This window comes from Neophocaena asiaeorientalis, unplaced genomic scaffold (assembly GCF_003031525.2).
Source record: "Neophocaena asiaeorientalis asiaeorientalis breed wild unplaced genomic scaffold, Neophocaena_asiaeorientalis_V1.1 scaffold106, whole genome shotgun sequence".
In the NCBI taxonomy this organism is placed as follows: Eukaryota; Metazoa; Chordata; class Mammalia; order Artiodactyla; family Phocoenidae; genus Neophocaena; species Neophocaena asiaeorientalis.
The window spans coordinates 4,374,845-4,514,139 of NW_020172597.1; the positions used below are offsets into that span (position 1 = coordinate 4,374,845).

Below are 139,295 nucleotides of genomic sequence, written 5' to 3' on the forward strand. Positions count from 1 at the left end.
CATTGAGGTAGTGATTGAAATGTTCTAGCTCTCTTATAAGATCTGGGTTTTATCCTTATGCTTTTGCTACAAAATGTTGGTTTTATTTTATTTAAAAAAATTTTTAACCATTTTTTTGAAGTATAGTTAGTTTACAACATTGTGTTAGTTTCAGGTGTACAGCAAACTGATTCAGTTATATATATATATATATATATATTCTTTTTCAGATTCTTTTCCATTATAGGTTATTAAAAGATATTGAATATAGTTCCCTGTGCTATACAGTAGGTCCTTGTTGTTTATCTATCTTATATATAGTAGTGTGTATATGTTGATCCCAGAGTCCTAATTTATCTCTCCCCCACCCCCAAAATGTTCTTTTTAGGTTGAATTACTTTACATTGTCCCCAGTGTCATCTTTTTCTTTTTTTTTTTTTTTGTCATCTTTTTCTCATCTCTTTTCAATCCACATTCTGGACTGGGTTGGGTGCAGAATGATGCTCTTTGCTGATTGGGGTAGAGTGTGTTCTATGAGCATCCTTGCTGGGATGCTCTGGGATCCCAGAGCCATGACTGAGACACTTGAGCCTGTGTCAGTCTCTATCCCTCAGTCCTGGCAGGCTCCGTGTTCTATTCCAGCTGAGCCTTTGCCGGAGTAATTGGCCACATGGAGCCTTCAAGCCAAACAATTGTTTGTACTGAGATAGTCTCACTGTTTGGCTCCTAATGAAATAATCTCCTTCCTGCCCCCAGTGAAAGCAGCTATTTTTTATTTCCTCCCTCCCCTTTTCAGAGAAGCCATGCCTCAGCTACCACTCTTCTCGCTTATTCATGAATGCTTTAAGCAGGGTCTTTGTGCAGAGGAAATTAGCTAGAGCCAAAATATCCGAGCTAACCAGGATACAAGGAACATTAAGGACACCCTTCCTCCTAATTTTCTATGTAGGACATTTAAATCACCTTTGTGTGGTTTTCTGAGTAATAAGGGATTCAAACCTCAAGTCCACATAAGAAAAATACTCATTCTAGGTTTTTAAAAAGTATGCTGACTTAGGCAGTTGTTACCTAAAGGAGCTCACAAAATAAAAACAAATATAAAACCCAGCGACAGAACAAGCATAGCTGAGTGCCACTGGAGAATGACACAGTGCTGTGAGAGTCAGAAGAGGAAGGAAAAAAGGCTTGATGGAGACAGCAAGATTTTCACAAAATGAGGTTTTGCAAATGGAAGTAATAGCCCACGTAGAGCTATTTGTGAGCAATATTAAGTTGATCCAGAAAGTATAAGTAGTCCAGTTTTCCTTATTTGTCAAACCTGTGAACCTCCAAAACATGAATTCAGGAAAGAGAATCCACAGGTAGAGACAGAAAGTGTCCTGCTTCTCTTTCCCTCTTTGGGTGCTTCTTCTGGATTATCGATTGCTTTCATTATATTGCTGCCTCTGCTCTAAAGCTCTGGCTCGTATATAGACACAGATCACTTCCTTTGATTCTTTTCCCTTAGCCCTGTTAACACCATTCAGAACTTTGAGTACAAAGAGGGAACAAAAAAGGGAACTTATCACAAAATATATGAAACTAAAAAACAGCCACCCTTTTCTTTGAAGGTTTAACTTCTGATCCTACCTCGCTTGGCTTGTTCCCAGTCCCTGTTCTGTTTCAGAATCCTGAGGTCACGTGCCTTAGCTTCACAGGACCAGTGTAGATTCTTATTTACCTTGCTTGATTTTTTTTTTTTTTTTTTTCAGCACCAGGTCCTCCTCCATGTGAAAGGTACTGTCTAAGGACCCACCACCAGCAATTTTCTCTCTAGAGAACTTGACCCAGAGGATAAAGCCAAACTAGCCTTCTTGTGCTGCTGCACACTTAGGGCTCTTTTACTCATTTCTCAGTGGATAGGCATCCAGGCCTCTTCCTAAGGTTACTGGCATAATCAGAGACCTCATCCTCCAGGCTGAACTCAACATTCTCCAGAAAGAGAGGGGCTTCCCACTTGGAGGCCCAGCACTGTGTACCGCAACTTTCATACTGGTCTCTCATGGGAGCATTTATTTGACAAGAGCTATGAACATACTGGTTTTTTTTAGAAGGGATAACTTTTATTTTGACTTCATAAAAATTTAAAACATTTAAACAGCAAAGCATTTGCTAAACAAAATAACAGAGGTTAAAGAGAAATTTAAAAACAAGAAACAAAAAATTGCAAAATGTCAATTCCCCTAATCTATGCATTTAGGACTAAACCAATAAGAATAGTACTGAGATTAGCTGGGGATGTTGTTATTTAGTTTTTGTTTATTTTTACATTGTTTTAAAAACCAATCAAAATTTGTAGGGATAAATATTGTTACATTTATAGATTTTTAATAACAGCTTGTTGCATTTCCTGTATTGTTTCAAATGCCTCCACCTGGTCACATCAAACCTCAGTTGATGCTTTAAGTAATAGAGGATCTTTTATTGCAGCCAAAGTATAGCAGGTATGCTGTCTAATTCTAGAGAGTCCAATGAAGTGGAAATAATATATTCTTAAGCATTATATTAAACCCTATCTTAGGAGTTATAGTAAAAGCAAATGTAGCATCAATTGAATAACAGCCATTAACCAAAGAGAGAAATCAAGAGGACGTTTAAAGACAGAAAACATTAGGCAGATGTCCTGCTATGCTTGTGGATATTTAGGAGGTGGCTGCTCTGGAATTAAACCTGGACATGACCCTGGGTCCCTCAGCCCTCATGGTTTGACCTCCTCCTTCCCTGGGAACTTGATGAAGGAGAGGGATTCCCTGACCCTCTCGGGCCTCTGCTTGCTGAATAGCAGGGCAGAGGAGCCCCTGGGGGAAAGCTGGAATTTAAACCCTGCTTTGGCCAATTTTGTCTCCTGTGACCATTTCTTTTCTTAGCTTGTTGAGCTTTCTCTCAGTCAACAGAGATGCCAGCCAACTTTGTTGAGGGTTTTTTCTCATGGGACATGATCCGTCTTTGATAGAAGGAAATGTTTCTTTCCAATTCTCTCTCTAGGTCTTTGGCCAGCTTTCTGTAGGAGTTGCACTTGGGGAGTACACTGCTGATATTTTCTTACACTTTGGGAAGTTTCTTCTTTACTTCTAAGCAGTAAATTCCCTCCTTGATTAACTTTGTGCGAAGTTTCATTATATGTTCTTGATGTAGTTCAGTCACTATTTGAAGTTTCAGCTGAAGCTTTTGAATTTCACTTTCAAGCTGTGAATATTCAAATTGCAAAGAGGGTTGCTCAGTTTGGAAATTTCTCATTTGACTTGTAAGCTCCTTTTCATTTGATTGTCTTCAATAATTTTTTAAAATTAATTTATTTTTGGCTGCATTGGGTCTTCATTGCTGCGCCTGGGCTTTCTCTAGTTGCAGTGAGCGGGGGCTGCTCTTCGTTGTGGCGTGCGGGCTTCTCATTGCGGTGGCTTCTCTTGTTGTGGAGCACGGGCTCTAGGTGCTCGGCTGCAGTAGTTGTGGCATGCGGGCTTCAGTAGTTGTGGCTCACGGGCTCTAGAGTGCAGGCTCAGTAGTTGTGGCACACGGGCTTAGTTGCTCCGCGGCACGTGGGATCTTCCTGGACCAGGGTGCGAACCCGTGTTCCCTGCGTTGGCAGGCGGATTTTTAACCACTGTGCCACCAGGGAAGCCCATCTTCACATAATTTTTAAAATGTTCCTTGTTTTTCTCCTTCGAGCCTTCTTAAGGAAACATTTAAGTAACAGCATGGATGAGTTTCTTTGAATCTACTTCTGACTCATAGTCTAGGTGGTCTCCATTTTCTGATCCATTCTTTTTGTCTAATCCCAAATTGCCATGATCCACATAATCTCTAAAGAGAGCAGGTAAATTTGTCCTCTCCAGCACAGTTTTTGTCATAGATCTTTTTAGCTGGCTCTTTTTATGATTTACAACCTATTTCACCCGTGTAGTTGAGTTTTCAAGCTTTTTTTTCTTCACTTCCCACACTCTTTGCCCCCATCCTGCAGCTTCTCGGGAAAGGAATCCTAGGCTTTCCTGAAAATGAGTGTTTTCAACCATACCATCCATTTTTTCCCTCTGAAGTTGTTCTGCATTCTTCTGAGGCGCTTTTAGGGTGTTTTGGCACCAGTCACTAAGGGTTGGAGAGAGTTTGACATATCTTTGAGTAACCATGTATGTCCTTGAAGGCAAGCCACCATCCCTCCATGAAATGAAAGTTTAGGGGCTCACTTCTAGTTATTTTTCAAGAAAATCTACTGTGTTCTCAAGTAAAGAGGTGGACATGTTTAGATTATTACGTTTTGCCATACTCAAGGTTTGTAACGTCAGAGGACTGGCCTCTGCTGCAGGCATCAGCTTGTGTAATCAGTCTAACCTTCTCACTGACTTTATGAGATTCTTCAACCCGGGCAGAAGATGTTTTGGCTAGCTCTTTCCCCCTCTTTAAAATATATCAGCTCTCTACTATGAAAACAATCATAGCATCACATACCAGAACCTCCCAGGGAAACCCCAAGAGACTTGGGCCTCAGGCTTTTAGAGAGCACCGCCAGCAGTACTGCACAGCTGCTGCTCCAGGACTGGCTGGAAAGACACCTCTGTGGCAGTCGGAGGCCCTCTGTGTAGAATCAGGGACTCACCTTGTCCGGGAGCCCCTCAGTCTGCCTCTTGTCCCCAAATCAGAGAAAGGCCTCTGGGTGTCTGTGGGTGAGAGTCACCCTCTCAGATTTCTCTGTGTGGCTGGAACCTAGCAGCTGGCAACTACACACATCGTTTTAGAGGAAGTGATGTCTTTGTTGGTATATAGAAGTAAGAAGAGGAATAACAAGAATTGATTCTAGAAAGGCCCAGATCATGGAAGAATTTAAGCCACACTTAGTTTGGAGTTCAGTTGACAGTGGGGGTCTAAATTACACGTCTTCGAATGGGGCAGTGACATCATCAGCACATACCTTGGCAGAATGTCCTTTTCAGAGGCAAAAAAAAAGTTCAAACTAGGACCTGGTCCTTTCCCTTCTGAAGTATTCTGGGAAATAGAGTTGAGTAATAAAGATACAGGTTGTTTGATTTGGTAGTCTTTATTACCAGAAACATCACCTAAGTATACATTAGTTACCGTCCACTGCTGGGATAGCCAGAAAGGAAGAGATAGAGCCTAACCTGCAATAAACCTTTACCTTCCAATAATAAATAAGGCAAATAAGATTGATGTGGAGCTAAATTTACTAAAAGTTAATTGCCCTTCCTTCAGTCTTTTCAGAGTAGTTAATTAATTTTAGAGATACAGTTATTATCTTTTAGCCCATAGCTTTGTGGCTAGCAGGGGTCAGGTAAATACCATGAGATATGTACAAGCATGTTACTGGACTAATTCAGAGCAAGTACCGGTTTTCCTAGGATTTAAAGGAAATCAATAGCCAGTGTATAGAGAAGCTAAGAAAGCTGCTGCACCCAGCAGTAGACATGTGCCTTGTTCTAGCGCTGGCCCTTTGGCTGTTTTATTGTTTTAGTTTTATTACTTTGTGTAGGCTTTTTAAAAATTGTATTTAATTTTCTCCACCACCACCCCCGCTCCAGAGCAGAGCAAGGTCAAGGCCAATCCACTGTCTGTAAGCACTGCTAACGGCAAGAGAAAGATTAACAATGTCTCCTCCTTTTTTCCCACTAGCCCCCATTCCACTTCCCTGTTGATTTCCTAGTGTTAAAGCTTTAATGTCTTTAGAGAAAGACCATTTTATTTTATTTTAAAAAGAATTTATTTATTTATTGGCTGAGTTGGGTCTTCGTTGCTGCGCGCGGGCTTTCTCTAGTTGCGGCGAGCGGGGGCTACTCTTCATTGCGGTGCGGGGGCTTCTCCTTGCAGTGGCTTCTGTTGTTGCGGAGCACACGCTCTAGGTGCACAGGCTTCAGTAGCTGTGGCACTGGGGCTCAGCAGTTGTGGCACGTGGACTCTAGAGCGCAGGCTCAGTAGTTGTGGTGCACAGGCTTAGTTGCTCCATGGCATGTGGGATCTTCCCAGACCAGAGCTCGAACCCCTGTCCCCTGCACTGGCAGGCAGATTCTTAACCACTGCGCCACCAGGGAAGCCCCAAAGACCATTTTAAGTTATCTGCTGAAATGGGTTTAGATGTAGACTAACTAATTATTTCATCAGTGAGTGCTCAGCAGTGTTCTACTTCACTAACCACCTTTTTCTGGTTACCTGGTAGGAGGATAATGTTGCTTTGCTTTGTCTCCATGGATATCATAGCAGTTTGTTTGCTACATCTGTTCTGTCATTGACCTCCTGGATTAAGTTGGCTCAACTGGCTTGTATTTTAGTTGAGTGTAGAATAGCTGCTCTCTTCTTCTAGAATCTCCAAACCTCTATCTGTATCTTGCATTTTTTGTTATTTTATATAAATATGGGAGTAGTATAGAAGTAGCACCAGGAGGTAAAAATGGTAAGAAGGCAGATTAATGGGACTCAGTGTAAAGAAGGCATCTCTAGTATTCAATGCCATCCAACAGTAGAATGGCCTTCCTTTTGAAATGGTACATAACTGACTTAGTACCAGAGCTGTTTAGGGAGGAACCAGATAAAAGGATCTCAATGACTAATGAGAAGGTTAGACTCACCGACTTCTAATGTTCTTTCCACCTCTGATCTTCCAATTTTAAATTCCTTGGTGTAGTATTTACCTTTATTCTCTAATCAATCTCAGAAATCTTTCAATTTGTTTTGTCTCAAACATTTAAGAAGATAACTTTTAGGGCTTCCCTGGTGGCGCAGTGATTGAGAGTCCACCTGCCAATGCAGGGGACACGGGTTCGTGCCCCGGTCCGGGAGGATCCCACATGCCGCGGAGCAGCTGGGCCCGTGAGCCATGGCCGCTGAGCCTCCGCGTCCAGAGCCTCTGCTCCGCAATGGGAGAGGCCACAGCAGTGAGAGGCCCACGTACCGCAAAAAAAAAAAACAAAAAAAGATTAACTTCTGCTTTTTCAAATATATGAACGTGGACAGTGTCTCTTTTTGACAAAAGGAAACAACATTCTTACAAGATGTACCGGATGGAGAGGGACTTACTTCTTCTCTTGCAGAGCGTACTCAGAGCAGAGGTTGATTGAGTAAGCTTTTATTTTGGCCTCATGGTTCCTTAAAATGTTTGTACTTGCAGAGGTTCAAAGTTACTGTTTATTGTTATTTTGGAATAGGGAACTAGGTGAATTCTCTTTTGTGTAGATGGAAATAGGCTGATAAACATACCTCTTAGTAGCCCTACTTAATTTCTCCAAGATGCCACTGGTGTTTATGTGTATTCTTCTTTGTAGTGAATCAAGGTTTGAAGGGATATAATGAGTGGAACTGAGGTACCTAGCGTTAGAATTGTTCTTAAAACAAATACTGCTGCTTCTTTGCTTTGATTCTCGAATTTCATGCTGGAGTTAATGACAGGCCAAGTTCAGGAGAAATTTGCTTCTATTTTCAAATCAGAATGTGTTGATGGAGGTTCTTCCTTACGTGTCTGTCACATTTAAACCAGCTTTCAGTGCCAATCATAGGCTCCATGAACTGAATTTGATTTCATATTTTTAGACTCATCAAGATCTAACATCTTCAGGGAATTCCCTGGAGGTCCAATGGTTAGGGCTCCGAGCTTCCCCTGCAGGGGGCACAGGTTTGATCCCTGGTCAGGGAACTAAGGTCCTTTATGCCTCATGATGCGGCCAAAAAAAAGACCTAACATCTTCATAGATTATTTCACGTTGTACCTTCAGAACCACTGAATTTCAAGCAGGAAGGGACATGAAAATTTCCTACAAATCAGCCAGTAGAACAATGGTACTAGAAGGGACTTTACAGCTCATGGTTTACCCCACCCACTGTGCAGGGATCATTTCTCCACCATCCCTGAGAATTGATCATCCGGCCTCTTCTTGAACACTTGCACTTACTGGGATTCCACTGTTTCTGGATATGCTGCATTTGTTTTCACGGAACCTTAATTACGAGTTAGGAAATTCTTCCCCAGAGTGTGCCCAAATCAACTTCTACTCACTGGTGCTAGTTATGCCTTTGGAGCCTCACCAAAGTAACCTAATCCCTTTTCTGGGTAATATCTTTGCCTTGAAAGTGTTTGAAAAGTTCTTCTCCCTTCATTTTGCAAAACAGAAAAAAAATTGTATGCTTTTTATCTTGTTAATTGATGACTTCCTTTAACAAATACTTATTTTGTATGTACTACTTGCAAGTATGGTGGTAAATGTTTGGGATAAATGATGAAGGGACAAGGTCCTTGCCTTCCAGAGCTGATTGTCTATTTAGGGCAAGAAAGTTTCGTAAGCAACTAATTGTAATAAGATGTTAAGTATTGGAAGAGCAAAGCATGCAATGGACTCTTAGCCATAGCAAAGGTCAAGATTTATTCCCTTGATGGCCTCACAGAAAGAGGTGACATTGGACTAGATTTTGACGTTTTTGAGCAGGGAATGGAGGAGAAAGCCATTTCAGGTAGGAAGAAGGTGTAGGCAAAGAGGCGTGAGTCATGACATTTTTCAGAATGATGACTTGCTCGTCCTGTGTAAAGCACGGGCTCTTAAAGGGCTTTATTATCATGCTAAGGAGTTTCAACTTATCTTTCAGCCAGTAAGGAGCCATGGATGGCTCTGTTGTTTTGTTTTTAAAATACCTGTACTGTTTTTTCTCATTACAGAAGTAATGCAAGTTCATTGCAAACAATTCAGAGAGTATGTTAAAAAATAGGAAAATAAATATTTCACAATCCCACTACCCAGAAATAATAGCTTTTAATATTTTACATATATTCTTCTAGACATTTTTTCTGTGCATACATTTATTCACATTCTTAAACAAAAATGGTTTGATTTGTTCTGTTTATACTGTTTAAAATTGTATTTTATAATTAATATAACGTGGACGTGTTTCTATATTAAATAAAGAGCTACAATTTTCTTTTCCCTGAGTAGTGATATCATAGTTCTTTTATGGAATCTGTTGATGTTTTTTGTTGGAACATTAATATATTACTGAACATTCTTAATATATTTCTTTGTGTACTTGACCTGTTGTTTCCCTGATGAATTCTTACAGCAGGGGTGGGTGGTGTTCAAAGGATTTAGTTACTTTCAATTATTATTATTATTATTTTTTTTTTTTTGCGGTACGCGGGCCTCTCACTGTTGTGGCCTCTCGCGCTGCGGAGCACAGTCTCCGGACGCACAGGCTTAGCGGCCATGGCTCACGGGCCCAGCCGCTCCGCGGCATGTGGGATCTTCCCAGACCGGGGCACGAACCCGTGTCCCCTGCATCGGCAGGCGGACTCTCAACCACTGCGCCACCAGGGAAGCCCTCAATTAATTTTTAAACAAATTTTGCCTCCCTGCTGTGTGCGAGGAATTGTGCTGTGTCCTGGGAATGTAACAGTGAACATCACAGATCTGCCTGCTCTTGTGGCACTTATAGTTTAGTGGAAAAGACATGTTCAGCAATCACACAAATAAATATATGATAAAATATGGTACAACTTAGAAAAAGTAAAGGGTAAAATAAGTGAAAGTCTATAACCTTTGAAAAGTCCTTATTTTTAGAGGTATATACCAAAGTATATACAGATTGCATGGTATGATATTTGGGATTTGCTTCAAAATATTCCAAGGTTGGGAGTTGAGTGTGTGGGAGTATAGCTGAAGTAAGATTGGCCAGAGGTTGATAATTGCTGAAGCTGCTGGTTAATTATGCTCGGCTTTTGTGTGTTTGAAATTTTCCATAACGAAATGTAAAAACCAGAAGAAAAGATGGAAGAGAGAATATAATCTGGTTTAGATTGGGGGACCAAGGAAAGGCTCCTTTGAGGAAGAAGCTTTTCAGCTGAGACCTTCATGATATATAGGAGTTGACCAGGCTACAAGGGGTGGATAGTGGTTGGGGAAGGAGCTCTTTAGGCAGTGAGAGCTGCGTGTACAAAGGCCAGAAGCCCTAAGTAAAGAACATGTTGGTGTTTTGAGGAAATGAAAGAAGGCTGGCATGATTGGAGTTGAGAAGATGGGGAAGTAGCCATGGGCCAGATCATATAAGACCTTGGAGACCACGTTAAGGATTTTGTTCTTTAATCCAACAGTGACAGAAGGCAGGCTTCCCTAGAAAGGTTTTAAGCAGCTGAGTGACAAGGTCACTTTTGCTTCTTTAAGAGCTCAAGCTGACTGTTTTGCAGAGAATGGTTTTGCTTTGGTGTTGGAGGAGAAGGGAATGTAAAAGCGGTGAGAGACATTAATTAGGAGGTTATCGCACTAGTCCAAGAGATCTGGCGCGTTTGGATTAGAGAAATAGTGTTGCAGATGGAGAGAGGAGATACTGATTTGAGAGGTATTTGGTCTTGGTGATGGTGTAGATATGGCGACTGAAGAAGAGAGGTATAAAAAATGATGTATAGGGCTTCCCTGGTGGCGCAGTGATTGAGAGTCCACCTGCCGATGCAGGGGACACAGGTTCGTGCCCCAGTCCGGGAAGATCCCACATGCCGCGGAGCGGCTGGGCCCGTGAGCCATGGCCGCTGAGCCTGCGCGTCCGGAGCCTGTGCTCCGCAACGGGAGAGGCCGCAACAGTGAGAGGCCCGCGTACGGCAGAAAAAAAAAAAAGGAAGAAAATGATGTATAAATTTCTGACTGCTGCGTTTGAACGGATGGAGGTGTAATTGATTAAGATGGAGGAGAATGGAGGAAGAACAGGTTTTGTGACAAGAGATTGAGAGTTAAGTTTGGAATATGCCATTCAGAAAATTAGCACCAATTTACATTTACACCTCTATATTTGAGACTACATGAAAAGTTTAAATTTGGGGGCCTGATCTGTACAGATTTGTGTTTTGGAGAGATTATTCTGGTGGGAGTCTGTTTAGTTGTTACTCTGTGAGCTCTTTGAAATAGGGAATCTCATCTTTATTGTCTCTGCCTTTGTATTCCTGGTACCTAGCAGGCAGAGTGCTTGGCACATAGTAGGTACTCAATAAATAATATTAAAAGAATGAATGCTTAATATAACATTGTAAATTAACTATATTTCAATAAAATTTTTAAAGAAGAGCTAACAAAAAAATCTTATGCCCGTTTTAAAAAAATGAATGCTTATAGGTGAGATATGAGAAGGTCTAGGTAGAAATGGATAGATTCTGGGAAAGTTTCCAAGGTAGATTCAACAGGGCTTGGATGGAAGATGGAAGAGAATTTCTCTCCCTTCCTTCACCCTTCCTGCTGAAGAGCTTTTCAACAGCTCCAAGATGCTGGCAGGTCTAACTTATGGGTATCCATTGATTTAGCAATGTTTTCTTTTTCCCCCTTAACATTTATTTTTTGGAACTCCATGGGTTAGAGATCAACAAGTTGTAATTAGTATAATAGTAGCTTCAAGCTATCTGTAACTCTAGTTCTCTTCTCTCTGCTGATTTCTCAAGCCCAGAACCCTCCTAGGCCTAGTAGCTCTGGTGATGGGGGAAGTTTCAGCAGCAAGAAAAATTTGCAGCTGGGCATCAGTAGTTAACTCGGTTATGTAGAAGCCATCCAGTAGTTGAATGTAAATTGGATTTATTTATATGCTTTCCATTTTACAAATGGAGAAATAAGCCCTGGAGAATCTTGTCGAAAGGCGTGTAACTAGTCAGTGTAAGCCCAGATTTCCCTGATACTGGGCTGGTGCTTACTAGAGCTGATTTCTTGACAGATTAGCCAAATCCATATACGTTCTTCATTTTTACTGATCCCTCATTGCAGAGTGATTATTTATTAATTTTAATATTGCTTAATGCTTCCTGAGCCTGCTTGTCGGCCCCTGATGAATATGTTCACTTAGCCGTGACCTTGCTCTTATGTTGTGCTAATCACTACCAGTTTATATCACTGTCTATCATCCTCTTTGCTTTCAGAATGGTTTGAAATATTGCCTCTCAGAGTCTCTTTCCATTTTCAACTTCAGAATGGTATCTTTTACATTTTCTCCCTGGTTGCCATGGCCAATGTGTATGGAACAATTGGATTATCTTTGCATGTATCCCATATTTAAGTAGGCTGGCCTTGTAGCAACAGTACCAGGTGCTGTGGAATCCAGGCACATCAGATGGCTGTCAGCTTCCCACCTTCCTCTGTGTGTGCAGTGGAGGCGTGTATGGACACCAGGGCAGGGCGGGGGCGTATAACAGAAAAGGGGAACAGCTGGGGGTTTAAGTAGTATATTCTCAAGGAATATATTGAGGGAGATAAAAGAAGCTGCTTAAAATTTCATGTTTTCTGAAGACTTTGAAATTGTATCGAGGGTAAGTTTCTTTCTGCTCTTCAGTCCGTTGATTTTGATTCTGACGTTTTAGGACTAGAACTCACATTCCTAACAAGCAGCATTCTGTGGTGTTGCATAGTGTTGGCTTATACGTATGAATTCGTTAACATGCCCTTGTCGGACTTCCCTGGTGGCGCAGTGGTTAAGAATCCACCTGCCAATGCAGGGGACACGGGTTCGAGACCTGGTCGGGGAAGATCCCACATGCCACGGAGCAACTAATCCCGTGCACCACACCTACTGAGCCTGCGCTCCAGAGCCCGCGAGCCACAACTACTGAGCCCACGTGCCACAACTACTGAAGCCCGCATGCCTAGAGCCTGTGCTCTGCAACAAAGAGAAGCCACCGCAATGAGAAGCCCGTGCACCGCAACGAAAAGTAGCCCCCACTCGCCGCAACTAGAGAAAGCCCAGGCGCAGCAACGAAGACCCAACACAGCCAAAAATAAATAAATTAATCAAAAAACAAAACAAAACATGCTCTTATCATGAAGGAGATGAATGGGAAATGGGTTCCAGTAATCTCATTCTATGCCATGTTCTTATATGTAGCTCTCTTTTATCGTTACCCCTCTATATTCTCAGCACTGTGAGGTGAATATTATTGTACATATTTTGTAGATGAGGAAACTGGGGTTTAGGAAGCTTAAGTATCTCTCTGAAGGTCACACAGCTAATCATTGATGAAGCTGACCTTCGAAATGTAAGTTTTTTTTCTGGCTGCAAAGATTATGCTTTTAATAACAACACCATTTTCCCATATTTTCAGCCATATAAGTATCTCTCCTGTGTTTTCCTTTTCTCCAATTTCAGAATCCTTTATGGAGCATGCAGTTATTGATTAATAAATCTAGTGGCTTAAAACTAAAGGAGGCTGAGTGTCTGAGATAGAACTGTCCGTATTTCACTGGGAAAAGGTTGTAGGAGGGATATGGGAGGGGGAGCAGAGAAGGCTTCCTCTGACCTTTCATGAAAATTTTATTGCCTGTGTTTCTATACTGAGGCCTTGTTAGTGGCTCCAGAATATCAGGATTTAGTCTTGTATTCCTCCAAGACAAAGAGACGTTAAATACTCTGGAACGGGATCTGGAGAAATTCCACAGTTGTGACAGTAGCTTAGATGTTTGGGAATCACCTTCTCCAGACTTAGGGTCAGGAAGCAAATAGCATAACATTCCACAGGTAACTTTTTACTTTTTTAATTTTTAATTTTATTTTTGGCTGCATTGAGTCTTTCTTGCTGAGCACGGGCTTTCTGTAGTTGCAGTGAACAGGGGCTACTCTTCATTGCGGTGCGCGGGCTTCTCACTGCAGTGGCTTCTCTTGTTGTGGAGCATGGGCTCTAGGCGTGTGGCCTTCAGTAGTTGTGGCTCGCGGGCTCTAGAGCGCAGGCTCAGTAGTTGTGGCGCACAGGCTTAGTTGCGTCCCGGACCAGGGATCAAACCCATGTCACCTGCATTGGCAGGCAGATTCTTAACCACTGCACCACCAGGGAAGTCCCACAGCTACCTTTTAATTAGTGTTTTTGGCTTCTGATTTTGTTAGCAAACAAATATAATGTAACTATCTTATGAGTTCTAGAATCTCGAGCAAAGGGAAAATGGTAAAGAAACATGAAATATTAACTTTTAGTCCCATTTTAAATCCTGTATAATTTAGATTTTACCTGAGTTCCTTTATGAAAACTGTAACCCAAAATAGACATACAGCACGCTAAGGAACCTCATTCACATCTATTTAGGTTTTCTGTTTTGTGTTTATGTTAACTCCCACTGAAAGAAGTGTGTGGATCATTTGTGTGTTTATTGGCTACATAGCAGATCTACTGTGCAAATCTGGGGATTTGAAGGGACTGAAGGTCTTTTTAGAAGATAAATCTGAGCCTAGCAAGATTAGAGCAGTAAGAGGGTATTGGGATAAAATTTGAGGCAGAGAACACCACCTGGTGGTTATAAAGAGGATCTGAGCCTTCTGTATTTGTAGTTTTTGCCATAGTATCAGTAATATCTTTGTCCAAAAATTACATTCTTACTTATAATAATTGCAGATTCAAATTTCTAAGAATAATTTTCTGCCATATGATTTTAGCATTCCCTTATTAAAACTGCTGCCAAAACCCTTAGACCAACCAAACTATTATCTGTGTCCAGCAGAAGTGAAACCTCATGTCCTTTGTTGCTCCAAATGCAGGTCCTCTTTATCTCTGTAGAAAATCAATTAGTGTCTTTTCACCTCTTTATCAAAACCTCTAACTCTGACATCATGCTTCTTTTATGTGGTAAATTTCTGCTTAGTGGAATGATGGCAGAGGAGATATTAGTGATTTTTCAGCAGGTGTTTGGCAGGTGTCATATAAAAGTAAGTCAGTTTTATCCTGTATAAAAGTTATGAAGAAGAGATTGAAAATTTCCCAGAGTGATTATTAGGGTGAGCAAAGTTGGCAGGGGATGGGAGATTGTGTAACAGAATTTTACTGAAATACGTATCTGAGATTTCTTTTTTATTGCTATAAGTATCTGTATTATTTGACAATCGTGAATCTAAATAATTCTGTAGTTGGGTAAAGTAGGGACATCAGCCCGAGGGGAGAGGATCCTATTAAGTGAATCTGGATGCATATTTTATAGGCCTGGTTGGGAGGGGAAGATAAACAAAGTTTTAAATTTCAGGCTGAGCCTTGAGCTGGCATGGCATGTCTGTATCTTTTTTCCTGGTAGGAAAACTGAATCCAGGTCTCACTACCATTGAAATGTTTCTTGAGGGAGGGCTGTTCGTGTAAGATACTAAATAGAATGTGACATGACTTCCCATTGTTCTCCTGGGATTTTTAAAAACCATGAGTAACCGTATTATAATATTTGCATTTCAACACTCATCAGATACTGTAAAAAGCTGCTCCATATTCAAATGCCCACACATTATATAATCCCATTTATATAAAATGTCCAGAATTGGCAAATCTACAGAGACAGAAAGTAGATTTGTGGTTGCCTGGGGCTGGGGTGGGGGGAAGTTGGGAGGAAATGGAGACTGCTTGCTAATGGGGTTGAGATTTCTTTTTGGGGTGTACACCATCACCAGAATTAGATAGTGGTGATGGTGTACAACTGTCTGAGAATACTAAAAACCACTGTGTTGTACACTTAAAAAAAACTTAAACTTAAAGAAAGCTGATTCTTGGAGGAATGAACAAAACCAATTTTTTAAAGAAAGGTGATTATGGGAATTCCCTGGCAGTCCAGTGGTTAGGACTCAGCACTTTCACTGCCAGGGCCTAGGTTCAATCCCTGGTTGGGGAACTAAGATCCTGCAAGCTGCACAGCACAGCCAAAAAAATAAAAATAAAATCTAAAAAAAAGTTCTTTAAAGATGATTGTGGTAACAGTTCTCTCACTTACGTTCTAGCAGAAATGTTGTCTGATAACCTAAATATTCCACTTTGGGTCTTGAATGTTGTTCTAATTGGTACTTTATTGCCCCGTGCCTGACCTTCACAGGACCACGATGGGCCTCCTGGAACATTGGTGTGTTCATCTGCATTCGATGTGCTGGGATCCACAGGAATCTCGGGGTGCACATATCCAGGGTAAAATCCGTTAACCTCGACCAGTGGACTCAGGAACAGATCCAGGTATTCACACAGCCCAAGAGTGAGTCAACTGCTCCCATATTTCCATGTAAAAGTAGTTCCGGATGAATTTCAGTCAAACTGGGCATAAAGGTGAAGGTAAAGGAAAGTTTAGTTGTTAAACACTTACGTCACATTTAACATTTTTAATCTTTGTATTTAAGACACAAGTTATTCTACTTATATTTTGCTTCCTTCAAAGCACTAATAGTCTATGGACTAGGACCCCATGGATCCGTGAAGGTATAAAGGGGGATCTTTGGATTATTTTCTAAGGGCCTTGGCATTTGCAGATCTAACATTTATAGTTTTAGATACTCACTTAAAAGAAGAAAACCCTCCAACACATAGACTTATAATAGTGTTTTATTGCAGAAATGCATATATGAATCTTGCTTGCTGTCAGGTTGGTGGGCTGGGCATGAGATACTTAAGTTAGTGAGTCCAGCCTGGCCCAAGAGCTGCACCTCGATGTGGCTTCATTGTTCTATATTCTCTTCCTGCATTGAAACTTGTTAAAGTAATTTTTAAAAAAAATTTTTTTTCCTTTGTTTGGGGGGAAAGAAGCTCCAAACAAAACGAGTTGCTAAAGTTGGTGTTAGAAATAAGAGGTTATTCCTAACAGAAAATGGCTTTAGAAGTTACTTTAGATTATTTTTATGGATTCACTAAAGGACTAAAAGGTTAGTTATATTTTCCAGTTACACTTTACTGTATCTTATGAAGGAAATTACATGCCATGGAGGTATTTGGGAATTTGAAGATTTTTTAAAATCTTGGAATTTCTCTCTCACAAGTGTTAAGGAGTCTTTCAAAAGCCTAATGAGAAGCACATTTATTGGTACTACAACGGAATAGGTTAATTACTGCTATAAACTCAGAATTGTAGTTGTTCCTGATTATTGCCTGCCTGATTAGGCACTGATTATTGCCTGCCAAGTAGACATTTTGATTGGCAGCTATGTCTTGGACTTTCAAATGGGATCTTGAATTATTATTGAATTAAATGTATCCTGTCAGACAAATCTTTCAATAAAAGGAGGAGGGGTGGCAGGAAAGACAGCTGTGAAAGTAAATGGTTGGGAGTAGAGCAGAGAGAATCATGGATTGGAAACCAGAAGACAGGTTTAAATCTCGGTTCTCCCACTCCCTAGGTTGGTTCTTCAATTGTAAAATGGTACAATTGGGTGAGAAGTTTTTCAGTTCTTTCCTGATGTGACATTCCTTGTTTCCACATCTTTTTTATTGCAGTGCATGCAAGAGATGGGGAATGGAAAGGCAAACCGACTTTATGAAGCCTACCTGCCTGAGACCTTTCGGCGACCTCAAATAGACCCGTATCTTTTCTGGAGCAACTCAGAAGGCTGAGTGGTTTTTTTGGTGTTTTGGGAGAGTCACACAAGACTCAGAACCCATGATCTGACTGGGCCATATTTATATGTGGATTAGTCGAAGTCTGGCTTTTCCTCTCTCCAGCAACCAAGACACACAGGAAGTCCACATATACTTTCTAATGTCAGAATGGTGGTGTCACATGGGGAAGACTTGTTCAGGAATTAAGACTGCAGTGGTTCACTGTGAATTCTTCCATAAAGTGACATCTCCAATAATTTTTGGATCTCTGAAACCATTGTTTGATAAAAAGAATATTTATTGTGCTATGTTGAGTTAGCAAAACTACCATTCATTTTTAACACCTTTTTATGTCCTAGCTCAAAGAATTAACTGTTGTTGACCAGTTAATCCATGACTTTCTTCCCCCATCCCCTCAAAAGGAGATAGCACCCAGCTCACAAAACCAAACCCCCTGAACGCAGTGCTTCTCAAAATGTGGTTTGTAGACCATCTTGTTAGAGTTTGCTTTTGGTGGGTGCAGGTGGAACCTGTTAAATGCAGATTTGGGGCCCTGCAGAGGATCCACTGATCAGAATCTGGCAGTGGGGCACAAGAGGTTATAAGGGGCACTCGGGTGCCTTTGTTTAAGACTTGTTGACTTAAGGGCTTTAAAATAGATAAATGACTGCTTTACCTGTATTCTAGAACAGCCACAGGCTCCACTGATGTCAAAATGAGGATTGATCCCATTTTCTGCTATCATTACTCTGAAGGAAAATCCTAGGAAATGGTGATTCCCTGCAGTAACCACAAAGGAGGCATTTAAAGGTTTTGGTCAGGGAAACCCCACGTGAAGAGACGGGAGCCATATGGGGAAACCAGGCAGGAGGGAGAGAGGAGAACAATGTTCCATGAGATACAAATTGACCTTTTATAGTCATTCCATGAGAAAGATTTGTTTGATTTATCCTTAATAAGCTTTTTGCAGAGCTGTCGAGGGATTTATTCGAGATAAATATGAGAAGAAGAAGTACATGGACCGAAGTCTGGACATCAATGCCTTTAGGGTTGGTTGTAAATCTTTCAAGTTTTGTTCATAATAAGTAATTTGCTTATTAATCAGCCCAGGTGGGAATTTGAAGAACAGCTACCAAAATACTCTAAGTCCATGAAGGAAAAAAAAAAGCCAGCTATAGAATCAAGACCATGAAGTATCATGGAGCAAACTTTTGCTGCAGGGATGGACCAACCATCAGTGAATTCTTTACCGTGATTTGGATTTAGGTGTTAGTGATTCCCAGTTCCAAATTCTTCAAATGGACATGTTGGGCATGCTAGATCAAACAGAATAATATGTGTGCGTATGTGTATACACGTGTGTGTGTGTGTGTGTGTGTGTGTGTGTGTGCGTGCATTTTTTTGCTGTAAATGCAGTCAACAAAATTAGGTGTAATTAAAGCACCAGAGTTTCCTTCAGTTTGACCAGCATATTATTTCCAGTGTGTCGACAGACTGCCAATGGGACCCTTGTTCTTGAGAGGGGGTTTTAGGAGACTCCCAGTCGCCAAGTACACTTTTCATCCTAGGCGTGTAGTTAGAGTCTGAAATACAGTGTATGATAACTGGACAAGTATAACATACGGGAGGAAGTACAACACGGTTTCTGGAAGAAGAAAATATGCCTGACTAATGACAACTAGAGTGGAACCAATCAGTATGACTATTTAGACCTTCAAAAAGCCTTTGACAAGACTCTATAGTAAATTTGCCTTGGAATAATTAACTGTTTCTCTACCCAAGGAAGTATGGAGAATATGGGATTCTCCAGTTCTAGCCAAGGACCTATCTAGCTATCCTCTATCTTCTATCTGTTATTTATTTTAATGGAAGATGTACTAGCCAGTGAAATCATTAAGTTTACACAGGGCTGTAAGCCCTTCCAGGCAATTTAAAGTCAAGCTAATTGGAATCAGCTCCAGACTGATCTTTTGAGCTTGTGTGAAAAGGGACACTAACTGGGAGGTGAATTTCAGTGTAGGCAAGTGCAGGGTAATACGTGTAGTTAGGTAAAGATAATTCCTTCTCAACTTAGTATGAAGGACTCTTACCTCACAGTCATCCAGAAAAGGGACCTGGAAGTTATTGTAACTGTCCCAAGAAAGAATTAACCCAGTGCACAGCTACGGCTTGGATGGCATCATCAAAAAGGGTTTGAAACCAAAGCACAAACGTTTCCTTTCACTTGTAGAAAACTGTGGTCTCTTTCCTTAGCTCTATTCATTGTACCAGACCATATGAAATCAGACAAGGTCAGAAAAAGGTATCTGAGGTAATTCAGAAGGTGGGAGAAGAGGAAAGAGAAGCTATATGGAGATAGATAGTGTTCATTCGTAATTACAACACATGTGCCGTACCCATGAAAGCAGCCCGTTTTACTCACTGACTGTTTCCATTTAGGAAGGAAATATTTCCTATGTGCCAAAGAGCTATTTCAAACTTTTTTATTTGATGTACTTAGATTTTTAAAAAATACTCTTGCAAAGATTTATATGCCAAGAATTAATATTTGCTAAGTGAAGGCATTTATTATCAAATCTAAAAGAAACTGGCTTTGTTAATTAAAGAGTATTCTTTTTAAATGGACAGATAGGACATTTTTAACTTCAAGAAATAAAGTGTTCTGTATTAAAGCATTACACTATGCATGAAACAGACATAGCTGCATGTGTTCTTCATGATTATAATACCACTTTATAGATAACATGAAAGTTAAAGTGGAAAATCCATGCCTACTCTTATCTTTACTGATGATTATCATTTTGGTGTGTTCCCCCATTTTCTCCTACTTTTTGGAGGCGTAATTATAGTACAGTTACATAGAATGTCTCCTGCTTTCACTCGACTTAACAGATCTTTTTTTTGTAACGTTACTTGTTAGTTTTCACAACTTGTAATTGTTGAATCTTATTCAGTGAGTAACTAGATCACAGTTTATTTTACTATTCTCCCCTGTGGCATAAAGGTTAAGTTTTTCTTCAGCATATAAAATTCTGGGATGAAGTTCTTGGTGTATATAACCTTGTCCATGTTTTGGATTATTTTCTTAAGATACATTACAAAATATCGTATTATCTAGGGTAAAGGGTTTCAGCATTTGTCTCTTTGTACTTTTGCCAATATACTTTCTAGAAGTTGTGCTATTTTATACTGTCTTCTCAGCATTGGGTAAGAGTGGTAGTTTTACTCAATCCCTACCAATATTAGATATTATTATTAAGATTTTTCTCCCTCAAAAAGTGCTTTTTTTTTTTTTTTTTTGGCTATGCCTTGCAGCTTGAGGGATCTTAGCTCCCCAACCAGGGATTGAACATGGGCCCTCAGCAATGTAAGCGCAGAGTTCTCACCACTGGACCTCCAGGGAATTCCCCCCAAAATGAATTTTAAATTTCACTTTCGATCATTAGCAGGGCTGACCATTTTTCATGTGTATGCTATACTTCCTCTTGTTTTTAGTCAAATTTTATTTTTTAAAAAAGCAGCAGATCAACATTACAATTCAAGAACCTAATGTAAATATGCACTTGACAATGAAGCACATCTGAGTATGGAGTGAAAAAAGTTTTCCAAAAAACCATCAAATGTATCATCTCCAAATACCCAAATAATAAGTCACTTCTACAGGCCTTTTGTTGAGTGGAATCGTAAACAAAGAACAGAAGATTTATTGCTGCGAAAACAAATCTGTAGTACAGTAGTATGAATCTTGGGTATTAAACATAATCAGTTGAATCAAGTTAGGAAGTTGAAAATCTAATAAGAAATTGGTGTGTATGAGAGAAAGTCTATAAGCCAGCTGACCCAAGAGCAACTGAGATATCAAACTTGTTCAGTGAAACCAGACATTATTTTAAATCTCCATTTTTTGAAGGCAATTAAAAATTACAATTCCAACAGCCCACAAACTAAATTTAAAAAGCTGTAGAAAGCATTAAAACCATGTTCAAAGAGCCACTTTTTCAGCTCAATTTCAGCACCCCAAGGGAAAAGAAAAGCATCCATGACTATCACAGATGAAAACAGAATGAATGTCATCAGAATCAGTTATTTTTCCCCACTGAGGTATAAAATCTATATAGAAATTTGATACTATACTGTAACAACTTGTACTTCTCATAGTTCTATTTTAATGTCCTTTAGACCCTGTTTAATATAGTTTTCTTAATTGTTATAAAAATGTTTTCATGATTCTGAGTCTGGTTCCAGTTCTTTTTCATTTTTTTATATCAATATTTAATAACACTGGCTACCAGTTCTAATCAGAAAAAAAATCTTGGACGTCTCTTCATTATAACAGCATATTCAGCAGAAATTACTGATGTGCAAGCAAACCATGAAAGGTACAGCTCTCTGGAAATCACATTTCGTAGATTGCTTCAGTCTGAATATGCTTTACAATGATTCTTGATGGAAGACTCTTCCGATCTTGTAAACATCAGTGTGCACAGTCTCGCTACTGCGTAGTTTCCTGTCCTTGGACAGGACGGCCGGTTCACAGCTAGTGAAAGCGAGAACAGTCTAAGTTTTAACGGCTGATAAACCCTACATCCTACAGGAGGAAAGCACTTTTCCTTTTTTGCTACTTAAGAATGTGGCAGAAATGGATGCTGAGGTAGCCCCGTCAATCCTTATTTTCTTCTTTCTTTGTAAATTTGGTCTCAAAATTCTGGAAGGGAGACATTTCGAAGAAGCCACTGCTAGGACTGGCTTCCATTGCAGTCTCTAATGCAGGGCACCTGGCTATCCTCTTCTGTGGCTTTCTCTAGGCACTGATTACTGTCCACAGGCTGCAGGGTTAATTTCGCCGGATCATACTCCCAAAGTTGGTTGCCTTTTAGGTGGTAGCATTTGAGCATTGTGACTGGGCCAGTAAGTTTGCAGACAAAGGTCATCGGTTCTAATTTCTTTGTTGGCAGTGTAAGAGAAAACCGGATTACCTCCCATACCATGACAGTTAAAAATTCCAACTTTTTCATTCTCTTTTCTAGCCATGTTATACAGACACTGATTTGTTCCCACATTTCGTATCTCTCCCAAAGAGAAATAGTGATGTGGAATCTGAGAATCTGCATAAATATTCTCTAGGTACCAAAAGAAAGGTCTGCATTGGAGTTTGCGTCTTAGACCAAGTCTTGGTGATATATCTCCATAATCTACCTTTGTAACACCTGGATAAATTATACAGAAGAAATGCTTGAATTCATCCATACACACTTCTGCAAGTCATCTGTTATTTTTATTGATAATCTGCCCTGTGCCTCCTGGAAACGTGTAGGGTGTAGCTTTCTGAAACACATGTCCAACATGTGAGCAAGTAACAATCTCCAAAGTTCCTCCACACTGCCAAATCCTAAAGGAAATTTCTAGGTTTTCTCCTCCCCAAATATCCATTCCAGCATCATATGTTCCAATTTCCTGAAAGTAATCTCTATTGAAAAAAGGCCTCCTGCCATTGTAGGTGTTCTCACGGGAAGAATTCCATCCCCTTTCCTTCTGTCCATTTCTCTTTGGGGAACAGGATACCAGCGAAAATTAAGCTTCCAGTTGAATCCACCATAGGTCATGTCAGAACCTGCCTTGTATTCAAAATTATCATCACTGATCACATCAATGATAGGATAGTCCACTGTCTTCCTGTCATGTTTGATCCTGGCTAAGAGAGGCTCCAGCCATCCCACTGTACACTCACAGTGAGCATCTTAAAAGGTGATCACTTGGCCTTTAGACACTTGGCCTTTAGACACTGCAGCTCCTTTTAACCTAGCTCTGATCAATCCAGAGCATTGCTTCATTCGAATGACATGAACTGGTAATTTAATTTTTTCACCTCTCTAGAGGTCTTTTCAAAAAGTCTCTTTCACTGGCCTCATCTACTAGAACAATTTCTTCTCGCATGTGTCTTGGTGAGCGATTAATGACACTATGCACAGTTCGCAGAAGTGTGCTCCAAGCCTCATCGTGGGAAACAATCACCACACTTGTGATAATATTCCTTGTGTCCAGGAATATTATCTGGATACACCTTTGTTTTACACCCTTCTAACCTAACATCTGGTAAAGATCTGTTGAGTGCAGTCATCTCACTTGCCGTTAAATTGAACTGATTGATTTTAAACATGTCTTTCATCTTTTCTTGATCCTCTTTAGTAGGAATGACGACTGGTTTCCCCATTTCTCCAGGACTTTCATGAGGCTTTTGTACTGGCTCTAGAACATCCCCAGCAGCAAGTCCTCTCTTTATTTTTTCATCACAGTTGTTGCATTCACTGAAGTGAAACAGCAGGAACATATCCAAGAGTACCCAAATCAAGGAGGTGGCTAGGACCACCTTGCAATACGCAGATTTTCTCACGGCACTTTAAGTCAAACGCAAAATTTTAAAATATATATAAATATACAAAGGTCATGAAAATTATTCCAATCCAGTTTCATCAGCAGTCACGCTCATAACCTTGGTCCGCGCGCGGCGGCGGCGGCGGCGGCGGCGGCGGGCGCTCCTCGGGGCCGGCTCGGGAGGTCGCGGCGCGGGCGCTATTTGTCGGGCTACCGTCTGCCGCTTCGCCTCCTCGACCACTGCCTGCGGCTCGCCCGACGCGAGCCCCGCCTCCGCCGCCTCTACTTCCTTTTATATGCCTGTGTTCTTGTTTACTTTGTGGCTCTGTTATGCCTTGAGATTTGATGATAAAAATGTGACCAGTAACGGTATAATCTGTGAAAGTATTATGAAACTGCCTCTGAAAGTAACAAAAACTGAGAAAGGCTTTCTAATATTCTGGTTTTGATGTGCTTTTTGGTTTTATACAGATGATGCATTCAGGACACCCTGAAAGGGATACTTGAATCCTTTTACTCATTTTTGCCTTATTTTCTTGGTTTTTGTTTTTCTAATCTTTAAGCTTGGTTTATTTTCTTATTTTTAAAAAAGGAGATGAAGAGGGAGAGAACTTTTGATGGAAGTTAGAAAATCACAAAGGCTGTATGCCGAGTAAGATGAACAGTTTTCACCCCTGTGCCAAGTTGAGCAAGTTAAACTAGGGTCAAAAAGGGGCAGCAAAACCGGTGAAATGGTTTAACCCCTGTAGATAACCCCATCTGCACACTAGCGGTCATAAGTGTGTTAGACAGAACAAGGAGGGAGGTGCTTAAGAAATTTGAAAGATGCCTCTTGCAGTCTTGAGGCCAGGGTGGAAGAGGCCAACGCTCATGCCTCACACCAAGAAACCCCGAGTTTGTCAGACTCCTACATCGGATTCAGTAGGGATATTTGTGTCCTTTTGGGCCATTTGAGGTTATAATTTGTTGAACTGTTAGTCACCATGGGGCCTGTTCTTTGTCTTGTTTTGTTAAATCATCCTAGAAAGAAAAAGATGACAAGTGGAAAAGAGGGAGCGAACCAGCTCCGGAGAAAAAAATGGAACCTGTTGTTTTTGAGAAAGTTAAAATGGTAAGTGGGGAAGTATGTGCACTGTGTGGACGGCCTTGTTCACATGGCGTGTTCACATGTGGAGGGGACAGGTGGGGTGGTGTTGATAGCATATCGCACCGTTGCACCTGGGGCTAAAGGGGGGCCACGTTTGGGTTAGATCACCCGCTGACACTTCTGCTGCTTTCTCATTGCCTTGTTGCTGCCTGATCTGCTCTGTAACACTTCTTTTGGGGTCCAGATGGGAGCTTAGGAAATGCATCTGTCCCATCTGAGCAAGAGGCACGTTTCATGGCAGAATGCCAAGGCTCTGTGACACCTTCTGAGCAGAGGCTACATTAGTCCTTCTCTCCTTAGACCTTTACCTCGTTTTCCTGTTGTGGTTAAGGACAGTCCAGAAGCCAGGCTATCCTCATCCATTTTAAACCATCCCTTCTTGTATTCTTTCTCTGTCATATGGAAGTAGACACCTTTCTTTTCCCACAGGACATATTGTGGCAGTGGTAGTAGATGCTCCACTATAGGAGTTTAGATTCTTGGGAAAGAGGACTTTTTCCTGTTTGCTTAAGGAGGAGTCTTTTATCGTCATTCTGAGTTGCGCTGTCTGTAGAACGCATTCCTTAGTGATACTGGCAGAGTGAATTAGGTAACCTTTAACTGAGCTCCTTTTCAGTATTAAAGGTTTTCTAATCACTGGGAGATGTGCTGGCTCTTGTACCATCGGACACCTGCCTTTATTCTTGGCTTTTCCTGGGACCAGAAACTGCTGCTCCTGTTGGATACCCTGATCTGTGGTTGTCTTGGTTTCAGAAAGATCTGTCTCTTCAGAAAGCCAAATAAGCACAGATGACAGCTTTGTTTTTCACTTTAGCTTTGATTTCTGCACTGTGCCTCCTGACTTGATTTTTTCACACGATACTTCCTGAGTTGTGTTTCTTTGGTAACTCTCTTTGAATAACAGCAGCCATGCCACAAGAATCCCTGTGGCTTTACAGTAGAGAGGAGAATAGAAGGTTCAAAAACACCTGCTTATTTTTTTCTGTAACGTATTTTCACCTTAGCCACAGAAAAAAGAAGATCTACAGCTACCTCGGAAATGTTCCCCGAAATCCACAGCACCTGTCATGGATTTGTTGGGCCTTGGTAAGAGTTAGACTTTTCCACTCCCGTAATCATACAAATTTTGATGAATTCTCTGTGATCCTGGGGAGATAGGTAGAGATGGGACTCTTCGGTTGGTGGCTTCATCACTAAGATTGTTCCCTCGTGTTCTTCCTGTTGTTTTACATCTGAGCAGTTGTTCTAAGAGGTGTTTCATTTTTCACTGTACTGTGAAAAATGTACAGTGATAGAGTAGTGCTTAAGTACAGTAGTGTTGGAGCATGGCCTTTGAAGCCAAAGTCCCAACTCTGCCACTTACTATCTATGTGACCTTGGGTAGCTTACTCAGCCTCTAAACATTACTTTCCTAACCTATGTAGTGAGGATGATATGAGTCTACTTCAAAGACGATGTTGGAAGGGTTAAATGAGATAATGCCTCTAAAACTCTTAGATCCTTGCCCAGCACAAACTAAGCATTCATTAAATGTTAGCAAGTTTCACTAAACCAGCACCTGTGAGCCCTGCCCCCATCCCTCTCATTTTCCAGGTGCATCCTGTTTCTGAGATGGCCCATTACCTTGTGATCATGATTTTCCTCCAAACTTTTGAAACCCTGAGCTAGTGGTTCTACCCCCTTCAGAAATAAGAGCCTATTCTTACCTTTCACAGTACTGATGGCTATACTTTGTTTCAGTCCATTCCTGCTTATTTAGGTTATTGGCTACTTCGGCTTCTAATGTCTGTACTTTTCATTTCTCTCTGAAAATGAGTCCTACACAGCTTTGCTCCTCAAATAGCCCGAAAGGAGCCAGCCAGCCCCCTTGTGGTGGTGCTAACGTAGCCTTCAAGCCTGGGTTTCTGCTGTCCTTTGCCTGAAAGCTGGGCTACAGGCTTCTCCAGACTGTTCTGGGGAATGTGGGGTGAGGCCTCTTGTGAGATGCCCCATCCAAGCTGGGTGGTTCCAGAGCATAGATTTCTGGGTCCATGATGGAGCATGTGGGCCTTCGCTGCTTTGTGTCTAGAATAGAAGGAAGGAATGGGCTTAATGAGCAGTGCTACGTTTTAACTTTGATCTGTCTTTCCAGATGCTCCTGTGTCCTGCACCATTGCAAATAGTAAGACCAGTAATACCCTAGAGAAGGATTTAGATCTTTTGGCCTCTGTTCCATCTCCCTCTTCTTCAGTTTCCAGAAAGGTGAGTCTTGTGGGTGCCTCAGGATTAAAGAGCATTCTGGAAAGGGTGATTCTGATAACTTAATCATGGAACCAAGTCATGCTTCCTTGGTGGAATTGGACTTTGGTTTTCTTGATTCTTCCCTTAACGCTATCATCTCTGGTACAGCCTAAGGTTACTATTCATTCCATGTTGTCTCCTGCCCAAAAAGAGTGGGCCCTTTGAGTGGACTTCTGTTGAAGGTGTGTCAGATTGTAAAGGCTGATCCTGTAGGTCAGCTCCTCAGCCTGAGTTATTGCCAGAGAGTTTGTAAGTAGGAAAGACTTGAAACCTTTAATGGCTACCGTTTGTGGAATACCTGCTGTGTACAACAGGCACAGTGCTAGGTGATTTTGTATCTCATTTTGTATATTTCATTTATGATTTAAGATACTCACCACAGGGCTTCCCTGGTGGCGCAGTGGTTGAGAGTCCGCCTGCCGATGCAGGGGACACGGGTTCGTGACCGGGTCCGGGAAGATCCCACATGCCGCGGAGTGGCTGGGCCCGTGAGCCATGGCCGCTGAGCCTGCGTGTCCGCAGCCTGTGCTCCGCAACGGGAGAGGACACAGCAGTGAGGGGCCTGCATACCGCAAAAAAAAAAGACTAAAATACTCACCACAACCCTGCAAAATGGATCTTTTATAGATGAGGAAATGTTAGTTCAGAAAAGTTAATGTGACTAGCTTCTCGTTGCACAACTAGTAAGTGGTGGCACTGGGATCTTAATTCAGTTCTCTCTGGATGCATCGGTTGTAGGTCATTTTTGTTTGTTTATGTGTTAGTTTTCCACCAAATCACATTGTTTTGCTAAAGAACAAAGAATTATACCGGAGCTTAACTATCAGGTGTTTCCAGATATTTGTATGGTAAAAGTGTCAGGAAGCTATTAACTCGAGCCACGAATTCTTTTGCAAATGTTAGAAGCGGCAGAGAGATGAGGGAGGTCCTTACAGAGGCCCCCCATGAGGACCATTCCAATCCCCACCCCCCTCCCTCTTTGCCCTAAGGTTGTAGGTTCCATGCCAACCGCGGGGAGTGCCGGCTCTGTTCCCGAAAACCTAAACCTGTTTCCAGAGCCAGGGAGCAAATCAGAAGAAACAGGCAAGAAGCAGCTCTCTAAAGACTCCATCCTTTCACTGTATGGATCCCAGACGCCTCAGATGCCTGCCCAAGGTAGAGTTCATGGGGGTCATGGCAATGTGCCGGACAGAGACGTGAGGCCTTACATGCAGGAATCATTTGTTGTGACAGGGGCAGTTGCTCTGGGGGCCAGGACATCACACTCCAAACAAACCTGAACATGACATTCCTTGTGAAGCTACCAAGTATCAGGAGATAGAGATTAACGTAACTCAGAGCCATACTTCTGTGGTGTCTGGCATCACAGCTCTGTGAAGTCTGACTCAGGGTCCGGATCTGGACCCTAAAGGGGAAGTGGCTGGGTCAGCAGCCCGCTGGAAGCCATAGCAAGTCTTGTAGGGGCTCTGTCTAACCGTTTTGCTGTGTAAAAGAGCATTCTGAGTTGAGGAATTCTAGCTGGAAAGGAGCAGCCAGTGAGAGTTTGGACTCACCTTGTACGCATTCCTCTTTAACAGATCTGTATGTATGTTTTCTTGGCAGCAATGTTCATGGCTCCTGCTCAGATGGCATATCCCACAGCCTACCCCAGCTTCCCTGGGGTCACACCTCCTAACAGCCTAATGGGGAGCATGATGCCCCCACCAGTAGGCATGGTAGCTCAGCCAGGAGCTTCTGGTATGGTTGCCCCCATGGCCATGCCTGCAGGCTATATGGGTGGCATGCAGGCATCCATGATGGGTGTGCCAAACGGAATGATGACCACCCAGCAGGCCGGCTACATGGCAGGCATGGCAGCTGTGCCCCAGACTATGTATGGGGTTCAGCCAGCTCAGCAGCTGCAGTGGAACCTTACTCAGGTAAGCTGCTCCATTTCACTCAGGACAAGAGTTCTGAGCCTCCCTCAAGCCTGTCTCACTTAGTGTCTCTCCCTTACCCTTTGAATCCTTACAGTGTAAATGAGATATTGCCAGAGACATTCTCGGGTTTGCTTCATTTATTTATTTTTTTAACAGAAAATCTGTCTAACCTCAGACTTTCTAAGGCATTTTGGGTTCCTGTAGAATAAGGGTAACTGCCTAATTCTAAAACTCTCCACACATTCATCAAAACAGCCTATACAGAGAAACAATGAGTGCAGATAAAAGCACCCATAACTCACGACTACCGCATCTAATAGAATACTACAAACCTCAAATTACATGACAGTAGGCACATAAACACCGAAATCCAGCGGAGCCAGCATCACAGAGAGACCATGTGAAAAGAGGAGAGGGAGCAGGGGGCTAGAGGTGACAGAGCATAGATAAAATCACCCCCTAGAAAGAGAAGGCCCTGTCGTGATTAGAGACATGCTGAGAAGAGGTCTGAGACGTGGTGGAGTAGAACTCTGGTTACTTGGAGAATCAAAAACAAGGGACTTGAAATATATAGGTTTATGGGTGGTAGCTTTGGAAAAGCATTGTGTCTAGGAGAGGTGGGGATGACCTAGAAGGAGGGGGTGCTCTTTGGAGACCTGGTGGCGAAGGGGAAGTAAGAAATGAGAAGTGGAAAAGAGAATCACAAAATCAGAAGGTCCACCATTCTCCTTCCCATCAAATAATCATTTCACTATACTAACAGAAGAGGGCGCTCTTGTACTAACAAATCTAGTAGTCTCCCCAGACCCTCTCACCTGTCTGTATTATTGCTGATTCGAAAAAATAGAGCACTACAAACTAAACAGAAAGTGGCAGATGACATTCGTACAAAACTACTATGAGAAGAAAATAGAAAATGAAAAATCAAAACATTTCAGGAAGTGGAAATTCTTCCCCAAAAGCAGTCACGAAGTAGAAGAAAACTGTTACACAATCCACCAATCTGAATTAAATGTCCTATAACAAACACTTGCAGATAAGACAAAGCAGCCTGAATCAGAAATTTAAAAACTTACAAGCAAAATGGACAAAAAACTGGAAGTTGTGAAGTGAAAGTTTACTGAACACAGGAAACAAATTGAAAAATGACACAATTATCTTAGAAATAGACTGAATTACAAGTTAGTCAAAGGAGAAAAGATTCAACTGAAAATATATTTGGCATTGAGGAAAGGCATGAAACAGCTCAGAGAAGAGAACTAAATATAGAGAGCTGTAATAAGAATCAGAGAGAAAGTAATGCAGAAGTTAGGCAAAGAAGACCTAACATAAATATATTTGGAGACTCCCAAAGAAAAAGACAAAATAGTGGAACAGAATTAATATATTTAAAACTATAACACAAAACCATCTCTTAGAAATAAAAGACTTGAATATAATATTGAAAGAACCCACTGTGTATCTGGAAAAATTGACTCAGAATGGTCAACTCTAACATATCCCAGTAAACTTTTAGACTCTGTAGACAAGAAAAAAAATCCATGAGTCCATAGTGATATTTTTTAAAAGTGGGTGTGGGATAGAAGGAGGGAAAGCCTTCTTTGCTGAAGAATGACAACTAATAATTGTAGAAAGAACAGGGTATTCACACATTCTCAAAGAAATACCCTTCAGATTACTTATTAAGTACAGTGAAAGAACATATGATGGATACAACCTTAGATAAGTGATCAAACATAGAATTATCAACAGTGGGGCACATTAATTTCATGTGCTTCCTGGTATCTTATACTAAGAAGGACACATTATCACTTACATAGAAGTTTTGCCCAAAATATTTAACTTGGATCCAATCATAAGAAAACATGAGATAAATCTAAATTGAAGTATTTTCTGTAAAATAACCAACCTGGACTCTTAAAACAGTGTCGGGGGAAAATGGCGGGGGAACTCTTCTAGATTAAAGGAGACTAAAGAGATGTAAAATTGAAACGTAATGTATATTAGAATATAGTGTTAATATTAAACATCTTGGACATATTAGTTGTAATGTGGTTCTAGGAAAGTCTTCTTTCTTATGAGATGACTCCTGACTTATTAAGGGGTGAAATGTCACGATATGTGCAATTTTCAGTGCCCATCAAAAATTTTAAAAAGCTGACACATATGTATATATCAGAGAATAAGGCAAAAATGTTAACAATTGGTGAATTTAAGGAGCGATATATGGGTTTCATTGTACTATTCTTTCAGCCTTTCTGTAAATTTGAAATTTTCTTTAAAAGCTGGCGGAAGAAAAATAGTTATACCTTCTCCTAAAGGAAAAGAACTTAAACAGAAAATGGACCAGGCTTGGGAAATTTAAGGCATTTTTCTTTGAGAAATAGCTGCTTCTGTTCACTGCCAGAGCCCAGGCTTTCAATTGAATTCATAAAGAGGCCCCAACCCCACCCAGGCCTGATGCCACTGACTCTTTTCTCCCAGCAGTTTCCCTTCTCATACACTGAAGTCCTGAAGACATGTTGGTCTTTTTTTTTTTTTTTTTTTTTTTTTTTTTTTTTTTTTTTTTTTTTTTTTTTTTTTTTTTTTTTTTTTTTTTTTTTTTGCCTTCCTTTGTTCATTCTGAATCGTCCAGTTTCCTTTTCTTCTTCTTCTTCTCTCTGCTGGAGCTCTTTCCCTGACACTGTCAGTAATGACTCTGCTGGAGATAAGACAGGAGCACCAGCGTGGAGGCTTCTCTTTATACTCTCAGGGTTGGCCACAGCCAGTTCACAACAGGCCCCTTCTTTTCAGGATGAGAGATTGGAAAAGAAACAGAGACTAACCTCCCATGCCGCTTTTATGTTGACTCGCTCCAGGATTCCCCCTTCCCCTTACTGAGCACTAGTCTCAGACAACATCTCCCTTCTGGAAAGTCCTTCATCTTCGTGGTCTGGTATCCTCGGAATGATCCGAGAGGGTTCAGGGCAGTTATGTACCACAACAGAGCTCCCCTTTGTCTCACTCTCCCCTCCCCGCAGGCAGAAGGACTCCTTCCCTGCCTGTTGCTCTAATTGGCCACAGGCCCACAGCCTGGTCTGAGACTCTCCTCTCTCCCTTTCAGATGACCCAGCAGATGGCTGGGATGAACTTCTGTGGCGCCAATGGCATGCTGAGCTATGGACAGTCCATGAACGGTGGGAACGGACAGGCAGCAAATCAGACTCTCAGCCCTCAGATGTGGAAATAAACACAACGCACCTGGATGACTACCACTCTCCTCAGCCGCCTCTCTCCCGTGTTTCCTCTTTCCCCAGCTGCTCCCCCACCCCCATCCCCTTTCCTACCTCTCTCTGTTTGGTTTAGAAACTGCTCAATCCATCACTTGGGACTTGGCATTCTGCCCAGCCCAGCCACGTCCCAAACACGCGGACCTCTCTGTTGTTTTCTGTCGTGCCTGTCCCCTAGCTCTCCTGACTCCCTCCCCAGCCTCAGCCCTGGTCCTCTCCTGGCACCAGCACCTTAGCAACTGTTGGCAGAAGGCACTTAGACTGCAGGATCAATGTGCACACCTTTGAGCACCTTTCCCACCAGGTGAAACCTCCTATCAGACTCAGAAATGTCTGATAAGCTATTTCCATATGTTTAAATTTGGGGTGAAAACAGAGGCATGCTCCCCTGACTTATGGGAATGAAGAAAGTAATGAAATCAAATTAAATATTCCTTGGGTCTTAGAGCAGGTTGGCCCTAGCCCTGGCATGAGGCAAACGCCCTCCTACAAGGACAAGTGAAAATATGACTCTGCCTTGCCCTGAATTGCTTTCTGGATCTGAGGCTTCAGGACTTGCTGCTTCGGCCAGCCTTTATTAACACCAAAGACTCTACGAAGGTTCCCCACAAAAACACACACCCATTTCCCTGCCTCCATACTGCCTTCAGTAGGATCTGACTTTGTGGCTGGAGGACCAACCCCTCCCGTGGGAATGCAGAGCTTAACATGTGTACTGCTTGTGTGTGTGTGTGTGTGTGTGTGTGTGTGTGTGTGTGTGTGTGTGTGTGTGTGTGTGTGTGTGTATTCCACCTCCCACTCCCTCCCCATCTGCTCTGGGTATTTTTGGTTTTGTTTTTTTAGTTTTAGGTTTGCAACAGAGAGGAGTTAATTTATCAACAGCCTAAAACTGTTGCCAGTTTTTCTTTAGTTAAAAAAAGGTACAATCTAATTGGTAGCTCCTGTCCTCCTTTCCCCTCTCCGCCCTGCCAGTCGCTCTCTCCTGCCGGTGTGTCCAGGCTGCTCTGTGTCCCCACCTGTCCAGGTGTATGAGGCAGAGTGCCTGGACAGCTTTCCTCTTAGTCATCATTCACCCCACTTGAAAATTAAAACAAGAAAACTTTGCTTAAAAGATTTCGTCTTTGGGAACCACAACTCCTGGTTGCCTTTCTCCTGTGTATGTGTAAATTCCTTAATAAATATTGCAGGGAAGGACCGCTCGCTTGCTCTCACTGTGTCCCTCTTGGAGGAGGGTGAGTTCCACGCAGGTTTTCTGCTTTCCAGGGGCAGTTCCCTCACTTTCCTTATATTTAAAAACTATTACATTTAGGATGGATAAGCAACAAGGTCCTACTGCACAGGGAACTATATCCAATCTCCTGGGATAAACCATAATGGAAAAGAATATAAAAAAAGAATGTTATATGTATATAACTGAGTCACTTTGCCATACAGCAGAGATTAGCACAACATTGTGAGTCAACTGTGTTTCCATTAAAAAACAAAAAACTTTGGACGGAACATACCCAGGGGCCAGGCCCAGGCCCAGGCCCAGGCAGTCAGAAAGGGGGCCTTTCTCCAGGGGTGTCTAGAGTTGTGAGGGAGGGAACTCTGGATTTCTGTACCTACTGGAGTCCCAGAACATCAGAACTAGAAGCACTCCCCCCCAACCCCCCAGCCAATAAAAAGCTCAGCCCACACCCACCCTTCCTTGGAGCACACCTTTTGAATACTTCCAAGTGTAAGTGAGAGGATAGCACAGTGGCTAAGAAAGTCAGCTCTGGATCAGACTGCCATTGTTCATATCCCTTCTTACTCTGTGACCTGGGCAAGCTACTCAGCCCCTGGGTCTCAGTGTAAAATGGGACTCATGGTAATACTTAAAGTAAAATGAAGCAATTCCTGTGGTGCATTTAGCACACAGGGCACTTTGCACTCAAATGTTAGCAAATATTATGTACCATTATGTGTTAGGTATTATTTCATTCAACAGATATTTAACAAGTGCTTACAATGTGCCAAGTACTGTCTTAGGCTCTGGAATGAAGCACTGAATCAAAACCCCTTGATCTCGTGGGGTAGAGTGGTAGGAGAGATGGACAACAAACAAGTAAATAAATTATTTAATTTCAGGTAGTAATAATACAAGGTAAGACAAGTTTAGATGGTGGGTATGGGACCGTTTGGATGGAACAGTCAGAAGGAGGTTACATTGGAACTGAGACCTGAATAAGGAGCCAGTCGTGTGGAGATCTGGAAAAAAATGAGAGCAAAGGTAGGCGTCTGCGTTGGAAATCGTTTGGTGGAAGTATTGGTTTGGGAGTCATCAGGGTGTGGATGGTATGTAAAGCCATGAGACCAGTTGAAATCGCCTAAGGAGAGAGCATAAAGAGAAGAGGACTGAGCCTTGGGGGCCATCAGCTTTTAGAATTTGGGAAGAAGAGATAAGAAGAAAATGAATCTGACGTAGTCCCTGCTCTCAAGAAGCTTACAGAATCATGGGGCAACAGACTTAGAATCTCTTTTACATGTTTTATGGGAGCTAGGAAGGTCAGGGAAGCCTTCCTAAGGTCAGAGGCATTTGAGCTGAGTCCTGGGGGCCAGGGAGGAGTTAACCAGTGGGTGAGGTGGGGGTGAGGAGAAGAGTCGTCCAGACAGTACCATGTGAAGGAAGAGACAGAAACCTGCAAGAGCACAGAACATTCCAGGAAGCACAAGCAGTTCTGTTTCTAAGATCTGATGTGAGTCAAGGTGTGGTGAGAGGTGAGACTCAAGTGGGTTTGGGCCAGATCACGGGGGGCTTCCTTCACCCTAGGAAGGAGTTTAGCCTAAAGCATTGTAAACAGTGGAGTGACATGGTCAGATCTGAGTATCAGGCGGCTCGCTCTTGGATTGCTGACAACAGTGTGTTTGAGAGAACAAGACCAGGTCTAGGGAACCAGAGCAGGGCAAGAGCTGAATGAGAGCCTTGGCAGTGGAGATGGGGAGACTGGAGCTGCTTGGAGGAGCATTTCATGAACAGCTTATGAGGCACATGGAGTGCTAAAATGTGTAACACAAAAATGCTAAAATAAGTTTGGAAAAGACTGCGTGTTGTATCACTTCTTGTACTGACAGATCTAGAATATAATATCCAAAAAAAAAAAAAAGGAATTCTCTGGCAGCCCAATGGTTAGGACTTGGTGCTTTCACTGCACCTGGTTGTCTTGGGTCTACCGTGGTCGGGGAACTGAGATCCTGCAAGCTGTGCAGCGCGCACCAAACCAAACCAAAACAAAAACAAATAGTAATGGCTCCAAAAAGTCCTGTGGTAAAACTATTTAAAACAATTAATAGACTATATTTTTTAGAGTGGTTTTAGGTTCACAACGAAACTGAGCAGAAAGTACAGAGAGTTCCCATATACCCCTGTCCCCCACCTAGCCTCCTCCGCTTTTGACATCCTGCACCAGAGCTGTACATTTATTACAAACAATGAACCTACACCAACAGATCATTATCATAATTTACATTATGGTTCATTTTGGTGTTGTATATTCTATGGGTTTTGACAAAAGTACAATGACATGTATTCACCATTATAGTATAATACAGAATAGTTTCACTGTCTTGAAAACCCTCTGTGCTCTGCATATCCATCCCTTGCTCTCACATAACTCCTGGAAACTAATGATTTTTTTTTTTTTACTGTCTCCATAGTTTTGCCTTTTCCAGAATGTCATAGAGCTGGAATCATACAGTTTGTAACCTTTTCAGATTGACTTCTTTTACTTAGTAATATGCATTTTTGTCTTTTCATGGCTTGTTAGCTCATTTCTTTTTAGTGCTGAATAGTATTTCAGAGCCTGAATGTGCCACAGTTTATTTTATCTATTCACTTACTGAAGGACATCTTGGTTGCTTCCAAGTTTTGGCAATTATAAATAAAGTTGCTATAAATATCTGTGTGCAGGTTTTTGTGTAAACATAAATTTCCAATCCATTTGAGTTATTACCAAGGAGCATGATCATATGATAAGAGTATATTTAGTTTTGTAAGAAATTGCCAAGTGTCTTCCAAAGTGGCTGAACCATTTTGCATTCCTACCAGTGATGAATGAGAGTTCCTATTGCTCCACATCCTTGCTAGCATTTGGTGTTGTCAGTGTTTTTGGATTTAGGCCATTCTAATAGGTGTGTAGTAGTACCTCACTGCTGTTTTAATTTGCAGTCACCTAATATGTAGTGTTGAATATCTTTTCAAATGTTTGTTTGCCATCTGTATACTTTGATTAGATTAAATTTAAGAACTGTTTATCAAAAGGTTCCATTAACAGAGTAGAAAGGCTTACCATAGAGTAAGGGAAAATATTTGAAACACATGATAAAGGGCTTGTATTCAGAATATATGAAGAACTGCAAAACGAGAAAAAGACAGGCAAGCTAATGGAAAAACACAATGTGGACCTGGCTAGGCACTTCAAGAGGCTACCCACATGACTACCAAACATATGAAGAGATGCCCAATCTCATTAGTAATTGGGGAAATACAAATAAAAACCACAATGAGACATCACTAAACACCTACCAGAATGGCTAAAATGAAAAAAGATCATCCAAGTGTTGGCAAATATGTGGAGCAATGGGAACACACAACTGGTAGGAGCATAAATTGATACAACTACTTTGGAAAATGGTTTAGTATTATCTACTAATGTTGCTACATAGATATACCTATAATTCAGTAATTCTGCTCCTAGGTATACACCAAATAGAAATGCATGTACATGAGCATAAGAGTGTTCATCATTATTCATGATATCGCCAAACCAGAGACAATCCAGATGTCCATCAGCAGAAAAATGGGTAAAGAAATTGTAGTATATTTATGTAATAGAATACTAAACAGCAATGGAAATTGCCAAACCAGAGTTATATAAAACCACATAGAGAAATCTCACAAACTTAATGTTGAAAACATTTTTCACTGTGTCATTTGAAAGTATGTTGCAGACATAGTGATACTTCACCATTAAATATTTGAGCATGCACCTTCTAAGAGTGATATATTCTTCTATATAACCACCATACCATTTTCATACCAATGAAGATTAACAATAATACCACCTAAAATTCTGTCCATTTTTAATTTTTGCCAGTTATCCCAAGAATGTCTTCTGTTCCTTTTTTTTAAAACCCAGATCCAATTTAGGTTTATGCATTGCATTTGGTTATTATGTCTATTCAATTTCTTTTCATTTGGAACAATGTCTCTACCTTTTTTCCCCATGACATTGACTTTTTTTTTTTTTTTGCGGTATGCGGGCCTCTCACTGTTGTGGCCTCTCCCGTTGCGGAGCACAGGCTCCGGACGTGCAGGCTCAGCGGCCATGGCTCACGGGCCCAGCGCTCCACGGCATGTGGGATCCTCCCGGACCGGGGCACGAACCCGTGTCCCCTGCGTCAGCAGGCGGACTCTCAACCACCACGCTACCAGGGAAGCCCGACATTGACTTTTTGAAGCCAATTCGTAGAAAGTTCTACAATTTTCATCTACCTGGAAACTAGAAAGTAGGTCTAGATTCACATGAAATATTTTGACAAGAATATCTCATAGTTTATCTGGAGTACATCATATCACATCAGGGAGCAAATAATACCTGGAAGAAGGGACTTACACAGTCATTGGCAAAAATATGAGGAATCCATATGAAAATATTGAGTGTTCGATCAAGAAGACCAAGATGTAATTTAGGGTCAGGTGGTATGTATTGGCATGCATGCACGTACCACAGATCTTAGATTTAATGTCCTGGATGCAGCATCTGGGCATATTTAAAATAGATAAACATTATATTGGCCAATCCTAAAAGCTGGGAAGACAGAAATTCCTTTGTATAATGTAGAGAAAAGATTCCAAAACTCAAGGAATTCTGGAATGAATTACCAGATATGTCATCCCTTTTCCCAACCTGTCCCTGGCAGAACCCTGAAGGCATTCCCTTTACCCAATGGCTTGAGACATACTTTCTTATAGAAGTTCTAGAATCCTTAAAACATGACTTAGCAGGTGTTCTCTAGAGGCCAAGAATGCTAAAGTGTACTCCCTATCTTCAGTGGAGTTGGGATGTTTCCAATAGTAGCCTTTAATAGTGGCCCACCTGCAATTTATGGTAATCAGAATGGATACCAAGATCTTTGGAGGTGATTAATTGAGGATAGGAACCCAGATAAGTAGCAGCTCACTAAAGCCCTGCTTGATCTGCGTAGCCAAAATTTCTCCAGGTTTGGAGACAGATGTCATCAAGATAAAAATGTAGCCCTGTATTCTATTGCTAGACCTGAGCTAGTTCAAAGACCTAGAGCCTATGGAAAAATGGAGAGGCCAGGTGTCCTTGAGGAGGGGCTTATAAAAGCCCCATAAGTGTACAATGTGTATCTTACTTCTGGCTTTCCCCAAAGGGACCCATTACCATTTTACCTGGGTCAATACACTAGGGAAACTACACAAACACTTTGGCAACAGTTGGACACTAACTGTTAGCTATCACTATGTCCTGAGTACCCATAATGTTGGCCACTTGTCAGAGTGGAAGCATATAGAGATCAGGTAATGATGGAGTTTTGAACTAATTCAGTCTCACCATAGGCCCGATGGAACCTTAAACCCCTCCTGTAGTAGTTTCCCCATTTCTGAGTGTCTAGTTGGAAAAGATGCCCTTAGCAACTGAAAGAATTCCCACACTGGCTTGCTGACCAGTGAAGTAAGGACTGTTGAGAGAAGAGTGGAGAAGAGGAAGCTCCTGGAGCTCTTCCCTATCAAAATAATAAATCAGTAGCAGTATTATATCTCTGGAAGAATTTAAGAACCACATGTCCATTTAACTTCAGTCTAGCTGGTGCAAAAGATGGATGGGTTTGGGAGAAAGACAGTAAATTACCATTAACTTCTTCAGGTTAATACCTCCAAACTGGGTGATACTCATTACAGGTGCTTTTCCAGAAGTTATTTCCTTATTGAATCTAATCAGGATAGTGTTTGACACATGATATATGTCTATTAACATTATAATTTTGGAGAGGGATTTTATCCTGATAAACAAAAATATCAGAAGGAATTTGCTTTCCCTTGGTAGAACAGCAGTGTGAGTTTACCACCCCACCTGAGGAATATGACACCTCTTAGATCTATGCAATAGTTCAATCTGTAGAGGCTTTGGCTCTCTCACCACAGTAGATGGTATTTTCCAAGATGGCTCCCACCAACATATACCCCATCCCACACTGGCATTCTTCCATTGAAAGGTAGGATCTATTTTCTCTCCCTTTGAACATGAGTAGTCCTTGATAACTGCCTCAACCAATAGAATGCAGCAGATATGACACTGTGTGACTTCTCAGGCTAGGTTATAAAAGGGCAATACATATGGCTTCTTCCTGGCTCTCTCTCTCTGTCTTGGGACTCTTGCCCTTCATACAAAGGCAACAGATTTTGAGAAAGCCCAGGCCACATAGAGAAGTCATATGTGGGTTTCTGGCCAACAGCCCTGGCCAGGCCTACGTGGCAGTAAATAACCTTCAGATGATTCCAGCTCTTTGCCTTTTTTTTTTTTTTTTAACATCTTTATTGGAGTATAATTGCTTTACAATGGTGTGTTAGTTTCTGCTTTATAACAAAGTGCATCAGTTATACATATGTTCCCATATCTCTTCCCTCTTGAGTCTCCCTCCCTCCCACCCTCCCTATCCCACCCCTCTAGGTGGTCACAAAGCACCGACCAGCTCTTTGCCTTTGAGTCTTTCAGTTAGGCTCCCAACATAACGGCACAAAGACAAGCTGTCTGCACTGTGCCCTGACTGTATTTCTGACTTATGGAAACTGTGAGAGATAATAAATGATTATTATTGTTTTAAGCAGGAAGTAATAGGCAATCTATCATATAATCTAATCTACAAGGAGTCCTGCCACATCAATGAATTATTTGAGGCATGTTGGGCTGATTCTTTTTTTATTTTTTGGCCACACCGTGACCAGTGATCAAACTCGTGGCCCCTGCATTGGGAGCGTGGAGTCTTAACCACTGGACCACCAGGGAAGTCCCCGGGCTGACCCTTTTAAAGGCAAGAACACGATGCTGAAATTGCTACCCTCTGTATTAAAAAAGAAGTACTGCACTTGGTGAGTCCCTTTGGATTTGTAAAGCAAATATACCATAGTTGGGTGTGTTGACACAACGGATTTTGGAGGTGACCTGAAAAACTGCCTACTTCAAGTGGAGTCCAGAGTGACAAATGTTCCTCTTGTTCAGGCTACAGGTACTTCTTCCCTCAGTCCGCATGATTCAGTAGATCAGTAGCAGATCAGGATACTGTTTGGACACTCTTATAAGCCCCAATTAAAGAATCACCAAGAAGGCAATTAGGGTTTTCAAAGCTATGCCCTCTTTGGCAAGTAACTATTTCCCCACCTGGCCTTGGTGGGGATTGAATCCCAGATCGTGAGACCCTACGTGCCATGGGACCAGAGCTGCCCATGATGAACTGGGTAGTGGTCTGCCTGGGCCATATCTTTGGAGAACCTTCCATGTCAGTATCTTTAGATCTTTTTCTCTTAGGCCGATTGGAGTCACTGGAGAAGTGTTTTCAAATTTGCTACCCAGGGAGTATAGACCTGTGTGGAAGCATTCTGGGAAGAAGATTGGGAGTCTCAAGTTCAGTGTGCAAATTTTCATGTATCCTTGCCCCATTCCCTCCTCCATTTCCAGCATAGTACCCTGTTCTCAACTGTGCCTGGTGTTCTTCAGTTCAGAGACCCCTCTGTTTTATCTTCTCCTTAAACTACTCCTCCAGTCTCCCACAGAGAGATAAAGGACAGTCACCTGACTGTGGAGTACTGTAGAGATGCTGGAAATCTAACTGCTTCTAACAGATTTGCAACCAATATTCTATGTTTAACATTGCTTTCACTCCCCATTTCCAGAAGTACCCCAGGCAACCAGTTTGTTTGCTTTTGGGGATTCTGTAATGTAAATCAGGTGGCTTCTTGGCTTTCCCCACTGCTCACTTAGGATTCAGCCTTGTAAGAACTCATAAAGCTATCATCATTCATCCATTTCTTGTCTTCTGGATTTATGCTTTTGGTTTTAAATCCCTTTTTTCTGCAGTTATGATGGGATTTTGTGAGGGAGTGGAGCTAAATACATGTGTTCCATCTGCTCCCTTTAACTAGAACTTAAGACCACAAAACAAGGGCTAAGAAGGCGGAAAGGCCAGAGGATGGGACCCTTCTTTTGGAAAGGGTTACAGTTTTCCCTGGGAAGAGAGATATGGACTGAGAGCCTCAAGGAAAACAGCACCTGTGGGATGAGGGTTGTGACTACAGTCCTTGTGAAGTCCAAAGTGTCAAGTACTTTCTTTCTAAGAGAGTTCAAGTTCATTATGATTGTAATTCTGAACTTCCCTGACTCTCGCATAAAAGTTTTCATAAGACTGTTCAGTCTGGTTTATCAATATTGTGGGAGTTTAAGGAAAGCAAGAAGAAGGTGGCTTTAATCTCTCCCATTGTCTCCCAGGATGGAGAAGGGGCATTAGCTTTGAGTGCCCACCCCCTAGTGAAACCAATGGACCCCGGAGGATTGTTCCAGAGAGGACAAGAGAAGAAAGAGTAGCCATCTGTTAATTCTCATGTGTTAGTGAAGGTTGTTCCTTTGAGGAGAAACGACTCCAGCAAAATTCTGGATTTTTTAAGTGGAGTGGCAAGATGATTTATAAACTGAATGAATTCACTGGAAGCAGAAGCTCAGAACCAGGGGTGACTTTCAGACAATTTTATTTTTTATTTTTATTTTTAATTGAAGTATAGTTGATTTAAACTGCTGTGTTCATTTTTGCTGCACAGAGAAGTGACCCAGTTATACAAATATATACATTCCTTTTTATATTCTTTTCCATTATGGTTTATCTCAGGACATTGAATATAGTTCCCTGTGCTATACAGTAAGACCTTGTTGTTCCTCAATTCTATATGTTATAGTTTGCATCTACTAATCCCAAACTCCCAGTCCATCCCTCCCCCACCGCCCTCCCCCTTGGCAACCACAAGTCTGTTCTCTATGTGAAAGACAATTTTAATTGCTACATATTTATCTTTTTAACTGTTTAATTGAAGTATATCTTACATATAGGAAAGTATACAAACTATACATGTATAGCTTGATGAATTTTCTATGTATTTATTTTTAATGTGTATTAGAAGAAATATAATTGGTACATTAAACATGGAATTTCAAGGATATTATTGCTTGGGATTAGGGTAGTGTAGGCTGGTAAGGCGCTCACCTTACAAGGACTGCATGACTTGCTGGATCATTGTTCACACATTCAGTGACTGATTTGGGTTCTCTCGGAAACACATCCTGACAAAGGGTTGGGCACAAGTAGTTTATTTGGGAAATACCAATAGGGGGTGGGGGAAATGAGACAGGGAAAAGAAGATAGCCAGTAAAGGATACACTATTAAGCTAGTTATCTCTGTAGGAGGCTGGAGCTTAATCACACTGAAACTCTGGGAAACTGAGTTACAAATCTCAGAATCATTCCACCTAGTGGTGAGCAGACTGGGTATTGTCAAACCAACCGGCAAGAGTCATCGGTTGAGCCCCGGTGGTGGGTGTAGTGGGAGGGTTGTCAGTGTTAATTCCTTGCCCAGCCGCAGAGATGCAGATACTGGCAGCTGGCATCGCTGAAGCACACTGGGAAGTCTGAAGGGTATGCACAGGACACAAACAGCGTCGGCTACTATAACTAAACTTACCATCATAAGCACGGATAGCATAGATAGTATAGTATAGATGATTCTGAGTGCTAGCACAGTTCCTTCTGCTGGAAGTTGACAATCATTTGTGAAGGAAAATATGTAGAAGTTTATATAATTGTAAATTGAATTGGGCCTCACTCTGTCACTAATCATAATGTTAATTTCCCTTTGACACTATCATGAATCAGTGGTGAAAATGGTATTTCTAAAGGATAAGGCTGAAAATTGTAATAGAAATGTGAACAGTAGTGGTGATTTGAAAATTTACCAATTAATTATGCACAGGAAGAACCTGGGCGTGAAGGTTTAAGATAAATACCTAATGCCTAACAAAGTTCAGATTATCAGTCCTATAAGAGAGGGTCACTGAATTCTCCCATTTTCTCAGATCCATGAAGAGATGGGCAATGATTTCAAACACGTTCTGTTTCATTCAGAAGCTCATTGGTTCTGAATGAAACCACCGAAGAGCAGCATCTCTTCAAGATGCTAAAATGACTTCATCTTTCTGGATCACATTTGTAAGAGCATGTTCCTAACTGGCACTGGCTCCAGATAGATTTATCCTTTGAACAATCTAAATGCAGTCCTGCAAGGCAAGGTTTAAACCAGTTTTCCACTTGAAAGATCAAAATCATTGAATAGCAATGTTGTGTAACTGGAGCCGTGGGGTGGACCTCTTTAAAATGGTGAGTTGGGGGATTTCCCTGGTGGTCCAGTGGTTGGGACTCAGCACTTTCACTGCCATGGACCTGGGCTCAATCCCTGGTGGGGGAATTAAGATCCCACAAGCCGTGCAGCGTGGCCAAAAATAAATAAATAATTTTTTAAATTAAAAAAAAAGTTCTTTTATCTATAAAAATAAAATAAAATGGTGAGTTGGGTTCCTTTTGTTTGGATGATATGCTGATTAACTCATCTGAACTACTCTCTCGTACTATATTTTGAAGATTATGAAGAGACATTTGAAAGACTTGCTAAAATGTCTTCGTAGGGATTTTCTGAATCTGGTGGCAGAGATGAATAGATAAGGAGCCCTCTCTTCAGTATCTCCGATCTTTAATCAAACAACTTGACACATTTTGAAGATCAAATTCTAGGTATTGTATTAGATGTCCTATTGAAATAATTATTAAACAAAAATTTCTCATAATTTTGGTTAGTTTCTAACTCCATCAGAAATGCAGTTATCTTGTACTTATATACCATGCATGCAAGTGAATTAGGATTTCCAGTGCTGGCTCATATCAAATCTGAAAAATGGAAACATTAATGTAGCAGCCCATCTTTTTTTTTTTTTTTGGTAAGTGACATCAATCCAAATATCTCTCCCTACTTTTAAATTGATAAACAATTCCATTCTTTGCATCGAGAAACTTATTTTCAGATATGTACTTTTGTAAATTGACTGTTATTATTTCTTCTTTTCATTGTTTTATTTAAATTTTTAATTTCTTGGATTCAGTATTTTTATTTATTTTGTGGCATGTAATGCTTTCCTATTTACAGTAGAAAAATTTGTTCTCTTTTTCAACACATTTATTGAAATAAAGGGAGTTGAGAGCTTCAATATAATGCAGCCAGCATCATTTGGCATAAATCCCCAGTTCAAGCACGGAGTTACAATGATCTGCTTTAGGATCATGTTATGTTCCTTTTGTTTAATTTGTGTATGTTAACAGTGTAGCATGTATTTTTCTCTACATTCAGATACTCTGCACCAATGTAAGTATGCATATAATAAGTAGTATATTTACATACACACATATACCTGTATATATACACACAAATATACATATTTGGGGGATAATTATTAGTCTGAATCATATATTGCCTTTTTGTATGTCAAAACTGATCAAATATTAAGAAATTCACATGATTTAATTTAATACTTTCTCACTTAAAAATATCTCATGGAAATCCCACCAAGTGATGGTATAGCTCCAATTGATTCGTTTATAAGGCCTTTTTAAAGTTCTTGGTGTGGGCCAATCATTTATTCAGCAGTTTCCATACTGGTGGGCATTTACTTTCCTATTTTCTGCCAGTAAAACCAGTTCTGCAATAACCATTCTTATACAGCTGTCCTTTGTAACAACGCTATTTTTTCCAAGGGATAGATTCTCAAAGTAGGAATGATTTGTAAACAGAGTATGTATTTTGTATTTTAAGAGATGTTTCCAGATTACTTTCCAGAAAGACAGGTGTCCACTTCTATAATCAACATATGGGAGTAATCTCTCCCTGCATTCCCACTTGCAATAGCTGTTATAGTTCTTATTTTTGCCCAGTTTGGGTGTAAAGTGATGTCTCATTATTACTTTTAATTTGCATGTTTGGCTATCTTTTCATATGCTTGTTGACTATTTGGATTTCTCTTCTGTGAATTGTCTAATCATCATGTTCTTTGCCCATTTTCTCACTGGATTATTTTTTTCTCCCCCCCCACCTCCACTTTTTTTACAGGGATGAAGTTGACTTGAAATCAGTAGTTGAGGTATTGTTGTTATTGACTGTCAGTGCCCAAGCATTGGTTAAGTTATGTGCATTGTTGGTACTGGAACTGTTGAGTTTAATTACTATGCTAAATGTCGTAAAAGTTACAGAGTGGTTTGGCATTACAATGAAAAAAATTATGATGTACATAAAAAGGCACAGAAACAGAGTAGCATTATGTGTAACAAAAATCCATGCCTAGAAATAGTCTGGCTGAAAGAGCTCCTTCATTAAGTATAAAATAAAATTCTACACTGTAAAAAACTGTGTATTAATTTAATTGCAACATTTTTCTTTATTAGTAGTACATAAATAATGGTGTATTTAAAATAAATGATATTTTAGAGTCAAATACATATTTTTGTCTATCTGCATTGCAAATATTTTTTTCAGATGTCATCTGTATATTGACTTTGTTTAAGTGATCTTTTGCCTACAAGAGTTTTTAATTTTTATCTAGTCAAGTATGTTGATCAAGTTTTCAGACTTTTTGTTAAAAACGTTTCTCCCACTAATAATTGTATACGTACTTTTTTCCAACATTTTTATTGGGTATAATTGATATACAAGAAAACTGCAAGTATTTAATGTCTACATTTGATGAGTTTGGACATGTGCATGGACCCATGAAACCATCACCACAATTAAGAAAGCAGAATCTATATAGAATCTATTTTCACCTCCAAAAGTTTCCTTGAGTCCTTCTTTTTATTTTTGTGTGTGTGATGAGAACACATAACATGAGATCTACTCTCAACAAATTTCTAAGTATGCGATACAGTATCGTTAACTATAGGCACAATATTGTACAGTGGATCTTTAGAACTTATCTTGCAGAACTGAAACCTTATAGCAATTGAACAACTCCCATTTTCTTCTCTCCCCAGCCCCTGGTAACTACTGTTCTATTTGTATATGTACTCTTTTGGATTTTCTTGCAAGATTTTTGTTCTGTTATTACATGTAAGAGTTTAATACAACTGGAATATTTCTGAATATGGTTTAGATAGGGATCCGTTTTTATTTTCTTCCAGATTGATAAGTAATAAAATTCCATAGGCTTCACTTATTAAACAATTCACCCATGTCCTTCTGAATTGAGCTACCATCTTTGTCATTTAATAAATTCTCATATACACTAGAATCTATTTTTCGATTCCCTAGTCTGTTCCATTGGTTTATTTTTCATTTCTCACACCAGTATCATAATTATATGGCTATGATGACCCAAAGACACTTCAGAATCCTTTCAATAATCATCACCATCATCATCACCATCATCATCATACTTTTAACTTAGAAAGCAATTCTGGTGAACTTGTTCCTTGCAAATAAAAGAGACTTAATCACAAAACTATGCATAGAATCACCTTTCTTTGAACATTTTAATAGTTTACTTTAAAACAAAACTTAACTTTCCAGAAATTATATGATGTGTAACATGTACAGTAGAAACCCAACTTGATTTGTTCCTGCTGTGGACTGAATGTTTGTGTCCCTGCCCAATTCAAATTCAGTTTGAAGCCCCAGTATGACTGTACTTGGAGATAAGATCTTAGGTTAAATGAGGTCTTAAGTAAAGGATTTGTGTCTTTATAAGAAAAAACACCAAAGAGCTCACTCTCTCTTCGTATATGCCTACAAGAAGAGGTCATGTGAGACCTCACATGAGGTCTCACACACAGCAAGATGGCAGCTACCTACAAGTCAAGAGAAGAGTCCTCAGAATGTAATCTACCTTGCCAGCACCTTGATCTTGGACTCCCCAGCCTCCAGAACTGTAAAAAAAAAAAAAAAAATCTGCTGTTTAAGCTATCCAGTCTATGGTATTTAGTTGTAGCAGCCCAAGTAGACTAAGACAGTTCCCTAAGTGGCTAACTAGTTGTCCTAATGACACTTACTGAATAATTCATCACTCCACTAATTTGTAATGCCACTTTTATAATATTTTAAATTTCAGTAAATTACCAAGTCTGTTTCAGGGGTCCCAATTTCATTTCATTAATTTATGAGTATATTTTGGCACTAGTTTTATCTTATTTTGATTATTGTGCCTTATATTATATTGGTAAAACAATTTATACCAATTATATTGGTAGGTCAAGTCTGACATCATTATTGTTGGAAAATTTTACTGGCCATTCTGGAATACTTACTATTCCAGGTAAACTTTAGAATCATTTAATTTAATAAGAGGAAAAGTTGAGATTTTGATTGTGGAGCATTAAAGGAGGGAAAGTGACATATTTAGAATGTTCTATTCCAATCCATGAACATGGTGTACATCATCATTCTCGCCATTTAAATCAGAAACTTTTGTGGTTTTATTTATAATGTCCTGCATAACTCTTGTTGTTCGTTCTTAGCAATATTTTCCAATATTTTATTATGAAAATATTCAAACATACAGGAAAGTTGAAAGAGTTTTACAGTGAGCATCCATGTACCACTACCTAGACTCTACCATTAACTTTTTACTATATTTATGCTGTTTTTTTGTTGAGTAGTAGACAGAAGCACAGACTGCCTGGATTCACCACTTGCAAGCTGTATGATGCAGGGCAAGTTACTTAACTTCTCCAAACCTCAGTTTTCTTATCTGCAAAGTGGGAATAATAATAGCATTTACCTCAAGGGGTTGTTATGAGGACTACATTGGTTAAAATATGTAATGCGGGACTTCCCTGGTGGTTCAGTGGTTAAGAATCCGCCTGCCAACACAGGGAACACGGGCTCAAGCCCTGGTCTGGGAAGATCCCACATACCACAGAGCAACTAAGCCCATGCATCACAACTACTGAGCCTGTGCTCTAGAGCCTGCGAGCCACAACTACTGAGCCCATGTGCCAGAGCCCATGCTCCACAACAGAGAAGTCACTGCAGTGAGAAGCCTGGGCACCACAACAAAGAGTAGGCCCTGCTTGCTGCAACCAGAGAAAGCCACATGCAGCATCTTAGACCCAACACAGCCAAAAAAAATAATTAATTAATTTAAAAAATATGTAATGCACTTAGAACAAAGCTTCATACTCTGTAAATACTATATGCTGGTGTGTTCGTCTGCTTGGGCTACTATAACAAAATATCGTAGACTGGGTGGCTTAAACAATGGAAATTTTTTTTTTCACAGTTCTGAAAGCTAGAAGTCCCAGATCAAGATTTGGCAGGAGCTATTTCTGATGAGGGCTCTCTTACTGTCTGTATATGGTGACTTCTTGCTAAATCTTCATATTACCTTTCCTCAGGGTCTGCCTTCAGAGAGAGATTAAGCCCTTTGATGTCTCTTCTTAAAAAGACACTAATCCTATAGGATCAGGGCCCCACCCTTATGACCTCATTTAATCTTAATTACAGACAGTCCCCAATTTATAATCTTTCAACTTTACGGTTGTGTGAAAGCGATATGTATTCAGTAGAAACCATAATTTGAATTTTAATCTTTTCCTGGGCTAGCAATATTTGGTATAATACCCTCTCTTGATACTGGGCAGTGGCAGTGAGCCTCAGCTCCCAGTCAGTCACAGTCATAAGGATAAACAACCAATGTACTTACAACCATTCTGCACCCACACAGCCATTTTGCTCACTTTCAGTACAGTATTCAGTAAATTACATGAGATACTCAATACTTTATTATAAAATAGGCTTTGCGTTAGATGATATTGCCCAACTGTAGGGTAATGTAAGGGTTCTGAGCACGTTTAAGGTAGGCTAGGCTAAGCTATGATGTTTGGTAGGTTAGTTGTATTAAATGCATTTCTGACTTACTGTATTTTCAATTTATCATGGGCTTATCTGGATGTAACCCCATCATAAGCCCAGGAAGGTCTGTACTTTTTTTTTTTAATTTATTTTATTAATTAATTTATTTTTGGCTGCATTGGGTCTTCGTTGCTGCTCAGGGGCTTTCTCTAGTTGCAGAGAGTGGGGGCTACTCTTTGTTGCAGTGCAGGCTTCTCATTGTGGTGGCTTCTCTTGTTGCAGAGCAGGAACTCTAGGCACGTGGGCTTCAGTAGTTGTGGCTCCCAGCCACAACTGGCACGTGGGATACTCCCGGACCAGGGCTCCAACCCGTGTCCCCTGCATGGGCAGGTGGATTCTTAACCACTGTGACACCAGGGAAGTCCAAGATCTGTACTTTCTTACTCCAAATATAGCTACACTGGGGATTAGAGCTTCAACATATGAATTTGGAGAGCGGGGTGAGGAAACACGGACATTCAGTTCATAATAGCTAGCAATCACATAGTTTTTTTGTTTTGTTGTGGATTTTTGTCTTTGGACGCACCGCGCGGCTAGCGGAACTTCCCTGACCAGGGACGGAACTCGCGCCCCCTGCAGTCCAAGCGCAGAGTCTTAACCACTGGACCACCAGGGAAGTTCAGCAACCACATAGTTTTACTCTATTTTCTGAATTGTTATTTTTGTAGGCTATTGATGTAGAAAATAAAACAGCATTACAGTATAATCGTTTTTGCAGAAAATACATAAAAATGCATTTTAAAAATTGTGTGTGTGTAGGTGTCTGTGCACCAAATGTTAGCAATGGTTACTCTGCTTGGTGAGATTACAGGTAACAGTTATTTTGTGGCATTTTAGAAATATAAGGAAAGCAATTAACGTAAGAACTTATTGAATACTAGGACAAACAACTACCTGACCGTGGTATTCTTTTAATGAAACACTGGATTCCATTCCACTTTCAGTCTTTTCCACGTACATATTAAGTGAAAGTGGTATGGATTCTTTTACACCAATGTTGTTTCGACAAAAAAGAGATACAGATGTTTCCCTTTGTCAAGTGTTTCAAATCTCCCGGCGGAAACATACACACATCTATGCCTGGCAGAGGGGAGCCGGTTCTATTCAGTAGTCTTGGCGGGGACGGGAACACAGGCTTTGTTTCCTTCCGCAGGAGCAGGCTGCTTCTCCCTGGGTTCGGGTCCCGAGCTGCGTGCAAACGGAGAGTGATGGGACAGTATCCCGGGGCGCATCCCGGGAGGCGCCGGCGAGCTGGCAGGCTGCCCCGCAGGACGCCGGGAACCGCGCGCGGAGGCTGCTGCCGCGCAGGCGCACCGGCCGGGCTGCGCTACGTGGGGCATCTTGGCCCTGCGCGGAGACCGGTCCGTCGCGGCGGGAGGGCTAGGGCGTGCGGCCCGAGCTGGTGAGAGGGGTGAGCCAGGGCTCCCCTGGGTCTGGGGAGGGGACAAGCCGGGTAGCGCCGCCTCGGCCCCGCCCGCTGTCACCCGTGGCGCGCAGTGTGCCCCGCGCCCCAGAGTCGGCTCAGACAAAGGCTGCGAGGGCAGGGCCGGGCGGTTCAGCCCTGGAGAAAAGGTTTATCCTCTCCATTTCGGGAGGAGGAAACTGGATTAGCGGGGTTACGGGATTTGCCGCAGCCGGCAAGGGAAAGAGCTGGGATTCAAAGCCAGATCCTTTTTGATTCCAAATCTCAGACTACTTTAAACCTAGTGCTGCCTAAGAAGGGAAGGGAAGGAGCTGGGATTCAAAGCCAGATCCTTTTTGACTCCAAATCTCAGACTACTTTAAACCTAGTGCTGCCTAAGACAAAGAATTGGGTTTTATTTATCCCTTTATGCTTCATGACCCCAGCACGGTGTTTTGGACCATATGGACTGTATATATCCACGGTCACCATGTATCTTTTGTAAACAATGTTCAGTGATTGGTGCAAGTTCTAGAATTCTGACCATGTGATTGAACTTTCCGGATCCTTTTGCTGACTCTGATGTTTTCTAACCAGCATGGCTAGGGGCCTGTAGACTTGGCGATTTAGAATAAACGTCTGGAGCCTCCCGCTGCCTGCTGAGGAGACAGATGGAGCGCAAGGATGGGAGGTGTTTCTGAGAGCCTAGGGAGTAAAAAGGTCCAGACTCCGGATTTTGGTGCTGTATGTTCGCCGGGTTCCTGAGAGTGGAGGACGCCTGTGCAACTGTGAAGCCTCCCGTCAGTTTCCGGCAGTTTCCTCACCAAAAGTGGACAAGCCCAGTCAGGACTCTCTGCCCTGTGAGCTGAGCTACAGTTCGCCAGAAAGGAGCGCCGAAGTTATCATGATTCAGAGACTCCTAATCACCCTGCCCGTCGAGGCCAGCACCTGGGTGAAGTTGCGCCATCCAAAGAAGGCCACGGAGGGGGCGCCCCTGTGGGAGGACGTGACTAAGATGTTTGAAGGAGGAGGTGAGAATAGACTGCTGGGTGGGAGGGAGGCAAAGCAGCATCGTCTAGGGTGGGAAGGAAAGTGGGCAGCTGAGAGGAAGCATCTGCTTAGGTAAAAGGTCTCTGGAGTTCTTGATTGTTGCTCCTGGCTGGGGTTTTCCCAAGTAGTAGTGGTTAGTTCAGACTAAAACTAATATTTCAGTGTCATGACTGTGTATGTTATTTCTTTTTATCTTCCCCATGGGTGCGTGGGGCTGAGAGGACTTGCCTGATTTTCCTTATTTTACAGTGAGGAAATGTGAATCAAATGAATGACCTGTCCAGGTATTGGGTGGGTAGGTCAGAAGTAGAAGGCAGTAGGGAAAGTACCAGGTGAGACCAGAGTATCTTGTGCTAGAATAGCAAGGAAGAGCTCAAAGACCAATGGACGTCTACCAGAAGGATGCAGAAGCCCGGTTCAAATTGGGGACAGTTTAAGTGTCCAGATTTTTTTTTAAAGGACCTTTTATTTATTTATTATTTTATTTATTTTATTTTTGGCTGCGTTGGGTCTTCGTTGCTGGGCGCAGGCTTTCTCTAGTTGCAGCGAACGGGGGTCACTCTTCATTGCAGTGCGCGGGCTTCTCATTGCGGTGGCTTCTCTTGTTGCAGAGCATGGGCTTCAGTAGCTGTGGCTCGTGGGCTCTAGAGTGCAGGCTCAGTAGTTGTGAAGCACGGGCTTAGTTGCTCTGCGTCATGTGGGATCTTCCTGGACCAGGGCTCGAACCCGTTTCCCCTGCATTGGCAGGCAGATTCTTAACCACTGTGCCACCAGGGAAGCCCTAAGTGTCCAGATTGATTGTAACACCTTAAATAAGTAAAATTCCACGCATTCATGATGACACTTAAAATAGAGAAAGAGAGTCACAGATGTAGAAAATAAACTTATGGTTACCAAGGGGGGAAGGGGGGATGGGATGAATTGGGAGATTGGGATTGACATATATACACTACTATTTATAAAATGGAAAACTAATGAAAACCTACTCTGTATAGCACAGGGAACTCTACTCAATGCTCGGTGGTGACCTAAATAGAAAGGGACTCTAAAAAAGAGTGGATATATGTATATGTATAACTGATTCACTTTGTTGTACAGCAGAAACTAACATAACATTGTAAAGCAACTACACTCCAATAAAAATTTTTAAAAATGAAAAGAATTTAGGAAGCCCCCCCAAAATAAATAAATATAACAGAGAAGGGGGGGAGAAAACTCATCTGCCACGTTGGAAGTGATTAATACACTGATTTCTTATGTTGAAAATAGATTTTTATGGGAATGAAGGATGCATTTACCTTGCTTTTTACATCCTTTTCAGAGAATACCTGCCAATAATACATGTAGAAAGAATGATAGAATATTTTACTGTAAATGAAGTAATTGGAAGGTTGGTAGGGAACAGGATATTCACATGGTGTCAAGGTATGGCCCCCACAAATCACTTGCTAAATGCCAGGGAAAGGGCATACTTTTTCAGGGACAAGATCTAGTGGTCACTATCTTTTTTTTTTTATAATTGTATTTATATTTGGCTGCGTTGGGTCTTCGTTGTTGCGTGCGGGCTTTCTCTAGTTGTGGCGAGCGGGGCTACTCTTCATTGTGGTGCGCAGGCTTCTCATTGCAGTGGCTTCTCTTGTTGCGGAGCACGGGCTTCAGTAGTTGTGGCTTGTGGGCTCTAGAGCACAGGCTCAGTAGTTGTGGCGCACGGGCTTAGTTGCTCTGCAGCCATGTGGGATCTTCCCGGACCAGGACTCGAACCCGTGTCCCCTGCATTGGCAGATGGATTCTTAACCACTGCGCCACCAGGGAGGTCCTAGTGATCACTATCTCAACCAAGTGTCCCAGTGATGGGATAACCTGACATTTTGTGCCTTCTGGGTGATGTAATATAAAGCACATTGTATCCCCCATGAAGAATCCCTGCCTAAAATGTTTAACCTGATCCAAATTAATCTTAACGGTGGAACTTCTGGTTTAAAGAAAATACAGGGGATGGAGAAATAAGAGAAACCCCACCATGAGGATACAGTAAGTCGATGCCAGTGTCATGAAGGAAAGGCAAGTACTGTCTAGAGTAAGAGAGTCTTTGAATAATAACCACTTAAAATGTGTGAGCCTTAATTGGAAAAACTCTAGGATAAAAGACAGTTTGGGAACAATTGAGGAAATCTGAATATGGACTGAATATTTAGATGATCCTATGGAATTATTGTTAATTCTCTGAATTGTGATAATTGGTATCATGGTTATGCAGGAGAAGACTCTTTGAAGTATTTAGGGAGGAAGTATCATGATTTCTGCAACTTTGAAATGGTTCAGAAAAAAATATAGATAGATGAAACAAATATGGCAAATGTTAACGATCATTTAATGTGTCAGATATATGGGTGTTCAATATTCTTGATGAAAAGTTAAGGGAAAAGTACAAGGACAATAATTCATGTGCCTTAATTGCTAGTTCATATTTTTAATATGTCAAATTTCAGCCAGTATTTCTTGAATTCTAGCAGCCTGGCGTAATTTAGTTGTGTTTAAGTAGCAGATGGGAAAAAATGAACCAGATACAGTTTCTATGCATATACTCATACTAATACTCAATTGACAGTGATAAGTATAAAAATAAATATAATAGGAGACAGCCTGAGATAGATACCAGAGTAGAGATAAAAACCAAGCTTTGGGGCTTCCCTGGTGGCGCAGTGGTTAAGAATCCGCCTGCTAATGCAGGGGACACAGGTTCGAGCCCTGATCAGGGAAGATCCCACATGCCGCGGAGCAACTAAGCCAGTGTGCCGCAACTACTGAGCCCGTGCTCTAGAGCCCACAAGCCACCACTACTGAAGCCCACGTGCCTAGAGCCCGTGCTCCGCAACAAGAGAAGCCACTGCAATGAGAAGCCCACGCACCGCAACGAAGAGTAGCCCCCACTCGCCGCAACTAGAGAAAGCCCGTGCGCAGCAATGGGGTCCCAATGCAGCCAAAATTAAATAAATTAATTTTTTAAAAAGCTTTGGAGGAATTCAGGGGAGAGGAAGCTTTCCTCTCATTAAGGGGCTCTGAGAAAACTTCACTCAAACTGGTCTAGAAGGATACCTCAGTTTTTCACCGAGTAGGACTTGGGGGAAAGTACTGAGGTGGGTGCTATCCAGGTATGTTCAAAGAATGGTGAATAGGATTATGTGGTGGGTGTGTCCAGAGGATGAAGGATGGTGTTTAGAGGCAGGTAATACTTGAAGAAGCAGTTTTGGACTGGTTGTGGAGGATCTTGAAGTCTATGGTAAAGTGTTTGGATTTTTCTTTCTTGAAAGTGGGGAACCTTTCAGGATTTTTGTACAAAGGAATGGCCTGGTAGGTCTGTGCTTTTGGACCAGCGTTGGCCATTGGGAAACATTAATCCCCCAATCAACGCACTGCAGATCCTCCTCATTAAGGAGGCGCCAGCCTGCTCTTGAGTTGCTCTGAATGTCCCTCATTGTATTGAATGTATTGAGAGAGGGGCCAGATTCAGCAGGTCTGCAGACAGTTTTTCTATTTGAGGGATCTGGGAAGATGCAAACCTCAGAGCTCTTTTCCTTTCCCAGTTCTGCTATCTCAGGATGCTGATGAGACCCGGGGAGAAAGTTTTGAGGATGAAGTGGCATCTGGGTCCCTGACAGCAGAATCCCAGGTAGGTTGGAGTTTCCTGTCACTTTCTTGAAATTGTTTCTCAGATTTTAAGAGCCCTGGCTTCAATTTTCTTTGACTCGACTTCCTGGATTGGATTTTCTTAGCCTGTTAGAAACCAGGCTGCATGGATTGATTTCACAGGCATTTTCCCCACCTGTAATAACCTTCCTCAGAAACCCTCTTGTTTCTAGCAAACCTCTAGCCATTTATACAACAAATTTAAAAATCATGTGTGTGAGTGTGTGTGTGTGTGTGTAAGAGAGAGAAAAAGTATATAATATAATTCTTGCCCTTAAGCATCTCAAGATGTCATCCAGGGGAAAGACAAACATTGTAAAATATTTAAAGCAACACTTTAAAATGAACAGAGAGGTTCTGATATTCTTGGAGATGTATACACTTCATTAATGACCTTTCAGAAAGGATTTTTGGTCATGTCCTGGAGCAGAATTACAGATGATAGAGAAATGAGTAGAGAAGCTACTGACAGGTCCTAAAGGACACAAACTAAACAGGCTAAGAAGAAAAGGAAGGAGAACTAAAGAGCAGTTTAATAGTGTCTGTGTATCATACATGAGCTCATCAGAAAACCAGTGACACTAGCAGGCAAAGCTCTGCACAGCCAAACCCCGGAAGCATAGAGAAACTCAAGAGAATTAGAGAGTAATCAGAGAAAACCACTATAGAAGGAGATATTATTAGAGAACAGAAGAGTTTTAAAGTGGAGTGACCATAACTTCCAAAATCACATGGTACAGGGTTTAGTCCCATGTCTTTAACCTTCCTCAAATTCATCAGTTATATATGGAGGCTAGTGTCTAGTAGGCCTAAAATGCATTCCAGAATTATTTACAATACATAAAAAGCATTAAAATAGTCTTAATTCCATACTTAAGTAATTTGTTATTATCTCAGCCTTCCGGCTTCTGGGGTCTCTTTGCATTTGGTAATATTTTAAAAAAATAACCCAAATGGTTATTTAATTTGTGTAGATCATTCATAACAGGCTCTTGTACCTCACAATGCAGTGTCTGCTTTGGTCAAGGAATCTTCCTTACTAGGCAGAATTCGTGCTCCCTCTAAAAATGTGCTGTTCTCACATACTTTTTTTACTAACAGAAATACCCAGCTAAGGGTCTTATCCATGCTGAAATGTTCTCATTTTTTAAAAAAAATTTATTTATTTGGCTGCGTCAGGTCTTATTTGTGGCACGCAGGATCTTTCCTTGCAGCAAGCGGGCTCTTCGTTGTGGCACGCGGGCTGTAGAGCGCGCAGGCTTAGTTGCCCTGCAGCACGTGGGATCTTAGTTCCCTGACCAGGGATCAAGCCTGCTTCCCCTGCATTGGAAGGCAGATTCTTAACCACTGGACCATCAGGGAAGTCCCGAAATGTTCTCATTTTAACCAATTCTTTCAGCCCAACCAGGATCCCGGTTTTCTCTTGTGGCCTTAGCCCCTTTTGAACCCTTTCCTTTCTCAAATATTCCTGATTTTTATTGTCCTTAACCTAAATTACTATATACTGTTCTGTGACCTTCTTTAATATAGTTCATGAGTATTTTGCCTTCAACCAAATTGTGAGTTGGAAAAGACAGCTTACATACTCCCTGCATTGTTTTGTAACCTCCAGCAGAGAATCAGCCAGTTTTCAAGAGGGTGTCCGTAGGAACTGGCAGAGGCTTGATGACAAAGAGATCTCTTTCTAGCCTTTCCTGCATCAGAGATGGGCTCCCACATGTGGCAGGCTACCTCATAAATTTAAGTCCTTACATACAGACTGACATAGACTAGACCTGTCTAGCCTGAGGAGAATCTCTGCTGAGTTTCTCCAACCCTATGATGGATTTGCTTTTATTTTAAAAAAAAAAAAAAAAAAAAGAGGGTATCCAGGAAAACTTGGCTAAAATCTCTTAGCATCTAGACAAGGTTAGAACAACTTCCTAACTCTGGCTGAAAAGGAACATATTTGATGTTCTAGGAACTGTTAACCTTCAAAGACATATCTGTGGACCTCACCCAGGAGGAGTGGGGGCAGCTGGCCCCTGCTCACCGGAATCTGTACCGGGAGGTGATGCTGGAGAACTATGGGAACCTGGTCTCAGTGGGTAAGGATGGGTTCCCTTTGTAACTAGAACCTGTCTATTGGAATAACAATCTTTATTTCTAAGTTAAGTGGTATGCTTGGTCTTTGGGTTCTGTGTTAGAGATTTCTAATTCCTTCTGAACATCAAGTCATGATTGCTGTGGTCTTTTCTGCTCTCGTCTTTCTACTCTACCCTTCAGAAGGCCTGAATAACAAAGAACTATCTTTAAATTCTTGGGATGCCTCTCTGACCTCAGCACATGTAGTTTTCTTCTTCTTCACAAGCAGGGTATCAGCTTTCCAAACCTGGTGTGATTTCCCAGTTGGAGAAGGGAGAAGAACCATGGCTGATGGAGAGAGAGATTTCAGGAGGTCCAAGTCCAGGTAAGAGCAAGGCAGATGGAGCCTTTGTCATGCTTGCCAGAGAGTTCGGCTTAAAGGCTTCTTCAGGCCACTGGGGAGGTTGCAGCCACCTGGGTGAGACCCACAAGAAACCTGATTACCACTCTGTCCCCCCTTTCCTGCACTTGCCTCTTCTCATTAGTTTCTTTGGAGTCAGAGGAAAAGAGATGCCTTTCTCATCAGGGTTAGCAGCCTTCACCATTTCTCCTGACCTGACATTTGTGGTTTTCTTGCTTTCTCCAGCATTCTAAACCTTACCCTGATCATAGTTTCTTTCTCCTGTACATTCAGTTATCCATGGATCTCGCCTCATAAAGACAGTACCCTTCACCAGATCCTTATGTTATTGTATCCTGACTTTCACTTTCTCTGATGATTCCATTTAAAATTTTTTCCTAAATCTTATTCTATGACCATATCTTCAATTCTGATTCTCTTTTTAACTTGTGTAATTTAACTTTTATTTCAGATAATTTATGACTCATTGAGAAGTCACTACAGAATTCCTTCTTACCAAATCCAATGGCTTTTAATAGTCTTCTTCAACTTCAGTAATAATGTAACAGTAATAATGGCACTGTTTTCCAAGCTGGCTTCTGCGAGTCCTGTGCCTACTTTAACCCCACCTTACAAATGAGGAAAAGAAGGCTCTTAGGTTAAGAAATCTGTACATGATTGTTTAGCTACTACTTGGTGGAATCAGTATTTGTCTAATCATTCTGACTCCACAGTTTGTGTTCTTTTTATTTTTTTAATTACAACCCATTTTTATTTTTAAATTATTTTTAAAATTTTTATTTATTTATTTTATTTTTGGCTGCATTGGGTCTTTGTTGCTGTGCACGGGCTTTCTCTAGTTGCAGCGAGCGGGGGCTACTCTTCGTTGTGGTGCACGGGCTTCTCATTGCGGTGGCTTCTCTTGTGGAGCACAGGCTCTAGGTGCATGGGCTTTAGTAGTTGTGACATGGGGGCTTCAGTAGTTGTGGCTCATGGGCTCTAGAACTCAGGCTCAGTAGTTGTGGCACACGGGCTTAGTTGCTTCGTGGCATGTGGGATCTTCCTGGACCAGGGCTTGAACCCATGTCCCCCACATTGTCAGGCGGATTCTTAACCACTGCGCCACCAGGGAAGCTGCCACAGCTTGTGTTCTTATGGTGCTGTCCTGCAGGGCAGCATTAGGTTATATAGACCACACCACCTTCTTGGTATCTTTTCTTCCACCAGCTAATTCAATAATTTTTGTCTCCTCTATCTCTCTTATTGCTTCTTCAATGCTTCTCATCAGTCTCCTTTTTTAATGCAGATATATAATTGACACCTTTTTTAGGCTAAGCTAAACTACTATAGTATATAGGCTCTAAAGTTTGGCTCACACAGAGTAGGACTTTCTTGCTCATGTATTGATCTGTTTAGTTCAGTGGACAGTTCTTTTCCCCCTGACAATTCAGGGACAGAGATTCCTTCCACATGGTGGTTCCATCATCCTCGAGGGCCTCCTCATCAACTAAGTTTGGCCAGCAGTAGAAGAAGAGCACAGAGGGGTTCATTTGGGTGGTTTTTACGGGCCAGACTGGAATGGCTAACATCACTTTTCACTCTCATTCACTTAATGGGGGAGACCTTTGTCACTTCACTCAATCAAATTCAAGGAAGATTGAGAAATATAGTATAGTTGTGTGTCCAGAAGTAGGGAGAAGAGATTTCAGAATGGCCAACAGTCTCTGCCACAATCCCTGAGGAGCCTCTGTCTTTTACACTGCTGTTCTGTTTCTGCACAAACTCCCACAAATGCATTATGATGGTCTCAACTATCCCTTTGACATCTATAGTCCCCATATTTTCATCTTTGTCATATATGTTCATATGAACTCTATTCTCACATATCCCTGGTGTTTGGGACATCTCTATATAGACATGCTGTTGTTACTTCAAGCCCAGCATATCCAAAAACAGAAGCTATCTTCTCTCTCAAACAAAGTTCTTATCCTGACTCCTCCTGTTCTTTTAGCCTCTGAGACTAGAAATCATGGTATCAGCAAGAATGTATCATGCTTTCTACTCTGTTTTCCCCTCATTCTCCGTGGTTTTTTCTTTGATATTACCTGCTAGGTCCACTTCTACTCTTCATCTCTGTTGACCTTGCTAAGCCAGGTTCCCATCATCCCATGCGAATTACTATAATTTCTAGTTGCATTTGTTGACGTCCTCCTTTTCTTTCTGAATCATTTTGAATGTTACTGCCAGATTTGACCACTTGAAATATCACATTTATCTTTTTTTTACCCTAAAAAGAAAAGTTAAATGCCTTCTTATTCCCTGTAGTAAGTAATCCAAACACCTCTACTTGCTTTTTGAGTCCACTTCAAAATTTATTCAGCTATTACCAAGTACTTTGTATGAGCTATTACTAAAATGAGGTTAGACATTCTGGGGACTAAGATTTTGCCGTGAACTGGAAATGTTGGTGCTTTAGGATGACAGGGTCCAGAATGGTTGGATAGGAATAGAGAGTAAAAATCCAGGAAACTCCCTCATCCAAAAATGCTGTGTCATATATACTACGGATAAAATACATATTCTCTATCTTTTAAGAGTTTACAGTGTAATTAATGTTTTGTCACAAATTAAGAAATCATTTTTCACCTCTTATGTAGGCAGAAATTATGAAGATTGATAAAAATCCAGTGAGTTTGCAGGGAGGGGCACCCATATTCAGTGATAGCCCACATACTCATACCCAATACTTTCTTTTTAGTAAATCCTATGAAACATCGACAAGAGTGTACACCAACTTACATATAATGACAAAGTGAAAAATCAGAGACAACCTAAATATTTTTTAGTAAAGTCAAACAAATATGTTTGTAAGTAGAATGTAGTACAATTGTTAATAAGAATGAGATAAATCTAAATGTACAGACATATAATTGAGCTTAAAAAAAAAACAGATGCCGAACTATATGTATTCCATGATTCCCTTTTTTGGGTAGAAATGTATATTTATGACCATATATACACAAATGCACACATTCACATGTGTATATTATTGAGAAATGTCTGAACAGATGCATTCCAAAATCCTAAGAGATTAAAGGAAATGGGGATGAGATTGAGAGAGGCTATCCTTTTTCAGTGAATGCACTTCTATATTATTTGATGTTTCATTTTAACATGCACAGAGTATGAGATACTTAAATTTTTCTAAGTAAATAAAATTTTGTCATAGAAATATAAGCTCGAGATGATATCGTGTTAGAATTCTTATCTCCTTGTTTTATCTCTGATATTTGCCCTTCCAGTGATGCTTTCATCTTAGTCCATTTCCTCTTGCAATTCTCATGGATGAACTCCTCCCAATTTTTAAAGTCACCTTACATACTTTTAACAGCTTCTTTGTGTTGACCACCTTGTTACTTTCACATCAGCTCTCTAGGTGGCAGGATCCTATTTGAAGACAGTCCAACCCTCCTGTACCTAGTATATATTATTTTTTTCCCCTCCTGTTCTCACTGTGGCCATTTATTTTTTAAAGTTCAGTGAATATGAGTTATTTATATTTTTGGATTTCTTTCAGACTTGGAGGATGAAACAGAAACCAAAGAGTCAATCTTAAAGAGTGACATCTCATGGGAAGAATTACACCATGACCTGATGATGGAAAGGTCCACAAGAGGAAGCACCTTGGTTTCCACGTTGGGAAGGGACTCCAAATGTCATAAGTTAGAAAACCACGAGGAGAACCAAGGAATGGGTGCAGGGCAAATCCCCTTGATCCACAAGAAAACACTCACAGAGGAGAGAGGCCAAGAATCTAACAGATGTGTGAAAAGTATTCATGTGTACTCAAAAGTTATTTCAGGACCAATAGATCCTCCAAGAAAAAGACACCATAAATATGACATATCTAGAAGGAAAAGTAGATACAATTTAGGTTTGATTAATCACTCAAGGAATTATACAAGAATGAAAACCTTTGAATGTAATATTTGTGAAAAAATCTTCAAACAGCTCATTCATCTTACAGAACACATGAGAATTCATACTGGAGAGAAACCTTTCAGATGTAAAGAATGTGGAAAAGCCTTTAGCCAAAGTTCATCCCTTATTCCACATCAGAGAATCCATACTGGCGAGAAACCCTATGAGTGTAAAGAATGCGGGAAAACCTTCAGACATCCATCATCTCTTACTCAACATGTTAGAATTCATACTGGGGAGAAACCCTATGAATGTGGTGTATGTGAGAAAGCATTCAGCCAGAGCATTGGGCTGATCCAGCATCTGAGAACTCATGTCAGAGAGAAACCTTTTACATGCAAAGACTGTGGAAAAGCATTTTTCCAGATTAGACACCTCAGGCAACATGAGATTATTCATACTGGTGTGAAACCCTATGTTTGTAATGTATGCAGTAAAACCTTCAGCCACAGCACATACCTAACTCAACACCAGAGAACTCATACTGGGGAAAGACCATATAAATGTAAGGAATGTGGGAAAGCCTTTAGCCAGAGAATACATCTTTCTATCCATCAAAGAGTCCATACTGGAGTGAAACCTTATAAATGCAGTCATTGTGGGAAAGCCTTCAGGCATGATTCATCCTTTGCTAAACATCAGAGAATTCATACTGGAGAAAAGCCATATGATTGTAATGAATGTGGAAAAGCCTTCAGCTGTAGTTCATCACTCATTCGACATTGCAAAACACATTTAAGAAATACCTTCAGCAATGATATGTGAAATATGTTCAACATCAAAGAATCCCCAAATCGGAGCAAAAACCTCTAAATCTATGGTTTTCTGACTTTTGGATTTCAAGAACCAATAATTATTTTTTAATGGTTTGACCCAATGTTACAACTATTAATTTTGCCATATTAAAAAAAAGCACTACCTATTATCTGCATTGTTTCAGAAAAGAAAGGGCATTTTAATATTTAAAAATACAGGAAGGATATATTCATAGAGAACAGCCCTTTACATTTGAATTAACTTAGCTTTATGAAAATCTCCCAAATTTGTCTTTATTTTTCTCATTTCACTGTGGACCAGTGAAATCATCACAACAGGCCAGTGATCTGTGATTGGCTTTGAGAGTCACTGTTTTAAATATCCCTTTAATGAATCAGAATAAAATATAATCTTTACTATAGCTCTTTATATGGCTGGAAGAGGTATAAATAAAAATGTCAGTTGTCTCATTTCTAGAAGAAAAAATGTTAAAGGGGTTTTTCTAGACTTGATAGATAATGTGCTATACATGGGATACTTATATTTTATGGTTTTCTATAGAGAGGAATTGGCAAACTTTTTCTATAAAGGGCCAGATAGTAAATATGTTAGGTGTTGTAGGCCATATGGCCGCTGTCAGAACTACTCAACTCTACCATTTTAGTGCAAAAGCATCCAGAGGCAATATATAAATCAGGGTATCTCAATCTTGGTGCTGCTGATATTTTGGGGCCAGATACTTTGTTATGGGCAGCCATCCTGTGCATCGTAGGGTGTTTAGCAGCATCCCTGGCCACTGGATGCCAGTAGTCCCCTCATCCATTGTGATGACCAAAACTTTCCCCAGACATTGCTAGATGTCCCCTGGAGGGCAAGGTAGTTCCTACTTGAGAACCACTGAGAAATGAATGGGTGTAGCTGTGTTCCAATAAACTTTATTTAAAAGACAAATTTGAGTTGCATTTAGCTCGAGGGTTGTAGTTTGCCACTCCTGCTATAGAGTATGTAAAATGATTAATACTGACAATGGACTGTCATTTAATGTCAAATTTGTATGTTTGTTTATATCTATGCCAAAAATCTTATTTCCTTACCAATTCCTTTGGTATTTTGTTGCAAAAAAAATTTTTTTAAATCACAATTATGATGCTATTTTGGAAACCTAGGAATTATTTATGGAGATATTTACGCAGACTTTAGTTCATAATGATGCTTTTTTGTTCATCCACAAGTGCTTTGAGATGTATCTCTAAAAGATAACCACCACTCTGTTAAGACTTAACTGCAATGCCATTATTACACGTAAGAAAATTAAGCCATAATTCCTTAATACATATTGATGTTTTTTTGAAGATAGATATATTAAGATTGGTGGCTGCCATTTTAATTGTTTTTGACTTTCCATTTGCCAAATGTACAGTATTAGATTCAAAAATGTGCTTTCTGCTGAGTGGGAGAGTCTTTGAGATAGCCCCAGAAAAACACATCTAGAGGCCCACCAAAGAGGACCAGGAAGAAAGTGACCGTGGGCCAAACTGAGGCAGGGAAGTATGAGAGAAGAAGTGGAGGAGTTGATTCATAGTACTTCACTGTATTTATAAATACTGCATCCTTCCAAACATAATTGAAGATTGGTCAAGTTCAACTTCTTACTCTTAAATGGAAGAACAAACAATTCAACTGCCTGAGCATTGTGTGAACTATCAAAAGTAAAGCTGCTAATCCAGAATGTATACCATTATCTCTAGGTATTTTCTATTAGTATATTTACTTTAAAAAAAACAAAAAACAACTGGCTCCTAACTCTTAGGTCCTGTATGACTTTGATGGGCAGAGGACAGAGTGAGGATGCTCACTGTTCCTTATATATGTTTGTCCATGTTTCCATGGTCTTAGATTTCCCAAGAATTTGGGTTTCTCTGATTGCTTCTCTTAGTGAAAGGCATGACCAACACTTTTCTCTGCCTCAGTGAGTCCCTGCCTCAGTGATCTCATATAAGGTCTTATAGCTTAAAATACTATCTCTGTTTAATTGACAAATTCACGTCCCCAGCCTAGACCTTTCTTCTGAACTCCAACCTCTTCCTGCCATTGAGCCTTTGCACTAGCTGTTCCTTCAGACATCCTACCCTTCCCTTCTCATCTTTGCTCAATGTTGCCTTTTCACTAAAGCCTGTTCTGACCATGCTACTTAATACTGCAACCTGTCCCTTACCCCCTAACTTCAATATTCCCAACCCCCCCTTAATTTGTTCTATTCTTTCTTTGTCCATATCACATATCACCTAACATACTAGATAATTTACATATTTACTATGCTTATTATTTACTATTGTCTCCCCTTACTAATATGTAAGCTCCATGAGAGCAGGGATCTGTTTTGTTTGCCAGTGTATCATAAGTGCCTAGAATAGTGCCTGGCACACAGTAGGGACTCAAGAAATATTTGTTGAATTGCTTTGATTTGAACTGAATTGAATTACGTATCTATGACAGTAGAGAAAGGCAGTTCCTATACTGTCTCACCTAGATTTTATAGGTGAGGAAACCTTTCCGTTTCCTTTTTTTTCTTTGCAAATGGATCAGAATTTATAAGCCTCATTATAAGAATGGTGAATCATAACTGACATACTTTTAAGATAGAAGGGTATTTTTAAGTTAATTTGTTTAAAATGCAGTTAAGTAGGGCTGATTAACTACATGACTTTATCTTTGTTTTTGTAAAAGAGTTTACATTACCACCTTCCTTCATCCCAAAGGAGACTAGAGTTTATTCTCTGGAGAAGGACAATTTGCTCTGGAATCAGAGACACCAGACACAGAAGAGACAGGGGTAAGAAACAGGGCTGAAATGGAGACTGAATGGTGGCATGTGCAGCCCCTCTCCCGGGGGAAGGCAGGCTCCACCCCTTCAACAGCCCCCCACTCCAGTTTAACTCATCCCTTCATATATAATTTATTTGTATGACTGTTGTTAGTCTTGGTATCACTGAAAAGGTTATTTCCTATATTTTGAGTTTGTGTTTTTACATCTGATGCAACTGAGGATCTAAACGCTTCTGCTTTCCAAATTTCTAGTCAATTATCCAAATACCCCTCATTGTCATCCTCTTTCAACTGATTGTTTGTGCCAAGCACACTCTGTACATCTACAGAGGTGACCTTATTTAAATGGCATCATTCCTATGAAATGGATACTATTATTTTCCCCCATTTTATAAATGAAGACACTGAAGATCTGAGGGGATAAATGATATGCCCAAGGTTGCACAGCTAAGCAGTTGAAATGCTGGATGGGTTAAACTGCTGGGACAGGAGCTGGGCTGTGTGTGACATTCATGTGTCTTTTAATTTCTCTGATGAGACATTTTAATGAAAATATATGTAGTTGATTTCAAAACACAGATAAGTTTCCTCTATTTACCTTTATTTTTCTAAAAGTTTCTTTTCAAAATATGTATGTTGAAGCCCTAGCACCCAATGTGATTGTATCTGGAGAAGGGCTTTTGGAAGGTACTTAGAGTTAGATGAGGTCATGAGAGTGACCTTCATGATGGAATTAGTGCCCTTAAAAGAAGACACCAGAGAACAAATTCCCTTTCCCTCTCCCGCCGTTACTAACAGTCTGTTACTAACGGACCCTTAGTCTGTTCCGGTTGCTGTAAGAAAAATATCATAGACTGGGTGGCTTATAAATAGCACAAATTTATTGCTCACAATTTTGGAGGCTGAAAGTCCAAGATCAAGACAGCAGCATGGTCAGGTTCTGGTGAAAGCCCTCTTCTGGGTTGCAGACTACCAACTTCTCCCTGTGTTCTCACATGCTGGAAGGAGCTAGGGAGCCCAGTGGGCTCTTTTTTAAGGTCACTAATCTCATTCATGAGGGTTCCACCCCCCTGACCTAAGTGCCTCCCAATGCCCCACCTCTTAACTACTGTCAGTTGGGTATTTTGGATTTCAATATATGAATTTGGAGGGGACACATTCAGATCACTGCACACCCAAATTCATGTTTCTGACCCCAAACAGCACTTCAGACTCTTAATTCCAAGTGCATAATTGACTCTTGGATGTGTATTAGGCATCTCAAATTTAACAAGTCCATTTCTGAACCTGCTCTGTTTCCAGTATTTCCTGTCTCAGTAAATGGGAGCATCCAATTGCCCAATCAGAATCATCTTGACTCCTCAATCCCTCAGAAAATTCTGTTGGCTCTATCTTCAAAATATATCTTTTCTCATCACCTCCACTGCTGCCACTTAATTTAGTTCACTATTTTCTTTCACAATGGGTTATTGCACACTTGCATCCCCTACAGTTTATTCTCCAGATAGTACCCATATGACTTATGTTCTCACTATGATTTGCCTCAAGCAATACAGCATTTCTTGCTGGTCCATGCATATGCCCATCCCTGCTCCCACCTCAGGGCCTTCGCCTTCTTTAAGATGCTCTTTCTCCAGATATAAATGTGGCTCATTTCCTGACTTCTTTCAGGTCTCTGGTCAAATAGCATCTCATCAGAGGGATCTTCCTGAGTTACCCTGTATAAAATAGCTCCCCACTTATAGCTGCTCTTTTGGGTTGATTATATATTATCACTTCTTTCCCCCTCTTTACTAGGTTTGAAGTTAGATATTCTACTTCTGTTCTTTTAGTGGTTACCCTGAATGTTACAACATGCTTTTTTTTTTAATTTTTAAACTAAGTTTTATTGGAGCATAGTTGCGTTACAATGTTGTGTTAGCTTCTACTGCACAGCAGAATGAATCAGCCATTCATATACATATATCCCTTCCCTTTTGGGTTTCCCTCCCATTTAGGACACCACAGTGCATTAAGTAGAGTTCCCTGTGCTATACAGTAGGTTCCCCTCAGTTGTCTATTTTATACATAGTGTCAATAGTGTATATGTGTCAATCCCAATCTCCCAATTCCTCCCACCCCACCCCTTTCCCCCTTGGTATCCATACATTTGTTCTTTACGTCTGTGTGTCTATTTCTGCTTTGCAACATGCATTTTTTAGAAACTTTATTAAATTATGATACTCATACAGAAAAGTGCATATATAGAGATAAATATCTTAATGAGTTTTCAAAATGTTAAACACATCTGTGTAACCAGCTCATAGGTTAAGAACAAATTATAGCCGTCCAGAAGCAGTGCTCCCTTCCAGTCACTATCCTCTAAAAGGTAACTTCTAACACCATAGGTTAATTTCACCTGTTTTTGTACTTTATTTAAATAGAATTACATGTATTCTTTTGTATCTGGTTTCTTTTGCTCAATACTATATTTGTGAGATTCATCAATATTGTTGTGTGTAGTTCTAGTCTCTATTTTCATTGCTGTGTGTACTCTATTGTATGATATAGCAATATTTATTTGCTCAGTCCACTGCTGATGGGCATTGGGTGGTTTCTAGTTTGGGATTAATATAAAGAATGTTCTATGAACATTCTAGTATATGTCTTTTGGTAAATACATGTATCCATTTCTGTTGGTTATATAACAAAGGATAGGATTGCTGGATCATAATGTTCAGCTTCAGTAAATGCTACTACCAAATGCTTTTCTGAAATAGTTGTACCAATTTATACCCTCATCAAAAATACCTGAAATCTCTGGTCCTTGATTTTAATCTGGGTTAACTTATTAATTTTGTCCTTTATGTTTAGCACTTTTTATTCCATGTAATAAATCTATGCCCATTTCAAGGTTGTACAAATACTCTCCTACTTTCTTCTAAAACATTTTGTTTTATCTATCACATTTAGATTTGAAATCCATTAGGACTGATTTTTGTTTATGTTGTAAAGTAGAGGTCAATATAAAGGTCCAACTGACCCATCACCAACTTACTTAAAAGACCTTCTTTTCCTCCACCCTTTTTCTAAATCAGGTGATTGTCTATATGTAGGTCTGAATTTGGACTCTTGTTCCTTTGTCAGTTTATCTATTCTTGCACCAATACCTACCTCATTGTCTTAATTACTGATACTATAACTTTATAATAGGTTTTCACATTCAGTAATATAAGTCTACTGGCTAACAATATACATTTTCTACTTATCAGAATGTATGTTAATGAATACCTCTACTCTTGTCTACAATAGTCCTTAGAGCACTTTAACTATAACACTTTAACTTAGAATACTTTAACTCAATTCACCCTCTTCCCAATCTCTATGCCGTTGTTTTTGGATATTAAATCTTTTTCTTTAAACATCTTTACTGGAGTATAATTGCTTTACAGTGGTGTGTTAGTTTCTGCTTTATAACAAAGTGAATCAGCTATACATATACATATATCCCTGTATCTCCAAATCTATTTTTTTAACCTCACAAATTATTAAGATTTTTACTCTACATCATTAATGCTCCTTTATAGTCACATATTTTTTTTCTTTGTTCCTTTTTACATTTTTGTCCTTTTGTCTGGAATCATTTTCTTTCTGCCTAAAGTTCAGCCTTGAAAATTTTTCTTTAATGTAGTCTGTTGGTGGCAAACTCTCTCATTTTTTTGGTCTGAAAATGTCTTTATTTCTCCTTTATTCTTGAAAGATTTTTTTTTAATTCTGCATTGAATTCTGTGTTGTCAATTATTTCCTCACAACACACTGAAGATTTCATCCCACTGTCTTCTGGCTTCCATTATCACAGATGATAAGTTAGCTGTCACAATGCTGCTTGTGCTAGTTATCAAAATTTGCCACTGTATTAATTAGGAATATCTGCATGATAAGTAACTCCAAAACTTAATGGCTTAAAAAAATAAACATTTTTTAATCTCACATTTTTTAATGAGTCAGTAATTCAGAGCCTGCTTAGTTGGGAGGTTCTGGCTCAGAATTCAGTCAATATGAAGTTGCAGTAAGATGTCAGCTGAGATTGGAGTCATCCGAAGGCTTGGTTGGGGCTAAAGGATACACTTCCAAGATAGCTAACTCAAATGGCTGGCAAGTTCCTCAGAGCAAGCAATCAAAGAGTGTGCAAAGCAGAAGTGGCAGTCTTTTGTGACTTAACTTCTGAAATCACATACTGTCACTTCCACCACATTCCACTCTTTTTTTTTTTTTTTTTTGCCACTCTGCATGGCATGTGGGATCTTAGTTCCAAGACCAGGGATCTAACCCACGCCCCCTGCAGTGGAAGCATGGAGTCTTAATCACTGGACTGCCAGGGAATCCCACATTTTATTCTTTAGAAGTTAGTCTGACTCACATTCAAGGGGAGAGGGAGGAAGGAATGGGCATATTTTAAAACTACCACAGACACTTTTAAGATTTTCTCTTTTAGTTTTTTTCAGTTTCACTATGATGTGTCTAGGTGTAGATTTCTCTTTATTTAACTCATTAGAGAGTTATTTGGCTTCTTAAATCTGTGATCTGTTTGCTTTCACAGGTATTAAAAAATATTTAGCCATTATCTCTTCAAATACTGTCTCTCTCTTAAACTTATGCTAGATCTTTTCACTGTAACATCTATGTCTCTTATTCTCTCTTCTATATATTTCATCCTTTTGTTTCTTAATGCTTCATTCTAGATAATCTCTTCTGACCTACCTTCCATTTCATTTATTCTCTATTCATCTATGTCTAATCTGCCATTATATGCATTCAATGAATTCTTAATTTTGTTACTGTATTTCTTTGTCATAGAGTTTCTATTTAGTTTTTTAAAAATATGTTATATCACTTTTTATAGTTTCCAGGTATCTGCCAAAACTGTCTGAGTTATCTTTTATTTCTTTAAACAAAGAAAACATAAATTGTTTTATACTTTGCATCTGGTAATTCCAAAAGCAGTTGTCTTTGTAGGTCTATTTCTGTTGTTTGTGTTTCTGCTGAAATACTCACTAGGAGTCTAGTTTCCCTGTGTACCAGCTTATCTTTAACTCTGTACTCACCATTTCTACAAAAACTTACATGTAGGAACAATCTAAGGCCTATAATTATAATGCTTTCCTCCAGAGAGGATTTGTATTTGTTTTTGCCAGGCATCTGATAGCATCTCAGTCAGAGCCCACCTTAAACCAAAATCAATACTTGGACAGGCAATTTGACCCTAGCCTGTAAATACCCCTGAAGCTGTTCCACTTCCAATTCATTCTTCTCCTGAGTGTATAGCCCTTTGGGGTCCCAGTTATTATACAGAGGGTCTTCTGTTTCACTCTCCACACACTGTATTTTATTTATTTTTTCTTCTCTGAAGTGAAAAATTATAATTTTCCAGTTAGGTAAATACCCTCAGCAAAGGCATCTTCCAAGTCATATCATGTCCCTGGATCCTGGCTTTCCAGCTTTTGGTCTGGCAATTCCCTAATATCATGCCATCTCTTAGACAGCTTGCTATGGGCTGAATAGCATCCCCCTAAAATTCAGATGTTGGAATCCTAACCCCCAGTACTTCAGAATGTGACTGTATTTAATCACATATTCAAGTGATTAAGCTTGGTCACTTTAAAGAGGTGATTAATTTAGAATGAGACATTGGGGTATACTCTAATCTGATCCAATCTTCATATGAGGAGATTTTAAGAAGTGTCCTTATAAAAAGAAGAAGAAAATTGGACACATAGAGAGACACTAGGGGCATGAAAGCACACAGAGGAAAGACCATGTGAGGTCATAGGGAGAAGGGAGCCATTTGTAAGCCAAGCAGAATGGCCTCAGGAGAAACCAGTCCTGCTGAGACCTGGATCCTGGGCTTTTAGCCTTCAAAACTGTGAGAAAATAAATTTCTGTTATTTAAGCCACCTAGTCTGTGGTATTTTGTTGTAGCAGCCCTAGCAAATTAATACATTCCTTTAAGAACTTCACATACTCTGCATGTATTCCAGAGTTTTATTTTTTAATTTGTTGTTTCCTGAGGTGGGTTGATATAAAGACGCTAGCCCACTGTTACCAGAAAGAGGAACTCCAGTCATCGCCTATCCCCCTCTCCACACGCTGCCTCCTTTTTCTTCATAGCCCTTACCATCACTTGGGGGATTATCTCTTTATTTTTCTATTTATCGTGGGCTGAAGAAAAGTGCACAACCTAAAAGTTGCATGTTAAGTTTCATTTGGGGAACTTGCTGAGGACTATAGCCTGGGAGACAGCCTCTCAGATAGCTCTGAGGAACTGCTTTGAAGAGGTAAGGGAGGAGCCAAGATACATAGGATTTTTTGCTGAAGAAAGACATGTAGTCAAACATAAAAAGATTACTGTTAATCTACGGACATCTCAAAAAATCTTAATGATTTTAGTGCTTTCCTATCTATGGGAAGATGCAAGAGTCTGGGCTCATTGAAATTATTCCTTAGATACGCATCTTAACTATCTAGGGCCAGTATCCAGAGTGCAGAGCGTTTCCTGTTTGTCTCCATCCTGAATTCCCCTCAGTGGAGGGCTGCAGTGGCTGATGGCTTGATGGCAGGCAATTTGTTGTTTACTGGACTGGCAGGCAATATTCCCTTTCTACATTATTATTACCTATTTAATTTTGCCAGAATTAAGATCCAAGAAAGCAGGGATTGCGTCTTGATAACTGGTATCTCCCCAGAGCCTGTAACGATGTGTGGCAGATCTAGGCACTCAGAAGATAGTTGAATAAATGAATGAATGAACGACAGAGAAAGGGCTTCCCCACCAGAAGAGCTGGGCGGGCCACCTAGTCTCTTGGGACCACAGTCAGGAAACGCAGGCGGTCCGCCTGGGTGGCCGCTGACCAGGGTCTGGCAGCCCTGGGGGTACGCGTGCCGTGGGGCAGTCCGGCACAGTCCGGGTTCCGGGTTTTCCGGAGCGCCTGCCTCCCTGGAGAGGGCGGGGCCCTCGCGGCTCCCCTTGGGCGGAGCGGGCGGCCAGGCGTGCGGAGCCGCCGGAAGAAGGGCGGGCGCCGGGGTTTGTGGCTGCACCGCAGCATCTGGGGCCGCACCCCGAACCCGCCAGGGCCCGGGCGAGAGCGACCGGGACACGGGCAAAGGCCACGGCGCGCCGGGAGGGTGGAGGCGCCGGGACACCCGGGCTGCGTCCCAGGAGGCTGGGCGCCGGTGGGCCTGGCTGCTGCCACCGGGCCGGCATCAAAGCAGCGGCCGGCGAGCTGTATCCTCGCCCGGGTCTGCGGGAAGCCGGTTCTGGGCACCCCTCGCATTGTGGCCCCCAAAGCCCTGCTCCCGGGGGTGCGGTCTGGAAAGGATACCTTGGAGGGGCGGTGGGTTCATCTGGTGCCGCAGCACCCGCCCTAGGCCGCCTCTTGGGAATTTGGAAAAGATTCCCCGGTCCCGTCCGGAGGCCGATAGTCCTCTGAGCTTCCGAAGGAAGCCTGCGTGAACGTTGGGCGTTTTTAAAAGAATCATTGTGTTGGGTGGGGATGTGGTCTGTCTCTAAAAGGCCGGGAAAGAACAAAATCCATCACCCACGGCCCTTCTCTAAAGAGACACCCTCTGGAGCTGAAAGCCTCAAGAACGGGCTCTCTCACGCCCCCATCTCTCGTCCTGCCAGCGTCCAAGGCCGGTCTGGTGAGTAGGAAGCTAAGCTGCCTGTGTCTGCAAGTCTCTAGGTCCGAGGGAGGCACGTCTGGGAGCAGTGAGAAGGGGCATCTCGAAATGAAGCTTCTCTGTTTTTAACCCTTTCATAAGATTCGAAAGTTTCCTCACTTTGGTAACAAGCCATTTTACTTTCTATTTAATCAGGGTTTAGGATATTTTCCACATGCTCCTATCCATAGGATGCTGCTCCTTTCTCTGCATCAGTCACAGCTGAAAACAAGAAGAAGCCTGCCCCACAAACCCCAAAAAGTTAGGCCAGCTCCCTTTCCGGGGAGCTAGGACTAGGACTGTTCTTGGGGCCGGGATACACTGGACCTGGTCGCTGTGGAGGCACATGTCCAGATGCCAGGGGTTTCGATGAGATGATGAATTTGGGCTGTTTCCAAATTTTCCTGCTACAGACAGTTATGCAATAGTCCTCATTGTATTCAAAGTACTATATTTCCTCCATTTGAAGACATACCCCTCCTCTCCCCCAGTTGAACATTTCTGAAAGCAGGTTGTATCTTAACCCAGAGGTTAAAAGGACTTGCCAGCTTCTGGGCATCCACGTGGGTGGTGATGTGCCTGTCACTACTTGCCCGTGTGAAAACACAGCTATGTGATTATTCCATCAGTTGAGATACTTGAAGTTTAAATTCAGATCTGTAATTGTTTTTTAAAAATAATTTTAGGGCTTCCCTGGTGGCGCAGTGGTTGAGAGTCCGCCTGCCGATGCAGGGGACACGGGTTCGTGCCCCGGTCCAGGAAGATCCCACATGCCGCGGAGCGGCTGGGCCCGTGAGCCATGGCCGCTGAGCCTGCGCGTCCGGAGCCTGTGCTCCGCGGCGGTAGAGGTCACAACAGTGAGAGGCCCGCGTACCGAAAAAAAAAAATAAAATAAAATAATTTTAAAAGGTAATGCTATGATTGCAACATTAAAGCAAAAGCTTTCTAATAATGTCTATGAAGGCAATGTATTCCCCACATTGTTACAGCCCTATGAAGTACATTTGTTATCTGCATTTTCTAGATGATGGGACTGAAGCTCAGAGAATTGAAGTGTCTTAGAGCTTTGAAGTGCAAGTGTCAGGATTCTAACCCAGGCTGTCTGGTTTCTAAACTTGCCCTCTTAACTCCCACGTCTGTATCCAGGCAGAAGATGCATGCAGCTTACAAGGAAGGAAGTCAAGGCGGGGACTGTGTATGTTTGTGTATCCTTGGTGTTTGTGTGTCACTGGCTGTTTATGAAAGTGTGTATAGAACTGGAAATTAAAGCCGCATCCAAAGCACCAATTATACTTACTTCCACATTGATGCCACATCTTTGTTTTTGGATCTTTTGCAGTTTTAAATATATTTCCGCAAGTTCTGGAGTTCTAGCTCTATGATCAGTTTTCTGGGTCCCTCCTCTCCTACCTTTTGCTCCTCTAGAAGAATATGAAGAGGCGTGTACTCAGACCTACTCAACCGGCCGCCTCCCAAGCAGGCAGTACTTAATTTCAGAAAGGAGTCACTTTTTCAGGGCTGTTAAAGCCACATTAGCCTCTGGGAGCCCCCAGGTTCTGGTGCCGCAGGGACCAAAGTCCTCAGGCCAAAGTCCTGAGGGCAGGAGATTGTGATCAGAGGAGGACCATACAACTGTGAGGCGTCTCAGCAGAAGCCCTGGCAGTGTCCTCCCCAGAAGTGGACAAGGCCAGTCGGGTGGTATCATCATGCTACAGCAGCTCCTGATCACCCTGCCCGTCGAGGCCAGCACCTGGGTGAAGTTGCACCATCCACAGAAGGCCAAGGAAGGGGCGCCCCTGTGGGAGGACGTGACCAAGATGTTTGAAGGAGGAGGTGAGAGAGGCTGATGGAGGGAGGGGATGGAGGTAGAGGAAGGGGTCTCAGTTTGCTTGCAGAAAGATAGATACACACATCATTGAGGTGTCTCTAGGGGAGAAGATTGGAGGAAAGGAGGTCCTTGGGGCTCATGCTTATGGCTTTGGGGAAAGGGATAGCTGTGAGAGAAAATGTGGGGCTCTGGGCACTGGATCTTTGCAACACGTGTGCCATGCTGCTCCCATCTCGTGTCCTCGAATAAACAGGACAGGAAGACAGAATTCAGGGTGTTCCCCACCAGCGGCTCCCAAGTGTGTAAGCGTGACTCACAGACATTGGGGTCAAAAGTTTCTACTTTCTTAAGCCCTCCAGTGGTTTTCCTTCACAAGTTTCAGTCATTTTAACCCCAAACCAATATTTTTTTCTTTCTTTTCATCTCCTGCCAGGAAGAAGGAATGACATGCTTAGTTACTCTCATTTTACCTTGAAATATATGAGTTCAGTGGGAAACATAACCAAGATTACACAGTATTTGGTGGTTGGGTCAGAATAGATGGGTGGACAGAGGAATTTGTATGTCTCATGTGGTCTCTTAGTTCATACCTATAACACTTCGAATCCAGCTTGTATTTGTTATATTCTAACTCTGTCAGGCAGGGGACTTTGCTAAGCATCTTGATGGATGGAAAAATGAATAATGATCTCTAATGCTAATTATTAATTGATGGAGATAGACACATACTCAGATCAAAAGAATAGAAAGTAGCCTAAATACATTCTATGGTAAAATTCTTTTGGAAGACAAGAGACAGGAAACATTCTTCTGATTGTACTTATCAGAGAAAATTTCACAAAGCAGGTAGCATTGAATTGGGCCTTAAAAGATGTCTAGGTTTTTTTTACGGAAGAATTGAGGAAAAGATACAAAAGTGGGTACCTTGAAGAGTGGTTCAGAGAATGGAGACTGTTCTAGTCTAACTAAGGGTTAAGAATGTGGTCAGTGTATGTGTCCCACAGATAAAGGATGGTGGTTAGAGGAAACTAATGCTGGGAAAATGTGCTTCAGGCAGATTATAGAGTGCCTTGAAGTCCATGGGAGGTGTTTGTATTTTTCTTTCTTGTCGGGAACCTTTGAACAAAGGAGTGGCCTGGTAGGTCTGTGCTTTTGTACCAGCACTGGCCATTGGGAAGCGTTAATGCCCAAAGCAATGCCCTGCAGATCCTCCTCATTAAGGAGGCTCCAGTCTGCTCTTGAGTTGCTCTGAATGTCCCTCTGTGAATGTTTTGAGAGGGGGGCCATATTCAGCAGATCAGTTTTTCTATTTGGGGGGTTTGGGGAGATGCAAACTTTCTGGCTCTTTTCCTTCCTCAGCTCTGCTGTCTCAGGAGGCTGCTGAGACCCAGGGAGAAAGTTTAAAGGATGAAGTGACTCCCGGGGCCCGGACAACAGACTCCCAGGTGGGTCGAAGTTTCCTGTCACTTTCTTGACATGCTTTTTGGTTTTTAAGATTATAACTTGCCCTTTTCTGGGGAGTTGGGGCATATTGAGGCTAACGAATTTCACCCAGGGAACTCAGTGCAAGTTAGTCTTTTACAGAAAACTGGGCCGCAGTGGTAGCAGTTTCCTTACTCATAGAAAACGCTTGTTTCTAACCAACATCTAGATCTAACGTTGTGCGAATTTTTGTAGAGAAAGCAAAATGAGTGATATAAATTCTAGCCCGTAAAAACTTGGGACCTAAGATAAACCTCAATTTTTGAAAAATTATTTATTTATTTATTTTTGGCTGCATTGGGTCTTTGTTGCTGCATGTAGGCTTTCTCTAGTTGAGGCGAGCGGGGGCTACTCTTCGTTGCAGTGTGCGGGCTTCTCATTGCGGTGGCTTCTCGTTGCGGAGCATGGGCTTTAGGCGCGTGGGCTTCAGTAGTTGTGGCTTGTGGGCTCAGTAGTTGTGGCTCATGGGCTCTAGAGCGGCAGGCTCAGTAGTTGTGGTGCACAGGCTTAGTTGCTCCGCGGCATGTGGGATCTTCCCGAACCAGGGATGGAACCCATGTCCCCTGCATTGGCAAGCGGATTCTTAACCACTGCGCCACCAGGGAAGTCCGATAAACCTCAATTTTTATGAGTATTTCATACTCAAAAACAAATTTAGTGAGAATAAAGTTTTGACATTTTTAGTGAGGTACATCTATCACTTCATGAGGTGGCCCTTAGAATAGTGTCTGGAGCAGAGGTCAAACTGCAGCCAAAGACGTGAGAAGAGAAGAAATGGTCAGGCCACAGAGCATACACATTAGACAGGCTGGGCGGTTACAACAGGGTGTGGAAACTGTGTCCTTACCACCTGGTAGAAGCATAGGTGAAACAGAAGGAAAACTGTAGAATAAACGAGAAAGGAAGACTCTTAAAGAGGAGATGTTATTCGAGGACAGAAGAGTTTTAGGTGAGAACTTGGGTTCTGAAATTAGATGGTTTTGAACTCATCTCCTGTATTTACTTGCTTGGTGATTTTTTTTAGCTGTTTACAATCCCAGCTTCCTCTGTTAATTCAGATGCTAACACCTTTTAGGATTGAAATGTGTTCCAGGGTTATTTCTGGTAATATGGAAGAAGTAATAATATTCTAATTATTTGAAGAGGTATCTTATATCTACATTCCACTTATCTGGAATTCTTACCACCTGACTGACATTTGTCAAAAACTGGTGGGATTCTTAGCACTGGGATAAGATTAAATTTCTTAAAATTGAGTTGTAATTTACATATAGGAAAATACACTTAAGGGAGTACATAGTTCTATTTTGACATATATATATACCATGTAACCAAATCAAGATATAGAGCATTTCCACCATCTCAGAATGTTCCCTTGTGCCCCTTTCCAATTAAAACTCTGTTTTACCCCCAGTAGAGAGTACATGGGATCTCTGTATTATTTCTTACAACTGCATGTAAATCTACAATTAGAATTATATAATAAATCTGTAATCTCAAAATAAAAAGTTTACTTTAAAAAAGAATCTAAAAAATAAAAGAATTTATATGCTGCAGTGGTTAGGTATAGTGCTCTACAAATGTCAGTTAGGTTAAGTTGGTTGATAGGTTGTTCAAATCTATATCCTTGATAAATTTTTGTCTACTTGTTCCATCATTTACTGAGAGGAGTGTTAAAATCTCTAATTATTATAGTTTCATCTATATCTCCCTTTAGTTCTGTCAAGTCTGCTTTATGTATCTTGAATTCTGTTATCAGGTGCATAAACACATAGGATTGTTGTCTTCTTGATGGACTGACCATTTATCATTACGAAATGTCTCTTCTTTATGCCTCATAATATTCTTTTTCCTAAGCCCACTTTGTCTGATTTAACACAGCTCCTCCAGTGTTTTTAGTTATTGTTGGTATAGGATAGCTTTTTCTCATTCTTTTACTTTCTTTTTTAAATTTTATTTATTTATTTATTTTTGGCTGCATTGGCTCTTTGTTGCTGCGCCTGGGCTTTCTCTAGTTGTGGCGAGTGGGGGCTACTCTTCATTGTGGTGCACGGGCTTCTCATTGTGGTGGCTTCTCTTGTTGTGGAGCATGGGCTCTAGGGTGCGCGGGCTTCAGTAGTTGTGACATGCGGGCTCAGTAGTTGTGGTTCGTGGGCTCTAGAGTGCAGGCTCAGTAGTTGTGGCACACGGGCTTAGTTGCTCCGTGGCATGTGGGATATTCCTGGACCAGGGAATCAAACCTGTGTCCCCTGCATTGGCAGGCAGATTCTTAACCACTGTGCCACCAGGGAAGTCCCTCATTCTTTTACTTTTAACTTATTTGTGCCTTTATATTTAAAGTGTGACCTTCTTAAATAGAGCTGGGTTGTGCTTGCTTAGTAACATTTATATTTACAGTTACATAATCATTGATGTGGTGGAATTTAAGTGTATATTCTTGTTCTTTGTTTGCTGTTTGTCAAATCTATTCTTTTGTTTATTTGTTCCTCTCTTGCCCTCTTTTGGATTGTGCAGTTTATTTAGTATTCTATTTTATGTCCTCTAATGACTTTTTTAGCTGTTTCATTTGTTTTTAGTGGTTGCTCTAGCTATTACAATATGCATTTTTCACAGGTCACAGTTGAATTATTACTTGTTTCACATATAATTTGAAAGCCTTATTTTCCCATTTACTCTTCCCATTCTTTGTGTATTGTCATCATGCTTTTCACTTTACATCTTATACACCCCGTAATACATTGTTCTTATTTTTGCTTTTAATAGTAAATTGTCTTATAAGAAATTAAGAAAAGGAAAAAAAAACGAGCCTTTCATCTTTGCACACATTTACCAATTCAAGCACTTTTCATTCCTTCCTTTAGTTCCAAGTTTTTTTTTTTAACTTTTGAATTTTATTTTATTTATTTTTTATACAGCAAGTTCTTATTAGTTGTCTATTTTATACATATCAGTGTATATATGTCAATCAGTATCTCCCAATTCATCCCACCACCAAGTTCCAAGTTTCTAACTGACATTATTTCCTTTCAGCCTAAAGAATGTCATTTAGCATTTCCTGTAGTGGGGGTGTTCTGATGATGAATTCTCACAGCTTTGGTGATCTAAAAATGTCTTTATATGGTCTTCCTATTTGAGAATCTTTTACTGAATATAGAATTCTAGGGTGACTGTTTTTTCTTTTAAGCACTTTAAAGATGTTCCATGATTTTGTGGCTTGTATTTTTTCAGATGAGAAGTCAGCTATTATTCTTATTATTTCCCCAGATGTGACATGTCTTTCTGTTTGTTCCTTTGTTTTATACCAACTTTTCTTTTTTTTTTTTGTTCCTCCTTTCCTACCTTTTTTTGACTACTTTTATGTTCTTCCCTTTTATCTTTGCTCTTCAGCAGTTTTAATGATGTGCATAGACATGATATTCTCTGAATTTTTTCCCCCCCGTGGAGGGTTTGCTGGCTTTTGGATTTGTGGGTTGAATTTTTACTCAAATTTGGAAATTTTTCAGCCTTTATTTCTTCAAATATTTTTTTCTGCTCATTCTCTCTTCTCCTTCTTAGATTCTAATTACATGTATATTAGACTACTTGATATTATCCCAGGTGTTTTTTGGTTTTTTGGTTTTCTTTTTCTCTCTTGGTGCTTCCATTTGAATACTATCTGTTGACCTGTGTTAAGTTTCACTGATTTTGTCTTCATCAGGGTCCATCTGTTATTAAGCCCATCCAGTGGATTTTTCAGATATTGTATTTTTCACTTGTAGAATTGTCTTTTAGTTCTTTTTTAGCATTTCTCTCTCCTCAATTAACCCCACATTTTCACCTATTCTATCCATATTTTATTGTAAATTCTTCAACATATATTTTATTTTTAAAATAAATTTATTTATTTATTTTTGGCCGCGTTGGGTCTTCATTGCTGTGTGCAGGCTTTCTCTAGTTGCGGGGAGTGGAGGCTACTCTTCCTTGCGGTGTGCAGGCTTCTCGTTGTGGTGACTTCTCTTGTGGAGCACGGGCTCCAGGGCGCATAGGCTTCAGTAGTTGTGGTGCACGGGCTTAGTTGCTCTGCAGCATGTGGGATCTTCCTGGACTAGGGCTCGAACACGTGTCCCCTGAATTGGCAGGCAGGTTCTTAACCACTGTGCCACCAGGGAAGCCCTCTTCAACATATATTTTAATAATTTATTTAAACTTCTTTTCTGCTAATTCTAATGACTTGGTTACCTAGGTGTTTGCTTCTTATGTTTTTATTTTCTTGATTATAGGTCAGATATTCCTCCTTCTTTGTATGTCTAATAATTTTGTATTGTAGTTCAGATATTGTGTATAAAAGAATGGTGGAGGATGAAATATGCATAGATAGGTCCATTTCTCCATCAGCCTGGAAGGACCTTGGTGTTGAGGTGAATAACTACCATGGTTTCCAGTTCTTTGACGAAACCTCAGATGCATGGCCTCCTGGCCAAGCATCTGCTATTTCATACTGTTAGAGCATTCATTGTATCCCTGGGGGTTGCAGCTTTCTACAGGATTGCTTTGGCTGAACCAAGAAAGAAGGCATATGCAGATTTCTACAGAAATTGTGGTTCCATGAAAAATTTTGAGGCAATGAGGAAGGCTGGTATCTTTCAGAGTGCAAAGTGATTTTAGAATGTAAAGAATTTCTTTGGGTTGAGTTGCATGAAGTTTGTCACTGATCTGTGTTCCTGAACTATGAAACATGAATATCTGGTCTAAGGAATAATTTCTCTTGTTAAATAAACAATTAACAAATAAAGGTATATATGGATAGATAGATATAGTCTGTTTATTTCTTTTGTTTGTTCCATTTATTTACAGAAGACTCTAAGCCTTTTCCTCTGACTGGTGGTTAAGGTGAGGGACTGATTATTCATATTTTTCCTAGAGCTGTGGCTGAGCTCTGGCTGAGATACACTTTAATTCGATTGAGTTCACTTCTGATTAACCCAACTACCAGTGCCCCATGCCACCACTGCTGAGGGGCTGATCCTTTTTACCTCTTCAGTATTTGAGCTAGGGAGGGGTTAGACCACAGTTCCAGACAGTTTTGTTCATCTTGCATTAAACTCCAGCAGGGCCCCAGAATTTCAACTCAGCAGGGATGCACTGGTCTTTGTGACAATAAGTGCTAAAAGCCTCTCTTCCCTCCCCCAGCCCCTCTGATCTCATCTCCTTGCATTCCCCTTCACTAGCCCACCTCCAGCAATGCTGGCTACTCTTCTGTTCCTCAGACAAGCCAAGGACACTCTCACCTCAGGTCCTTTGTCCCCATCTGGAAGGCTCTCCCCTCAGATTTCCACGTGGCTTTTCCTCACTGAGCTCATGTCTCTGTTCAAATATCACCCTTTTAGGAAGGCCTTCCCCAGCCACCCTACGTGAAAGATCCTCCCCATCCACACTGTGGCTCTCCCTGTTCCCCTTATCCTGCTTAATTTTTTTCTAAGACATATATGACCATCTGTCCTTCTGTATGTTTAATTACTTATGGTAGTCTCCGAGAATCACCAAACAGATCCAGAGGAGGCTCCCAGTAAAACTAGTTTAGAATCTCTCAGAATTTAGAATACTGTAAGAACATCTTGGATCTTGATGGAGGTGGTCTCAGACTGAAAAGGAATATATTTGATATTCTAGGAACTATTGACCTTCAAGGACGTATCTGTGGACTTCACCCAGGAGGAGTGGGGGCAGCTGGCCCCTGCTCACCAGAATCTGTACCGGGAGGTGATGCTGGAGAACTATGGGAACCTGGTCTCAGTGGGTAAGCATGGGTTACACATACGTCCAGAAACCTACCCATTACAGGACAGTTACTATTCCTAAATTATTAAATGCTGTAGATTCCCTGGAGCCTGGCCTTGGGTTCTGTGTTGGAGATAGACGTCTCATTCCTTTGAAAATCAAGCCAGAACATTCCTGAATCTCCTCCCTTGGGGGAACGGTTTTACTTTGTAGAGTGAGAACAGAAAAAAATGCTGTGGTGCCCCTTTCTGTTTTCAGAGACCCTAAATACCAGAGGATTGGAACTACATTCCAGGGATGGTTCTTAGACCTCAGCATAAATATTCATACCCTTTTTTTCACTCCATAAGTAGGATGTCAACTTTCCAAACCTAGTGTGATTTCCCAGTTGGAGAAAGGAGAAGCGCCATGGATGACAGAGAAAGAAGGCCCAGGAGATCCCAGTTCAGGTGAGATCAAGGCAGATGGTGCCTTTCAATATGTAGGCCAGAGTGCCCAGCATCTTCCCAGGCTGCGGGAAGGCTGAGAGGATGGACAGGCATGCACTGAACCCGATTTTACCCCTCCCTTTGCACCCCTTTCCTTCACCTAACCTTGCAAAAGTCTCTGAAGTTGGAGGGAAAAGAAGTCTTCTCTTCATTAAGGTTAAACTTGATTTTCCTTCTTTCTTCAGTATCCTGAAGTCTGCCAATCGAAAGCTCCCTTCCCTAGGCAGTCAGATGTACGTGGTCTCTCCTCAAAGAAAACAGATCTCTTTTCAGGACTCTCACTGCATTCTACAAATCTTTAATCTCTCTTGAATTCTATTTCTACTTTTCACCAATTTTTCAGCTTATAATCCTAGCTTTGATTCTCACTCTCCCTTTAACTCAAGTATCTTTATTTATTGTAATAACTAGTTTATGGAAAGTCCTGCAAGAGAAATTACCACAGGATTCCTTCTAAGCAAATCCAATGGTTTTTAACAATCTCCTTAAACTTTGCTTTTATTATGAAATACTTTAGATATTCAGAAAGGCATAGAGAACATTATAATAAATTTCTATGTAACTTCCACCTAGATTAAGAAATAAAACAGAGTTTAAGCCCCGCTATTCCCCTCCTACCTTTTGAAACAACTAACTCTTCTGAGTTTAAATATTTTCATTTGTATATGTATCTTCATACTTGTATTGCATGTGTATATCCCCCAAGCAATATATAATGTTGTTTTGCATGTTCTTATTCTTTAAATAAATGGTATATAATACTTTTCCACTTGCTTTTCTCATTCAACACCGTTGATATTTATCCATATTGTTCTGGTTCATTCATTTCTGTTGAATTAATAAAGCACAATTTATCCATTTTCCTGTTGATAGACATTTGTACTGTTTCTAAATTTGGGGATTACAAAGATACTGGAGTAAAACTTTGTGTAAAACTTCTCGTGTTTCTCTGAGATATTTGATAGAAGCAGACTTGTTGGGTCACCTTCATTTTGCTAGGTTTTACAGAATTGTTCTTCAAACTAGTTGCACCAATTAGTACTCCTATCAGCAGGTTTTGAGAGGTTCCAGAACTCAGCATCTTTGTCAACACTTGGCATTGTCAAAGTTTCACATTTTTATAAATTCAGTGGGTGAATATCTTGTTGGTTTTTTTCATTTTCCTGATTACTAATAAGAGGGAGCATATTTTTCATGTTTATTGGTCATCTAGCCAGGATTCCTTTTCTGTAAATTACTTGTTTATATCCTTTGTGAATTTTTATATTATCTTTTTTCCTTATTGATTTATAGAAAAAATATATTATTTTATATCTTTAAGATTTTGATTTTCATACTTAGGTTAAATCTGAATTTATTTTATATGTAGTATGAGGTGAAGCTCTAGTTTAACTTATTACATGTGGATAATCAGTCCAAGAACCAATTATTGAATAGTTAATGCCACTCTGTCACCTGCCAAGTTTCTAATGCCAGGCTGTCTTAATTACTATATTTAATAGTGAGACTTAATATCTTGTTCTTCAAAATTGTCCTGGCTATTGTTAGACCCTTGCTTTTCCATATGAATTATATAATGAGTGCATCAATTACACACACACACACACACACACACACACACACACACAAATACTCTGGTGGTATTTTGATTGGAATAGAATTGAATTTATAGATCAATTTGGGAGGGAATTGATATTATGATATTGAGTCCTACTGTCCAGGAGTGTGGTATATTGCTCCACTTACTGAGATTTCCTAATTTTTTTAAATAAAGGATTTTCCCCCATAAAAGTCTTGTACACATTGAACATCTTTTGTCAGATTCGTCCTGAAGAACTTATATTTTATTGCTATTTCATTTTATTTTTTTGGCCACCCTGCACAGCTGGTGGGATCTTAGTTCCCCAACCAGGGATTGAACCCGGGCCCTTGGCAGTGAGAGCATGGAGTCCTAACCACTGGACCGCCAGGGAATTCCCTGCTATTTTAAATGGTATAACTTTTTTCAATTATGTTTTCTCTTTTTTGCTAGTGTGTAATAACATAACCAGTTTTGATCTTCTAGCCAGCCACCTTGTCTCACTCTGTTATTAATTCCAATAATTTGTACATTCTCCTGGGTTTTCTCTTTTTCAACTTATAATAAGGAAAATAATAATAATAGCTACCATGAATGTTCTTTCTCTGCCTCTGGATGAAATCTCAGAGAGGTCCCATAGGTGGTCCTGTCCCTTTAAATAATAACAGTCTGTCTTTTAGTGAAATGTGTAATTCAGTATAATAATAAAAACTCCCAACTTCAAAGTTATATCTTCTCTCCTCCCCTAGCTTGGGCCTGCTTCAGCTTGGATACCGAATTGGGAAGGGGTCATAGATGGCCTGTTCTCTCTTCCCCTATCTTCTTCTTCTCGTCTTCCTTCTCCCTAATCCAGGCCCAGAATCAGGGGCCTGCAGAACATAGACTTTATTTTTGCATCTATTCATTTAGAATTTGGAATTTGGAAGTACCAATGATCCTTCTGTGTTAACCAAATCTCCTACAAGAAGTTATACTTTTCAGGAATATGGAACTGTCAGTTGAAGCATTAGTAATGGTGCAATAAATTATTTAAAAAAACAGAATTTTAAATATCGTTTAAAGAAAGGATATTTTCATAGAACATAGCAATAGTAGCAACATAGCAGTCTGGGTTTCTTACAAGTCTCCTTTGTATAATTAACACTTCCCGGGACAGATTAATAACTACAGGAAGCAGAACAATATGTAAATATTAATATAAGCTTCAGTAAAAGACAGCTTGACATTCTTGTGAATGTCCTTAGTTCAAATTTTTTTGTTTGTTTTTTTTTTTTTGGCCACACCGTGCAGCTTGTGGGATCTTAGCTCCCTGACCAGGTATTGAACCCGAGCCCTCGGCAGTAAAAGCGCAGAGTCCTAACCACTGGACCACCAGGGAATTCCCTCAAACCTTATTTTTGAACTAGCTGGAGTGGGAAGAGGGAAATCTTTTTATCTTTCTGAGAATGTTTTCCAAAAGTAGTTATCAATTAAAAAGACACTGTTAAGACACAGCCCTGAAATTTCATTATTTAGTATTAATAGAAAGAAGAGGACTAAAATATTCAAATTTTTACCCTATATATAAAATCACACTTTTACCTGGTTCATTGTTTCTTAATTTCCCATTACCTCTCCAGAGTGCCTAACCATATTTAAATATACTCAGAACTTCATGTACTTTATATGTATTGTTATCTAAATCTCTAGTCCATACCCAGTATAATAATTGATTTTTTGAAGCATAATGAATATGAGTTATTTGCATTTTTTCCATTTCTTTCAGACTTGAAGAGTAAAACAGAAACAGCTGCATCAACTGCAAAGAATGATGTTTTACAGGAACAGTTCTATCATGGCATGATGATGGAAAGGTTCATGAGGGATGATGTCATTTTTTCCACATTGAGAAAAGTCTCAAAATATGATCATGAGTTAGAAAGCCACCAGGATAGCCATGGAAGAGACGTGAGACAAACCATCTTGACCCATAAGAAGAGAGGCCAAGAAACTTACAAATTTGGCAAAAATATTGTGAGTTCAAATGTTGTTATAGAACAGAAGCACCATAAATATGACACATCTAGAAAGAGAAACAAATACAAATCAGATTTGATTAATCATCCAGTAAGTTACATAAGAACAAAAACCTACGAATGTAATATATGTGAAAAAGTCTTCAAACAACCCATTCACCTTACCGAACACATGAGAATTCATACTGGTGAGAAACCTTTCAGGTGTAAGGAATGTGGAAGGGCCTTTAGTCAAAGTGCATCCCTTACCACACACCAAAGAATCCATACTGGTGAGAAACCCTTTGAATGTGAAGAATGTGGTAAAGCCTTCAGACATCGCTCATCTCTTAATCAACATCATAGAACTCACACTGGTGAGAAACCCTATGTATGTGATAAATGTCAGAAAGCTTTCAGCCAGAACATTAGCTTGATCCAACATTTGAGAACTCATTCTGGAGAGAAACCCTTTACATGCAATGAATGTGGGAAAACCTTTAGACAGATTAGACACCTTAGTGAACATATAAGAATTCATACTGGGGAGAAGCCCTATGCATGCACCACATGTTGTAAAACCTTTAGTCATAGAGCTTATCTAACGCATCACCAGAGAATCCATACTGGGGAGAGACCCTACAAATGTAAGGAATGTGGGAAAGCCTTTAGGCAAAGGATACACCTTAGCAACCATAAAACTGTTCATACAGGAGTGAAAGCGTATGAATGCAACCGCTGTGGAAAAGCCTACAGGCATGATTCATCCTTTAAGAAACATCAGAGGCATCACACAGGAGAAAAACCTTATGAATGTAATGAATGTGGAAAAGCCTTCAGCTATAATTCATCACTTACTCGACACCATGAAATACACAGGAGAAATGCCTTCCAGAATAATGCCTAAAAACAGATTATTCAACATGAACAAAAGCCAGGTCTAAATCAGTGATTCTGTGCTTCGAATTTCAGGACTCTAAATTGGAGGAATTGACATAATGATGCCAACTTCTGATTTTGCCCATTGTGTAAATAAACATTACATTGATAACTACTGTCTACTAATATCTCCACACAAAGTACTTAAGAATAAAAGTTGGCCCTTCAAGTTAAATTCAACAATATTATAGAAAATTCACACATTATTACTTTTATGATTTCGTGGTAGATTAATAAATTATTCATCATGGGCATTCGCTGATTTACAGACCAGCATTTGGGAACTACTGTTTAAAACATCACCACCCCTATATTTTTTTAATTAAAAAAATTTTTTTTAATGGGGAAAACTTTCACATGGTATAAACTTCAAAAGGTACAGTCAGTTGTATAAGTGAAAAGACTTCTTCCTCCATCCCCCATCACAAAATTCTACCAGAGGCAACCATTTGTTATAACTAAGTTTTCTGTACACCCTTCCAGAGATCTTTCTGTTTAAATCCAAGAGAACACATATATACATTTTTTACTTTTTAAGTATAAATGGCAGCCCCCCATACAAACACATATTACTTTTATTACTTCACTGTATATCATGGAGGTCATTCCATATCAGTAAACAAAGTGCCTCCTCATTCTTTTTTTTTTTTTTTTTGTGGTACGTGGGCCTCTCACTGTTGTGGCCTCTCCCGTTGTGGAGCACAGGCTCCGGATGCGCAGGCTCAGCAGCCATGGCTCACGGGCCCAGCTGCTCCACTGCATGTGGGATCCTCCCGGACCGGGGCACGAACCTGTGTCCCCTGCATCAGCAGGTGGACTCCCAACCACTGTGCCACTAGGGAAGCCCCTCATTCTTTTTTTATAGCTGATAGTATTCCATGGTTTGAATGTACTTTAGCCACTTCACTATAGATGGATTTTTGAATTTCCAATCTTTTATTTATATGATATTGCAATGAATAGTCATGCATTTTTATTTCTCACAATGTAAGTACATGCATAGGGTAAATTCCTAGAACAGGAATTTCTGTGCTAAAGGGTATGCACATTTGTATGATGGATACTGCCAAACTGACCTTCATAGAGGTTGGATCAATTTATTTTCCCACCAGCAAGATACAGAACTGTGGGAACCATATCTGGTGCTGAAGCATCTCCTGAGCCAACAGCCCCATCATCCATTAAAGAAGTATCAGCTTCTCTCAATAACATAGCCTAGAAGTACCAGCCGAGCTGCATCCCCATAAAGAGCGGCACGTGCCATCCCTGGAGCCAGAGAGAAATCTGCATGTTATCAAATAGACCAACCAAAGTCTCAGCTGGAAAAGGAGAAGACATCTCTCCACCAACTGTTACAGCCCCTGACTTCTGAGTCTGGAACTGTTTGACGAATTAGAGTTCCTTTAAAGAGACTGATCCACCTGCCTTAGCAAGTATAATCTTGGCTGCAACCCCTTTGGAATGGAGGAAAACTGACAATGGAGTCAGGGTACTTAATATAGCAGGATATACCACAGCTGATTAACTGACCATACGTAGCATTTTACAGGATGGCTGTGTTAGCGAGTTACAGTTCACATGTGGAAGGAGACAGAAACGAGGTAGGACACGACTTTCTAATTAATAAACATTAATTAATGAAGAGAGCATTAATTAATTAGTTGACATTGCTTATTATGTGTGAAAGCTGACTGCCAAGGTCAGGACCACAGTAATTTTGTATATGTTCATTTTTCATTCTGGTAAAGTTTTAGTGATTCTGTGAAATGTTGATGGATTTCCCCTCATCTTCATCCCCACAGCCACTACTCAGTTATAAACCAAAACCTGGCACTTAAGATCCTGCATTACATCTAGTTGTACCTTACAGCTTCCTCTTCCATTTACTTATCTCCTTCCCCTATGGGCTCTGACTACACTCAAATATATTAGTTGAGAATCTTTAAGTTACACGTAACAGAAATCAACTGAGGTTAGTTAAGTCTCAAAGAGAGGTGTTAATAGAGGGATATTGGGGTATCTCATGGAATTCAGGGCAGCGATACATTATAACAGTGGACTGAGGCCAGGATCTGAAATGCTTTGGAAAACCCAGGCAGTTTTCTCTCCATCTCCGACCTCTGCTTCCTGTGTTTTCTTCATTCTGGCTTTTCTTTTTTGTTTTCAACACCTCATTGCAAATCACGGTTACCATCAGCTTTAGATTTTACATATATTCGGTTTCCATCACTCAGAGAAAAACTGTCTTCTCTTTCTCACTTCTTATCTCAAAATCATGGGGAAGCTCTCTTACTGGCCCAGCTAGGTCAGGTGCCCACCACTAAACAAGTCAACTGTAGGCAGAGATCTCAGCTTCTGTGGGAACCATGTGGATGATGTGGTGGTGAATGGGGCCGGGGAAGGGGGGGGAGGTGCTGGAGGGGCAGGAGAGCAGAAGAAAGGGTTACTGTTCATAGCATTCCATATCCTACTCACTCTTCAATGCTGGCTCATCAGATCAGAACTTTAGAACTGGAAAGGATCTAGGAACTCACCTAATTGAAACTTCTCTCTTTATAGATGAAGAAATGGAGACTCCCCTTCTTTAATTACTCACATCTTTTCACCTAAGTCATATTTTTGAGCATTTTTTCCTCTAAGTTTGTTAGCCTGGCTTTCCAAACACTTGCCCTTAATGGCTGAACATAGCTGCTTTTTGCCATTGTAAGACTTTTACTTCTCAGATCTATTGCCCCAAGGAAGTCTTTCATAAATTATGCTTCAGAGCCTACCCACTGGCTTTGCCTTTTATCAGTGCTTATTCATTCATTCGATTTATCCCGCAGGAACTTCTCCTTCTGTTGGTTATGTGAATGTTCTTCCCCAGAACTGTGTCCTTAGGCATAATTCTCTTCTCAAGCTAGACATTTTGTCTGATCTTGTTAACATCCGAACGCCTCTTACATCTACATCTATATCTTACAAATCTCTCCTGAGTTCCAGGAGAAAACATTATGTTCAGTATCCCACTGGATATCTCCACTTGGGTAACTCATAGTCACCTCAAAGTGTGTCCAAAACTCAACTCAATTTTTTCAATAAAATCTGTATTCCTTAATCCAGGAAGTGGTATCACCACTCATCCAATTCTCCAGTTTAAACTTCTCCCTCTCATCCATCACCTTTCCCAATCAGTCACCAGGTCCTATACATTCTGTTCAGGATCTTTTCAGTTTATATCCTCTGCTCTATTCCCATTGTCAGTACTTTAATCAGGCTCTTAGCATTTCCTAACTGCTTAAATAGATTCCTAAATATTTTTATATATCTAATCTGGACTCATCTCTCTGTCGTCCCCACTGCTGCTAGAGTGGTCACACTAAAACATATAACTAATCAAATTATTGCTTGAAATCCCTCAATGGTTTCTTATAACTTGAAGCTAAATGTCAGATTCCTTAATAGAATACTTGGTATAGAGCACTGCCTATTTTTCTAGTAGTGGCTCCCAAATTTCCCCCCAAGCATACCTCTCTCCAGCCATAAACATATTATGGTCCTCCAAGTATTCCATGCTATTTCATGGTTTCTGGTGATCAACTACGCTATTTTTTCCTCCTTCTGCCTAGCTTCTTTGTTAGCTCCTACTCATCCTCCCAGATTTAGTTTGTGTCACATCTTCAGGAAATACTACACAAAATCTATGAAGTTTTGGATGAACAATTGAAGTCTTGGCTGAATTTAATAAATATCTAGGCCTTATCCTACAGGATTTTTGACTAGAGAGTGATAGCAAGGGATTTTAATTTTATAAAATTACTCTGGAATCACTATGGAGGACCATGGCTCAACATGAAGCAATAGCCAGGGCTATTCAACTTCAATTTGCTTCACACTGTTGCTTGCTACACTTCCTTCTTTTCTTACCCTTGCTACCATGGGTTTGCACCTAAAAAAAAAATCATTGAATCCTTGCCTCAGGCTCTGTTTTCTTGAAGACTGTGGTTAAGACAAGCACACAGCCCCAGTTTGAGTAATCAGGGCCAATTGGACAATTTCTGGACTTATCTTTGAGGTATTAGGGAATGGACTTCCTATTTTTCCACTGGACACAAATCTGGAAGACTGTGGCCCTGGAAGCTACTGGCAGTGGAAGAGGAGAAAGACTGCCTATAAATGCAAAAACACAGAGGAAATAGATCCAAGAAATGGAGAGAGAAAACTCAGTTCTGGTCTCACTGTTTGACATCTGGATCAAGCCTCACCTGAAGCTAGAGCTCCTGGGTTTTCAAACTGAAAAATGAATAAACCCTAATTGATTCAAGAGTTCAAATGTCCTACATCTGAGGCTGCCTCTTTTAGCAGAAGCATAGCCCAGTCTTACATCCTTAACTCATTCCCAGCTCCCCCAACTTCCTAGCTTAGGGCTACCTTTTCTGGCTTTCTCCAACTAAGCAATGCCCTTTTCAATTACCAGAAACTGGTGTTTGGCTAAAGAGAGGCTGACCTTAATACTGGGAAGAGAAGATTCCCAAATACAGAATATTGTCAGTGGGTTTCTCTTAAGCATATAAAAATTATGTCAATAATTGTACTAGCACCTGTAAGGAACACAAACTTGAGCAGGATAAATTCCCTGCCCTTAGGTCTGATGCTCAAGAGCAGCACTGTCCAAGAGAAATATAATGTGAGCCACAACATGAATGCGAACCACATAATTAATTTAAAAATGTCTACCAGCCACATTAATGCAATAAAAAGCAGTAAGTAAAATTAATTTTTAAAATATATTCCATTTGATACAATATATCCAAATATTACTATCTCAACATGTAATCAATATAAAAGTTATTAGTGAGTTAACTTTTTTTTTTACTAAATCTTCAAAATACAATATTTTATAGTTACAGCAGATGTCATTTTGGACTAGCCACATTTCAAATGCTTAAGAGCCACACGTACCTAGTGGCTACTGTGTTGGACAGTGAAGCTCTCAAGAGCATTCATATAGATAAACACTTTTATCATATAAACACTTCAATGGAAGACTGTAATCAGTGTGATTTAGAGGTACAAATTCTACCCTCTGAAAGAGTAAGGAAAGTAAGATGGAAAGAGGAAAACAGACAATTTGTGTCTAACAGTATTTCCCACATTACAGATATCCCTGGAGGTGGAGGAACTAAATCAAAGGCTTTTGTATACAGATGGACCTTAAATGCCCCGACTTCTTATGATAGCCTTTTGGGGAAAGGGTAACATTTTCTGAAATTTGAGAATGAAAGCTTTGGGGAACATCGTCCTGCTATCTTGGAAATTTCTTTTCCCCACAGCATGATCATTTCTGAATTGCTTCTGCTTCACTCCACCAATCAGCATTGCCCCCTCAAACTCCGTTTGAAGATAACAGGTCCATGTGTGAGAGGGTTGAGGAGAGGCTTTTGTGCATTGGGAATTGCGTCCTGGTGAAGGAAAGTTATACTTGGGAGGAGGTAGAAACCTCCAGCCTCAATACAGCAATGCCCACCCATATTTCACTTGATGGGTAAGATTCCCCTCAACTTTCATATTTCCAAGAACAAGGACGTTTTCCTACACAACCACAAAATCATTTTCACACTCAGGATATTGATAATTGATTGATACTATTATCTAATATATGTCGCATTTAAATTCCCCCAACTGACCCAAAATCTCCTTTGTAATTTTCTTTAACTTTTTTTTTTTGGCCGTGCTGTGCTGCTTGCGGAATCTTTGTTCCCTGACCAGCGATTGAACCCAGGCGAGGGCAGTGAAAGCACTGGACCACCAGGGAACTCCCAACATTTTTGTATTTTTTAAAAAGAAATCGGGGGATTCCCTGGCAGTCCGGTAGTTAGGACTCGCTTTCACTGCTGGTGCTGGGGTTCAATCCCTAGTGTGGGAACTAAGATCCGCAAGCTGCGGGACCCAAAAATAAGTAAGTAAATAGATAAATAAATAGATTTTAAAAAATCTTTCCCTATTCTGAAGTCCAAAATGTATTTAGGTTTTTAATCCTCCTGGAATTGATATTTGTGATGAAGTGAGACAAGGGGTCTCATTTTATATATTTTTTTCAGAAGGATACCCTATTGTCTCAGAACCTTCATTGAAAAGGTCATCTTTTTTTCTCCATTGCTATGCGATGCCACCTTTGTCACAAATCGTTTCCAAATATGTGATGACTGTTAAAAAAAAAAAAAAGCGATGATTGTCATAAAAGTCAGACAAGTGGTTTTCTCAGGAAGGAGGCATGAGAGTGTATTTGGGAATGGCACGACACTATTTTTGCTCTACATGATATGTCTGTTCAATAATTATTATACTCACCTTTCTATTTCAGAATATAATTGTGTTATATTTCCCAATAAAAGGGTTAATTAAAAAGCAAACAAATAGAAAAAAGAAATACATTGATGAGACGAGCGTCAGCATCTTCGAAAAGTGAGTTCGTGGCTGTTCTCTCAGCTGGGAAAGTTGGTGCGAGGTGCAAAGAAAGGCGTACAAGGTGGCAAAGCGCAGACGCAGCGCTAACGGGCAGAGGCCAAGTGCACCGCGGAAAGGGACATGCCCTAGACCTTTCCCCTACACTGGCTTGGCAGTAGCCGGGAGCCGCCAGGGTGGGAGCTTCTTGGTCAGGTGACGGCGCAGTTCCGTCCCGAATGAACCCACACGCACAGCCAGCGACCCACAAGGACGACCTCCGCAGAGGCGGAACAGCATCAGGACCCTCCTCCGCCCCGCAGCTAGCATGATTCGCGTCTGAGCCGCAGACGCGCGGAGACTAAGCGGCGCAGCTGAGGCCTCCGGGAGGGGGCGGACCTTGGGCAGCCGCTGGGCATTCTGGGCCTGGTGTCCAGGAGGCTTTTGTGAGAAGCGCGAAACCAGAGGTCCTCTGCCTGTCTTGCACTTGCGTGTCCGGGGAAAGGGTCCGGGAGCCGTTCCGAGGCCGCGGCGGAGCCGGTGGAGTCCGGGGTTCCGAGGCATATCCCAGGTTAGGGGAAGGCCGGCGAATGCCGGTGGCGGGCTGAGGGGCTGCGTTTTGGAACGCAGGGGATCTGTCTCCGCGGGTGCCGCGTCCCCCCAACCCCCTTTCTGGGTGGGAACGGCTCCGGGGCAGCGGCTTATCGCGTCTGCTCCTGTGGGTTCAGGACCTTTCGAACTTGGAAGACCCTGTTGTCGGCTGGGACCCCTTCCCAAGTCCAGCAATCCTTTGCTCGCTCCTCTAGTACACTGTAGGGAGGTGCTCAGTAAACTTTCGGACATGCATGGAATTCCCGGGGAGACAGTGGTTTTGGGGCCGGTGGGAAGGTCTCCGCTGAAGGCTTTCTTGGAGCCCACAAGGCCGGGCTGCACCGAGCAAGTCAGGATGTTGAGCGTGAAGGCAGAGGCAGTTCCGCAGCAGGAACCCATCAGAGGGGAAAAACATCTGATCTGAGGTCTCTGCCCGAGCTTCTGGGCCGAAGTTGGGGCTGGAAGAGGAAACTGCTCTCGGAGCTCCTGGGGGACCTTCGTTATTGCTGACCCTTTTACTTGCAGGGAGCGGGGATTGGATCAAGTAACGGCATCCAGGGTATGGGCAAAACGAACAAGTCACGGAGAATTTGCCTTCGGAGCCAGGCAAGCTTTACGTAGGATCTGGGGTGAGCAACAGTCTGCAGTGTGAATCAGAAAGGAGGAAACGCCGCAATGTGAGGGACGGGTCAGGTGAGAAAGGACCAAAAGTCTCTGTTCTAGCAAGACCCAGAGTTGCTAATCTGGATTCTCCGACTGCAGACCTGGTCTTTCAGAGCTCTTTCCTCCTCCCCCAGCCTTGTCATTTCAGCATTTTACCTTTCCTGTGAGGAGGAAGATCAGCCAAGTCCCAGGTGAGTAGAAGTTTCTCCTCTCCTGAAATTTAATTTGTCAGAGGGAATAGGTGTACTATCTCATCTCTCCCTTGAGATGAAGAAGGAGATCCACATTTGTTGAGTGCCAATGTGTGTACTTTGCCATCACTCAGTTGTTTGGGTAGCTGAGTATGGTTGGAAGGAGTACTCTAATTTTAAAGATGTCAGTAGCCTCAGGAAAACTGCAGACTTGCCCAAGAATACTCATAAGGCAAGTAGCATACTAAATACTATTGACCTACTCAGGTTCAGAATCCAGATCTCTAGGACCCCCAGACTCTTGGCAACATGCTGGTGTTTCCCAAATATCTCATTTACTTACCACCTATTTCTACCATACCTATGTACAACATGTATTGTTAGTCTCATATTTTTAATTTTTTACTTACATTTATTTAAAAATCAAACTTGTGCTTAGAAACACTACATATGAAATTATGCCTTTGAAGAACACTCTAAGCTTTATATTTATTCTAAGATGTTGATCCATGTACCATGTAAAATCATCTCCTGTCAAAAAGATACAAACTGAATTTGGGGACAAAGTGCACACTGCCATCATGCCCTTGCCTGGATTTTTTTCTGCATAGGAAAGTCCAGGCAACACATTGAGTCTAAATTGTCCATCCCCAGTGTATTGTTTTTTCCTTTTAGGTAAATAATTCCACAAAGAATGCTCTCCTTTTGTGTCTTCTTCTTTTTTTTTTTAAATTTAAGTTTATTTATTTATTTATTTTTGGCTGTGTTTGGTCTTGTTGCTGCGCGCAGGCTTTAATTGCGGTGAGCGGGTCTACTCTTCGCTGCGGTGTGTGGGCTTCTCATTGCAGTGGCTTCTCTTGTTGCAGAGCACAGGCTCTAGGTGCGCAGGCTTCAGTAGATGCAGCCCGTGAGCTCAGTAGTTGTGGCTGGCGGGCTCTAGAGCGCAGGCTCAGTAGTTTTGGCGCACGGGCTTAGTTGCTCTGCGGCCTGTGGGATCTTCCTGGACCAGGGCTCGAACCCATGTCCCTTGCATTGGCAGGGGGATTCTTCATCACTGCGCCACCAGGGAAGTCCCTTGTGTCTTCTTTACAAACATTTCACTTACCTGTTAAGAGCTACCCTGTTTTGAGTGTCGTATGTAAAACAAGTAGGAAGTCCATGCATTTCAGGAGCTTACGCTCTCTTTGGAGAGTTAATAGATACATAAGAAATAATTGAAACCAGTACTGTCCAATAGAACTTTGTGTGACAGGGAAGTGTTCTATATCTGTGCCTTATAATGTGGTACCCACCAACCACATGTAGCTACTGAGCACTTGAAATGTGTCTAATTTTATTTAATTTTAATTAAATTTAAATAGCTGCATGTGACTGGTGGCTACATATTGGATAGCCCAGGACTGGATATTTGAAGTAAACTATTTTCAAGGTCAGTTGATTTGGATTTAGTGCCCTCCCCTGCAGCGGGGTGGGGGTAGGGGGCAACCCGAAGTATACGTGTTAATTGCCATTTAACTTTTGTTTCTTGGTAGAGGGTAAAGATTCTCTCCCAGTTTCAGGGACTTCATAGTCCAAATAGCATTACTCATTTTGTATAAATATATTTATTTATTTTTGGCTGTCTTGGGTCTTCGTTGCTGCACACGGGCTTTCTCTAGTTGTGGCGAGCGGGGGCTACTCTTTGTTTTGGTGCACGGGCTTCTCATTGCAGTGGCTTCTCTTGTTGCAGAGCACGGGCTCTAGATGCGCGGGCTTCAGTAGTTGTGGTGCGTGGGCTCAGTAGTTGTGGCTTGCGGGCTCTAGAGAGCAGGCTCAGTAGTTGTGGCCTACGGGCTTAGTTGCTCCACAGCATGTGGGATCTTCCTGGACCAGGGCTCGAACCCGTGTCCCCTGAATTGGCAGGCGGATTCTTAACCACTGTGCCACCAGGGAAGTCCAACATTACTAATTTTCAAACTATCATTATCTAAGGCACATTTATAGTTTAAGACACTTGTGTAAACGTGCAGCTTCTGTGTTTTATTACTGTTGAAATATCCTATAAAGCAATAACTTTATAGGATATACCCAGAAGTCTTAGCACTATATTACTTTGGTTCATTGCAAATAACTTGTTTTCCAGCTATCTGTGTTTTCCTTCATTAGGGACATTTAGACTATTTTAAAATTAGTTAAGTACAATGATAACTAATACTAATACCATTTTCAAGGTATCAGTTGTTAAGTTTTTAACATGGGAGTTGGTACATACTGCTCTTTCATTGCTCCTTAGAGTAGCAAGGAGGAAGCTTCGCTCACAGTTTTTACCTCAATCAGCTTACATTCTGTGTCAAGTTATTTTCTTGTCACCCAAAGTCAAAATACTAGTGGGCTGCTCATACCTTGTTTTGTTTTTTGGGGGTTTTTTGTATGCAGGGTTATATATGTGAAGTAAGAAGGAAGGCTTAAAAAGAGTATCTTCACAAGATAATTTGCCTAGTTTCTTTTTTTCTTCATATTTTAATGTTATTGGAGTATAGTTTTTTATTTTACATTTATTTATTTGGTTGCGCTAGGTCTTAGTTGCAGCAGGTGGGCTCCTTAGTTGTGGCTCACCCGCTCCTTAGTTGTGGCATACAAACTCTTAGTTGCAGCATGCATATGGGATCTAGTTTCCTGACCAGAGATTGAACCCGGGCCCCCTACATTGGGAGCACGGAGTCTTAACCACTGCACCATCAGGGAAGTCCCTTTATTGGAGTATAGCTGATTTACAATGTTATGTTAGTTTCAGTTGTACGGTAAAGTAATTCATATACATATACATATATTCATTCTTTTTTCGATTCTTTTTTCATATAGGTTATCACAGAATATTGGGTAGAGTTCCCTGTGCTATACAGTAGGTCCTTGTTGGTTATCTAAATATCTTATATATAGTAGTGTACATGTGCTCACCCCAAGCTCCTGATTTATCCCTCCCCCCTACTAGTTTCTTTTTTTCTGACCAGGGATTGAACCTGGCCCATGGTAGTGAAAGCCCGGAGTCCTAACCGCTTGGCCACCAGGGAACTTCCCTAGTTTCTTAAGATTAAAAATACTTGAGAGACAAAACAATCAAACATAATGTATGGTCTTTGTTTCCCGGTTTAACAAAAAGCTATCCAAATGTTTTTTAGGGCAGCTGAGGAAATTTGAATATGGACTGGAGTATTAGGGAATTATTAATTTTGGTAGATATGATAATATTGTAGTTAATGTAGGAGGCTTCTTTGGAAATGTATGTGAAGCATTTGTATTTGAAGCATGATGATTTCTGTAATTTATTTTAAAATAGGCTAAAAAAAAACACCTGAAAGAAGCAAACACAGCAACATGTCAACAGTTATTTATCTAGATTGTGTTCATTGTTCTATTCTGTCTCCTGTGCTTGTGAAATTGTTTGCTGTAAAAAGGGAGAGTATTTGTCCCTCAGTAGAGTACTGAGATATTGGGTGTGAAGCACTTGGCTCAGTGTCTAGCACGCAATAACTGTGCAATAAATATTCACTATTATTTATAGCAAAATACAGTAATATTTTAAGAGTTTTCACTTACATATTTTCCATCATAAGCTAATTTCTTGTGGAGGGAGAAAATAAACTTAGTGGGAAACACCAATGTCTATAGTGTTAGGAGGAATTTACACAGTCAGTAAAGGTAAAGTAAAACCCACCAAGAGCTTTTTCTTCTTGTCATTTTCTTAATATATCTCAAACACAAAAAACAACTGATTTCCACATGTTGCTGTGAATATCCTCTCTCATTACTTCATGCTATTACTTCATGAGTAGATCTATTTCTATTTATCTGTAGTTAGTCTTTGAATTTCGCCACACTACGTTTCTGAGAACTACATTTAAAAGCAGTCATTGTAGAGCTGATTTTCTCAAGGAACAGTTTGTTATTGAGATTTATTTTCCTAGTCAAGGACTTTGTATCAAAAGAATTGTAGAAGTGGTCCATGGTAAACTGGCAAACATTGCTCCAACATTTACAGTGATCTACATTCACTTAAAAAATGAAATAATGTCCCAAGTCAGTAGAATTTTGAAGGAAAAAAGGCAAACCTCACATTTCCTTTTAAAAGAAGAAACTGAGGACAAAGTAGGTGATTTGCTTAAAGTCACATATGGTATGTTAGTACCAGATTCAGTAATAAAACTTAAGTTTTATTTTGCCCTTAAAAATTTTTGCCAAGTATTCATATATGGACGATACAATGAGTCTTATTGTTGTAAATTGTACCCGTAGTACAACTCTATAGCATTACTAATTGGTCATAAATAAATAAGCATCTTTAAAGACTGTATATAAATAATTAGTCGTGATTCTTTTTTACCTCATTGGAATTTGAAAGTGCTTTTGAGAAATTTTTCATTTGGGTAATGCATTTCTTTAACATGATATGCACAGCCTTTGCCCAATCCAGAGCTGTGCCATGGCAGAGACAAGGGAAGAGGAGACGGTGTCAGCAGAGGCCTCAGGGTTCTCAGACTTGAGTGACTCAGAGTTTCTGGACCTGGAGGATACACAAGAGTCAAGTACTTCACATAACAAGCCTGGCCCTTCTTCTGAACTCCCTGGGAAGGATGGCAAGCTCATAAGCTTACCAAAGTGGAAAAGAGGATTGGATGTCTTGTCACCTATGGAACAATTCCATCTTAAATATTTGTATGTCACTGACCTGTCTGCTCAGAACTGGTGTGAACAGCAAATGGTATATGGGAAGGAGCTTCCTGGTTTCTTGACACCTGAGAAGTCATCTGTTTTGGACACTGGTGCCAGCATCCACCTAGCTAGAGAACTAGAAGTTCATGATCTTGTGACTGTCCCCATCACCTCTAAAGAAGATGCTTGGGCAATTAAGTTTCTGAACATATTATCAATGATTCCTACCCTGCAGTCAGAAGGGCGCATCAGAGAGTTTCCAGTGTTTGGAGAAGTGGAGGGTGTGCTCCTTGCTGGAGTGCTTGATGAGCTGCACTATACAGCCAGGGGGGAACTGGAACTGGCTGAACTCAAGACACGCAGGCACCCTGTGCTCCCTCCAGACGCTCAGAGAAAAAAAGACTGTTTTCAGGTCAGCCTGTACAAATATATCTTTGATGCCATGGTACAAGGGAAAGTGACCACTGCTAGCCTAATCCACCACACAAAATTGTGTCCAGAAAAGCCATTGGGACCTTCAGTGCTGAGACATGCCCGGCAGGGAGGCTTCTCTGTGAAGTCCTTGGGTGACCTCATGGAGCTGGTCTTCCTGTCTCTAACACTGTCTGACCTCCCAGTTATTGATATGCTGAAGATTGAGTATATCCACCAAGAGACTGCCACTGTGCTGGGTACAGAGATAGTGGCCTTTGAAGAGACGGAGGTGAGAAACAAAGTGCAGCACTATATGGCCTACTGGATGGGACACCGAGAGCCTCAAGGTGTTGATGTGGAGGAGGCTTGGAAATGCCGGACATGCACCTATGCAGATATCTGTGAGTGGAGGAAGAGCGGTGGGTTGCCCAACTCCGTGCTAGAGCCGCAAGCTGAAAAAGCCAAATGAACGGAAGATAGACTTTCAGGAACTTTGATCTTTCCTGCTCCTAATGTACTCAGCAGAGTGACAGAGGACCAGTCTCTGAGCTTGACTTCCATGGAGAGTGTTCTTATTTTGGTTCTTTTCATATTTCCTCAGCCTCTTACCACGCAAATCCAGGACCAAGGCTCAGGGGGTGAGTGGGAGAGATCTGGGATTATACTGTCCCTGGAGCTTTGCCGTAGATTGCCAAGAAGACAGATGCTTATCATGGCTGGAGCAAGGTATCCTTCAGCAATCATTGCTTTCCTAAGAAGATTCTTCAGTTTCTTTTAAGTCTCTTCCCTATTTTTTCTCAATCAGGGTTTCTACATTTTATATAATGAAATAAAATGAAACACTGTCCAGGTTGGTTGAACTGGATTTTTTCATAATCTCAACCCTTCAAAGAGGACCACCAGAATAGTTGTGTGTGCATGTTATTCCAATCCTTTAAGTACGTACATAAACATATTTCTGAAGTAGTGGAATGAGCAGAGCAGGAATTTAAAAGAAACCTAATACATATGCTCAAAGAAATAAGGAAAAATGAAGCAGGAACAGGAAGTCATAAAAAATGAAAATAGTAAATATGATATTAATATTTACAAAAGAATGAATATGTGAGTGGAAGCTTGTGTTATCTTCAACCCCACAGGTACCCATCATCATCTCCTACTCTAAGACCAGAGCATAAGTGATGCCCTGGAATTAGACAGACCTGGACTCTATTCTTTACTAGCTTGGGACCTTGGGAAAGTTTCTAAGCCTTTTCTGAGCCTCAGTTTTCCAATATGAAAAATGGAGTGATGGTAATTATACTCACCTCATAGAGTTATTATGAGGATTAAATGAGATGATGCATGCAAAGAGCTTAGGACAGTACTCAGCACAGCAGAATCATTCGATGATTCAGTATATGGATGGTGCTGCTGCTACTGCTGCTGCTGCTGATAATAATGAAGATAATGTTGATGATAGTGTAAGTTGTTTCTAGTCCTTTGTTTCATTCATCTCTTTTTCCATTGAGCAACATTCTCAAATATTTTGGTCTCAGATCCTTTGCATGCTTAAAAATTATTGACGATACCAAAGACATATTGTTTATATTGGTTTTATCAGTGATACTTACTATAGGTCAAAACTGAGACTCTAGGGCTTCCCTGGTGGCGCAGTGGTTGAGAGTCCGCCTGCCGATGCAGGGAACACGGGTTCGTGCCCCGGTCCGGGAAGATCCCACATGCCGCGGAGTGGCTGGGCCCATGAGCCATGGCCGCTGAGCCTGCGCATCCGGAGCCTGTGCTCCACAATGGGAGAGGCCACAACAGTGAGAGGCCCGCGTACCGCAAAAAATAAATAAATAAATAAAATAAAAGAATAATAAGAGAATATAATGAACAACTTTATGCCAATATATTTGACAGCTTAGATGATACAGAAAAATTCCTTGAAAGATACAAACTACCAAAGCTCTCTCAAGAAGAAAATCTGTAACCCGAATAGCCCTATATCTAATAAAGAGATTGACTTTGTAGTTTAAAACCTTCCCAGAAAGAAAACTCCAGGTCCAGATGACTTTACTGCTGAATTCTACCCAATATTTAAAGAAGAAATAATACTAAAGTCTACACAAACTTCCAGAAAATGGAAGAGGAGGGAAACGTCCCTACTCATTCAATGATGCCAGCATTACTCTGATACCCAGACCACATATTACTGGTAGACCAGTATACCCTATGAACCTAAATGCAAAGATTTTAAACAAAATTTTAGCAAACAGAATCCAACAATACAGAAAAAGGACATGACCAAATGAAGTTTATGCCAGGAATGCAAGATTGGTTTAACATTAAAAGTATCAATGTAATTCACCATATTAATATACTAAAAATGAAAAAAACCTGATAATCTCAATAGATACAAACATTTTTTTGAGAAAATACAGCATCTGTTCTTCAGAAAAACTCTTGGAAACCTAAAACTAAAAGGGAACTTCCTCAATCTCATGAAGGGCATCTACAAGAAGCCTACAGTTAACATTATACTTAATGGTGAAAGACAATGTTTTTCCCCTTAGTTCAGAAAAAAGGCAGTTATGTCATCTGTCACCATTTCTAGTCATCATTGTAGTGGTGGATATCTTATTTCCAATGCAGTAAGTCAAGGAAAATTGATAAAAGGCATCCAGATTGAGGAGGAAGAAATAAAACTTTTTATTTGCAGATAACATGATTATCTATGTAAGAAATCCCATGGAAACTTTGAAAAGCTAACAGATCGACATTCACAAATAAATGGTATTTCTACATAGTCACAACAAACAATTGGTAATGGAAATTCAAAAATACAATTTATAATATCAAAATTATGAAATATTTAGGGATAAATCTGACCAAAAAATATGCAAGAGTTGTACACTGAAAACTAGAAAACACTGCTGAGAGAAACCAAAGTAAACTTAAATAAATGATGAGATATACCATGCTCATGGATTGGAAAACTCAATATTGTTAAGATGTCAATTTTCCCCAAATTGATCTATAGATTCAAGACCCTAACCAAACAGGTTGCACTTATGGACATGAAACTATAGACAGTTTCACATTTATTCAGTATTCAAAAATCTTTATATAGCACCTATTATGTGTCAGCCTCTGGAGATATAGTCATAGACAAAACTAAAATCCTACTCACACCAATTCCAACGTGTATTTTTTTTTCCCCATCACCAAGCAATTCTCAGACATCAGCTGAGTGTCATATAGTTCAACTCAATTCTGCCACTATCTACCTGGCAATAATGTCAGGTCTCACACGTTAAGGGTTCAGTCCTCTCAGACTGCCTGTCTGGCCCCACTTCAGATGCCAATTGCAAGTCCTGGTTGTCTACCTGTGCTTCTGACCTACCACCTATAGACTGGAGGTTCCAACAACCCCCTCCTTGGGTTTGATTAGTTTACTAGAGTGGCTCACAGAACTCAGAGAAACATTTTACTTACTAGACTACCAGTTTATTATTAAAGGATATAACTCAAGGACAGCTATATGGAAGAGACGCATAAGGCAAAGTATGGGAAAAGGGTGCAGATCTTCTGTGCCCTCTCTGGGCACATCACTCTCCCCACACCTCCACATGTTCACCAAGCCAGAAGCTCTCTGAACCCCATCTTTTTGGGGGTTTATTACATAGCCATGATTGATTAAATCATTCATTGCATAGCCATGATTGATTAAATCATTGGCCATTGGCTATTGATTCAACCTCCAGCCTCTCTCACCTACCCAGAGGTTAGGAGGCATGGGACTGAAAGTTCCAACCCTCTAATCACGTGATTTGGTTTTCCTGGCAATCAGCCCCCATCCTTAGGTGCAGTCCAAAAGTCACTTCATTAACATAACAAAAGACACCATGATCATTCTCATCACTTAGGGAATTCCAAGAGTTTTAGGAGCTCTGAGCCAGAATTGGGGATGAAGGCCAAATACATATTTCTTATTATAAATCACAATATCACAAAAACGAATAAAATGTATGCCCTCATAGAACATATATACTATGAGAGAAAGACAGGAAAAAGGAAGAAGAGAAATCAAGGATGGCTCCTAAATATTTGATTTGAACATGTGAAGTTGGAGGTGGCTTTTAAGCCTCTCGAAGGGAAGATTTCAGGTAGGCATAAGGAATTAGGGGTCAGAAATTCAGGGGAGAGATGAGGGCTGGAGATATAGATTTCTCAGTCAACATCAAATAAATGGTATTTAAAGCCATGAGACTGAATGAGACCATTTGAGGAAAACTTCAGAAAGAAAAGGCCCAAGGCCAAACTCTTGAATATTCCAACATTTGGAGGCAGGACAGAGGGAGAGTATTCAGTAAAGAAAATAAAGAAGTAGTGTTAGTGAGGTGGGAGAAATGATCTTTTGTGAGATGTTCTAGAAGCCAAAATAAGGAAGTATTTCAATTTTCTTAAATGCCGTTGAGGTCAAATATGATGAGGACTAAGAAAGTCCATTTAATTTTTCAACTGAAATTTCATTGGTAACTTGACAAGAGCAGTTTTAGGAGTGTAGTTATGGTCAAGAAGCCAATTAGAATGGACTGAGGAGACAGTTGGAAGTGAGAAAATTTAGACAGCAACAAGAAACAACTCTTTAGAGAAAATTATTCTATGAAAGAAAGCTAGGAAATAGAGCAATTGCTCAAGTGAGCTACATGTCAAGAAAGGACTTTTTAAAGATTAGATATAAAAATATGTCTTTATGACATTGAAAATGCCAGTAAAGTTAAGGGCTACTAATATCAAGCGGGCTCTTAATGATGCCAGGCAATAGTACTACATTTCTGTAATCCATTCACTCTCACCATTCCTAAATAACATTAGGATCTTAGATGCCATTGATTATAAGATACATCATTATTTTACATATTACTAAGAAAGAAAAAAATGCTGTCAGTTAAACTATGGCTTGCCATCATTTGTAAGACAGCAATTTCACAGATGTTGAAATATGAAAAAGTATTAGAATCAGTGTAATACAGTATTTTCTTTCCTCAAACCTTTAATACCTTCTCCCTATCTTCACTTTGAGCTTCCTATTTCACTGAGAAAATAGAAGCAGTCAGGTGAGGACATCCTCATTCTCCCACCACCACATCTGTCCACCTGTCTGCATCTGTACCTATCGACTCTGCCTCTCCCCCCCTTTTTTAAACATCTTTATTGGAGTATAATTGCTTTACAGTGCTGTGTTAGTTTCTGCTGTATAACAAAGTGAATCAGCTATATGTATACATATATCCCCATATCTCCTCCCTCTTGCGTCTCCCTCCCACCCTCCCTATCCCACCCCTCTAGGTGGTCACAGAGCATCAAGCTGATCTCCCTGTGCTATGCAGCTGCTTCCCACTAGCTATCTGTTTTACATTTGGTAGTGTATATATGTCCATGCCACTCTCTCACTTTGTCCCAGCTTACCCTTCCTCCTCCCTGTATGCCTCCCCTTTTATTTCAATGAATAAATTGTCCATACTCTTGCTTAGAACTGATTCCCCCCGATTATGTACTGGATTACATCCCTTCTTTCCTCGAGGACTTTCCTCCTGCAACTGTCATCTTTCCTGTATTGTCCATTTCCCCCTCTCCACTGTATCATTTTAATTAGGATACAAACACTAATTTCTTCTATCTTAAAAAAAAATTCTGGACCCCAATTCCATATGCAGAGGACAGCTTTATTTTTCTATTCATCTTAAAAAAGCAAAACTGAAGAGTTGTCTATATGTACTTGCTTTCTCCCATTGTTTCATCCCACCCTTACCTAACTCTTATCAGACTTTATCAAACTTCCATCACTACACCAAAAGGGCATGTTTCAACAACTCCCACACTGCTCAATCCACTAGCCAATTATTAGTTCACATCCTACCTGACCTATCAGCAGCATTTAATGCAGTGGATCACTCCTTCCTTCTTGGAACATTTTCTTCCCTTGATTTTGCAGATTCAAACCCTCCTTCTTTTCCACCTGCCTCACGGATTATTCCATCTCAGTCTACTTTGTTGGGTTCTTTTCATCTCCCTGACCTAAGCTAGTGTATGGCTAGAAGAAACTGAACTAAGGGTAAATTATTCTCTTTAGCATACTGCTGATTTAGATTTTCCAGTATTTAAAAATTCTGGTGTCTATACAGATGGCCAAGAGGTACATGAAAAGCTGCTCAACATCACTAATTATTAGAGAACTGCAAATGAAAACTACAATGAGGTATCACCTCACACCAGTTAGAATGGGCATCATCAGAAAATCTAAAGACAACAAATGCTGGAGAGGGTGTGGAGAAAAGGGAACCCTCTTGCACTGTTGGTGGGAATGTAAATTGATACAGCCACTATGGAGAACAGTGTAGAGGTTCCTTAAAAAACTAAAAATAGAATTACCATATGACCCAGCAATCCCACTACTGGGCATATACCCTGAGAAAACCATAATTCAAAAAGACACATGCACCCCAGTGTTCATTGCAGCTCTGTTTACAATAGCCAGGTCATGGAAGCAACCTAAATGCCCATCAACAGATGAATGGATAAAGAAGATGTGGTACATATATACAATGGAATATTACTCAGCCATAAAAAAGGAATGAAATTGGGTCATTTGTAGAGACGTGGATGGATCTAGAGACTGTCATACAGAGTGAAGTAAGTCAGAAAGCGAAGAACAAATATCATGTATTAACACATATATGTGGAACCTAGAAAAATGGTACAGATTAACCAGTTTGCATGGCAGAAATAGAGACAGAGATGTAGAGAACAAACGTATGGACACCAAGGGGGGAAAGCGGGAGGTGGGGAGTGGTGGTGGGATGAATTGGGAGATTGGGATTGACATATACACACTAATATGTATTAAATAGATAAGTAATAACCTACTGTATAAAAAAATAAAATTTCCAAAAAAAAGCTGATGTCTTTCATTTTAAACAAAAAGGATATATACACCTCCCTTTTATAAATGACCCTGTCTCTCCAAACGGCCCCAGAGATACTAACCCAGGAATCTCCCCCTAAAGAGGCAGGAGCATGTGACGCATTCCGGAAACAAGCTCCATGGGCCTTATGGGAAATGTAGTGCCCGATGAATAGCCTGCACCGCGGGGAACTTGGGAATCTCTGGGTGGGCAGTTACTTCCGCACACGCGCAGTGGGGCAGTAGCCTGTAGTCTGTAATTTTCCAACCAGCCCTGTATGAAGTGGGAGTCGGGGTTTCGCCCAGATCTGGGAGATCTCCGTAACCTGATCTCCAGCTTAGAGTCGGAGCTGGGAGTGTGGCAGTGAAAGACTGGCAGGTATGACTCTGCAGAACTTGGGGGACATAAGGGAAGGGCGGGAAGAAAAGGACCGGTTTATTGGCTTACTGAACTGAAAAACCTTAAAACTCTCACGTGCGGTGACTTCGTGTTTGGGTGTGTGGGTCCTGTCCAATTCTGGAGTAGTTCAGAGAAAGCAAGAGAAGGGCCCGACCGCCACTCAGAGGGTTCCTAGATCCCGGGTGGGGCTAGAGCAAGCTCAGTTTGCATTCCTGCCCTTGCAAGTAAAGGACACTATGTAGAAGTCTGTGCATCAAACTACACCTTCCCAGCACAGTTGGTCCTACCAGAACCATTTAAAACCATTTACAATGGTTTAAAATTAAACCATGTTCAGGGATCTAGGAATAAAGTGATTCTAGAGAAACTTCGATGCACTCTTAGGGTATTACCACAACAATCATCCGAATTTTGCATATGAATTAACTGAAGCTGAGAGAGGTGAAGTTAACTTGCCTAGACTCAAACAGTTTAGTATAATAGAAGATCTGAGATTCAAATCCAGATGAGTTTTCTTCAAATTTCATTTTTTTCGCAAGATGAAAACAACCTGCAAAACAAAGCGTTGGACATATTTTCCTTTTGAAATATTTGAGTAATGTATGCTGAGTAAAATTCGGTGTGTCTTTTTTTTTTTTTTTTTTTTAAGGATCTCTTGGTGAATCTTCAGATTTTCCAGTGAAGACGAAATAAAGCTGGGGGTCCATCTTGCGCATTTTAGCCTTTCTAGGGCCCTAGCAGTGCTGGTTGGAATTTCAAAAAGCCTAGACTGGGCTCATAGGAGATGGTGAATTCCGAGGGGGAGGAGGAGGGAGAGGGAGAAACAGATTTAGAGTCTAAACTGAAGACTCCAGCTTAAAAAAAATCCTCACCTCCCCCACCTCCCCGCCGGGTCTCTGGATCCGGCCTTCTCAAGAAACCTATTTGAGATCTCTTACTCCAGCTACAGAACAGAGACCAGAGAATCACAGGAAGGAATGACTTCTAAAGATACTGAGCTTCGGAGGTCAGGCTTTTAGTTATCCTTTTAACTCATTCATTATTTGCTAAGGATACAAGTATTTGTATTTACTTAGGATACATTTCTGGGAGAAAAAAAAAAGTCACTGGTTTAAAGGTTAACGACTTGCTGTTAGGTCTGTAGGACAGAAATGTACAAGATACTTATCTAAGCTCCATATATTAATAACACAGAGATCATTGCTTATAAAATATAGACTTTTCTGACTTGCTAGAAATGTCATTCTCCCACTGGGTGGCATTTTCTGAGACTGCAGTGTGTGTGCTTCTGTTTTCACAGAGCAGGGTTCTACACTGCAGTCCTGGTGTTTCTCATGTCTTTACTCTCTTCCCCATTTCTACTTTCATAGATTTCTGTGTAAGAGCTGCAAAAATGGTCAACTTAGAGGTAAGGCATCCATTTATTGCTATTTAAATCTCTTAAAAAATCCATATAAGGACTTCCCTGGCGGTCCAGTGGTTAAGACTCCGTGCTTCCACTGCAGGGGGCGCGGGTTCCATCGAGGAACTAAGATCCTGCCTGCCGTGCAGCGCAGCCAAAAAAAAAAAAAATCCACATAATAAAAAGGAAATGTATAGTCAGGGAAAACGTAAATTGAATAGATAAGGTCCAAAAGTGCTAAGTTGATATCCAGATTATAGGGTCTGCACTTAGCTGGAGCTGCATATGTATACCCAGTCTCTCTGGTGATCATAGAAAATGGATAGCCAACCTTTTAAAGTACTGGCTTTGTCCTTGAGAATAAAGCAGAACAATTCCCCGGATAAGTAAATTTTTTCTTGGCACAATTCTCCAAAGAAAATATCTTACAATGGGTTTTCTTTTTTTTTTTTTTTTTGCCGCACCCCGAAGCTTGTGGAATCTTACTTCCCCAACCAGGGATTGAACCCACGACCCAGCAGTGAGAGTGCCGAGTCCTAACCACCGGCCCACCAGGGGATTCCCACAATGGGTTTTCATAGAGATAGTGTTGGAAACAATATTGACAGTAACAATCCTGTGATGAATATAACATCAGTTTTCCTATGACTTTCTTTTTATAAATTTTTATTTATTTATTTATTTATTTATTTATTTATTTGGTTGCACCAGGTCTTAGTTGCAGCAGGCGGGCTTCTTAGTTGTGGCTTGCAAACTCTTAGTTGAGGCATGCATTTGGGATCTAGTTCCCTGACTGGGGATTGAATCCGGGCTCCCTGCACTGGGAGCGTGGAGTCCTAACCAGTGTGCCACCAGGGAAGTCCCTCCTGTGACTTTCTTAGAGTGTTCCCTAGAATAAGCAGAGAACATAGTGCCAAGAAGTGCTATATGAACTCAACTGGTAAGTCCAGATACATATCCTTTTTAATATTCACCTGGATCCATAAGTAAACCTTGCTCCTTTTCCAGAGTCTTCAGCAATTCTTGAGCATTTTCTCTTCCATGTGAATTTAGAAATCAGCTTGTCAAGGTCCATAAGGGGGTATGTTAGGTATTTTTATTGTGATTGCATTACACTTTTAGATTAATTTGGAGAGAATTCATAACTTTTCAATAGTGAGTTCTCCATTTTTTTAAATTGAAGTAGAGTTGATTTACCATGTTGTGCCAATGTCTGCTGTACAGCACAGTGACTCAGTTATACACATAGAGACATGCTTTTTTCATATTCTTTTCCATTTTGCTTTATCACAGGATATTGAATATAGTTCCCTGTGCTATATGTTAGGACCTTGTTGTGTATCCATTCTAAATGTAATAGTTTGCATCTATCAACCACAAACTACCAGCCCATCCCTCTCCCTCCCCTCCTCCCTGTTGGCAACCACATATCTGTTCTCTATGTCTGTGAGTCAGTTTCTGATTTGTAGATAGGTTCATTTGTGCCATATTTTAGATTCCACATATAAGTGATATCATATAGTATTAGTCTTTCTCTTTCTGACTTACTTCACTTAGTATGATAATCTCTAGTTGCATCCATGTTGCTGCCAATGGCATTATTTCATTCTTTTTTATGGCTGAGTAATATTCCATTGTATATATGTACCACATCTTCTTTATCCATTCATCTGTCGATGGACATTTAGGTTGTTTCCATGTTTTGGCTATTGTGAATAGTGCTGCTGTGAACATAGGGGTGCATGTATCTTTTTGAATTATAGTTTTGTCTGGGTACATTCCCAGGAGTGGGATTGCTGGATCATATGTTAATTCTATTTTTAGTTTTCTGAGGGACCTCTATACTGTTCTCCATAGTGGCTGTACCAACTTACATTCCCACCAACAGTGTAGGAGGGTTCCCTTTTCTCCACACCCTCTCCAGCATTTGTTATTTGTGAGTTCTTCATTTTATTCATTGTTTTTTGGTCCTTCATTACAGTTTTATAGGTTTATTATGGTAATTCTTTTATATTTCTTATGATGTTTATTCTTACATATGGTTTAAGTTGCTATTGAGAATGGAATGGATTTTTTTTCATTATATTTTCTAATTGGCTATTCTGGTGTAGAGGAAAGTATGGATTTATCTATTTGACTTTATGTCAACTTACAGAACTCTTACTAAGTCCAAGAGTTTTTTAGTTGATTCTTAGATTTTCTAGATAGACCATCATATACTCTTCAAATGGAGTTTTGTCCCTTATTGCCTAATATGTAGGCTCCATATTTTTTCCTTGTCTTATGTCAATGGACAGGACTTCTAATAACTATAATTTTGAATGTAATTTCTAGCCAAAATCTTTTTTGTTCCAGGTTTAGTGGGAATGCTTCCAGTGTCTTACTGTTTCCTCTTGTAATCTGGTTGATAGTTGTTTTTTTGTTTTGTTTTGTTTTTTAAATCAAGTTAAGGATTTTTAGCTTGTTAAGATTGTTTTCATAAATTGGGAACTTTTTTTCTCATATCACTTTTTTTATACCTGTCAATAAAATAATATATTTTTTCTTTAATATAACAGTTTAAAGAATTTCTAATACATTTCCCAATATTGAACTATCTGCATTCCTGGGGTAAACCCTGCCTAGTCTCTCTTTTTTTTTTTTAATATTTATTTATTTATTTGGCTGCACCAGGTCTTAGTTGTGGCATGTGGTATCTTCGTTGCCGTGTGCGGGATCTTTAGTTGTGGTATGCAGGCTTTTTTAGTTGCAGCATGTGAATCTAGTTCCCTGACCAGGGACTGAACCCAGGCCCCCTGCTTAGGGAGCGAGGAGTCTTAACCACTGGACCACCAGGGAAGTCCCTCTCTTAACTTTTTAAAGGGACAGATAGTAAAGATTTTAGGCTTGAAGGCCATATAATCTCTGTGGCAACTACTCAACTCTGCTCTTGTAGTTGAAGTAAACAAATGGACATAACTGTGTTCTAGTTACATTTTATTTACAAACACAGGCGGTCAACCTGTGGGTTGTAGTTTGCTGACACCTGCTTTATATGGTCTTAACTATCTCTTTGCAGTAGGCATGTTACCACGTCTTTTTAATTTCAGTTTAAGTTAAACATGATTTTGACTTTATGGTTGAGAGGATGTATTTTATCATATTAAAAAATCTGGGGGCTTCCCTGGTGGTGCGGTGGTTGAGAGTCCGCCTGCTGATGCAGGGGACATGGGTTCGTGCCCCGGTCCGGGAAGATCCCGCATGCCGCAGAGCTGCTAGGCCCGTGAGCCATGGCCGCTGAGCCTGCGCATCTGGAGCCTGTGCTCTGCAACAGGAGAGGCCACAACAGTGAGAGGCCCGCGTACCGCAGGAAAAAAAAAATCTGTATTTTTCTATTTTATTTATGCTTATGTGAGTCTGGCGTATTAACCTTATAGCCCCTCTAACATCTTATTACCGTTACATGTTTGTTTTGCAGTGTCTAATAGATTGTAAGATCTCTGAGGGCAGTAATAATTTTATTTTTTGTTATCTCTAGTACTGTACTTGGTATGTCCTCATTGAATATTGTATGAGTGAATGAATGAAGAACATATAAGTAATATTTAAAAATAATTTTTAGACATAATTCACATATTACAAATTGACCCCTTTAAACTGTATACAATTTAGTGGGGTTTTTTTTAGTATATTGTCATAATTGTGAAACCATCACCACTAATTTCAGAACATTTTCATTACTCTGAAAAGAAACCCCATATCCATTAGCAGTCACTCCCCATTCCTTCCTTCCCCCAGCCCTGAATTACTTTATGTTTATATGTATTTGCCTATTCTGAGCATTTCATACAAATGGAACCATACAATATGTGATTTCTTGTGACTGGCTTCTCTCACCCAGCACAAAATTTTCAAGGATCATCTATGTTGTAGAGTCCTTTTTATTGCTGAATAATATTGGATCATATGGCTATACCTCATTTTGTTTATCTATTTATTAGTTGATGGATACCCATATTGTTGCCACTTTTGCCTATTATGAATAATTCTGCTATGGGCATTTGTGTATGGCTTTTTCTTTGGCGGGGGGATGTATGATTTCAATTCTTTTGCGTATATACCTAGGAAAAATTGCTGGGTCATATGGTGACTGTATGTTTGACATTTTGAGGAACTCCTGAACTGTTTTCCATAGTTGCTGCACCATTTTACAGTTCTACCATCAATGTATGAGAGTTCCAGTTTCTCCCTATCCTTATTAACACTTATCATTGTCTGCCTTTGATTTTAGCCATCCTAGTGGGTATAAAGTGATACCTCATTGTGGTTTTAATTTGTATTTACTAATGATGTTGAACATCTTTTCATGTGCTTATGGACCATATCTGTTTTTGGAAAAATGTCTGTTCAAATCCTTTGCCCATTTTTAAATTGGGTTTTCTTTTTATTGTTGTGTTGTAAGAATTCTTTTTATAATTTAGATGCAAATTTCTTTTTAGATATATGATTTACAAATATTTCCTCCTATTTTGTGAATTGTCTTTTTCACTTTCTTCATGGTATCCTTTGGAGCTTAAAAATGTTTAATTTTGTTGAATCCAATTTATCTATTTTTTTTCTTTTGTCACTTACACTTTTTCTGTCATGTGTAAGAAACCATTGCCTAATCCCAGGTCATAAAGATTTACTCCCTTGTTTTCATCTAAGAATTATGTACAGTTGACCCTTGAGCAACACGGGCTTGAACCGTGTGGGTCCACTTATATGTAGATTTTTTTCAATACATACATACTACAGTACTACATGACCTGTGGTTCGTTGAATTCGTGGTTGTGGAACCACGGATATGGAGGGCTGTAAAGTTATGTGGATTTTTAACTGTGGAGAGGTTGTTCAAGGGTCACCTCTAGTTTTAACTCTTACACATAGGTCTCTGATCCATTTTTAGTTCGTTTTTATATATGATGTGAGGTGTGTGTGTTGAGGGGAGTCCAACTTCATTTTTTTGCATGTGGAGATCCAGTTGTTCCAACACCATTTGTTTAAAAGACCATTCTTTCCCTCATTGAATTATCCTGGCATTAGTTGAATATTTTTAATATAATTTTTGTTTCTATCACAAAGTATATTTCTGAATCAGGTGTACAGTAGTTATCATACATTACTTTCTGAAACCTCAGCAATGAACATGATATGATCCTAAGAGGCTGCCATGATTCTCTTATAAGTCCCCAAATGATGCACACTTTAGTTTGAAGATCCATGTACTATTACAGGGATCAGTGACACTCCAGGATGTGGCTGTGGAATTCACCCCAGAGGAGTGGCAGCTGCTTGACTGTGATCAGAGAACCTTGTATTGGGATGTGATGTTGGAGAACTTTAGAAACCTCATCTCAATGGGTAAGGACAGTGGGTGGTAACTTTTCAGTGTAACTCATTATGTTTTAATAGTGCCCTTCCTTTAAGACCTGCGAAAGCTGTGAACATTCTGAAGCATTAGTAAGTTTGTCCCTGAATTTTAGTGGTCAAAGATTCTTAATCCCCTTTGGGGATCAGATAATTTGTTTAATGCTTCTGCCTCCCAAATGAAGAAGGGTCTTTTCTGTCTAAAGCTTGTCTGTCATCTTCACAGGCCCTAAGACTCCAGGAGGCAAACCCGAATTGTGAGGTAGTCGTTTGTTCCTAGCACTTTGTCCCCAGTTCTGTGTTGTTTCCCACGAACAGGGTGTCCAGTCACCAAAACAAAAGTGATCTTCAAGGTGGAGCAAGGACAAGAGCCATGGATGGTGGAGGGAGAGAACCCACGTTGGCGCTCTCCAGGTGAGTCAGAGAAAGCAGGTAGATGGGAGTCTCTGGAACTGAGATCCAGTTGTGAGTGAGGGACAGGCACCTCTGAAATACTTTTCAGGAAGCACCTCTTAAAACCACACACGTTTGAAAGTGAGTGGGTACACCTGACACAACATCCTCAGATCCCCAGGTGACACCTTCACTTCCACTCTTCCACGTGGCCGCTCTTTCTGTTTCTCAGCTCTTGTGTGGGAGGACGTCCTTCCTCTCCACTCTGGCTCCTCGCGCTGCCTGTTCCATCGAAGTGCTTGTTGGTTCTCTCAGTCCCTAGAATCCTCATTCTTCTTCCCTCCTCACCATGATGGCAGATCTTTCCATACATCTGTTTCTAATAATGTAGTCAGATTATGTGGATTTGAAGTCTTATTCCACCAACCTCTGTCTAACCTAATTATTTTGTAGCACAACTTTATTTATAAAATAGGGGTAATATGACTTTACCTCAGGTTTTTGTAAAGATTATATGAGTTAATACAAGCAAAACCCTTCATATAGTGGCAGACAGTAAGTGTTCAGCATATGTTAGTTGTTTTTATTTCAAAACTTTTATAACATGTTCTTCCTAATTTTTTTCCTTTTTTAAAAAAACTCGTTCCTTTTCTTGCAGCATATACTCCCCCTGTGTACCCTACCTTGCTCATCTGTAGTCTTACAGCTAACTTGGGGTATCTACCTTCTAGTGCATCTTTCTGCTTCACTTGATAATATTGATATCTTTTGGAAATTGTCCTCCAACTTTATTTGAATTAGTTCCTCACTAATCTGCCCTCACCCTTTCTCACAGCTTATTCACCCTTTGCTGTTTGACTTCTCTTCCATCTTCTGAAATTCTGTCCACAGTAACTCCCTCAGAAACTTCATCACTCTAAAGACTACAGTTATTTATTTTGTGCCATCTCCAGCATCTTTGCCTCACCAGCTTTCCATTCCCTTAATTTTACCCTACCTGGCTTTATTGTCTGTTTTATCATAGTAACCAATTTTTAATATTCTTCAACCCTTTACCTTTATCCTTACAATAAAAGGTAGTGACTGGTCTCCTGGTCTGTAGTCACAAAATCACTGTGGTAAGGAATTTGGCTTTTTCTCTTAAGAATTTCTCCTTAAATACTATTGTGACTTATTACCTATAATTTCAACTATTAGTTTATCCAAGACTGACTCAAAATAAAATCTTCCCTTTGCACAGCGTCCATAAAAGAAGTATGTTTCAAATGATTAAGATACCAATTAAATGTGTTTTAGATTCCCTGGAACCCCAATTACTACTGGCATAAAACAAATGAATTTTAACTCCTGATATGGTATCTTGGCTGTTTATGTAAATACTTATATTGCCAATTCCAGCCTACTTTCTGGTTTATCTTAGATGTTCTTGCAAGATTTATCTGAATTATTTCATTTTGCTTGTCACTCTTCTGACAAACATGTTATTCCTGTATCACCTGTATTATGGTATTTAAATGGCTTATCCCTCTGTATGTGATCCCATGTTTATCCAGAATTGTCCATCTTTTCCCTATTCCATGCAATTAGACTCTTTAGCATCCTCTGTACACAGTTTTCTTTTCCGCATTAGTCCTTTTGATTCTGATGTGTTCCATCTAACTAAAACCGTTACCGAAAGCTCGGCCTCTCTGTACAGCAATGCTGAATCAAATCACAGAGTTTTGGGTGAAGTAGAAGAGGATAGCTTTATTGCTTTGCCAGGCAAAGGGAGACACACTGGGCTTCAGCCTTGAAAAACTATGTGTCTCTCCCCCAGAGGATTTGATTAAGGGCTTTATAACAGGGGTTCAAAGGTGGGGTCCTGACAAGATTAGGGTGTGAACAGGGCTTGCACTCCCTCAGTCTCAGGTGGTCTTCTCTTAATCTTGTTGAGCTTCTCTGGTCCCTTTAATCCTGCCTCAGGTTGTTTCTTAGCTGCTCCTCCCTTGATTAGCAACTGTTCAAATCCACCCTTTGGAGCTCAGGGATGGTCATGGAAGCTGGAGTCTTGCCTGGAAGAAATGGTGGACAAAAGGAGGCCTCAGCGCTCAGGCCTCATGGTTTCAGTGCCTGGGAGCCCCTCAAGGCCCCACTCGGTTTCAAAACCAGCATGCTATGAAGTCTAAATTCAGTTTTCTCCTCTTTCATGGTAACTTTAGCCTACATTGATCTCTGCCTTCTTTGAATTCCCATCCCAACTCTACTATGGCTCTGTCAACTTGACATATACTATCTTAGATTTTTTTTTTTAATCCTGTGGCTTTTAAGACTTTAAAAAAAAAAAAAAACCTGTGGCTTTAAGGCATGTTTTCTCATGATTACTCCCTGAAGAGAAAGTCCAGTATCATTTTTTTTCTTCACACCATAGCTGAGCACATCATGGACATTCAATGAATATTTAATTAATTCATTTTTGTAAAGTCAGGGATTGTGGGGATGTTTCTTATCCTTTCATTCAACAAGGCTTTTTAATGTTTCCTGAGAAGGATTCAAATAAAGAAAAAAAAATTGTTTTTCCAGGTTTGTAAATTGTAGTTGAAAAGGCAAAACATAGCCATATATTTTAAAATTTGATGAATGTGGAACATTTGTTCAACGCACAGTAACATTGTGGTTTTAATCTAGTTAGTTGTCAAAATAAATGGTTTAGGCAGCAGTGATGACTGTCTTAGAAGTTCAGAGAAAATGGAGCCTAAAGTTTAAAGTAGGCAAAGACTGGAGGAGCCTTTTTTTTAAGATCATGGAACAATGGCTCCTCCCTAAAGGATATCTAAATACTAGATAGGATGAGAGAGGATGAAGGAGGGCAAGTTAAGGTGGGGAAGGAACATGAGCAAATGATTGTAGCTATTTAGAATCTAGAATCCTTGGAACAGAAGTAGGTATTTGTTGAGGGCTAGAGTAGTGCATGCTTAGATACCATGAGTGAATTCATTGTATTGCATATTTTTGTTCACCAGGCTGATTACCCTAGATTTTTCAGTTGGGTATTGTTGGCCAAGGTAACACAGGATGCTGCTTCTCATTGGTTGAAGTAGAGAGGAAAGAAGACAGGAACCCAGTCCCCACATTTAGAACCACTCAATAAAGAAATGTGTATTAATGGCTATAGCCCACTACTCAGCCAGCTCCACAGAGGATAAGGCATGAAGCAAAAGGCTAGGGGTATTGTAGTAACTCCACATGGAAGGAAATTCACGAGTGGGGAATTATAACCCCCTCCCTAATTTTTTTTTGTTTTTAATGGAACAGTGTATTGGGGATTTATAGGGTTTTGAGATTAGGAGTTAAAAATGTGACTTCAGGGGCAAAGAGGCTTTCTGGGGACTAGTTTGTTAGGCAGATTGAAAGAGGATGTAAAAGCAGTACTTGTCATATATCAAAACTTAGCCTGAATAAAAATGGTAACAAGCAGATAGAATCTGTGCTTGGGCTAAGAATAGCACACCCTCGAATGACCTGCTAGACCTTTGTGTTCCTGGGCTTACAAGTACGTGTAAGAATGAATCCCAGCTGTAGTAGTGTTGGAGCCCTGTCTACAGATATGTCTCAGCCGTGGTTTGGATGAGGTTAGAGGGTTGGAGATAGAAAAATGTTCCTGAAGGGAAATGACATTGTGCCAGATGATCAAGAGGAAAAAGAGATATGAATGAGGGAAATAAGGAGCTATTCTACCTGGGTAATCTAGGAATTAGGTAGTAAGGACCCTGATTCTGATCTCCCTTCTCCAAATCTAGTTTTCCCTCTGATATTTTTCCCTTAACTCCCTTGTCTCTTGTTCCCCTGGCTACCCGGTCCATTGATCACATCTCCACAGTGGGCTCTCATCATTCTGTGAGCTAACCATATGCCCTTGTTGAGCAATTGAGCAACTTTTTGATTTCCTTTGTACCCTCCTTACTGTACCTTGTGCTATTTTACTATCTTTCCTCAGGTCACAAGTTAAGCCATCTGTTCTCATTGTCATTCTGTGCTCCCATTTCCTCTTTAGCAGTTTTATTCTTAAAGCTCAGGATCAAGGCAAATACAGATTTGTTTCAGAATGAGAGACTAGATTTGGAATCATATATGTTTCTATAACTGTTGATGGCAAAGATTAACTAGGAATGTTTCACTGTACTCCTTTTTAGAAGCTGACTGCCCACTTATTGATGAATCAGACAAGCACCAGGAAAGCAAAGACAATTTTTTGAATTCAGTTTTGTTCATGTTCAATAAAATTCTGACTGTGAAGAGACTTCATGGTTATAATATGAGCACAAGTCTTAATCCTACAAGAAAAATATCATATAAATGTAAGTCATATAGGAAGAGTTTGCAACCTACTTCAGACTTACTTAATTGTAATAGATGTTATACTGGAGAAAACTCTTATGAATGCAGTGAATGTGGGAAAGCCTTCAAAACGAAGTTTCATTTTATTAGCCATGAAAAAAATCATACAAGAAAAAAACCCTTTGAATGCAACGACTGTGGGAGAGCCTATAGCAGGAAGGCTCACCTTGCAACTCATCAGAAAATACATAATGGAGAGAGACCCTTTGTGTGCAGTGATTGTGGGAAAGCATTTACACATAAAGCACAACTCATGGTCCATCAGAGACTCCACACTGGAGAGAAACCTTATGAATGCAGTCAATGTGGAAAATCATTCACCTGGAACTCCTCCTTTACTCAACACGTGAAATCACATACACTTGAGAACTCATTTGAATGTAAGGAATGTGGGAAAACCTTCAGGTATAGTTCATCCCTTTATAAACACTCTAGATTTCATACAGGAGAGAAACCCTATCGATGCATCGTGTGTGGCAAAGCCTTTGGCAACACTTCTGTGCTTGTTACTCATCAAAGAATTCACACAGGAGAGAAACCTTATGGATGTATTGAATGTGGCAAAGCCTTCATCAAGAAGTGTCACCTCCTCAGACATCAGATAATTCATACAGGAGAAAAGCCCTATGAATGTAGCAAATGTAGGAAAGCATTTTCTCAGAAGTCAAATCTTATTTTACATCAGAAAATTCATATGTAATATTCACTTATGAATCTGAGAAAACTTTAAATATTTGATAAACCTTATTAAGTAGAGAATTTATGGTGAGGAGAAATCCACCAATCTGAATGAATTGGAAGAATAAATTCCCATTAAAAAAACCAATGCCAATCATGTTCTGCAAGTGATGATAAAGTTTTTAGAGAAAAGATCACAGAAAAAGTTAATTTATAAATGCACATAGAGCTTGGAAAGTAAGCATAAATTAAACAATCAAGGAATCAGTGAAAACTACATTTACCATCTCTGATTTTTAATTCTTATAACAAATTATGCAAGTGTGAGTAAAAAATGTTTATATTATATATTATATTAAATTATATCTATTAAGTTTCTGCAGTAAATTTCACCATTTTTTTCTTCCAATCCTAACAGTAACATGCAAGTGAAAACATGTGGTTTAATATGTAGTATGAATTTCAGTAATATTTGCACCCATTTGCTGGCACTTTTGAGGGGTATGGCAGTGTTACTGAATCTCATTCTCAAACTTGTTATAAAGATGTATAGAATTACACATATGTATAATTTAACAAGATACCAATTGAGAGGGGGAAAGCAGTTGTATTCTGTATTACAGTAAGTACTCAGTTGAGGAAAAGACGTATTTAAATAAGTGTGTAAATAAAACATTTGCCCTTCAAATATTCCTGTTCTTTTTCATTGATGTATTTACCTAAGGTGTATGTATAGCTCAAGTAGTAGTTAACTAGGGTATCATCTACATTTCATTTTAATAAACTAGAGTGTCGTGATACTTTGCAACTTTCAGGGAGTGAGCTTTGGGGTCTATTGTTTGTTTTCTTGTAAGAAATTGATACAGGTTTTGCTCCTAGGGGTGCCTGGAATTTACCATGTGACAGCACAGGCAGCATTAATCGAGTTGAAAAGAGGACTTTTTTTTTGCTCAGCAACTTCACTTTGGAACGTGACATTTTGTAAGTTCCACATATTCCCTTAAAAGGATGAAGCAACCTTTTTTTTTTTTTTTTTGTGGTATGCTGGCCTCTCACTGTTGTGGCCTCTCCCGTTGCACAGGCTCCAGACGCGCACACTCAGCGGCCATGGCTCACGGGCCCAGCCGCTCCGCGGCATGTGGGATCCTCCCGGACTGGGGCACGAACCCACGTCCCCTGCATCGGCAGGCGGACTCCCAACCATTGTGCCACCAGGGAAGCCCTCATTGGCCATTTTTTGAAGAGTAATGCTGAGTAATGATTATAAATTAATGACAGTGCTTTTTTTTGAACAAGCATACTAGCACTTAAGGATCTAAATTATTTACTGACTTTGTTGCTTGACCAAACTTTAGTCAGGCTCCTGAACCTTTCCGAGGCCCACTTGCACACTTACTTGTAAAATCTAGTTTTAGCAAGAACCCTGCTAAGTCATTTTAACCAGAACCCTCCACCCTCAATATCTGATCAGGTTCCTCATCCTCCATCATCCTTCAGGTGATGTCTGATCACCCTGGCCTGTCTTCAGCAGGAATCCTGTTAGGCAGATTCAGCCAGAACCCTCCTTACCCGTTTTCTCTTAGTAATTTTCCACCCACTGACCCCCTACCCTACTCCTTAGCTATAAATTCCTACTTGTGTATGGTGTATTCAGAGTTGAGCCCAATCTCTCCCCAACTAAAATCCCATGGCAGTGGTCCCTATACCTATCACACTGGTCCTGAGTAAAGTCTGTCTTGTCATTTGTCATCTTTAACAAATGTCACTGAATACCTTTTTTCTTTAACACTTTCCCAGTTGTTTTAGGAGGTGGCATACTAGTTACACTCTTGCAGTTTCAAAAATTTCTGTTACCTTCTTTCTTTTGGAATTGTCTTCAGAATCCATTTGTCAGCCACACAGGGAATTCTTTAGGTATGTATAGTCACGGGACTTGCCTTTTTTTTTTTGCAGCCCAACAGTTTTCTCATTTCCTACATGAAATCCTTGTTTTACCCTACTCAGTGCTTTCCATTCCCATCCTATCTCCCCTTCCCATGCCCATGCTTCTCATCTGAGAAACTCAAAACTATGTAAGGCTACAGGAAGAGGACACATATTAGGAGGCAGTAGGGAGCTCTACTGTTGTCGGCATGATGTGAGGTCCCCTTGGAAGAGCAGCTGTGTAGGTCGAGGTGGCAAGAGGTGTGCGATGGTCTGCGAATAAAACAAGGGAATTTTAATTGTAATATGTCAGGAAGTATGTTATCTAGTTTCCATAAATTAATTCACTCCCTTAAGTGGAAGAAGGAATACAGTAGAGCAAGTTAAAATATACTTCCTTGGGCTTCCCTAGTGGCACAGTGGTTAAGAATCCACCTGCCAATGCAGGGGACACGGGTTCAAGCCCTGGTCCAGGAAGATCCCACATGCCACGTAGCAACTAAGCCCATGTGCCATAACTGCCAAACCTGCACTCTAGAGCCCGCGAGCCACAACTACTGAGCCCATGTGCCACAACTACTGAAGCCCACGAGCCTAGAGCCTGTGCTCTGCAGCAAGAGAAGCCACCACAATGAGAAGCCCGTTCACAACGAAGAATAACCTCCGCTTGCTGCAACTAGAGAAAGCCCACGCTCAGGAACAAAGACCCAATGCAGCCAAAAATTAAAAAAAAAAAAAAATATATATATATATATACTTCCTTACTGGACAAATATAAACTGCCACCTTGAGAGTTTTTGTCACTGAGCTCATTGGCTTAGGCCATATGAGATTTTGGCAAGAAGAAAACCAAAACTATGCTTAGTTCTATCCAAACATCTCAGATTCCCAGAACTCCCTAGTCTATTTGTATTCTGTGGCTGAAACAGCCATACACAATCTAAATGAGAACTCCCTCGATTTTTCCCACCTCTAAGAGTCTGTCATACCTTGAGATTTTCTTTCCTTTTTTACTTTATAAAAAGATCACTGAAAAATACCTTCTTTCTCTTTTATTTATACACAGATGGCAGATGGCACACAGGGCATTTTCTCCCCAATGAAACTTCATTTTTTTCTGATTATATCATATATGCTAATTTTTAAGAATGAAATACAAAAAGTATAATGAAAAGAAGAAAACAGAAAAAGTGGGAAAGGCAGATCTAAGTTTAGGCGTCCTTGAGTTCTGGAAAAAGAGAGTTTAGGCTTTATAAAGGTGTAAAAAAAGTAAGGGTAACTAGAAAAGCATAGAAATATAATGTGTAACTTAAAAATCTGAAGAGGGCAATAATGAAAACTTCATAAATCCAACAGAGCAGGAAAGGTGAAAGTTGCAGAAAACGACATAATAAATAGAAAGCAAAAAAAAAGTAGAAATAAATAAAAGCATATCAATAATAATTGCAAATGTGTTAAACTCACCTATGATGAGGAAGAAACAATGGTCTCTTATTTTTTTAGAAGCACTTTAGTCTTTTAGTAATTTCCTTTGCAAAACTAAAAGCGTATTATTTCCAGTGAGCTAGTGCATACCACTGAAAAGACAGATTGATACCACAGAAAACCTTGATTTACATTACCACCAAGATCTCATGTAATAGGAGCAGAGTAGTCCCCCAAAAGAAAAATAGGGTCTGTTACCAAAAGAAGGAAGAAGAAGAAGTTCCCTGGTGCCTAGTGGTTAGGATTCTGGGCTTTCACTGCAGTGGCCTGGGTTCAATCCCTGGTTGGGGAACTGAGACCCTGCAAGCTGCATGCTGTGGGCAGAAAAAAAAAAAAGGAAGAAGTGAGGCTGAGAAGATGTCCAATAACATTTCACCCCTTTGAACATGGACATTCTGTTATATGACCACAGTTCAAAGATCAAAATAAAAAAAAATTTACCACTGGTATAATACTATAATCTATCATCCATAAAATTCCCCAATTGTCTCAATACTGTTCTTTTTTAAAGAAATTTTTAATTTTGGAATAATTTTAGGTTTACAGAAAAGTTTCAAAGCTAGTACCGAGAGTTCCCATATATCCTTCACCTATTGCCCCTAAAGTTAACAACTTTTATTACCAGAGCACACCTAAGAAGCCAACACCAGTTTATCACAATTAACTAAATTCCAGATTTTATTCATATTTCACTAGTTTTTCAATAAGTGTCCTTTTTCTGATCTAGGATCCAATCCAAGATACCACATTGCATTTAAACCAATAATGTTTTTCTTAATTTTTTTTTTTCTGGTCCAGGATCCAAACCAGGATTACCCATTGTATTTACTTGTCATATTTCTTCAGACTCCTTTAATCTGGAACAATTCCTCAGCCTTTCAACGTCTTTCATGACATTGTTATTTTTGGAGAGTACAGGCCAGTTATTTTGTAGAGTGCCCCTCAGTTTTGGTTGGTCTGATGATTCCTCATGATTAGATTCAAGTTATGCATTTGGGCAAGTATATCATGTAAGTGATATTCTTAGTATTTCATGTCAGGAGGCACAATGTCAAACTTATTACTGGTGATCTTACTTTTTTTTAATTTTATTTTAAAAATTTATTTATTTATTTATTTACTTATTTGGCTGAGGTGGGTCTTCGCTGTTGCACGTGGGCTTTCTCTAGTTGTGGTGAACAGGGGCTACTCTTCATTGCGGTGCGCAGGCCTCTCATCGTGGTGGCTCCTCTTGTTGAGGAGCACAGGCTCTAGGTGCACAGGCTTCAGTAGTTGTGGCATGCGGGCTCAGTGGTTGTGGCTCATGGGCTTAGTTGCTTCGTGGCATGTGGGATCTTCCCGGACCAGGGCTCAAACCCGTGTCCCCTGCATTGGCAGGTGGATTCTTAACCACTGCGCCACCAGGGAATTCCCATTACTGGTCACTTTAACTTTAATTACTTGGTTAGGGTGGCATCCACCACATTTCTACATTGTAAAATTACCATTTTCCCTTAATTAATTACTTAATTACAAAGGGAAAAATGGTAATTAAGTAATTTTCAGGGGAAATAATATCCTGTTCCTCATCAAACTTTCACCAAAGTGCTAGTTTTAGCACTCTGTTAATCTACCCATTCCCCTTCCGTCTTTTGCTTTTCCTTCTTGGATTTTTTTTTTTTCCACAGAAACCATCTCTTTGTCTCACTGAAATTCCCCCAATCTAGACTTTTCAGGTCATGTTCTCTTAAACTCGTTCCAAATAGGCTTTCCCCTACACCACTCTGCTGAAACTGTTCTGGTAAAGGTCACCGATAAAATTCTACTTGCTGTATCCAATGACCAAGTCGTCGGCCTTAATTATTAACAGCTTAGGACGCGATGTAGCTCTCGGTTCTCTGTGAAGCATTTATTTCCACGTTGCTTACAGCAGCCACATTCTCCTGGTTCTCCTCCTGCTTCACTGATTTTTCCTTCTCAGTCTCCCTGCTGAGTCCTTCTCATCTCTACAAACTCTCAACTTGGGAATATCCCAGGGCTCTATCCTCAGACCTCTTCTCTTCTCTCTATATATGCTCTTCATTGGTAACTCCATTTGTCTGATGGTTTCAAAGTCTATCTATATAATGATATCTCCCAAATATATTTCTTGTAGACATCTCTCCTGAATTCAAGCATATTTGTCCAACTTCACCACCTGGTTTTCTCTAATCGGCATCTCAAACTAAACACGTTCAAAACAGGTCCTGCTCTCTCTCCTTCTCCCTAGATGTGCTCCTCTTGCAGCCTTCTCCATCTCATCTGATGGCAATTCCGTCCTTTCACTTGCTCACACCTGGAACGTGGGAATCATCCTTGAGTTTCCTTTTTCTCTCATAACTTATATATGATCTACAGTAAATCAATATTGAGTCTGCCTTCAAACTAGACCTTGAATGCAACTACTTCTCACTAGCTCTTCTGCTACTACTTGGTCTGAGCCACCATCATCTCACTTCTTGATTATTCTAATGACCTCCTAACTGGTTGTACCCTGGCTTTCCTCCAGTTTATTCTCCACACAGCAGCCAGAGTGATCATATTAAAACTTGAGTCAGACCATGCCACTCCTCTGCTCAAAATTCTCCAGAAGCCTCTATTTTCACTCAGAGGAAAAGCTATAGTCCTTACATTGATTACAAGTCCCTCCACAGTCTGGGCCCTCACCCCTCCTTACCTCTCTATTATTCTCCCTTCTCCAGGTACATGGCCCTCCTTGCTATTCTTTAAATGTGTTTGGCACTTTCTGCTTCAGGTCTTTGCTCTTGCTGTTTCCTCTACCTAAAACCCTTTTTCATCTGGCATGAGTTTGCAACTTCATTTCCTTCAGGTCTTTGCTCAAATATCTCCTAAGAGGGGCCTTCCTGGACTACTCTGTTTAAAACTGCAGCCCTCCACTACTGCCTATCCCCTTTCATTGCACTATTTTTCTCCATAGCATTTATCAATATCTAATAAAATAGAACATTAGGTCCACAAGGCAGGCATTTTTGTCTGTTTTGCTCACTACTCCATACCCAAATCAATGTCTGGTATATAACAGGAACTCAGGCAACATGTTTTTGTTGAATGAATATTAGATATATGCTTACGATAAGGCCTGACAGTATACACACATTAAAAAAAAAAAAAAAAAGGGACTTCTTTGGTGGTCCAGTGGTTAAAAATCTGCCTTCCAATGCAGGGGATGTGAGTTCAATCCCTGGTCAGGGAACTTAGATCCCACATGCCACAGGGCCACTAAGCCCATGTGCCACAACTACTGAGCCTGTGGGCCACAACTAGAGAGAAGCCCAAATGCCGCAAGGAAAGATTGCATGTGCCGCAACTAAGACCCTATGCAGCCATAAATAAATTAATAAATAATTTTTTTTAAAAAAGAGAGAGAGAGAGAGAGCTGAGGGGTGGAGGAGAGAGGTCTGAAGAAACCTATAGAAGAGAAATTTTCCCAAACCTCGTCTGGGGAAAGGGTTTTTTTTTTTTTGCATACTATAATTCATGACTTCCTTCTGGGAAAAAATGATCATTCCTGATAAGCAATTTCTAAATGACTTTAATGGAATTAAGACTTGTTATAGAAACTAGTTATCCACCCAACCTGATGCCTGTTAGATACACTCTCATTTTTATAGCTCGCCAACGATTATGTAACCCTTCTCTTTTCCTATATAAACGCTTTTCCCTGAGTGAAACTTGAAATTGCCCTCTTGCTGTTCCCTTACAGCTAGACTGTAATAAAGCTTTGAAATATACTCATAACTAAGCTGTCTGAAACTAAAAACCTTTTTAACAGGGATCTAATATATTAATTTACATAGTTTAGATTTTAAAACTATTTACAGATGATATGTTATTACAGTGTTACTAAGTTTAATTCTTTTTAAAAATAAAATAAGAAACTCTTCCTTTAAATAAATTACTGTTTTCTATTTACCACGTCTATATGGCATATGTTTTCTATATGTCACGTTTATATTAATCAGTAAAAATTACGTACACGTTTCCTTTCAATATGATTCTCCATGAAGCCCAAACTACATCAAACTAGAAATCTCCGTAGATGAAGAGGAAGTCCCTGAGGCCTTACGGACATAAACTCCAGGAGCCTTATGGGAAATGTAGTCTCTGGTGGATTTCCTCAGAGAACCCTGAGGGGAGGGTCTGGGTGGGTCGCTACTTCCGCACACGCGCAGTGGGGACCTCAGGAAGTGTTTGCGTTCCTCCACGTGTTTCAGTACTGAGCGGCGGGTGAGCTAGAAGGGCTTGAGGGACAGGTGGAGAGCAGAGACCGGCTTCTCAGTTCATGTGAAGAAAGCATAATTGTAGGCAACTCCTATGCGCGGGGGCATTTGGCTCAGAGGAAGCCGAGTAAGGGCTGGGCTCCTTTCTGCCCAGGTCTGGCTGGGGCGTGGCGGGCCAGTCTGCGTTGCTGTGCTGTAGGTAGTGTGGCCCGCGTAGGGAGCCCCCGCCTGTGCGTTGAACCGTAACTCATCTCATTCCACAAGATTTCTGACTCGCCGAAGGCAGTAAACCCCTTCAAAGCGGCGGGGAAGAGAATCAATACAGCCAGTGCCAGACACTGTTAAGCACATTATTTTAAAGTATTGGTATTTGTTTATCACGATGACTTTGTAAGTGTACTCATCGTTTTACAGGGAGGTATGAAGCTGCTTCAAATCACACAGCTAGTTAGTGGAGGAGCGAGTATTCAAACTCAGTGCCATTTTACCCAAATTCCATTAATTTTGCAACATAGTACTTTGCCTAAAACAAAGAGTTAGTTTGTATTCTTCTTGAGGAGTGAATGCTAAATGAACTTCAACTTGTGATCATTGTTATTGAGAGAACTCTTGGTGTCTCTGCAGGAAGACTGTGTAATTGAACCTGAGGGTCCCTCTTGCGTATTCCTGCCTGTTTGTTTCCAGCGGCCCTGGTTAAAATCTACAAAAAGCCAACCTAGGGCCACAGGATGGTGAGTTTAAAGAATCGTGGCCCAACGTGAAGGTTCCTGTTGAAGGAGTGTTGCTTCTCCATCAGATTAACCCCGGGAAGAGGCTCTCCTGACCTGTGACATTTTTACCCCATTTCAGTTGAGACAAGAATCAACTTCTGTCTCTACTATCTAGTGAGAGTAGGGCTTGACTCATGGCATTACATGTAAGTACCATCAAGGACTGTGTTTATGGAGGTGTTGTCCCAAATGTTTGAGGAGAGAGGTGAGAATTACAGAAAATGAAGTATGGGTTTATGTGGTCAGGCTCCACAGGAAAATGAAACTCACAGGAGGAGAATGAGGGTATGGTCAAGGGAAAGAAGAATCAAGAGCTACTACAGAAGAAATTCTGCTGCTTTCCTAAACACATTTATTCAGTCCCCCCTCTCTTTCTCTCTCTCTCAGGCTCTCACAAACACACATTCACACCAGTGCGTTCCCTTCCTCATTGCTTCCTTCACAATTAAGCTGGCTCCTTAACTATTTTAGTTGTCATATTTGCCCTTTGGGGTTATGCTGATTCCCTTTCTCCCCTTACCTAAATGCAGAGCTAGTTTATAGAGTAATCACAGCCTCAAGATGCTAGAAGGACTTTTCGGAGTCTTCTGGTTCTGCTTCTTCATTTTAAGGAGATGGCAGTTGAGTGCTAGAGTCCCACAGCTTGTTAGTGGCTGAGTCAGGCCGGAAATTCAGTCTTCAATTCCCAGACTGTTCTTTTTCCTGCATCACAGTTCAGAAGTTTTGCCACTGGTCTTACCTGGTGGTGCAGTGGTTAAGAATACGCCTGCCAATACAGGGTACATGGGTTCGAGCCCTGGTCCGGGAAGATCCCACATGCCGCAGAGCAACTAAACCCGTGTGCCACAACTACTGAGTCCCTGTGCCACAACTACTGAAGCCTGTATGCCTAGAGCCCATGCTCTGCAACAAGAGAAGCCACCGCAATGAGAAGCCCGTGCACTGCAATGAAGAGTAGCCCCCACTCGCCACAACTAGAGAAAGCCCATGGGCAGCAACGAAGACCTAGTGCAGCCAAAAATAAAAATAATAAAAATTTTAAAAAGTTTTGCCGCACCGCAGCGGCATGCAGGATCTTAGTTCCCTGCCCAGGGATTGAACGGGTGCCCCCTGAAGTGGAAGCGTGGAGTCTTAACCACTCGCCTGCCAGGGAAGTCCTCTGCATCACAGTTCAGTTGGGCCAAAGTTGCTTAATAAGTTTCTTTTGAAAACATGTAACAAGGAGTTTGAGTCATTCAGCAAATATTTGCTGAGTGTCTGTTGTGGACCAAACACCATTCTGGTACTTGGTGCACCACAGTGAGCAAAACAGAATCTATGTTTTTCATGGAGGTAGAGAAACAAAAATCAAACAGATACACAATCTGTTATTTGATAGTAGGTGCAATGGAGAAAAAGACAGAGTAAGGGTGTACAGAGTGGTGGTGACCGTGAGGGAGGAAGCTCTTTTATCTGAGGTTGTCAAGAAAAGCCTCACTGGTAAGTGACCTGTAAGCAGAGACCTGAAGGAATTTAGAGAGTGAGCTGTGCGGTATCTCAATTTTTCCCTGTGGGAGAACAGCCCAGGCAGAAGAGATGTGCAGAGATCCTGAGTAATCATCCTTGGTATTTTGGAGGAAGAGCAAGAAAGCTGAATGTCTGATCAGAGTGACTATAGGAGGGTGCTTGAAGGATTGAAGCAGATGAGGTTAGAAGAGGTGGAACCAAGATGTTGTAGGGCATTATAGACCTTTGTTTAAATTTTACATGTATATTTTTAAACTGTATATATTTACATGTATGTGTATATGTATGTATTTGAAAAAATAATACAGTATAAACACTTAGAAAGTACAAATATGTAAAAAAATAAAATAGAAGTTACATATGATTCTGCTGTCTTTACAACCCTAAATAACAATTATTTACATTTTGGTAAATAGCTATTATTTATTTGCAGAGACCACCAAGCTTGTGTGTCTCTGTATCTGCATACATATTCTTTTAAAAGGGGAGGGGAGGATCATGATATATATTTATTTATTTATTTATTTATTTATTTATTTATTTATTTATTTATTTATTTATTTATTTATTTATTTATTTATTTATTTATTTATTTATTTATTTATTTATTTATTTTGCGATACGCAGGCCTCTCACTATTGTGGCCTCTCCCGTTGCGGAGCACAGGCTCCAGACACGCAGGCTCAGTGGCCATGGCTCACGGGCCCAGCTGCTCTGCGGCATGTGGGATCTTCCAGGACCGGAGCACGAACCCGTGTCCCCTGCATCAGCAGGCAGACTCTCAACCACTGCGCCACCAGGGAAGCCCCCATGTTATATATTTTAACGTACTTTTTTCACCTACAAATATAAATGGAACCTCTTTCCAAAGCAATATCTTTCTACAGCATCTTTTGTTTTTAATCAACACTGTTAATGGACATTTAAGCTATTGTCTGTGTTTTCATATTATAAGCAATGATATAAAAACATTTTTCATCTCTCCCTTTCTCCCCTTTTTTACTTTTAAAAATAGTCACAGTCTTATTGAGTGCTTACCACATATTGTTCTGAGTGGTTTCCATGTATTCACTTATTTAATCCTCATAAAAATCCTATGATGTGTGTACTATTATCATCAGCGTTTTGCAGATAAGAAAACTGAGGTATAGAGTAGTTAAGTGACTTTCTGAGGGTCATTGCTGCTAGTAAGTGGAGTAGCTGAATTTGAACTTGGTTGCCTGGCTCTAGAACTCAGGCTTTTAATCTTCATATCCATCAATTTTTATTTCTTTGGGATATGTTTCTGTGAGAAAAGAAACCACTAGATCAGAAATTAACAATAACTTGTAATAGATCAATGGGCAGAAATGTATACATCTACCCAAGAGAGACCATCCTTATCCAAGTTTCCTGTGATCATATCAGGATTGAAAATGGACAAGTTGGTCTTTCTATATAACATGGACTTCCCTGCTTGTTTGACAGGTCATTCTTCCCCCAGTAGCCTTTTTTGTAGCTGGCACATAGGTACTTATTTCTAGGCTGGAAAGGCAGGGGACTCCCCCTGTCTTGTTTTCGTAGATCGGTGTGCTTTCTCATGAGCCACAGAAAGCGACCAACTTCCAGGCAAGATATCCATCCATCCATATGTCTATCCATCCATTTATTCATTCAAATTCCAATTTGCTTTCTGGTGAATTTGAAGTGACTTGTAAGGCTCCATATATTAAAGTGAAAAAGTATTAATAGGTAAGAATATAAATGGGAAAAATATAAATTGAAATTTAAATTGAAGAAAAATTAGAAAATTGATATAGAGGCCGTAGGGTCTGCACATACTTTGTAATGTTGAGATGCAAAGTTATGCTTAATCTTGGCAGTCATAAAAACAGGATACCCAATCAGTGAAGTTATTGGCCATGACCTAGAGAATAAGGTATAACAATTCTATAGATAAAGATTTTCCTGGAACTTATCGTGAAAGAAAAAAATTTGATGATTTGTCATAAATGAGTAGCCGTTTTCATATGACTGTTTTTCAGTGTCCCTTTGTGTAAGCAGAATACATGAGGCCAAAACAATGCTCAGTGAACTTAGTATTATCTTATTCCTTCTCTTCCTCTCCCTCTCTCCATATATATGTATGTATACGTATGTATATATACGTATGTGTGTATATGTATACAGTGGGACAGTTTTTTTTTTTTTTTTTGCGGTACGCGGGCCTCTCACTGTTGTGGCCTCTCCCGTTGCGGAGCACAGGCGCCGGACGCGCAGGCTCAGCGGCCATGGCTCACGGGCCCAGCCGCTCTGCGGCACGCGGGATCTTCCCAGACCGGGGCACGAACCCGTGTCCCCTGCATCGGCAGGTGGACTCTCAACCACTGCGCCACCAGGAAAGACCAGTGGGACAGTTTTAATATGATTTTCTTCTATCACAAATTTTAATTCTAAATCAAGTACGTAGTTTTTAGTTATTCTAGGTAACTTACTGCAAACTCTGAACATGTGAACATAATTAGAGGAATTGGGCAGAATCCCCTCCACGTGCCCCAGTGGTGCTCACTTCAGGTCGAAGATGAATGTACTATTACAGGGATCAGTGACATTCCAGGATGTGGCTGTGGACTTCACCCTGGAGGAGTGGCAGCTGCTGGGATATTCTCAGAGGAAGCTGTATTGGGATGTGATACTGGAGAACTTTAGAAACCTCATCTCAGTGGGTAAGGACAACTTCCCTGTGTAACTCAGGATATACTAATAGTACCCTTCCTTTAAGACTTGAGAAACCTGTGAACATTCTGAAGCATTAGTAAATTTGACCCTGAATTTTAGTGGTCAAAGAATCTTTTTCTTTGTTTTTGCCATTTCTGTTTGTTTATTTATGGCCGTGTTGGGTCTTCTTTGCTGCGTGCGGACTTTCCATATCTCTAGTATGGCGAGCAGGGGCTTCTCTTCGTTGCGGTGCGTGGGCTTCTCATTGTGGTGGCTTCTCTTGTTGCAGAGCACGGGCTCTAGGCGTGTGGGCTTCAGTAGTTGTGGCACATGGGCTCAGTAGTTATGGCTGCGAGCTCTAGAGAGCAGGCTTGGTAGTTGTGGTGAACGGGCCTCATTGCTCCTCGGCACGTGGGATCTTCCCGGACCGGGGCTCGAACCCTTGTCCCCTGCATTGGCAGGCGGATTCTTAACCACTGTACCACCAGCTTAGTCCGGTCAAAGATTCATAATCCCCTTTGGGGATCAGGTAGTATGTTTAATGCTTCTGCCTCCCTAATGAAGAAGGGTCTTTTCTGTTCTAAAGCATGTTATCTTCACAGGCCCTAAGACTCCAGGAGGCAAACCCAAATTGTAAGGTAGTCGTTTGTTCCTAGCACTTTGTCCCCAGTTCTGTGTTGTTTCCCACGAACAGGGTGTCCAGTCACCAAAACAAAAGTGATCTTCAAGGTGGAGCAAGGACAAGAGCCATGGATGGTGGAGGGAGAGAACCCACGTTGGCGCTCTCCAGGTGAGTCAGAGAAAGCAGGTAGATGGGAGTCTCTGGAACTGAGATCCAGTTGTGAGTGAGGGACAGGCACCTCTGAAATACTTTTCAGGAAGCACCTCTTAAAACCACACACGTTTGAAAGTGAGTGGGTACACCTGACACAACATCCTCAGATCCCCAGGTGACACCTTCACTTCCACTCTTCCACGTGGCCGCTCTTTCTGTTTGTCAGCTCTTGTGTGGGAGGATGTCCTTCCTCTCCGCTCTGGCTCCTCGCGCTGCCTGTTCCATCGAAGTGCTTGTTGGTTCTCTCAGTCCCTAGAATCCTCATTCTTCTTCCCTCCTCACCATGATGGCAGATCTTTCCATACATCTGTTTCTAATAATGTAGTCAGATTGTGTTTATTTGAGAAATAAGGAATGAGGTAAGAGTCCAAATTGTTACACTAATAAGGTTCTCCCTTGATGGAAGGCAATCTCAGAAACAGTGAAGAATTCCCTTCTCCATTTTCCCTAACATTATTATATCAGTGGACTTAGCATTTGTAGGGTTTTGAGCAGTGATTATGTTGTTTTGGACACGGTGTGGCACCATAGTAACAGTAGTCAGAGTTAACTTTCTTAACCACACAGTATATAAAGGCAAAAGTTGGTAAAGCCTAGCAGTCCTATGGTTCAGATCCCCAGAAATAATGGAATCTGTATGTGTGGAAACCAAAATGTGAAATTTGAGTTAAAGAGTGTGGTGTCAGGGGCAAAGCAGAGTTTTGGAGGCTAGTACATCTGGAAGGTTGAAAGAGGTTATAAAAAAATAGGATTATTTATCAGGAAAAATTCTTATCAAGTAGTAGAAATAGCTGATGATAGAAGCAAAAGAATTGACATCTGGTCTCTTTTCAACGTTCTGCTGAGCCTCTGTGTTCCTGGGTATGTGTAGGCATTGGAGAATGAATCCTAGCTAGAAGTGGAATTGGAGAACTTTCTACAAATAGTCCTCAACTGTGGCTTGGGTGGCTAGAGAGGATATAGGAAAGTGCCTATAGGTAAAAGGGAGTTAATGGCTTGACAGTTCTTTGGTGGTTGTGTGCAGGATGAGGAAGGAGAAGGAGAAGTGTGTGAAGGAGACTGGGGAGCATCCTAACAGGATAACTTAATTCTTAGATGTTGTAGATTTTGACTCTGGTCAAATTTCCCCAACCCAGTCTAGCTCTTCTCATTTCTCAGAATGCCTTTATCTCCTTGTTCCCCTGGTTACCCTCCTCATTCATTCCTCTGAAAAGGCTCTCCCCATTCTCAGAGCTACTCTGCATCCTTGTTAAGAGCCCTTTTTAACTTTCTTTGTCACTGTTATAACATTATTTTGTGCCTGTTTTACCATCTTTCACAGAATGGAAATTCATATTTATAAATAGAAAAAGGTACTTGTTCTCATTATTGTTTTCCGGAAGCCTCCATTTCAGCAGTTTCTTCTTAATGCCCAGGGCAGGACAAATACAGATTTCTTTTTTGTTTTGCAGTCCAGAATGGGAGACTAGGCCTGAAACCAGAGACTTTTTGCATGTGTGTGGTAGAAAAAAATGCATAATATGAAACTTACCCTCATTGGCAAACTTTTAAGTGTATAGTACAATATGGTTAACTGTATGCACATTGGTGTACAGGGGATCTCTAGAACTTCCTCATCTTGCAGGACTGAAATTCTAAACCCATTGAACAACTCGCCATTTCCCACTCCTCCCTGCCCCTGGCAACCACTACTCTACTTTCTGCTTATATAGGTTTGACTATTTTAAATACCTTATGTAAGTGCTATCATGCAGTTTTTGTCCTTCTGTGACTAGCTGATTTCACTTAGCCTAATGTCCTTGAGGTTCATCCATGTTGTAGCATATGAAGGATTTCCTTCTTTTTTAAAGTATTATATACCATATTTCCTTTATCCATTCATCTGTCAGTGGACATTTAGATTGTTTCCAACTCTTGGCTATTGTGAATAATGCTGCAGTGAGCACAGGAGTGCTAATATCTCTAGGAAATCCTGTTTTCAATTTTTTTGATAAATACCCAGAAGTGGGATTGCTGGATCATATGGTGGTTCAATTTTTGATATTTTGAGGAAACTCCATACCGTTTTCCATAGTGGCTGTACCATTTTACATGCACAACAACAGTGTACCAGAGTTCTAATTTCTCCACATTCTTGCCAACACTTGTTATTATTTTTTTAATAATGGACATCCTAACAGGTGTGAGGTGATATCTTATTGTGGTTTTGAATTGCAATTCCCTGATGATTAGTGATGTTGAGCATCTTTTCATATACCTGTTGACCATTTGTATGTCTCCTTTGGAGAAATGTCCATTAAAGTTCTTTGCCCGTTTTTTGCTATTGAGTTGTAAGGGTTCCTTATATATTTTGGATATTAACGACTTATCCAGTATATATTTTTAAAATATTTTTTCCCATTTTGTAGGTTGCCTTTTCACTCTATTAATTGTTTCCTTTTCTTGACAGAAACTTTTTAGTTTGCTGTAATACCACTTGTCTATTTTTGCTCTTGTTGTCAGTGCTTTTGGTTCCCTATCCAAGAAATCATTGTGAGCACCAATATTCTGAAGTTTTCCCCTATCTTTTCTTCTAGGAGTTTTATAGTTTCAGATCTTATGTTTAAGTCTTTAATACATTTTGAGTTGATTTTTGTTTGTTGTGTAAGATTGGGGTCCAATTTCACTCTTTTACATGTGGGTATCTGGTTTTCCCAGCACTATTTGTTGAAGAAACTATTCTTTCCCCATTGTGTTGTCTTGGCACACTTCTTGAAGACCATATATGCGTGAGCTTACTTCTGGGATCTCTATTCTTTTCCATTGGTCTATATGTCTGTCTTTATGCCAGTACCATAAAGTACAGTTTTGATTACTGTAACTTTGTGATGTGGTTTCAAGACAGGAAATGTGAGGCCTGCTGCTTTGTTCTTTCTCAAGATTGTTTTGGCTTTTGGGAGTCCTTCGCGGTTCCATATGAATTTTAGAATTGCTTTTTCTTTTTCTTTTTTTTTTTTTCAGTTAATTAATTTATTTTTAAATTTATTTTTGGCTGCATTGGGTCTTTGTTGCTGTGCGAACCCAGACAAGGGCTCGAACCTTTGTCCCCTGCATTGGCAGGTGAATTCTTCTTTTATATATATATATAAATTTATTTATTTTATTTATTGATTTTTGGCTGCATTGGGTCTTCAATGCTGTGCACGGGCTTTCTCTAGTTGTGGTGAGCGGGGGCTACTCTTTGTTGCGGTGCGCGGGCTTCTTATTGGGGTGTCTCCTCTTGTTGCAGAGCATGGGCTCTAGGTGCGTGGGCTTCAGTAGTTGTGGCACACGGGCTCAGTAGTTGTGGCTCACAGGCTCCAGAGTGCAGGCTCAGTAATTGTGGCACACAGGCTTAGTTGCTCCACAGCATATGGGATCTTCCCAGACCAGGGCTTGAACCCATGTCCCCTGCATTGGCAGGCGGATTCTTAACCATTGTGCCACCAGGGAAGTCCCTGCAGGTTGATTCTTAACCATTGCACCACCAGGGAAGGCCCCTAGAATTGCTTTTTCAAATTCTGCAAAAAATTCCACTGGGCTTGCACTGAATCTGTAGATACATTTGGGTACATTTGGGACATTTTAACAATAGTCCATGAACACAGAAAATGGAAAATGTCTTTCCATTTATTTGTGTTTTCTTTAATCTCTTTCAAAAGTGTTTTGTAGTTGTCAGTGTACAGGTCTTTCATCTCCTTGGTTAAGTTTATTTTATTCTTTTTGATGCTATTGTAAATGGATTGTTTTCTTAATTTCCTTTTCAGATTGTTTGCTTTTAGGGTATAGAAAGACAACTGATTTTTGTGTGTTGATTTTGTATCCTGCAACTTTGGTGAATTTATTAGTTCTAACAGTTTTTTCATGGAATCTTTAGGGTTTTCTGAATACAAGATCATGTCATCAATGAACAGAGACTCTTTTACTTCTTCCTTCCCCATTTGGATGTTTTTTGTTTCTTTTTCTTACCTAATTGGTCTAGCTAGGACTTTAGTACTATGTTGACTAGAAGTGGTCAGAATAGACATCTTTGCCCTAAAACATAGACTTTAAAATTTTCTTTCTATTACATGATATTGGAAGGAGTAACTGAGAATGTTTCATTTTACTCCTTTTTAGAAGTTATCTGCTTACTTGATGATGAGCTAGAGGGACAGGAAGGAGAAGGAAGCAAAGACAGTTTTTTGAACCAAGGTATGTTCACCTTCAAGAAAACACAGACCAATGAGACAGTCCAAAATTGTAATCTGAATATAAATTTTATTTCTTCAAGAGAAAAACAGCATCAATGTGAATCAAATGGAAAGTGTTTGCAACCTAACTTATACTTTCTTAGTTATAATAAAAGTTATATCAGAGAAAACTCTTATGAATACAAGGAATGTGGAAAAGCCTTCAAAAACAAGTTGTGTCTTATTAGACATGAAAAAAAGCACAGAAGGAAAAAAACTTTTGGGTGCAGTGAATGTGGGAAAGCCTTCCAAAAGAAGTCTCATCTCATTAGACATGACAAAAAGCATACAAGGAAAAAAATAACCTTTGAATGCAGTGACTGTGGGAAAGCCTTTAACAGTAAGGGACACCTTGCAGCTCATCAAAAAATTCATAGTGGAGAGAGACCCTTTGTGTGCAGTGATTGTGGGAAAGCTTTTACGCATAAAGCACAACCCGTGGTCCATCAGAGACTCCACACTGGAGAGAAGGCTTATGAATGTGGTCAATGTGGGAAATCATTCACCTGGAACTCTTCCTTTACTCAGCATGTGAAATCGCACACACCCGAGAACTCATTTGAATGTAAGGAGTGTGGGAAAAGCTTCAAGTACAGTTCATCCCTTTATAAACACTCCAGAATCCATACAGGCGAGAAACCATACCGATGCAGAGAATGTGGCAAAGCCTTTGCAGACTCATCAGTGTTCGTCATGCATCAGAGAATTCATACAGGCGAGAAACCCCACGGGTGCACTGAATGTGGCAAAGCCTTCATCAAGAGATCACATCTCCTTAAACATTACTCAACTCACAGCAGAGCAACACAATAAATGCAACACATGTGGGAAATCTTTTAACTAGAAGACACATCTTATTCTCCATCAAAGAAGTCATAAAAACAAGGGAGCTTTGTAAATGTGGGAAAACTTAAAATTAGCCTTTTACTGAAGCAGCAAAGAACTCATCATGAGAAAAACCCTATCAGTTGAATAAATGTGGAAAAGCATGTTCTGAAATTCATGTTCTGTAAGTGATATTACTAATTTTATTGAAAAGATTACAGAAAATTTTGAGCTACAGACAACTTTACAGTAAAACTGAGGAAGTTGTGAAAAAATTGAATAAGGCATCAGACTGACTATAATTGCATGTGTACACTGCCCCTGATTTATGATTTTTACACAATTTATACAAATGTCTGCATTGCTTAAGAAATTTGTATAACCATGGGTTTGAAATATATGCTATGCACATTATACAAAATTTTATCTGTTGTAACGATGGTTGCATAACATTGTGAACGTACTTAATGCCAATGAATTGTACACTTAAAAATGGTTTAGATAGTACATTTTATGTTCTGTATATTTTGCTACAATAAAAAATGTATAAATAAAACTTAAACCCCTTCTAAAATTATATCTATTAAATCTCTGGGAAACACCACCATTGTCTCTTCAAAGCCTAAAATCACCGTATCCAGATTTGCCAAATATAAATGAAATAATACGGTTTATTATGTAGGATGAAGGTCAGTCCTATGAACTTGATCTCTAACCATTTCGTGGCACTTATGAATAGTTAAGGCAGTTGTTACTGAGCCTTCTTGAGCCTCCTCTTAAATAATAGTCAGGGACAGTTATGAAGTCTTCTGCTCTGCTCAGCTGAGGACATTGTGTAATATGTTTTCTTCTCTGTGCAAAACGTGTGTGTGTGCGTGTGTGTATATGTGCATGTGTGTATTTAATCCTGATTAACCAGACACTGAAGAAAGAAAACAGCTGTGTTCTGTATTTTTCTAAGCACTTAG

The 139,295-nt window shown here is 40.5% G+C and overlaps 5 protein-coding genes, 1 non-coding gene and 1 pseudogene across 9 annotated transcripts in view; 6 read left to right on the top strand and 1 right to left on the bottom strand.

The window, feature by feature from the left end:
- The window catches only part of SMAP2 (small ArfGAP2), a 47,682-nt gene extending 14,228 nt beyond the window's left edge, over window positions 1-33,454 (top strand). Inside the window, exons 1-10 of one of the 2 annotated variants that reach the window (XM_024738794.1) lie at window positions 6,958-7,076; window positions 15,789-15,922; window positions 17,171-17,256; window positions 18,243-18,321; window positions 24,669-24,755; window positions 25,796-25,877; window positions 26,923-27,032; window positions 28,061-28,226; window positions 28,674-28,990; window positions 32,094-32,228. In XM_024738794.1, coding sequence (XP_024594562.1) covers window positions 17,174-17,256; window positions 18,243-18,321; window positions 24,669-24,755; window positions 25,796-25,877; window positions 26,923-27,032; window positions 28,061-28,226; window positions 28,674-28,990; window positions 32,094-32,219 — 1,050 coding nt within the window. In that variant the 5' untranslated portion in view covers window positions 6,958-7,076; window positions 15,789-15,922; window positions 17,171-17,173 and the 3' untranslated portion in view covers window positions 32,220-32,228. Of the gene's footprint in view, window positions 1-6,957; window positions 7,077-15,788; window positions 15,923-17,170; window positions 17,257-18,242; window positions 18,322-24,668; window positions 24,756-25,795; window positions 25,878-26,922; window positions 27,033-28,060; window positions 28,227-28,673; window positions 28,991-32,093 lie in introns of those variants that run through there. The other variant, XM_024738792.1, reaches the window with a different exon arrangement.
- Window positions 18,328-24,662, bottom strand: LOC112395540 (polypeptide N-acetylgalactosaminyltransferase 1 pseudogene; annotated as a pseudogene).
- Window positions 33,455-51,303: 17,849 nt separating the features above from the next.
- LOC112395510 (uncharacterized) lies at window positions 51,304-87,394 on the top strand. The gene is made up of 12 exons (XM_024738746.1): window positions 51,304-51,724; window positions 55,328-55,413; window positions 57,391-57,517; window positions 57,784-57,879; window positions 61,472-62,636; window positions 72,387-72,827; window positions 73,007-73,134; window positions 74,770-74,985; window positions 76,340-76,425; window positions 82,112-82,238; window positions 82,570-82,668; window positions 86,052-87,394. Exons 1-12 carry the CDS (start codon window positions 51,598-51,600, stop codon window positions 87,185-87,187), a joined length of 3,834 nt encoding a protein of 1,277 aa, XP_024594514.1. The 5' UTR covers window positions 51,304-51,597; the 3' UTR covers window positions 87,188-87,394.
- LOC112395601 (small nucleolar RNA SNORA12) lies at window positions 57,056-57,151 on the top strand. The gene has a single exon (XR_003002408.1). It is a non-coding gene; the product is annotated as a small nucleolar RNA SNORA12 (small nucleolar RNA).
- A 6,585-nt stretch (window positions 87,395-93,979) lies between the features above and the next one.
- EXO5 (exonuclease 5) lies at window positions 93,980-101,024 on the top strand. Of its 3 annotated transcripts, none has more exons than XM_024738760.1 (4): window positions 93,980-94,213; window positions 94,759-94,926; window positions 95,031-95,087; window positions 99,538-101,024. In XM_024738760.1, the coding sequence occupies exon 4, from the start codon at window positions 99,547-99,549 to the stop codon at window positions 100,657-100,659; it is 1,113 nt and encodes a 370-aa protein (XP_024594528.1). In that variant the 5' UTR covers window positions 93,980-94,213; window positions 94,759-94,926; window positions 95,031-95,087; window positions 99,538-99,546; the 3' UTR covers window positions 100,660-101,024. The 3 variants fall into 3 exon arrangements, with proteins under 3 accessions (XP_024594528.1, XP_024594526.1, XP_024594527.1); XM_024738759.1 differs by having other exon boundaries at window positions 93,981-94,213; window positions 99,522-101,024; XM_024738758.1 differs by having other exon boundaries at window positions 94,759-95,087.
- Window positions 101,025-107,407: 6,383 nt separating this feature from the next.
- Window positions 107,408-120,712, top strand: ZNF684 (zinc finger protein 684). The gene is made up of 5 exons (XM_024738757.1): window positions 107,408-107,521; window positions 108,913-108,950; window positions 114,200-114,326; window positions 114,651-114,746; window positions 118,895-120,712. The coding sequence occupies exons 2-5, from the start codon at window positions 108,936-108,938 to the stop codon at window positions 119,797-119,799; spliced, it is 1,143 nt and encodes a 380-aa protein (XP_024594525.1). The 5' UTR covers window positions 107,408-107,521; window positions 108,913-108,935; the 3' UTR covers window positions 119,800-120,712.
- Window positions 120,713-132,123: 11,411 nt separating this feature from the next.
- Window positions 132,124-138,819, top strand: LOC112395516 (zinc finger protein 684-like). The gene is made up of 3 exons (XM_024738756.1): window positions 132,124-132,425; window positions 133,112-133,207; window positions 137,390-138,819. Exons 1-3 carry the CDS (start codon window positions 132,281-132,283, stop codon window positions 138,313-138,315), a joined length of 1,167 nt encoding a protein of 388 aa, XP_024594524.1. The 5' UTR covers window positions 132,124-132,280; the 3' UTR covers window positions 138,316-138,819.
- Window positions 138,820-139,295: the final 476 nt, after the last annotated feature.

Excerpts from the sequence above, each read along its gene's own strand:
- ZNF684 (XM_024738757.1), top strand. Across the intron at positions 114,327-114,650 it reads TAGAAACCTCATCTCAATGG|GGTGTCCAGTCACCAAAACA; the intron begins GTAAGGACAGTG and ends TCCCACGAACAG. Across the intron at positions 114,747-118,894 it reads CCCACGTTGGCGCTCTCCAG|AAGCTGACTGCCCACTTATT; the intron begins GTGAGTCAGAGA and ends ACTCCTTTTTAG.
- LOC112395510 (XM_024738746.1), top strand. The coding sequence starts at position 51,598 with ATGATTCAGAGACTCCTAATCACCCTGCCCGTCGAGGCCAGCACCTGG. Across the intron at positions 62,637-72,386 it reads AATACCTTCAGCAATGATAT|TCCGGCACAGTCCGGGTTCC; the intron begins GTGAAATATGTT and ends GCCGTGGGGCAG. Across the intron at positions 72,828-73,006 it reads AAGGATACCTTGGAGGGGCG|GCCGGGAAAGAACAAAATCC; the intron begins GTGGGTTCATCT and ends TGTCTCTAAAAG.
- EXO5 (XM_024738758.1), top strand. The coding sequence starts at position 99,547 with ATGGCAGAGACAAGGGAAGAGGAGACGGTGTCAGCAGAGGCCTCAGGG.
- LOC112395516 (XM_024738756.1), top strand. The coding sequence starts at position 132,281 with ATGAATGTACTATTACAGGGATCAGTGACATTCCAGGATGTGGCTGTG. Across the intron at positions 132,426-133,111 it reads TAGAAACCTCATCTCAGTGG|GGTGTCCAGTCACCAAAACA; the intron begins GTAAGGACAACT and ends TCCCACGAACAG. Across the intron at positions 133,208-137,389 it reads CCCACGTTGGCGCTCTCCAG|AAGTTATCTGCTTACTTGAT; the intron begins GTGAGTCAGAGA and ends ACTCCTTTTTAG.